Source organism: Myotis nattereri (genome assembly GCF_964212035.1).
Source record: "Myotis nattereri genome assembly, chromosome: X".
Classification (NCBI taxonomy): Eukaryota; Metazoa; Chordata; class Mammalia; order Chiroptera; family Vespertilionidae; genus Myotis; species Myotis nattereri.
The window spans coordinates 38,212,618-38,356,796 of NC_138078.1; the positions used below are offsets into that span (position 1 = coordinate 38,212,618).

At 39.4% G+C, this 144,179-nt stretch overlaps 1 protein-coding gene and 1 pseudogene across 2 annotated transcripts; both read left to right on the forward strand.

Moving 5' to 3' along the window:
• Positions 1–26,859: 26,859 nt before the first annotated feature.
• On the forward strand, positions 26,860–71,063 carry LOC308511659 (ADP-ribosylation factor-binding protein GGA3-like; annotated as a pseudogene). Its single transcript has 4 exons — positions 26,860–26,868; positions 68,751–68,884; positions 68,985–69,945; positions 70,233–71,063. The product of its transcript is annotated as an ADP-ribosylation factor-binding protein GGA3-like (transcript).
• Positions 71,064–83,675: 12,612 nt separating this feature from the next.
• On the forward strand, positions 83,676–85,136 carry RTL3 (retrotransposon Gag like 3; the record flags this gene model as incomplete). The annotated part of the gene is made up of 1 exon (XM_081081402.1): positions 83,676–85,136. The coding sequence occupies one exon, from the start codon at positions 83,676–83,678 to the stop codon at positions 85,134–85,136; it is 1,461 nt and encodes a 486-aa protein (XP_080937528.1).
• Positions 85,137–144,179: the final 59,043 nt, after the last annotated feature.

Below are 144,179 nucleotides of genomic sequence, written 5' to 3' on the forward strand. Positions count from 1 at the left end.
AAAGGCCAGCAGGGGAGGGCAGTTGGGGGTGATCAGGCCTGCAGGGGAGGGCAGTTGGGAGCAAACAAGCCAGCAGGGGAGGGCAGTTGGAAGCAAACAAGCGAGCAGGGGAGGGCAGTTGGGAGCAAACAAGCCAGCAGGGGAGGGCAGTTGTGGGGGACCAGGCCTGCAAGAGAGGGCAGTTAGGGATGACCAGAGCAGCAGGGGAGGGCATTGTGGGCGATCAGGCTAGCAGGAGAGGGCAGTTGGGGGCAAAAAGGCCAGCAGGGGAGGGCAGTTGGGGGTGATCAGGCTGGCAGGGGAGGGCAGTTGGGGGCAAACAGGCCAGCAGGGGAGGGCAGTTGGGGGCCATCAGGCTGGCAGAGGAGGGCAGTTGAGGGCAAGATAGGCCAGCAGGGGAGGGCAGTTGGGGGTGATTGGGCCAGCAGTGAGCAGTTAGGGGGTTGTTAGGAGCCAACAGTACCAGATTGTGAGAGGGATGTCCAACTGCCTAAACCGGCAGTCGGATATCCCCCAAGGTGTCCCAAATTTGAGAGGGTGCAGGCTGGGCTTAGGGACACCCTCTCCTGTGCACGAATTTCATGCACTAGGCATCTAGTTAAAAATAAAGACATTTTATGATGAAATGGTCAATCTATCAGGAAGACTGTTGTGATTATAATCATATATGCACTCATATACAGAGGCACAAAATACATGAAGCAACAACTTACACTGAAGGAATTAATATATGATGTAACAATAATTGTAGGAGACATCAGTTCCTCACTTTCAATAATGAATAAAATGACTAGACAGAAGATCAAGATCTCCTAACCACCCTCCTGCCTGCCTGCCTGATTGCCCCTAATTGCTTCTGCCTGTCAGCCTCATCACCCCCTAACCACTCCCCTGCCAGCCTGATTGACACCTAGTTGCACCCCTGCCAGCTCGATTGCCCCCAACTGCCCTCCCCTGCCATCCCGGTCACCCCTAACTGCCCTCCCCTGTCAGCCTGGTCACCCACAACTGCCCTCCCCTGCTGGCCATCTTGTGGCTGTTGGTGCTCCCATCTTTACTGCGTGGCAGTCAATTAGCATATTCCCTCCTTATTGGCTGTGAGCACCACCATATTTGAGGGTGGGGCAGTCAATTAGCATATTCCCTCTTATTGGCTGTGGGTGCCACCATCTTTGAGGGTGGGCAGTCAATTAGCATATTCCTCTTTATTAGATAGGATTGAAAAATACTGTACACCAACTAGACCTAATAGAATAATTCTATAAAACATTCTTCCAACAACAGCAGAATATATATTCTTCTCAGGTGCACGTGGAATATTCTGCAGTATAGACCATATACAGAGCATAAAACATATCTCAATAGATTTAACAAGATTAAAATCACACAAAATATGCTGATAGCCCACAGTGGAATTAAATTAGAAACCATCAACAGAAACAAATTGTGGCTTTTTATGTAGAATAATATATACTTCTGAATACCACTGGGTAAAAAATAAGAATCATGAGTGAAAGGAAAAAATCATTTAGGATGAATAACTATGAAAACACAGCATACTGCAATTTGCATGATGCAACAAAAGCAGTTCACATAGGGAAATTTAAAGTTGAAAATAACTATATTTTAAAAAGAATAAAAATCTCAAAACAATGTCTTACTTTTCACCTTAAGACAATAAAAAAGAAGAATATAAACCCAAAGCAAGTACAATAATAATTATTAGAGCAGGCATTAATAAAGTACAATGAAAACTAGAAATTGTTAAAAGAAATTTAAGAATACATAAATAATGGAATGACAGCCTACATTTATGGATTGGATGACATAATATTTTTAGGAGAGCAATACTCCTCAAATCTATCTATATATTCAAAGCATTACCATCAAAATCCAAACTGAGTTCTTTGCAGAAAATGACGAGCTACAATACATATGGCGGTGATGTGCATGGACAGGCTAAATAGCCATCACAGATGATGATTTAAGAAAAAATGAATTTATTTAAGGAAAGGGGATGGGATATCCAAAGGGGAAGAGCTGCACAACACTGAGCTAAGGGGTTAGTGGGTTGAGATGATGGCAACACCCAGCAGCTGGAGTTTCGTCCTTCTGTGCAGTCACTATTGGGAAACTCTTGTTGTCGGTGGGTCTGGGGCTGAGTTGGTGGGCTTGGAATGTGCATGGAATGCAAGTATGTGATCTGGTGCCTTCCGGAAAGTTTCAATTCCTTGTATGGTCTGACTCCTGGTGTTCAGCAAGTTTTTCCTGGTCTTTTGTTCTCCTGCAGCAGGAAGCTTACAAATAGCTGGTAAGGATTGCATTGCCCTGTAGTCCTAACATTCCCCTCCTCTTTCTATTTGTTAGTCATTATTCTTAATCAGGATGAAGGTCTCTCTCTCCTGTCAGTCATCCTAAGAAACAAGGCTCCCTGTACTGTTGACAGGGATGTAAGAATAAACAGTTACCCTACATATCAGAAATCAACAAGCTGGTAGCTTAGTATGCCTCTTACTGTAAGGGAGGTTGAAATAGTCAGAATAGTTTATTTTGTAGTTATTAGAAAATGAAAGACAATAACTAAAACATCTGGTAAAGTCAGACATTCACTACAGGGAGCTACTGAAGCAATCTTTAGAGAAAACATCCCTGTATCCTTTTTCCCGAAAGTAAGTCCCAATACATAAAGATCCCCGTATTTGACTTTCTTCCCAAAAATGAATAGAATTAATATGATTCTGTATATTAGCAATAGGTGTCCCAACTCCTACTAGGCAAGATGTAAAGGTCTGTTCTACATAGGTTCTTCCTTGAGGTGATCCATAAGTTCAGTCACACATTCTTCCCCTTCTGACACCCTTCACTCTGGTGTGATGGATCCAGGGCTTTACCCCTGCCAGCTTCAGAGCAGTTGGAGTGGTGAAAAACATGTCCCCGGGTCCCATCCATGTTTATTGTCTGGTGATCCAGTTTTCTAGGTTTTGAGTAGAATTTTGTTTCCTGATAAGAAGGGATGTAGAAAAAAAATTTCCAAATTCCAAAATCATTAATTACCCAAGGCTGAGGAAACCTGTTGAGTGATTTGGGAGGTGAAACCTGGTCCTGAGGCAGCGATGGCATCCCCTGTCTGGTTTTGCTGCTTTACTAGGCCTGGAGCTGAAATACAACTGAGGACTAGATGTTATCTTTAGGGAGTAAAGGGCAGGGGGTCTAAACCACCCAACCTGTGACCAGCGACCAGCAACCAGCAATATGAAAGATCCTGCGTCCAAACCACATGGCCAGTGATATGCTAGGGGAGGATAAGTTACCCTGGGAGGTGAGAGTCTTGTTTTCCCAACTTTGCCCCTTGCTACGGATCCCAGGCTTTCTGCCCTGGTTAGTTTCTGTACCTGGCCCATCATTCTTTCTCTGAGAATCTAACATTCCCCCCCACTCAAGGATTTTTGACACTGAATTCTTTCAGAGAAAAAGGGGCAAAGGGTTTCTTCTGTAACTGCTTCCTGCTGAAAGGTGGTGATGTTTTCCAGAGCAAAAAAATCCTTGCTTTCTGTCAGAGGGACAATGAGACCTGGACACCAAAGGAGGTTGTGATGGTGTTTAGGGTGGTACTTCCTGAGTACAAGTAGGGCTTGTAACTTGGTGGAAATAAACTCTGTTATACATTTTAGTATTATTAAGGCAAAAGTTATAATAAGAATATGACAAATGGTCTGGTGGAAGGAAAAGAAAACATTAGTTTGGAGGGTTGTAGCCAAATATTTAAGATAAATTGAGGATCCAGTTTAATTCGTAGGTGAAAAATAAAGCTTTGAGTCTAATATTCACAACTGTGTATTATAGAGTCTACTGAAACACAATTTTTCCCCTAAAATCACTCTCATTTTTATTAAAGAGCCAAATTATGATGAATTTATTTACTATATTAAGTTTAGTTTTAATTAAGCCTGGTTGTTTGCATAAACACAATAATGAAAGCAATTGATTAGATAGCCTTTTAAAAAACATGCTTTCTGGAATCTTTGAGCTTTAATTAGCCCCTGAGGACAAAGAAGCTGAGCCACCTAGCTTCCACCAGGTTTTCCTTCAATACCTATAGACATGGGTGAATACCTCACATTCTTGAAATCCCCAATGATGTCTTCAGGTTCCTTCCTTGCCATCTCTCAGGATATCAACCTTCATTCCTTACCTAGAAAGACTGCCATGAACCATGTGATCAAGCAAGATACTAGGCTTTCTCCAAGGGCTCCTATTGGCTTTTTAAGGCTTTCTGGTGACATCCAGAATCAGTGTTTCTCTTAGACATGACATAAGAGTTAAAATCTTTGTTAATAAAATCACAAACTGTTTTTATTGAATTCATGCAAAAAAAAATGTATTGCCATGGCTCACTTATTAAGAATTCTCAAATTCTGGAGGCATCAGGTGGGGAGAAAAACATAAAAGCTTCCATATTGCTTATGAAGATATAATTTACCACATTGTTCTAGGGAAATAAAAACAAGCTTTATTATATTTGGAAGACAGAAAGAATTTTTCAATATATTTTTATTGATTTCAGAGAGAATGGAAGAGGGAGAGAGATAGAAACATCAATGATGACAGAGAATCAATGATTGGCTCCCTCCTGCTTGCCCTCTACTGGGAATAGAGCCTGCAACCCGGGCATATGCCCCAACCGGGAATCAAACTGTGACCTTCTGGTTCATAAGTCAATGCTCAACCACTGAGCCATGCCAGCCAGGAAGAAAGATTTTTATATAAGTAATCTTTTGTTTATCCTGATTATTTGCTAGTATTTCATGTTTTTAGTCATTCTTTAGAGTTTTATAAATTTGTCCTTACTTTAAAGAGATGACCTGCTTAGAAATCTGTAATTTAGAGTAAGTCAGAGTCCTTGTTATAAATATTTTCAAAGACCTAAGTAACATATTAAAACAATGATGGTTTGCAAGTGACAAACTTAAGTGACATGGTTATAGACTTGACCATAAAACAATTGACAAAAAAAATTTGCTTTTCTGTAAAATATAACATTCTAAGATAATAATTTTTGTAATTATGAAATGAAACAATATAACATGACAAAAGAAACAATATAAAGTTCATATCCTTAGATTTAATCTAGAGTTTTAAAATATATACATATCAAGAACAAATAATATGCAAGATTTTAAAATACTGCACATGGCTCATTAGAAGTGACTATTGAGCACTGGAAACAATTCATAAATGCTCCAATGTGTAGATTACAAACATCTGTAGTACTATTTCCAGATGCCTTCAATAGGGAACTACTATTATAGGCTTGTCTGGTGTCACTGACAAGACACCTGTTAATCCTGAGAATTTCCTATTTGAATTTGGCTCTGCATCTTTGCAGGTTCTTTCCTAGAGCAGACTGAAAATTTTAGAATATTCATTTTATATATATATTTGTATATAAATAAAATATAATTTAGTTATTGTTATTATTAATTCTTATTTTGAAAAGCTTCCCATGTAAGTTTTCAAGCATATTAAATTGGCCTAACTAGTTTAAAAACTTAGAGAATGAATCCTTGAGGTATTTCAGGGTCTGTTAGAATAACTCAAAGTCATTTCTCTATTAAAAAAAAACAAAAACCTTTTGAAATTTAAACTTCAGGATGGTTGTTAAATATATTTAACTAAAAGATTATATTATAAATCTTTTATAAATCTAGGTAAAACAAATGAATATATTATGGTAATAACTTTAAAGGATATTAAACTTAAACAAGTTTTAATATTAAACATTTTGTCTAGACAATAGGATCCCATTTCATTTATATAAGTATTACATTGCTGTAGGCCAATAAAACATTATACACTAATGGTGCTACCTGGAGGCAGAACATACATCTACTAGTCTATATATACAAAGAGCCAGAGTCCATCATATCCAAAACGACCGGAGGGACCACCGAACACCAAGAGGGGGCAGGGAGGGGGGGGGCATGCGGCGAGGTCATTAGCCTCCAGCCTGGGCTGGGCGGAGGCCTAATGACCTCGCTGCTGCCTCTGTGGTTGACTCCAGCAGGACCTGAGCCCCTCCCCCGCGCCCCCCCTCCCCCCCCCCCCGTGTACCAGAGGCCCTTTTCCTGATACTATGTTCCCAGGATCTCTCAGACCCATTTGTAGAAGTCAGGAAACACTGCGTGTGGTCATCCCGCCCTGGGGACTCCCAGGGCTGAGAGCAAGGTGGGCTTCTGTGGGGTCCCCTCTGTTATGCGATCTAGGATCACTACATCCTAATGTTGACTCTGGCAGGACCTGGGACGGTCCTCTGCATATATGAGGTCCTGCTCCTTATACCAAAGCCCCCGAGTCTCTGAGACCCGGATGCAGAAATTTCCTGTCGTCATCCCACCCCAGGGACTCCCAGGGCTTACAGCAAGGGGAGGAGGGGGCCTTAGGTGGGGTCCCCTCTGTTGTGGTGTCCAGAGTCCCATTAGTGTTTCCTCAGGGCCCTCACCTTGACTCTGGCAGGACTTGGGCCGGTCCTCTGCATATCTGAGGTCCCGCTCCCTATACCAAAGCCCCCTGAGTCTCTGAGACCCAGATGAAGAAATCACCTGTTGTCGTCATCCCGCCCTGGGTGGGATGATTCTGTTCTAGGGTTCAGGGTCCCTCCCTCCTCCTGCATGTTCCTCACCTTGAGCCCTGGCAGGTCCCAGGATCCTCCCTCTGTTGACCCAAGGCCGGACTCCTCAGATCAAGGCCTCACTGCCCTGAGTCCTCTGCAGGAAGTCAGTGTACATCACATCTGGTACCAAGCCCAGCAATTCCAAAGCCTGATGGCAGGGGCTGAGATGGATTCCGTAGGGCCCTTTAGCCCTCCCTCTGATCCATACTTTGACAGGGCCTGGGCCTCCTGTTCTCTATGAACCTGAGTTTGCAATCCTCAGACCAAGGGTCTGACTACCTGAGTTCCCTGAGGAGGTGGGGCTGGGGGAGGTGCAGTTTTCAACATACAAACAGGAAGCCCAACTTCGGGAATTTAAATTCCTGCCTCATTCATCTTATACTGTTAAACCCCAAATATAGATACTGTGCCTACTATGATCACTCCCAAAATTTTAAACAAAGCTAAAATAACCAGTTGAGCAACTTTATTCATTAAAGACAGCCTAAAGTCAATGATTTCAACCTTGAAACAGAAAGCTGGGGAGAGCCACATGGACAGCAGAAAAGGGGGGGTGAGATGGTAAATTTATCTGGTAGTAGCCAAGAAGTGAATGGTTTTCAAGCTGCATAAGAGCAACCTGTACTAGGGAAGCAGGATGATTCACACCTCCACAGAGACAGTCACATTACCTTGAAAAGATTTTAGGTAAATCTTATGAAAACTAGCTAATGGTGAAGGATGAGAAAGAACAATGAACCACTGAAATGGGTGGCCTAGGGAAATGTTTGGAGGAAGCATCATCTCCCTACCATGTGACCCAGCAGAATTGAACATGGGTCAATAAGTTTGAGAAGGCTTAGGCGTGCTAAAGAAATGCCCCCTTTCTCTTACCAAAGTATCTTGGCCTCCTCACCCCTCCCTATGGAAGTGTCAGGATGGTGCTCTATGATGTCTAAGTTTCTCTCTCAGAGCTACCATTAGCTGGAGGAGAGGCTTCCTGATTAATTAAAGTCTAGGGGGTGTGGCCCCTCATTGTCCTAGAGAAAAGCATATGTTCAGGAGGCCTGGAATAGGGCCCTGGGAAATTTTGACATGGTGAAGATGGCCAGGAAACCACAAACTCCTAGCACAGTTATATAACAACCAACCCCATTCACCAAAAGAAGGTAAAACAGGAAGAAGCCCTGTTAACTCAGGTCCAGTGTCCAGGATGAAAGGACCACACCCAAACTTTTCCTCTTCTTTAGTGGCATATCCCCAAGACTCCCTGGTCTTGCCTAGAAGATTCCTTTTTCAACCCATACTTTTTCTCATGAAGACTTTTTTCCCTTTCTTCGCAGCCATTTCCCCACAAACCAATGTCTTCTTCACTCACTCTATTGTCCTTCCAGCTACTAAAGACATCCATGGGGGTGAAAAGATGTCTTTAAGAGAGTTCAAGGAAAGGAGCCTTTCCAAAAATTCCTACCCCTTCAAGAAAAACTACGAAAGCTATCAAGCCAACAATATGTGGCCATTATCACAGGCCAAATGAGGAACTGAATAGAAATGATCAGAAAAAGACCAAAATAATGTAGAAAAATTCACCACCTCAAGTGATAACTTGGACAGCCAGTAAATTCAGAGTAAGGCCAAAGGCCTCAGAACTATCTATAAAGTTTACTACCATAGAAATGATCTGGCCCCCAATAAATGCTGACAGTGTGAGAACCAAATTTTATACCTACAGGGTACACCAATAGTGATGATTAACATAAAATGGATAAGTGGTTCACTTCCAGTGTAAGCATAATTTGCAGACACTTTTTATTAAATTTATTGGGATAACATCTACATTATAAAAGACCAGGACCATCATGTCCTAAACAACCGGACGGATGACCAGTCACCAGGCAGAGGGGAGGGGGGTGGGGCAGCAGGGTGGGTGGCGGGGGGTGGCAAGGTGGGTGCAGCGAGGTTGTTAGCCTCTGGCCCGGGTCGGGCAGAGGCCTAACGACCTCGCCGCTGCCTCGGCGGCTGCGGATTAGGCCCAGAGAGAGGCCTGGAGTGAGAGGCAGGGCCTAATCTGCAGCCACCACATCTGCTGCTGAGGCTTGGAGAGAGTGAGAGAGGCAGGGCCTGATCAGCAACTGCCATGGCTGCTGGTGAGGCCTGGAGAGAGAGAGAGGCAAGGGCTGATCAGCAGCTGCCACGGAGGCTGCGGGTCAGGCCCAGAGAGAGGCCCGAAGGCAGAGGCAGGCAGAGGGGTTAGGGGCAATCAGGCAGGCAGGCAGAGGCAGTTAGGGGTGATCAGGCAGGCAGGCAGGTGAGTGGTTAGGAGCCAGTGGTCCCAGATTTCAAGAAGGATGTCCGACTGCTGGTTTAGACACCCATGGGGTCCCTGATTGGAGAGGGTGTAGGCTGGGCTGAGGGAAAGCCCCCCCCCATGCACGAATTTTGTGCATTAGGCCTCTAGTATATATATAAAAGCCTAAGGGGCCATTCCACTGGTAGCTATGATGTGCACTGACCACCAGGGGGTAGATGCTCAATGCACAGGCATGGAAACATGGAACAGACTGATGAATCTCAGAAGTAAGGGGGGAGAGGGAGGGTGGGAAGAGATTAACCAAAGATCTTATATGCATACTAGTAGCCTCATGCAGGGATTCATGCACCAGTGGGATCCCCCAACCTGGCCTGTGGGAATCGTGCCAAAACTGGCAGTTCTACATCCCCCAAGGGGTCCCAGATTGCGAAAGGGTGAAGTCCAGGCCGAGGGACCCCACCAGTGCACAAATCCATGCACCGGGCCTCTAGTTACATATAACATACAGACAAGTACATGAAGACCATTCAGACAATTTAAATTATAGATTTTTAGAGGGAAGACATAAGATTTGTTTTTTGTTTTTGATGACTTTTAAGAAGGCTAGAAAAATGGAGATAAGTTCCTAAATACCAATCAGGAAGACCAGTTGAGATTTTTCAATGATAGTGTCAAGGACTGTGAATGAGTGGTGGAAATAAAGAAAGTCCAGGCTCCAATCTAAGGAGTTAAGCAACACAAGATAGCCTGGGCGGAATTGGTTTGGGTCACTGAAAAGTCAGAAATTCTGGTGATGTATGATGTGACATGACAAGATGGGGTTGTTAGAAATACTAGGAGAGAAGATGTCCTTCAGATATCAGGCATGATTAGGTTCTGACTCACTTGACCCCATTGCCCAGATATCACCTTGGGATGGTCTTTTGGGTTGGTGATTTGTGTTCATGGGACAGGTTTACCTTTCATTTCTCCATTGAGATGCATCTCCACAGCTGGACAGGTAGGTTTCTCCTACCTGGACAAGTATAAGAGAAAGTGTAAGGAAAGCAATCTTAGGTCCGCCAGAGAGAAATTAGGTGGAGGAAGGGGACTGGAGCCTGACTGGGGCCTTATTTCAAACTTAAAATTTTCACAAAGTTTTACAATCTTCACAATAATTTTTACCCATTTAGAAATAACCATCATTAGAATAATTTAATTTCAATTCTTGTCCTGCAAAAATGTATCTTTATAGTTTATGCCTTCTATCATTAAATTTATATAATTTTGCAATTTGGTTTGAATTCTTAATTATTAGGAACCTTAATTTTCCAATGATAATCAAAAAGTAAACAACCAGCATTTCTTAGATTGACATTTATGTGCACACTTTAGAGACACTCTCACTTTCAAGAAACACACTTTTAACAAAGTACAAGATGTTACATCAACAGTTCTAAATTTACAGCGGGGCCTTGAATTACGAGTTTAATTCGTTCCAAGATCGAACCCTTAAGGAGCTCTTTAAGGAGCTCGTTAACTCAAATTACTCTGTCAACTCAATGCAAAAAATCGGCCGAGAGACAGCTGGTATCTCAAAAAACTCGTTAGTCGGGACACTTGTAAGTCAAGGCCCCACTGTACTTTATAGATTTTTTTGGTAACAAAAACTAAAATCAGGTGAACTTAAAAGTTGTCTAGCAATCAATGTTTTAGTATTTCTTATTATTTTAAAACTAGTGGCCCGGTGCATGAAATTCATGCAAGGGGCGTGGTGTCCCTCAGCCCAGCCAGCACCCTCTCCAATCTGGGACGCCTTGAAGGATGTCCTACTGCCGGTTTACAGGGATCGGGCCTAAACTGGCAGTTGGACATCCCTCTTACAATCCGGGACTGCTGACTCCTAACCACTCACCTGCCTGCCTGCCTGCCTGATTGCCCCTAACCACTCTGCCTGCTGGCCTGCTCACCTCCAATTGTCCCCCGCCGCCGGCCTGCTCACCCCCAAATGGACCCCCGCCAGCCTGATCACCCTAACTGCCCTCTGTGCCAGTGTGCTCACCCCCAACTGCCCCCCCTGCTGGCCTGCTTGCCCCCACCTTCCCTCCCCACTGGCCTGCTCGACCCCAACTACCCCCTTATTGGTCTACTCACTCCAAATTGCCCCCCCACTGTCCTGATCACCTCCAACTGACCCCCACTGATGGTCTGTTTACCCCTAACGGCCCCAACCCCCATCAGCCTGGTCACCCACAACTGCCCTCCCATCTTGGCCTCTAACTGCCTCTATCTTGGCCCCACCACTTGGCTTTGTTCAGAATAATGTCTGGAAGGTTTCCCAGTCTAATTAGCATATTACCTTTTTATTAGTATAGATAGAGGCCTGGTGCATGGGTAGGGGCCAGCTGGTTTGCCCTGAAGGGTGTCCCGGATCAGGGTGGGGGTCCTGCTGGGGTGCCTGGCCAGCTTGGGTGAGGGGCTGAGGGCGGTTTCAGGCTGGCCACATCCCCTTCAAGCTGGGGGTCTCCAATGGGGTACCTGGCCAGCCTGGGTGAGGAGCTGATGGCTGTTTGCAGGCTGGCCACACCCTCCAGCAACCCAAGCTCCCAGCCTCTCCTTTTTTTCTTTTTTTTTTTTCATCTCCTCCTTGAGCAGAGGCCAGGGCAGGCTGGAAGCAGGTATCTGGGATTTATTTATCTTCTATCATTGAAACATTGTAGCCTTGAGCAGAGCCCAGGGCCAGCCAGGACAGGTGGGAAGCTTGGCTTCCTCCAATGCTGGGGGCAACCCAAGCCTCCTGCTTGCTCCAGCTCCGTGGCCGCTGCCATCTTAGTTGGGTTAATTTGCATGCTTGCTCCTGATTGGCTGGTGGGTGTAGCAGAGTGGCAGAGTGATGGTTAATTTGCATGTTTCTTTTTTATTAGTGTAGATGTCTAGATGTTTATTGTCTAATCTAACAATGCTCCAAAGCTTTTAAGTTAACAAAGAATTTGGAAAATTATGTATAGGTATATGAGGCTGGAGAAATGGCTGGGAAAGGAGGGAGTAGGCCCCACTGCTTGTTCCCAGAACTGCACCTCCCAGGCCTCCAGCTGCTTGGATTAAAAACTGCCACGTATTTTCCTTTGAGATAATATGTTAAGGCTTTGATGATAATGAATTTAGCTTCTGATAGTAGCTGGACTGTTAAGTGTTTGCAGTTTTGTAATAAGGAAAGAGTTAAACAACAGCTGCTTTTTGGGAAAGGGTTTCTCCTGGTTCTATGGGCCTGGAACTGGCAGCACAAAGGATGCAGCAGGAATAGTACAGTGCTGGGTGGCAGTAGCGCTCAAATAAGGCCCAAACATAGGGAAGCTCGCATTTACCTAGGTGGCAGCAGTATAAATCCAATTGGAGAATGGTGTTATAATTAAGGGTGCCATTCTGGGGCCTAATTTATATTGTGTTTATGCTGTATTGCAATAGAAAATGAGCCATTTGTGTCTAATTTTGTCTCATAAATTGAGGGCCTTCATGCTCTTTAAAAGGCAGGCCAGAGGTGAGTCCTTGGGATGGGTTGAATTGCCTATGGTGTGACTAAGATAAGAGCATTTGCAGGAGGGAGAGTCATCTAGTGAGAGGGAGAAACCAATGGCTGGTGTCTCAGCCTGGTTGCTGCCCCCCTTCCTTGTGCTGAGGTTAATTCTATGGGGCATCCCCCAGTGTCTAGAAAAGGCTCAGTTCAGACCCAGAGTCCCCCAGTGACTAGTAAAGTGCTGGTTGGACCCAGTGCTGGTATTCCTAGTGCCCAATGTCACATGACCAGCCTGTGAATGAGCTATCTGCCCCCTGAAATGCTGTAATAGGCAATGCTGAGACTCACAGTTATAGTTCCCAAAGTAAAATCCTACAGGGTGCTTAGGGCTGGGGTTTGGGTTTGGGCTGGGGTTTGTGCGAGAGTGTGCTTTTTCAAAGTGTACCTCAGTTGCTTGGACATTTGCTTGTGACTGGCGGGCTGCCTAGTGCAATCTTGCCTGTTCCAAGCTTGGTTTATCCTATTATGCGAGTCTTCTAGTAGCAGGTTCCCTAGTAGCTTTTAAGTGGCTAACGCTTGCCCACAAGTGTTGGCCCCGTGGGAAAGTGAGAGTCTTGGTCCCCAGTACTCTTCCCCAAAATGAAGTGACTCACCCATTAGTAGTAATCAGGACGTCTGATGACCTGACACTCCTGCAGCCACTCAGGAGTCTGGAAGGCCTTGGTCAGCATTGGACACTGAGACTGAAAGTCTCTAGGGGTTGAGGGTAGAGAGAAAAGAAAGGAAGGGAGCTTCCCTTATGAATATCCCCATACAGGCCACCAAAATGAAACATTAACATGGTGGTGGTGCACATGGGCAGGCTAAATAGCCATCACAGATGGTGTTTAAGAAAAATTGAATTTATTTAAGGAAAGGGGATGTGGGATGGGATATCCAAAGGGAAGGGCTGCACAACACTGAGCTAAGGGTACAGTGAGTTGATGATGGCAGCACCCAGCAGCTGGAGTCTCATCCTTATGTGCAGTCACTAGTGCAGTGGCTCTCAACCTTGGTTGCACATTAGAATCACCTGGGGCCACAACATTAGTAACAAAGAAACAGAATTTCCGGAGGATGAGGCCCAGAAATCAGGATTTTAAAAAGATTCCCAGGTGATTCTAATGTGCAGCCAAGGTTGAGAACCACTGCACTAGTGGGAAACTCCTGTTGTCGGTAGGTCTGGGGCTGAGTAGGTGGGCTAGGAATGCAGATGGAATGCACGTGTGTGATCAGGTGTCTTTAGGGCAGTTTCAATTCATTATGTGGTCTGACTCCTGGTGTTCAGCAAGTTTTTCCTGGTCTTTTGTTCTCCTGTGGTGGGAAGTTAACAAATTGCCTTTAAGGATTGTATTGCCTTACAGTCCTAGAAATATGGAATGGAAAGAAACCCAGAATAATTAAAATAATCTTTTAAAAAAAGAAAAATTAGTAGACTAACTTTTAACCAATATCAAAACTTACTACAAAGCTACAGTAATTAATATTGTGTGTTACTGGCATAAGGATAGACAGATATACAGATGAATGGAATACAAGTGAGAGTTCACAAACAAACCCACACTTTTACATCAATTGATAATTGACAAGGACACCAAAACAATTAAATGGGGAACAATAGTCTTTTCACAAATCGTACTGGGCCAACTGGATATAAACAACCAAAAGAAATATTTTGAACCTTTATTTCACATCATACACAATACAAAATTAATTAAAAATAGACAGTCTACCTAAAATTAAGAGCTAAAATTATAAAACTCTTAGAAAAAAATAAGCATAGATCTGTAAGATTTGGGGTTAGGCAATGATTGTTTTTAAGAAAAAAAATAAAATCCACAAACTATAAAACATGATTGAAAAGTTACATGTGACCAAAATTAAAACTTCGTGGACTAAAAACACCATTAAGAAAGTGAAAAGACAATCTATAGAATGGCAGAAAATATTTGGCAATTATATATCTGGTATGAGACTAATATCCAGAATATATCATGAACTCTTACAACTCAATAGGGTAAAACAAATAGCTCAATTTAAATATGGGCAAAAAATTGGAATATACGTTCATCCAAAGAAGATAAATGGCCAATAATCTCAAGAAAAGGTGCTCAACATCACTAATTATCTGAGAAAATTAAAGTCAGCACAGTGAGATACCACCTCACACCTGTTAACATAGCAATTATTAACAAACAAAATATTGGCCGCCCTAGCCAGTTTGGCTCAGTGGATAGAGCATTGGCCTGCAGACTGAAAGGTCCCAGGTTTGATTCCAGTCAAGGGCACATCGCCGGATTGTGGGCTCAATCCCCAGTAGGGGGCATGCGGGAGGAAGCCAATCAATGATTCTCTCTCATCATTGATGTTTCGATCTCTCTCTCTCCCTCTCCCTTCATATCTGAAATCAATAAAAATATTAAAAATATATATTGAAGAGTATGTTGAAAAATTAGAATCATTGTACATTGTCCTTGGGAATATAAAGTGGTGCAACTACTATTAAGAAATGTATGGAGGTTCTTCAAAATAATGAAAATAAACTACTTATGGGTATATATCTAAATGAGTTGAAATCAGTATCTCAAATTGATATTTGCATTTCTGTGTTTATTTCATCATTATTTATAACTAGAGGCCTGGTGCATGAAAATTCATGCACTGGAGGGGGCATCCCTCAGCCTGGCCTGCCTCCTCTCACAGTCCAGGAGCCCTCAGGAGCAGAAGGCGACCCAGTGACCAGGGGAAGGTGAAGCCTCATCACACCTCTGTTGCTGCCACTGCTAGCAGCACAAGCCTCGGCTTGCCCTGGTTACCTGAGCCTCGGGTGGCCCTGTGTGGCTGGGCAGCTGCCATCCAAGGCTTGCCTGTGCCTCAGGCCGGGCCTGGGCAGCTGGGAGGGGTGAGGGGATTGGGGTACTCTGGAGGCATTTGCGCGGCAAGGCCGGGCCTGAGGGTGGGCACAGCCTTGCTGTGTGCCTGACACGTTGGTGGGGCCAAGGGGATCGGGTGCCACCATCTTGTGGCTGTGGACACCACCATCTTTGAGGGTGGGGCAGTCAATTAGCATATGCCCTCCTCATTGGCTGTAGGTGCCACCATCTTTGCGACAACATGAGGGTCATTTAACATACTCCCTCTTTATTAGATAGGACTAGAGGCCCAGTGCATGAAAATTCCTGCATTGGAGGGGGGATCCCTCAGCCCAGCCTGCCCCCTCTCACAGTCCAGGAACCTTCAGGTGCAGGAGGCAACCCGGTGATCAGGAGAAGGCAATGCCCCATCACACCTCTGCTGCTGCCACTGCCAGCAGCACAAGCCTCAGTTAGCCCTGGTTACCTGAGCCGTGGGCGGCCTGGGCGGCTAGGGGGCTGAGGGGACTGGGGGTCTCCACAGGCAGGCATATGGATCTGTTTTTGTTCATCAGTTTATGTTATTCATTATATTCCATAAATGAGTGAGATCATGTGATATTTATTTTTCTCTGACTGGCTTATTTCACTTAGCATAATGCTCACCAGATCCATTCATGCTGTCGCAAACGGTAAGAATTCCTTCTTTTTTACCACAGCATAGTATTTCGTTCTGTAGATGTACCACCGTTTTTAAATCTACTCATCTCCTGGTGGGCACTTAGGCTGTTTCCAAATCTTAGCTATGGTAAATTGTGCCGCTATGAACATAGGGGTGCATATATCCTATCTGATTGGTGGTTCTGGTTTCTATGAATATATATCTAGAAGTGGAAATACTGGGTCAAATAGGAGTTCCATTTTTAGTTTCTTATTGTTGTTGTTTTTTTATTTTTTTATTTACTTATTTTTTATTAAATCATTATTGTTCAGATTATTACATTTGTTCCTCTTTTTTCCCCCATAGCTACCCTCCACCCGTATCCGATTCCACCCTCTGCCTTTACCCCCCGAACTGTCCTCATCCATGGGTGTATGATTTTTGTCTAGTCTCTTCCTGCACCCCCTTTCCCCCCAAAAATTTTCAGTCCACTCCCTTTCTATGCCCCTGATTCTATTATATTCACCAGTTTATTCTGTTCATCAGATTATTTATTCACTTGATTTTTAGATTCACTTGTTGATAGATGTGTATTTGTTGATCATAATTTGTATCTTTACCTTTTTCTTCTTCTTCCTCTTCTTAAAGGATACCTTTCAGCATTTCATATAATACTGGTTTGGTGGTGATGAACTCCTTTAGCTTTTTCTTATTTGTGAAACTCTTTAGCTGACCTTCAATTCTGAATGATAGCTTTGCTGGATAAAGTAATCTTGGTTGTAGGTTCTTGGCATTCATCACTTTGAATATTTCTTGCCACTCCCTTCTGGCCTGCAAAGTTTCTGTTGAGAAATCAGCTGACAGTCGTATGGGTATTCCCTTGTAGGTAACTGACTGTCTTACTCTTGCTGCTTTTAAGATTCTCTCTTTGTCTTTTGCACTTGGCATTTTAATTATGATGTGTCTTGGTGTGGCTCTCTTTGGATTCCTTTTGTTTGGGGTTCTCTGCGCTTCCTGGACTTGTAAGTCTATTTCTTTCACCAGGTAGGGGAAGTTTTCTGTCATTATTTCTTCAAATAGGTTTTCAATATCTTGCTCTCTCTCTTCTTCTGGCACCCCCATAATTCAGATGTTGGTACACTTGAAGTTGTCCCAGAGGCTCCTTACACTATCTTCATATTTTTAGATTCTTTTTTATTTTTATTTTTTTTTTGCTTTTCTGGTTGGGTGTTTTTTGCTTCTTCATATTTCAAATCTTTGACTTGATTCTTGGGATCCTCTAGTCTGCTGTTGGAACTCTGTATAATATTCTTTATTTCAGTCAGTGTATGCTTAATTTCTAGTTGGTCCTTTTTCATATCCACAAGGGTCTCACTAGATTTATCGAGGGTCTCACTAAATTTATCTGAGGTTTCTAGAAAATTCTTGAAAAACCTTATAATTGTGGCTTTGAACTCTATATCCAGTAATTTGTTTCTTCCATTTTTGTCATTTGTGACCTGTTTCTTTGTCTCTGCATTTTGGCTGCTTCCCTGTGTTGATAGAGTGGCTTTCTGTGCTAGGTGTCCTATAGGGCCCAGTGGCTCAGCATCCCCAATTACCCGAGGTGGACACCCTTCAGTGGTTCTCAATATTCTGGCCCTTTAAATACAGTTCCTCATGTTGTGACCCAACCATAAAATTATTTTCATTGCTACTTAATACCTGTAATGTTGCTACTGTTATGAATCATAATCTAAATATCTGATATGCAGGATGGTCTTAGGTGACCCCTGTGAAAGGGTCATTCGACCACCAAAGGGGTCACGACCCACAGGTTGAGAACCAATGCTCTTGGTGCACCCCTTTGTGGGCTTTGTGTACAGTCTTGTTATAGTTAAGCCTTGATTGTTGTAGGTATCACTGGGAGGAATTGACCTCCAGGCCAATTGGCTGTGAGAATCAGTTGTGACTACAGTGGGAGAACTTCTGTGCTGGAGACACCTTTAGGGGCAAGACTTGCTTCAGTGGGGCTTTGGTGCTCACTGAGTCTGCCCCCTGAGTGTGTCCCTTATGATCTGAGGAGTTGTAATCTGGATGGTCCCACTCTGACCACTGGGTACACTGGCTCTTGTGTCTCTAAGGAGGTGCTAATTTAGCCTCTGCCTGAGGCTACCCAGCAGGAGCTATGGAGAAATCCCTCTTCTTTGTTTGGGGTTTGGAGGTGCCCAGATGAAGCCCAGCTGTGAAGCAATGCAAGCTGCTGTGGGGCCTTGGACCCTCCTTTGGAAGTTCTGGGTCTCTCTGATTCAGCTGCAGCTTGTTAGGTAATTTTAGATTGCAAAGGGCCAGGCCATTCATATGCAAAAGCCTCTGCACACAGCTTGGGTGGGGCGGGGTCTCGGGGAATCAATAGGGTGGAGCAAACAGCTGTGGCTGATCCTCAGCCCTGCCCTAAGAGGCCCCTGGTCTCACTGTCCCATGGTAATCACTGCAAGCACCTTTGAAAGAAAGCCACCCTCGATTTCCACCGGATGCCAGACAGTCCATTTTCTCCCCATATGAGTCTGGGTCCCCAGAGACTCATCCAGAACTTTAGTTCAGAACAGTCTGGAGCTTGTGTCACCCTCCCAATTGAAAAAGACAACTGTGTCCTCAGTTGCCAGCTCTTTCTGCATGCACCTCCATACCTCTACACTTTACTTCCGCACCTCCTCTGAGTCTCAGTGTGCTTTTCTCTTTCCTTCTAGTAGTAGAATGTCCACTCAGCCAGCCTTTCTGTGGTTCTGGATGATGTCCGTTTTGTCTTTTAGTTGTATTTTTGAAGTGGTTGTGCGAGGGAGCAATTTCAAGTGTTTACCTATGCCGCCATCTTGGTTTCTCCATTTTTAGTTTTTTGAGGAAACTTCATACTGTTCTCCACAGTGACTGCACCAGTCTGCATTCCCACCAGCAGTGCACGAGGGTTCCTTTTTCTCTACATCTTTACCAGAACTTGTTTGTTGATATGCTGATGATATCCATTCTGTCAGGTGTGAGTTGGTACCGCATTGTCATTTTGATTTGCATCTCTCAGATGATTAATGACTTTGAGCATGTTTTCATGTCTCTTGGCCTTCTTATGTCCTCTTTCAAAAAGTATCTATTTAGATACGTTTCCCATTTTATGATTGGGAAGTTTATCTTCCGTTTGTTAAGGTGTATGAGTTCCCTGTAAATGTTGGAGATTAAATCCTTATCGGTGATAACATTGGCAAATATGTTCTCCCATGTAGTGGGCTTTCTTGTTGTTTTGTTGATGGTTTCTGTTGTGCAAAAGCTTTTTATTTTGATGTAGTCCCATTTATTTTTTCTTTAGTTTCCATTGCCCTAGCAGTGGCATCAGTGAGGAAATTGCTGTGGCCTATGTCTGAGATTTTGCTGCCTTTGGATTCTTCTAGTATTTTTATGGTTTCCTGTCTTGTGCTTAAGTCATTGTAATTATGATGTTTCTCAGTGTGAGTCTTTTCAGTTTCATCTTGTTTGGGATTCTGCTTGTGTGACTTTTTTCTTCCCCACATCGGGGAAGTTTTCTGACATTATTTCTTCAAATAGGTTTTCTAACCCTTGCTCATGTTCCTGTTGTTCTGGCACCCCTATTATTCGTATGTTGCTTCATTTCATATTGTCACAAAGCTCCAGTAGGCTCTCTTCCTATCTTTTAATTTTTTCTCCAATTGCAGTTCAGTTTGGGTGTGTTTTGCTTCCCTGTCTTCTAATTCGCTAACTCGGTCCTCTGCTTCTCCTAGTCTACTGTTGAAACTTTCCATGATGTTTTTTATTTCAGCTATATCACTCTTCATTTCTTCTTTATTTTTACATAAGTCGATTTTTTCCTCCACCTGATTTATGAACTATATGACCCTTATTTTGAATTCTTTTCCTGACATATTGCATGCCTTTGTGTTGCTTAGACAGCTTTCTGGCTATTCATTTTCATTCCTTTGCAGGTTTCTTTGTCTACCCATGTTGTTCTCACCTATGGATCTAGATGTGGAGTCATGCAGGAGCTGCTCCTTGGGTGGCAGTGGCTCCTCGGGCTGCAATTGCTCCTCAGGCGGTCATGGCAGCAGCTGCTCCTTAGTTGGCAGGGCTCCTCTGGTGGGTGCTGTTTGTAGCAGTGCTGTCTCCTCTGGCTGGTGGGGAGAGACTCCTCACACAGCTGCTGCTCCTCAGACAGGAATGGGCTGATCACAAGTCTGCTGCTCCTTGGATGGGAGTGGGCTGTATGTGGATGCTGCTCCTCAAACGGGGGCAGTCTGCTCTCATGGCTGCTGCTCCTTGAATGGGTGATGACTGCTCATGTGCCTCCTGCTCCTTGGATCAAGGCTGGATGCATACAGCTGCTGCTCTTCGGATGGGGCAGAATGCTGATGAGGTTGCTGCTCCTTGAATGGGGCAGAATGCTCGTGAGACTGCTGTTCCTCAGACAGAGGAGCAGGCTGCTCACACAACTGCTGCTCCTTGGACAGGAGCAGGCTTCTAGAGGCTGCTGCTCTTCGGGCTGGTGCGGGCTGCTCACGATGCATCTGCTCCTTGGACAGGAGGGGGCTGTTCACGTGTCTGCTGCTCATGTGGTTGCCGTGTCCTGTGCTAAAGCATTGGTCCAGTCATAGGGGAGCTTGCTTTGGAACTCACAGAAGCCTGTGCCCGGGGTGGCTGGAGGCTCGGTGACCATTGGACAATAGTCAATGTAGCAGGTCCTTGGCAGGGGTGGCTGTAGAGTCCTAGGTGTTATCTGAGGGCACCCTGGGTGGAGGTGAGGCTGGGCTTCCACTTACAGCAGCTCTCCCCTTCAAAAAAGCGAGGACTCTGAAAAAGAGCCAGCCTCCTGGTACTGTTTGCAATGGTAGCAGAGGCTGCCTAGTTCGGCGAGCCTGGTTATCCTCCCCAGAAAGTCCTGTGGGATCTAACTGTGCCTCACTCACATACACACACACACACCCCACATGACCACACACTTGGCTTTTGCTCCCTCATTCACTCATGCTCTCTCCCTCACTGCCACCTTCTTCCTGCCTCTGTAGTTGGGTCTGGGGTCTTATTGACCCATTCATAGATGGAATTTCCTCTCCAGGTGTCTGGTTATGGGGCTCACTTTCTAGCACATTTCCTGGACAGGATAAAATTCACCTCGACAAGACTCAACACAAAGGGAACCAAACACGAATGTATTCACTACAGCAATAACCCCAATAAAAGTGGCCACCAGAAAAAAAGAGAATTAGGAGAGAGAAAAGAGAGCACAAATGTTATTGAAGATAGAAAAAAAGATGAGAAAAGAAAAAGGAATAAAAAGGAGAAAATTATATATATCCGATATAATAAAGAGGGAATATGCAAATTGACCATCACTCCTCCACAAAGACAGCGCCCACAGTGGAGGCCGAGTTCCCATAATGAGCCTTAATGGGAAATCAGGAGGGACCTGAGGCTACATTCCACCTCCTCCCCTGTGAGGCTTGACAGGGGACCTCAGTTCATGCCCCCGGCCCTGGCGCCAAGCTGGGGGACCTCAGGCTGTTCCCCCCCACCCAGCAGGGCTTGATGGGAGACCTCAGGCCATGCCCCTTGCCCCGGTGCCAGGGTGGGGGACCTCAGTCCACACCCCCTGCTCCATTGCCAGGCCTGGGGACCACAGGCCATGTCTACCACCCAGCAGGGCTTGACAGGGGACCTCAGACTATGCGCCCCACCCAGCAGGGCTTCACAGGGGACCTCAGGCCATGCTCCCTGCCCTGACACCAGTCCAGGGGGACCTCAGGCCATGCTCCCCACCCCAGTGCCAGGCCTGACACCTGGCTGGGACCTCTGGCCACGTCCCTGGCCCCAGCACCAGACCAGAGGACCTCAGCCTATGTCCCCTGCCCAGTGGAGCTTGACAGGGGACCTTAGGCCATGCCCACACCCAGGTGCCAGGCTGGGGGACCTGAGGTTTGACAGGGGACCTCAAGGTGCAAACCCACCCCAGTGTTGGACTGTGAGAATTCAGGATACTCCGCCCACCCCAGCGCCAGGCTGGGGGAACCTCAGGCCATACCCCACACATGGCAGGGCTTGATGGGGGACCTCAGGCCATCGCCCACACCCAGTGGGGCTTGACACAGGACCTCAAGGCACAACCCCACCCAGTGGGGCTTGATGGGTGAATCTCAGGTTGTGACCCCACATCCAGGAGTGCTTGACAGGGGATCTCAAGGCATGCCCCCCACCCCAGCCCAGGCTGGGGGACCTCAGACTTTGATTTCCACCCGGCCACTGAACCAGGGGCCCTGAGACTGCACCCCGACCCAGTGGGGTTTGACAAGGGTGAGACTGGCAGGGTCTGGATCTAGCCCAATGGGAGGTGCTGGCCAGGTCTGGGTCTCTTGCAATTTTGAGGCGCATGTGGGTGGGTGGGGATTTGACTCTGGGTTCCATGTTGCACCCCAGACTCTGACAGGAGGAAGATTTTAATATACATTTTACTAATTTTCTTTCATCTCTGACACTTCTATTATAGAGAAAAGGCAAGTAGCAATATTAAAATATTTCCTCTAATTAATTCCCTTTTAATGTGCATGAATTTGATGCACTGGGCCACTAGTATGTGTGTGTGTGTGTGTGTGTGTGTGTGTGTGTGTGTGTGTATGGAGAAAACACCACAGAACAAACAGATAAACCAAAAAAATGCAAATATCAAACACCCAGCAAAGAGGGTGGGGGCAGAATCTGTAGAGGCTGAGCTTATATACAGAAAATAAAGTTAAGAATTGGATGAATATGGGGAGGATCTCAGTTGAGTATGGAGGAAGTAGAAAGGGGATGTGTGAATAGGAAAAAAAAAGAACGAGAAGGCCCTAACCAGTTTGGCTCAGTGGATGGAGCGTTGGCCTGCGGACTGAGGGGTCCCAGGTTCAATTCAGGTCGAGAGCATGTACCTTGGTTGTGGGCACATCCCCAGTGGGAGATGTGCAGGAGGAAGCTGATCAATGTTTCTCTCTCATCGATATTTATAACTCTCTATCCCTCTTCCTTCCTCTCTGTGAAAAATCAATAAAATATATTTGGGGAAAAAAAGAATGAGAAGAAAATAATAATAATAATAAATTTACAAAAAAAATTGATTTTAAAATGGTATAAAAAGGAAAAAATAGCAAATAAAATGAAATAATGCAAAAAGAAATAGAAAATAAAGCAATAAACAAGAGGTAAATAAAGAAAAAAACAAAAGAAGAGATAACAAAATAATAATAAAATAAAAAATAAATAAAAATGAAAAAGTGAAGTGTCTTTCCTTTGCTGGCTTAAGATCCTAGTCTTCTGTACTGTCTGCAGTTTCTCATTTTCCTGTTGCTGGGACTGAAGGCCTCAATTTAAGCCAGTCCCTGTGGACTCTCAGAGACTATTCAGATTTTTTTTTAATCCTTTGTACCATTCAGGGAATATTCTGGGTGTGGCTGTATTGGTTGCCTGGAGACTGGAGGGAGGGGCTATATCTTCAGGAGAAAATGGCTGCCCAGGTCCCAGACTCAGGTATGATTCAGCACCAGACTCACTGCTACTTTTCCTGGACCCTCTCCTCTCCCCAGCCTCTCCCCAGACTTCACAAGTCCTCACCTTCTCCTGCAACTCAGCCACAGGTAAGTGTCTGTATCCAAAAGGTCCTATGTACTAGGTTCAGTGAAGAAAAGCACAGGCCAAAGACAGGGGAAAGACTGTGCCTCTGGAAGCTCCTCTCCTTCCAGTACTGTGCTGTCTGGTCAGCCCTTCAAGCTGCCCCCTCTGGTCTTAGTCTTTCATGACTGTGGACCCAGATCTAGAACCTGCTGCCACCAGCAGTCTTGTGGCCCTCCTTTCCACAGTCAGAAGCTGTGCCTGTCGCAAGGGTTGTGCTTTGGCGCTGTGCGGTTTCCCTCTAACCCGCTGGGCTCAGAGGTCTGGCAGATCTCTCCTGCCCAGATCCTTGATTTTACCTTTGTCCAGGGGTCTTCTGTCCTTCCCAGCTGAAAATTGTCTCACCAGCTGAGTCTCCTTTGCCAATTCGGGGTGGATGTTACTTTTTTCAGGTGCTCATTCTATCTGCTCTGGGACAAGGCTCGGGACACCACCATCTATTCCACCACCATTTTGTCCTCCTCTCCAGCTTTTTTTTTTCATTTCCATTTGCCTAAATGATATTTTTCTATCCCTTCACTTTCAGTCCATGGATGTCCCTTGTTCTGAGGTGGGTCTCATAAACAACATATATATGAGTCATGTTTTCTTATTCATTCAATCACTCAATGTTTTTTGATTGGAGTATTTAATCCATTTATGTTTAATGTTATTATTGACTAGAGGCCTGATGCACAAAATTCGTGCAAGAGTAGGCCTTCCTTCCCCTGGCTGCTGGCACTGGCTTTCTTCTGGCACCCGGGACCCAGGTTCCCTCTGGCCACTGGCAGGCACCCGGGACCTGGGCTTCTCTCCAACCTCTTCATCGTCCAGAAGGATGTCTGGAACCCCATCTGTAATCACGCCCTGTCTAATTAGCATATTACGCTTTTATTATTATAGATAGGTGGTTGTTTATAGCCATTTATATTTTTTATGCTTGTGTTCCTTCTTCTCTTTCTACTTGTTTTCACAACATTCCCCTTAGCATTTCTTGCATTGCTGGCTTGGTAATGATAAATGTCCTTAGCCTTTTTTGTATTTGAAGCTCCTGATTTTCCCTTCCATTTTGATTGCTAGCCTTGATGGCTAGAGTATTCTTGGATTCAGTCCTTTGCTTTCATCACTTTGTATACTTCATTCCATTCCCTTCTGGCCTGATGTGTTTCTGTTGAGAAATCATTTGATAATCTGATGAGGGAATCCTTTTTAGGTAACTCTCTGTCTCTCTCTTGCAGCCTTTAAGATTCACTCTGTCATTAACATTTGCCATTGTAATTATGAAGTGTCTTGGTGTGGGTCTTTTGGGGTTCATCTTGTTTGGGACTCTCTGTATTGGTGTGACGTTTTTCTTCCCCATATCAGGGAAGTTTCCTGTCATTATTTCTTCAAATAGGTTCTCTAATTCTTGCTGCTCTTCTTGTCCTTCTGGCACCCCTATTATATGTATGTTACTTCATTTCATGTTGTCCCAAGCTCCCTTAGGCTCTCTTCCTGGTTTTTAAATTATTTTTCTCCAGTTGCTATTCAATTGGGCTTTTTTCTCTACCTTATCTTCTAACTCACTAATTTGGTTCTTCACTTCGCCTAATCTACTGTTGAAACCTTCCATCACATTTTTTATTGTAGGTCTATCCTCTTGATTTCTTCCTTATTGTTGCATAGGTTCTTGATTTTCTCATCCATCAGGTTTATGAATTGTATGACCATTACTCTGAATTCTTTTTTGACATATTGCATGCTTCTGTTTCATTTAGTTCCTTTCTTGGTGATTTCTCTTTCTCTTCCTTGGCGGTTGTTTCGTTGTCTCCCCATTCTAACTATCACTAGAAGGTCCAAGTGCTGAGTTGCAGGGGCCTGAGCCATGTGTGGTGGGAGCATTGCGCCACCCAAGCATCACTGAAGAGCTCAGGCACCAAGATGTGTGGCTGCAGTGGGTCAGTGGGAGCTGTGCGTGTGCCGAGAATCAGAGTCTCTGCAGCCTGCACCAAGAATCAGAGTCACAGTTGCTCAGTGTGGCCTCACAGGCTCCCACTGAGAATCAGTGTTACTGGTGCTTGGTGAGGCCTTGTGCACATGCCTAGAATCAGGGTCCCCGTATGCACACCCAAGAATCAGAGTTGCTGGAGCTTGGTACAGCCACATGTACACCATGAATCAGAATCTCCATGCATGTGCATGATGAGAATCAGAGTCCCCGTGTATGCATGCTGAGAATCAAAGTCACTGGTGCTCACTGACTGTGGCTTTGCATGCACACTGAGACTCATTCCATGCACACGTGCACACTGAGAATCAAAGTCTTCAACCTGCTTGGGGGGCCTGGGTTGCATGGTTGCCCTGTGTCAGTGGGAGGCTCGCTAGCATGCCGCAGGTTGGTGGGCCCTATGCCACTGCGGTGAGCTGGTGGGGAGGGGGATGTGCTCTGTGATTCACAGGAATCTGTGGCTGGGATTTTTGGAGTCTTGGTGTCCATGGGACTGCAGCTGTGGTAGCAGGTCTTTGTCCAGAATGGCTGTAGGGTCCAGATTTGCATTTGAGGCCAGTCTGGGTGGTGGTGAGCCTCATTGTATTTTTTAAAAGTATGTTACTGAGAAGAAGGCTGTATATTTTTTCTTATCTGCCTCCATTGATTGAAAGCACTAGGCTTGGGTATCTTGCAGGTGCCAGCAACCTGGGAACATGTCCAGCCTTGGCAAAGGGCCATTACCAGACACAGGAGAGTGGATTAAATTGCCAACAAGTGAGCAAAGACTGATTTTTTACCTCTTATGACAAGCCTAGTAGAACCTTATGAGCCAATATCTGAATATATGTAGATTAAGTAGTAAATTGAAGGTGAAGAATTGGAGACAACAAATATTAACTATCTTCAAGAAGTGTAGTTACACATGTCTGTACTGAATGCTCAAAATGTTTACTGATGGCATGAGTTATTAAAACTCAATATGGAAGTTCCCAGAAAAATTAAAAATAGAACTACCATAAGATCCAGCAATCAAACTTCTGAATATATATATATATATATGTATATATATCCAAAATAGTTGAAATTAGAAACTCTAAGAGTTATCTGCAAGCCCATGTTCATTGTAGCATTATTCACAATAGCCAAGACAGGGAAGCAACCTAAATGTCCATTAATGGATGAACAGATTTTTAAAGTGTTGTATATAAATACAATGTAATAGATTCTCGAAAATGGCGGAGGTATAAACGGACGTGTCCTGTGCCTTGTCCTGGAGCAGATAAGGGTGAGCAGCTGAAACGGGTAACATACAGCCCGAATAGGCAGAAGATTTTCAGCTGAGAGACTGTCTGCAGCTAGGAAAGACTGAGAACGCCCAGGAAAAAAAAAAAAGGACGGTTGGAGACTGCGGCTGAAGCCTCTCTTGGTGCTCCAGCTAAGCAGCGGAGACTGCGCCATCTTGGGTGGTTGTTGCCGGCATCCAGAGACCAGCTACTAACCTGGAAACAAGGGATCTCAAGCAGCGTGACTGCCTGACCTCAGACGAGCACTGCTTCTTCTCACGGAAAGGTTGGATATCCCCTAAAGGTGCGGTTTGCAGTTCGGGTTGGAGGGAGGACCCAGCTCGCTCGCGCGGGGCGGAATCTGTGCCCCACAGAGTCTGCAGCTGTTGGGACCAGCGTGACCCGCGAGTGGGGAAGGGGCCCCACAGGGCTGCTGGCAGAAGGGAACGAGAAAAATGAGCCCATAGCTGGACTGGATGTAAGGGAGCAGCCTTGGACTTTGCCAATCTGCTGGCTGCTTGGTGCCAGGGGCGAGTGGGCACGCGGAGAATGCGCGCGGAGACTGTGCGCAGACCTGGAAGGTGTAGGCTTGCGAATTTGCACAACTATCAGGCTCTTGTTACAGTTCCCCTTAGATCCGTGCATTTGATTATTAAACCCAGTGCATGGGATTCCCCAGTTGGGGTCATTCACAGAGCCTGTAGGGGAAAGTTCTTTTTGGGGAGCCTGGGAAACAGCGGGCAGTGGCAAGGAACCAGCCATGGGCAGTGGTCTTTCCCAAATCAGTTCCAAATACCATAGAGGGGAAAAAAAAAAAAAAAAACCCTACTGATGGAGAGGACTTATAGCCTTGGAGGTCAATCCAGACACACTGCCACCCAGAGGCAGAGCCACAAACTGTCTCTTCTGTGATCACAAATAAAGGCAGTCTGGTAAACAAATACAACCTGCCTTAAAATCAGGTCTGTGGTTTACTGCACGAGGGACAGTGTATCGCAGGGAAGTTCAACACTCCCCTGAATGCCTGGCAGGACTGAGGCGTGCCAAAAAGAAGAGTGGAAGATCTGAAGCACCTTCACTTCCGAATATTTTTATATATTTTTTTTAATTCTTTTTTCACCATTTCATTAAGAACCTATTTTATTTTTTTTTATTTTTTCATCACTTGATTTTACCTTTTTAATTACTACATTTTTTAAACCAGTATTATTGCTATCCTTTTACCATTTTTTCAAGTGTCATTTTATTTTTTATTATTATTTTTTTAATTTTTCTTTATTTTATTTTGGGATTAGTGTTCTACACTCTATTTTCATCATTCCTTTAGCATCATTTCTCTCTATCTCACATTTACCCTTAAGCCAAAACTCTCTTCCTCACTTTTCCCCTTTTGTTGTCCTGTTTCTCCTACCCTATTCCTGCTTTGGATTTTACCTATTCCTTCTTTCTACCCACTGTCTAAATTTCACCCTACTTATATATCTAATTTCCAATCCCTCGCTCTCCCCATACAAATAGCCTCTTCCCCACCTCTATTTCATTCTCTTACTTTTTTTTTTGTTTGTTTGGGGTTTTTTTTTTTGTCTTTTTGTTTTTTTCTTCTCTCCCTTCTCCCAATCTCATTTCGGCACTCCTTTTTGTTTTTTATTTTTCTCTTTAATCTTTTTCTCTTTTTTCTTCTTTATCCCCTAATTCTCTTCGCTCGGGGGGTCACCTTTATTTGGGGTTATTAATATTGTGAATGCATTTAGTTCAGTGCCTTGTATGTTGTGCCTTGTTGTGTTGTATTTTGTGCCTTTGAATCAGCGCAGCAGAGAGAGAACTACATAACCAAACACCTTGAGAAGAGAAATCATGGTGAAACAAAGAACCAACCCAAATATGAAAGAAAAACAGGCATTATCAGAAAAGGAAGTAAACGAAATGGAGGAAATGGAGGCAAGCAACCTGTCAGAGAAAGAATTCAGAGTAATGGCCATAAGGTGGATGAAAAGAATGGAAGACCAATTCAACAATATGTGTAGGAACCAAGAGGAAATGAAGAAGAACCAAGAGGAAATGAAGAGAAACCAAGAAGAAATGAAAAACGACATCAGTGCCATAAAGAACTCAATAGAAAGCATCTACAGTAGACTAGAAGAAGCAGAGGACCGCATCAGTGAGCTAGAAGACAAGGTAGAAAAAAATACCCAAACAGAACAGCTTCTAGAAAAAAAAATTAAAAAGTAGGAGGACAGCCTAAGAGAACTCTGGGACAATGCTAAACGAAACAACATCCGAATAATAGGGGTGCCAGAAGGAGAAAAAACTGAGCAAGGAATAGAAAACCTGTTTGAAAAAATAGTAACAGAAAATTTCCCTGATATAGGGAGGAAAAAACTCACACAAATCCAAGAAGCTCACAGAGTCCCAAACAAAGTGAACCCGAAAAGACCGACACCAAGGCACATAATAATTAAATTGGCAAACACCAACGACAAAGCAAGAATCTTAAAAGCAGCCAGAGAGAGACAGAAAGTTACCTACAAAGGATCCCCCATCAGACTAGCGACCGATTTCTCAACAGAAACACATCAGGTAAGAGGGGAATGGAATGAAATATACAAAGTCATGCAAAGGAATGGTCTGAATCCAAGAATACTATACCCAGCGAGGCTATCAATCAAAATTGAGGATCAAATCACGAGCTTCACAGACAAAAACGGTCTACGGGAGTTTATTACAACCAAACCAGCAATGCAAGAAATGCTAAAGGGTCTGCTGTAAATAGAAAAAACAGGAAACAAAGAAGGATCACAGCGGTAAAGAACAAAAATGGCGACTAACAAGTTTCTATCAATAATAACTTTAAATGTAAATGGATTAAATTCCCCAGTCAAAAGGCCTAGGGTAAATGAGTAGATAAGAAAACATGACCCATATATCTGCTGTCTACAGGAAACCTACCTCAGAAAAAAAGACACACACAGATTGATGGTGAAGGGATGGAAAAAGGTTTTTCAGGCCAATAGAAGTGAAAAAAAAAGCCGGGGTAGCAATACTTATGTCTGACAAATTAGATCTCAAAGTGAAGGACATAAAAAGAGATCAAGAAGGCCACTTCATAATACTAAAGGGAACAGTCCAACAGGAAGAAATAACTCTGGTAAATATATATGCACCCAATATAGGAGCACCCAAATACATAAGAAATCTTCTGGAGGAAATCAAGGGAGAGATTGACAGCAATACAATCATAGTAGGGGACCTTAACACCCCATTATCTCCACTGGACAAATCCTCTAAACAGAAACTCAGCAAAGAAACATCAATCCTAAATGACTCACTAGATCAGATGGAATTAATTGACATCTTCAGAACATTTCACCCCAAAGCCACAGAATATACATTCTCCTCAGGTGTACATCTGTCATCTTCAAAGATAGACCATATATTGGGTCACAGACAAAGTCTCTTCAAATTCAAGAAATATTGAAATCATATCAAGTATCTTCTCAGACCACAAAGGCATAAAACTGGAAATCAACTACAACAAAAACAATCCAAAAAAATCAAACACATGGAGACTAAATAGCATGCTATTAAACAACGACTGGGTCACCAGTGAGATCAAAGAAGAAATAAAAAAACATCATGGCAACAAATGACAATGAAAACACAACAATCCAAAACCTATGGGACACAGCAAAAGCAGTCTTGAGAGGGAAGTTCATAGCTCTACAAGCCTACTGCAAGAAACAAGAAACAATGAGAATAAATGACCTAACTCTACAACTCAAAGAATTAGAAAGAGAGCAACAAAAAAAGCCCACTGTAAGCAGAAGGAAGGAAATAACAAAGATCAGAGCGGAGAAAAACGGCATAGAGACCAAAAAAAATACAAAAGATCAACAAAACCAAGAGCTGGTTCTTTGAAAGGATAAACAAGATTGATACACCTCTAGCCAGGCTCACCAAGAAACAAAGAGAGAGGACCCAAATAAACAAAATCAGAAATGAAAGAGGAGAAATAACAACAGACCCCATAGAAATACAAAGGATTGTTAGAAAATACTATGAACAACTCTACTCCAACACACTAGACAACCTGGAGGAAATGGACATATTCCTAGATAAATACAACCTTCCAAAACTTAACCAGGAAGAATCTAAAAATCTCAATAGGCCAATAACTATGGAGGAAATCGAAGCAGTAATCAAAAAGCTTCCAGCAAACAAAAGCCCGGGGCCAGATGGCTTCACAGGGGAGTTTTACCAAACATTCAAGGAAGACCTAAAACCTATCCTCCTCAGACTATGTCAGAAGATCCAAGAGGAAGGAACACTTCCCAGCTCATTCTATGAAGCCTACATCACCCTAATCCCAAAACCAGATAAAGACAATACAATGAAAGAGAATTATAGGCCAATATCCCTCATGAACATAGATGCCAAAATCCTCAACAAAATCCTAGCAAATCGGATCCAGCAGTACATCAAAAAGATCATACACCATGACCAAGTAGGATTTATCCCAGGGATGCAAGGATGGTACAATATCCGCAAATCAATAAACGTGATACATCACATAAACAAATTGAGAGAAAAAAAACCACATAGTCATATCAATTGATGCGGAAAAAGCATTTGACAAAATCCAACACCCTTTCTTGATAAAAACTCTCAGCAAGATAGGAATTTAGGGATCATACCTCAACATAATAAAAGCCATATATGACAAACCCACAGCCAACATCATAATCAATGGGCAAAAACTAAAACCATTCCCCTTAAAAACGGGAACAAGACAGGGATGCCACCTCTCACCACTCCTGTTCAACATAGTACTGGAAGTACTAGCCATTGCAATTAGACACGAAGAAGAAATAAAAGGCATCCAGATTGGAAAAGAAGAAGTAAAACTGTCCTTATTTGCAGATGACATGATACTGTACATACAGAACCCTAAAGACTCCGTCAAAAAATTATTAGACTTAATAAATGAATTCGGCAATGTAGCAGGATACAAAATTAATGCTAAGAAATCCATGGCATTTCTTTACACCAATAGTGAACTTACAGAAAGTGAAACTACAGAAGCAATCACATTTACCATTGCACCAAAAAAATTAAAATACCTAGGAATAAACTTAACTAAGGAGGTAAAAGACTTATATGCTGAAAACTACAGGACACTGAAAAAAGAGATAGAGGAAGACATAAACAGATGGAAGAATATACCATGTTCATGGATTGGTAGAATCAACATCATCAAAATGTCCATACTACCCAAAGCAATTTATAGATTCAATGCAATCCTCATTAAATTACCAACGGCATATTTCACAAATCTAGAACGAACGTTCCAAAAATTCATCTGGAATAAAAAAAGACCCCGAATAGCTGCAGCAATCCTGAGAAAGAACAAAGTAGGTGGGATCTCAATACCAGATATCAAACCGTATTACAAAGCCACTGTTCTTAAAACAGGTTGGTACTGGCACAAGAACAGACATATAGATCAATGGAATAGAATAGAGACCCCAGAAATTGACCCAAACCACTATGCCCAATTAATATTCGACAAAGGAGGCAAGAGCATACAATGGAGTCAAGACAGTCTTTTCAATAAATGGTGTTGGGAAAATTGGACAGATACATGCAAAAGGATGAAACTAGATCACCAACTCACACCATACACAAAAATAAACTCAAAATGGATAAAAGACTTAAACGTAAGACGGGAAACCATAAAAATATTAGAGGAATCCACAGGCAGCGAAATCGCAAACATATGCCGAAGAAATTTCTTCCCCGATAATGCTCCTAGGGCAATGGAAACTAAAGAGAAAATAAACAAATGGGACTACATCAAAATAAAAAGCTTTTGCACAGCAAAGGAAACCATCAACAAAACAACAAGAAGACCCACTACATGGGAGAACATATTTGCCAATGATACCACCGATAAGGGTTTAATTTCCAACATTTACAGGGATCTCATGAAACTTAACAAAAGGAAGATAAACAATCCAATAAAAAAATGGGCAATGGACCTAGATAGACACTTTTCGAAAGAGGACATACAGAAGGCCGAAAGACATATGAAAACCTGCTCAAAGTCACTAATTATACGAGAGATGCAAATCAAAACGACAATGCGTTATCATCTCACACCTGTCAGAATGGCTATCATCAACAAATCAACAAACAACAAGTGTTGGAGAGGATGTGGAGAAAAAGGAACTCTTCTGCACTGCTGGTGGGAATGCAGACTGGTGCAGCAACTGTGGAGAACAGTATGGAGCTACCTCAGAAGACTAAAAATGGAACTCCCATTTGACCCAGTGATCCCACTACTAGGAATATATCCCAAGAAACCAGAAACGCCAATCAGAAAGGATATATGCACCCCTATGTTCATAGCAGCACAATTCACCATAGCTAAGATTTGGAAACAGCCTAAGTGCCCATCAGCAGATGAGTGGATTAGAAAACTGTGGTACATATACACAATGGAATACTATGCTGCGGTAAAAAAAAAAAAGGAACTCTTGCCTTTTGCAACAGCATGGATGGAACTGGAGAGCATTATGCTAAGTGAAATAAGCCAGTCAGAGAAAGATAAATACCACATGATCTCACTCATTTGTGGATTATAGAGAACAACATAGACTGATGAAAAGGGACAGACCCAAAGACTGGGAAACAGCGATCAGGCTATCAATCCCCAGAAGAAAAGTAGGGGAGGGCGGGGGTAAGGGGAAGAGATCAACAGAAGGACTTGTATACATGTGTATAAGCCAAACCAATGGACATGGACAACACGGGGATGGGAGCATGAGTTTGTGTGTGTGTGTGGGGGGGAGGTTGGGGGTTAATGGGGGGGATGAGGACACATTTGTAATACCTTAACTAATAATAAAATTTAAAAATAAATAAATAAATAAATAAATAAATACAATGTAATATTATTCATCCCCCAATCATAAAATTATTTTCGTTGCTACTTCATAACTGTAATTTTGCTACTGTTATGAATCATAATGTAAATATCTGGTATGCTATATGTTTTCCAATGGTCGCAACCCACAGGTTGAGAACAGCTGCTTTAAAAGAAGGAAATTCTGCCACTTACAACAGTATGGATGAACCTAGAGGACATTATGTTAAGTGAAATAAGCCATTCACAGAAGGACAAATACTGCATAATTCTACTTATATGAAAAATAGAAAATAATGAACCTCAGAAACAGAGAGTGGATGATTATTGTCAGGGACTGGGAAGGAGGGAACAGAGAATATTAGTCAAAGGGTAGAAAGTTTTGGTTATACAAGATGAGTAAGTCCTAGAGATCTACTGTAGAGCATTTAGAGCTCTAGTTAACAATATTTTATTGTATATTTAAAAATTTTCTATTAAAGTAAATATTTTGTTAAATTTTCTTATACAAAATAATAATGATTATAATAAAAAGAGCAGGAGAAAACTTTTGGATGTAATGATATGTTTATGACAGATTATGGTGATCGTTTCACAAGTATATGCTTATCTCTAAACTCATCAACTTGTATACATTAAATATGTAAAACTTTATGTCAATAATACCTCAATAAAGTGGTTTTAAAACTCTAAAACCTAAAGAAAAGACCTGTGGTTATAAAATAATGAAGCAGATATAGCTTAAGGAGTAAAGAGGAAAAATACAAAGTTTGGTGTCTGTCAAACAGTCAGACTGGAAAACATTTGCAAACTGTAAGAAGAGATAAAATGGAGTTCAGTGATACAGGAGAGGAGAAGAAAAAGGATGAATGACCACAGAAACATTGGATGAGGAAAAAGGAGGGAATTGTTACCTGGTGGCATTTTTTAGTGAAATAGAAAAGTAGCTCATCTGCTCAAAGTTATTTGAGAAGAGACATTAAGTTTTGAAACAGCTGCAGTGGGAAATGAAAGTAGGAGCCAACTAAGATGAGAAAAAGATTAAGGATGAGAGTTGAGGGTCCAGCTGAAGTTGAAACGCACACATTTGCAATGGAGCCAATGTGCATGGATATACAATTTTCCCCAGATGGCTCTTCAACACCCTGGGAACTATAACAGGCAGAGGGGGCCACTGAACTGAGCCAGGACTGAGTAGGGATTGTCCAATTTATGAGATAGAAGGTGAAGGGGTCAAAGAATGGAAAATGTTTGTGCAAGTGTTCTTGAAATAGTATTCAGAATAAGAAGGAAGGAAGGGAGATGACAGGATGTGGTGGCTAGCCAAAAAGAATAAGAGAGAAGGGAATGGAAGTCACAATAAAGAACAATTTGATTTATCCAACAAGGCCATTCCTCAGTGTTTCACATACAAGTTTGGGTAACTACTGCCTCTGTGACCAAATCTTTGAACCCTTTTATTTGGATAGTTATTGATGTTCCAACAAGTATGGCATAAATGAAACTCAAATGACTGTTTTCACCATGAGTTACTTCACTATGGTGATCTTTATTTCAGTTTTCCCATTGTTTTTAAGGTTGTTGTTTTTTTTTTTTTCAACTAATCTTAATAAATTCAGGGTGGATGGGGAAGGAGCTCAGGCACAATGAGGCGAAGTATATCTTTAATAATGTTCTTTTGTGTGTAGATGTAGTTTTGGCTTTGCTTCAGAGACCGTTTATTGTAGGAAACACAAAGAACATTTGGAACCTATCAATTTTCTGAAGGTCCAAAAGTGTGGCCTGCAGTAAACAGAAATCCTGGCTAATCAGGTTTTCAGTCCTCCTCTAGAGGGCAGCTACTTCCCTTATCATTTTGAAAACACATCTCCTTGTTCATAAAGCTATTTACCATTTGCAGGTCCTAATTTTATAGCAGTAGGGAAGTGCAGTGTTGGGGGTGGTGTTTGTTCACCATAAAATGCAGAGAACATAAGACCTATCAATTCCCAACCCATAAAACCTCCTCCAGCCTTCTGGACTATGTTACCAGAAATTCCAAAACAAAAACAAAAAACCCTTTTATTTTTACCCACAAAGCTGTGGCAGATTCAGACATATTTGCATTATTAATAATTGCCCCTGGGCTAGTAAAAAGAGTAGGAGTGACTTGTTCAACCTTCCTCTAGTTATAAGAAAGCATCTCCTACACACACCCATGACTCTATTTCTTCATTATTAAATTGTTTACTTAAAATAAATATTTTTGGAGAAAAATCCTTTTATTTTAAGTTTGCAACAATTGTGGTGTACGGTGACACAACAACCTTTAATAAACGTGCTTTACATTTATTGAGACAAAAGTTTATGCTCACAAAATCTATAACATAATTACAGTCCACCATATTGTTCCCCTGCTCCTTATTGTTAGAAAACAGGAACTTACTGGGGTTACTCAAATAGCTACTAGATTACCTGTGCTACTGAACATCATTTATCAAATTAAATTCTCCACAGAAATTGATACTCTATCATTTTTCTCAGCACAGTCCTGCTCTTTTTTTATGCTCAAAGTCATAAAACTTTAAATGTCTGTCTAGCTATTCAATACCCATTGAAGACTTCTTATTAATTCTAAATATTGCAGTGTGACCATTATCAAATTATAAAATAAAATCCAATGAGAGAGACTTAAAAGGCCAATTTCAATTGTTCATAGAACAAATGTTCAAGAGCTGTATAAAAGTATTATTAAAGAAACAGGCAGGCTAACATAACATTGACTATAATTCTTCTCCATCTTTGGAATACAAAGAACCAATTTTGGTACCAGTACATCAGTTTTATTGGTGGAGAAAATTATCATGGAAAATTCTATAAGAGTAATGTAGCTGTCATACATAGATTGTCTAGGCATTTTTAAGAATCTGTAATTAAAGGAGCAGAAATATGACTTTAAATGTTATCAGAGAATTGCATGGGGGTTATTTCCTCTTATGCTAGTGATAATGAAGTTCTTATGCTATCTTGAAAAAAAATATTTTCTAAGACTCACATGGGAGAATGAGATGTGGTAAAAAGGTTTACTCATGTGAAATTAAATTCCTTAGTTTGTAAAATCCCATTTCCCTAAAATCAGTCCTGGAAAAGGTACAGCTGTGCGTTCAGCAAAGCTAAAAGAAAAGCCAGTGTCCAGAGTTACCATGTCATAGTGGAGCTGGGTCCAGCACAGCATCAGGCTAATTTTAGTCCATCAGTTCATTGTGTGTGTGGTCCACATGGTTGTGAGCCATGTGGTGAATGCAGGAGAGCATACTTCCTGCAATAAGAGACCCAGGAGTGCAAGAGAGCCAAAAGAAAGAACTCCCTTTGTTCAGGAGTTTATGTAGCTCAGATTTTGCCCCCTTGCAGTGGCCACCCCTATTTTAGACAATGCCCTGTTCCTAGGTATGACTAACAGTCAGGAACCCTCTTTACATCACCCAGACTTTACTGGGCATGCCTGTAATATTCGGCCTTTCCTTTGCACCTTTACAATTAATTAATAACTGGGTTAATTGCAACGATATCATAAATATGCATAAAAGTTATAATATTTGAAGTTTTATAAGTCCAAACAAAACCAAAATAATCTAGTTTTGTATAAAATGAAAAAGGTCTTTAGTTTACCTTGGAACTAAATTTTTCTTGCTGAAAAAGCCCTTCAAAGATCTAATTGAATATTCCCTCAGTAGAGAAATCAAGACTACATTTAACTTTTATTCAAAAATGTGTAAAGAACTCAGACAACTCAATAGCAAAAAAATCCCAATTTTTTAAATTTTAAAATTAGCATATCTGAAAAGACATTTTCAGATGCCCAACAGGCTCATGGAAAGATGCTCAACATTACTAATCATCAGATAAATGCAAATCAAAACCTCAATGAGATATCAACTCATAGCTGTTAGAAAGATTATTGTCATAAAGACAAAAAAAAAGTGTTGGCAAGGATATAAGAAAAAGGAAAACCTAGAACATTGATGGTGGGAATGTAAATTGATGTAGCCACTATGGAAAAACGGTTATAGAAGTTCTTCAACAAATTAAAAATAGAACTACCATGTAATCCAACTATTCCACTGCTGGGTATTTATTCCAAGAAACCGAGAACATTAATTCAAAAAGATATATGCACTCCATGTTCATTGCAGCATTATTTAAGGTAGCCAAGATATTTCAACATCTTAAGTGTCCAATAATGGATAAATGGATAAAGAAGCTGTAGTATATATACACAATAGAATACAATTTGGCTATAAAAGAGAATTAAATATTGTTATTTGCAACAACATTAATGGATCTCGAGGGCATTATGTTAAGTCATAATGTTAAGTCAGACAGAGAAAGATAAATACCAAATGTGGAATTAAAAAAAAAATCAAGCTCAGAGATACAAAGAACAAATTGGTGGTTGCCAGAGGAGTGGGGGTGGGGGATTGAAAGGTTGACAAAATGGGTGAAAGGGATCAAAATGGGTGATCATTTTTGCAATGTATGCAAATATTGAATCATGTATTACACCTGAAACTAATACAATGTTATATGTCAAATATATTTCAATTCAAATGCATTGTATATGCAAATGACTTAGCCTGCTAGCTATATATTTGCTAATTTTAAACTTGTATTCATTTTGTAACCTCACTCTCACTGTGTAAAAAAAAATGATTGCGCAAACTATGTTCGATTAAGCTGAACTGCATGTTATTTGTTTTTCTTTAGGTTTGAGATGGAAGAAAAACATGTGCTTTTGCAATCCCTCTGGAATATTCTGGCTCAGACTTTAAATGAACTCAGCCCACTAAAACTATTCACAGCAACTTTCATTTCACTTTTGACTCTTATATCCTGTTACTTCTTTCAGGTAAATGTTTGTGACCTTGGCATCTCTTTTCATACCAGAACCTTTGGTTTATTGACTTTTATTCTTCAAAGTACAGGACACCAAGAAGAAAAAGATCTTTCAAAATCTGATGTATACTGTTTGACCAGAGAGAGACACATTCTAGGACAGAGACATTTTTTTTAAAAAAATCTTCTCTTGCCATTAACCACAATATATTCTCAGTTGGGGATGGGTGGGAGAATCACCTCAGCTGCATTTTTTTAAGATTGAAGAAAAAGAAATAGCAGCCACTTTCAGACATATATGTGTATGTCACAGTTTTTGTCAGGCTGACTTGGCAGCTAAAAAGTTAAACAATTCTAATATGTTAGGTGGAAATTACAAGACTGCTATATTTTTAAATGTTTATAAGGTAGTTTTGAAGAAAGAAAGAACAGCTTCATATAATGGATCAAAGACATTTATTGCAAAGGAAGCCAAGAAATCTGCTTCTCAAAAATATTTGCCATAGGAAAAAGTACCCAAAAGACAGCCCTTTTGGTATAAAGGCTAGAAACCTTTTCTGGGTGATTTAAACAGCTCTCCAGTAAAACATGGCCAATTTATGATTAAAAGCAGAAATAAAAACTAAAATATAACTGCAAACTGTCCTTTGGGTAGGGTCCTCTTTTTCAGGAATCAATAATAGGTCTGATTAATGTCTTATCCATATCCAATATGCTAGTAAGTAACTAAAATTTTCTTTAAAGAGGCAAATTCTTGTTAAGGATTCAGGCCCTAACTATGAGACCACAGTAAACTTGAATACAAAATAACAGCCGGTACAGTTGATAGCAGGCCATTTTAATAACTTGAAATAAGAGAAAACAGTGTATCCTTATTTTCTTTTTAAATCTTTATTGTTGAAATTATTAGAGTTGTCCCATTTTTTCTCCCCACTGACCCCCTCCATACTGTTCCTGCCCCTTCCCCAGGCCTACTGCACACTATTGTTTGTCTAGGGGCTCTGCATATCTCTATCTATCTATCTATCTATCTATCTATCTATCTATCTATCTATGCCTAAGCGACCATTATGATCAAATGACCAGAATGACTGGAACAACAGGTCGACCAGTCACTATGATGAGCACTGACCACCAGGGGGCAGACGTTCAACACAAGAACTGCCCCCTGATGGTCAGTGCGCTCCCACAGGGGGAGTGTCACTAAGCCAGAAGCCAGGCTCATGGCTGGTGAGCACAGCTGCAGCATTAGGAGCCTCTCTCAACTCTGTGATAGTGCTACTGAGTGGCAGTGGCAGGCACAGTGGGCTGGGATGAGCATGAATGGCACAGTGCCTCTTCCCCGGCTTGGGCTTTTCCCTGGCTGCCTACAGTTTGGCGCACTGCTACATCCCTTGGGGGCTGTCCAACTGCCAGTTTAGGCCCAATAACCACCTGGCCTGTGGGAATCAGGCCTAAACTAGCAGTCGGACAGCCCCCGAGGGGTTCCAGATTGCAAGAAGGTACAGGCCAGGCTGAGGGACGCCCCCCCTGCATGAATCTATGCACTGGGCCTCTAGTTCTATATAATAAAGAGCTAATATGCAAATGGTCATCATGCTCTCATGCCCTCGCCCCAGGGCCAGGGGACTAGAGGATGCACCCTCCACCCCGGTGTTGGGGCCGGGGGACCTGAGGCCACACTCCCTGCCTGGCAGGGCTTGACAGGGGACGTAAGGCTGTGTCCCCATCTGGCAGGGCTTGATGGGAAACCTGAGGCTACGCCGCCTACCTGGTGGGGCTTGACAGGAACCTGAGGCTGTGCCCCTCACCCTGCGGGGATTGACAGGGATGGGCCTGTCCAGGTCTGGGTCTCAAGCGCAGGTCGGTGGGGACTTGACTCTGGGTCCCACGGTGCACTCCAGACTCTGACAGGAGGGAGATTTTCATATACATTTTACTAATTTTCTTTCATCTCTGACACTTCTTTATAGACAAAGAACAAATAGCAATATTAAAATATTTCCTCTAATTAATTCCCTTTTAATGTACACAAATTTTGTGCACTGGGTCACTAGCATGTAAATAAGTTCTTTTTTTAATTTCTTCCCGTTCTCCACAAGTATATCTTAACAAAGGGCAACTCATTACTTCAGGCAAGTAAGTACTCATATAGATGGTATGCTAGAGAAACCTAAAAAGGTCATGCTTATCTCAGAAGCCTGATTTGTTTATTGAAATTTCTACCATGACAGTTTCCTTTTATGTTACAGATGCTATTAAAGTAGGTCTACCCTTGAGAGGTAACATACAAATTACTATAAACAAATTAATGTGGTTTAATTATCTATTTCCTAGCATAGTCAAGAGCTCTGGAAATGATGGAGAAAGACTAAGGATGTGCATGTAAAATAAAAGAATGGATAAAAGAAAGGTCTGAGTTTGTTGTTGGATTTCACTTGGAAGGGAAGCCTGAGGATCAGAGAGACTCTAAAAGTAAATATGGAACACCATAAACACCATGATGTGGTGAAAATAAGCACTGGCCTATGAGTTGAAACATGCAGTTTTAGTGTATTTGCTAAAATATATATCCTATGACCTTGGATAAATCCTTTTCCTCCCTAGCTTCAAATTACTCCCTTCATCTAAAGGGTTTAGGGATTATGAATTAACTAAAGGTCTGGTGCATGAAAATTCATGCACTCGGGGAGTGTCCCTCAGCCCAGCCTGCACCCTCTCACAGTATGGGAGTCCTTGGAGAGCAGGCCTAAGCCACAGTCTGGCCTCCCTCTGTGGGAGGTGACCAAGTGGCCAATCAGAGGACAGCACCAGCGGGCACGGCTCCTTCCCCTTCCCTATTGTCCCTCCTCAGCCACTTGTTGCTGCCACCTCCCCCCCCCGCCCATCACCATCCCCTCCCTCTGCCCACTGGCATGTGCCTTGGTTGGCCTGGCACCACCTGCTCACTGGCCCCGCCCCCCACCAACTGGTCATTCCACAGTTTGGTGGATTTGCATATTATGCTTTTATTATATAGGATAATTTCTGAAGTCCTATTTAGCACTCTTTGAATGAGAAAAGGTGTGGACAGGGTGCTGCTGAAGACAAACTGGTTATTTAACTATTTTGCCTAACCCCACTCTTAACTTCTGGGATCCAAATATCCTTCTGTGGAGACACTTTAGAAACAGTAAGAACCAAAACAGATTACTCTTTATGGAACACATTCCAATGAGTAACAACAGTCCTATTAAATAAATAATTATTTTTTCTTTTCTTGAACATTCTATTCTGTCATTGTTTTAATTACAAAAACTAATTGGCTTTCTATTAACAAAGCTGATGCCAGTTTTCTCTATCTGACACAACAAATTAATGACACTTTTTTTTCTATCTTTATTTTACCACATTTCATTTACTGAAGACCCAAGGTTTACCAATCCAAAATCTCCTCTGTTTTCCTACCTGGCCTTTCAAATATGTGTTATAGAAAAACAACGTAAAAACAAGGAAGTGATCATAGAGTAAAACACCAAATGGAGATATATGAAACATTTAGAGCTTCTTGCCAGTATGAGATTGCTTTGTATAATTAGCCTTCAAAAGTATTGCACAATACATGTTGAAATGCCCTAAGTGAGGCTGTCACAACTCCCTGGGTACTATGCCTTAGTCTAAAAAGATTTTACAGACAATAAAATTTTAGCTGGTACTAAGCCCAAACCCTCTAACTTTTTCTCCTGTTCTTTCTCATTAAACTTCAGGCAAAAGGTAAAAGGAAGTCCCCCCACCACTACCACCTTATATTCAACTATCTCCACAGTTCTCAATCAAAACATCATAATTAAACCCACTTTATTTAGCCTATATTCTTTCAGTTCTTAAAGTAATTTTATTTGGGCCAACTTGTTCTTCTTAAATTTACTTGGGCCTCTTCTCACAAGGATAATAAATAAGGGGTTTCTGGGTTCATCCACAGTCATTACTAGTTCCTTTTGCCAATAGAAACTGTAGCTTGGTTTCAGCAAAGGCTTTCCTAAGGTCAAACTGCTAACTACTGCATTTTAATTGACCAAATTACATAGGAAATACACCTATAATGCTCCTTTTATCAGAATAGAGACTTAATGTTTAGGGAAAGACACATCTTTTAAAAATTGTTCCACCCTTGAAATCTTACTGTCCATTTAATACAGTGGTACTTTTAGCTTATTTGAAATATTGATTAATTACTTGATGTGGTCTAGTTACATCTGCTCAACAAACTAGAAATTTGTATTGAAAGTGTTATTTGTATGAAGTGCAAAACACAAAATGTTCATTTTACTAAATGTGGAGTCATAAGAAAAGTATTCACTAAAGATTCTGGTTGTGTTTGATACAGTGACTCTCTTGGTATATTCTGAAAATAATAAATTTGGGACAAGGAAAATTTGGAAGCTCTGGAGTTTCTCAAGGGTAACAGGGAACATCTAAATTTATGTGCCAAGAAAAATAACAAAAAAATGGCTGCCACATAAGCAGACGTGTCCTGCTCCTTGTTAGGGAGCAGAGAGAAGGAACAACTAAATTGAATAATATCCACCTGGAATTCACGAATTAGACACAGCTGGTGAGACAATCTGCACCCAGAAAAGGCAGAGGCCATCTGGAGAATTAGTTATATTTTGTGCTTTTTGGTCAACGTGGTAGAGAGCAAGCCACGTAACCATACACCCTGAGAAGAGACTCCATCCACAAACAGGACAATAACACTCAAGACCCAACCTCACCAAGAGAACTCAAATATCCCAAGCAGGGGGCATTACTAGAATACCCAGCCCAGAAGATCTGAGAGATGGCACCACTGGGTTCTACAAAACATCTGATATATCAAACAAATTTTAAAAAATCTGGGTGACATAGAAGTTTGATCAAATACATAGAAACAGTCACAAAGAAACAGTAAAAACCGGGAGGCAAAGAAACAACTCCCATATGAAAGAAAAGGAAGAATTGCCAAAAAAGGAAATAAACAAAATGGAGGCAAGCAATTTTTCAGAGAAAGACTTCACAGCAATGGTTATAAAGATGCTGAAAAGGATGGAAGACAAATTCAATATGTGTAAAAATCAAGAAGAAATGAAGAAGATTCAAGAGGAAATGAAGAATGACATAGGTGTAATAAAGAACACAATGGAAAGATACAAGAGTAGACTAGAAAAAGCTGAGGACCACATCAGTGAGTTAGAAGAAAAGGTAAAACAAACAAAAAAAAAAAAGAAATAGACACAAGCGGGGCAGAAACTGGGACAAAACTAACTTAAAAAGGAGAAAGAGAGCCTAAGGGAGCTTTGGGACAACACAAAACAAAAGAATATCCACATAATAGAGATGCCAGAAGAAGAGGAAGCTGAGCAAGGAATAGAAAATTTGTTTGAAGAAATAATGAAAAAAAAACTTCCCTGATATTGGGAGAAAAAACTCTCACAAGGCCAAGAAGCACACAGAGTCCCAAACAAAAGGAACCAAAAAAAGAATGACACTAGAGCACATCACAATTAAATGGGCAAACATCAAGGACAAAGTAAGAATCTTAAAGGCTCCCAGAGAGAGACAGAAAGTTACCTACAAGGGATCTCCCATTAGACTATCAACTGATTAGACTATCAAATAACACTTTCAATACAAATTTCTAGTTTGTTGAGGAAGGAACACTTCCAAGCTCATTCCATTAAGCCAACATTACCCCAATCCCAAAACCAGATAAAGACAATATAAAGCAACCAATGCAATAAATGCTAAATGGAATATTGGGGGAAAAAGAAATAGAAAGAAAATAAGGAACAGAGGCATAAAGAATAAAAATGGCAACAAACAAGTACCTATCGATAATAACCTTAAATATAAATGGATTAAATGCTACAATCAAAAGACAGGGTAACTGAATGGATAACAAAACATGACCCATATATTTGCTGTCTAAAAGAGACCCATATCAGATAAACACATCAGGTCAGAAGGGAATGGAATGAAATACAGAAAGTGATGCAAAGCAAGGGACTGAATCCAAGAATACTATACCCATCCAGGCTATCATTCAAAATTGAAGGTTAAATGAGGAGCTCACAGACATAAAAAAGACTAAGGGAATTTATTACTACCAAGCCACCAATGCAATAAATGCTAAAGGGAATATTGGGGGAAAAAGAAATAGAAAGAGAATAAGGAACAGAGGCATAAAGAATAAAATGGCAACAAACAAATACCTATCAATAATAACCTTAAACATGATTAGATTACGTGCTACAATCAAAAGACAGGGTAGCTGAATGGATAACAAAACATGACCCATATATTTGCTGTCTAAAAGAGACCCATATCAAAACAAAGGACTCACACAGACTGAAAGTGAAGGGTTGGAAAAAATACCTTTCAAGAAAATAGAAATGAAAAAAAGGCTGAGACAGCAATACTTGTAGCTGACAAAATAGACCTCAAAGTGAAGGCTGTAAGAAGAGATAAAGAGGGCCACCTCATAATACTAAAGGGATTGATAAAACAAGAGGATATAACACTGGTAAACATATGCACTCAATAGAGGAGCACCCAAATGAGAAAAACTTCTGGGAAATAACAAGGTAGAGATAGAAAGTAATACAATCATGGTAGGGGACTATAATACCCCGTTGACACCACTAGAGAAGCCCTTTAAACAAAGAAACAGCAATCCTAAATAACTCACTAGATCAGATGGAATTAATTGACATCTTCAGAACATCCCACCCCAAAGTCACAGAATATGCATTTTTCTGAAGTGCACACGGGTCATTTTCAAAGATAGACCACATATTGGGACACAGGCAAAGTCTCTTCAAATTCAAGAAGATAGAAATCATATCAAGCATCTTCTCAGATCACAATGGCATAAAATTAGAAATCAACTACAATAAAAATAATGAAAAAATCAAGCACTTGGAGGCTAAGTAGCATGTTACTAAACAATGATTGGGTTACCAAAGAGATAAAAGAAGACAAAAAAAGCATCCTCAAAATAAATGACAATGAAAACACAACAGCCCAAAATCTATGGGCCACAGTGAAAGCAGTCCTGAGAGGAAAGTAAGTAGCGCTACAGGCCTACCTCAAAAAAACAAACAAACAAACAAAAACCCAAGAAAACATGATAATAAATTATCTAACACTACAACTTAAAGAATTAGAGAGAAAAAGAAAATCCCAGAGTAAAGAGAAGGGAAGAAATAGTAAAGATCAGAGAGGAAATAAATGACATAAAGACCAAAAACAAACAAACAAACAACAACAAAAACAAAAAAACCCAAACAAAACAAAAACAATACAAAAGATCAATAAAACCAGGAGCTGGTTCTTTGAAAGAATAAACAAGATTGATAAACCTCTAGCCAGGCTCCCCAAGAAACAAAAAAAGAGTACCCAAATAAACAAAATCAGAAATGAAATGAGAAATGAAAGAGGTGATCTAGACTTACGAAGGATTGTAAAAAAAAAAAAAAAAAAAAAAATACCAAGAACAACTCTACTCCAACAAACTAGACAAGTTAGATGAAATGGACAATACTTAGAAAAATACAAGCTTCCAAAACTCAATCATGAAGAGTCAAAATACCTGAATAGTCCAATAACTACAAATTAAAATGAACCAGTAATCAAAAAATTTCCAGAAACAAAAGCCCTGGACTGATGGCTTCACAGGGGAGATTTATCAAACATTCAAAGAACTAAAACCTATCTCCCTCACACTATTCTAAAAAATTCAAGAGGAAGGAACACTTCCAAGCTCATTCCATTAAGCCAACATTATCCCAATCACAAAACCAGATAAAGACAATATAAAGAAAGAGAATTACAGGCCAATATCCCTTATGATCTTAGATGCCAAAATCCTCAACAAAATTCTAGCATATTGGATCCAGCATTACATTAGAAAGATCATATAACATGACCAAGGGGGATTTATTCTGGGATTCAAGGCTGGTACAATATCCACAAATCAATAAATCTTATACATCACACAAACAAATTGAGAGACAAAAATCACATAATCATCTCAATCAATGCAGAAAAAGCATTTGAAAAAAACCAACACCCATTTCTCAGCAAAGTGGGAATAAAGGGATCACACCTCACAATAATAAAAGCCTTATATAACAAACATGAAGAGGTCAATGGGGGGAAAAGGGAGACATATGTAATACTTTAAACAATAAAGAAATAAAATAAATAAAGAATAGGTGCCAAATATATTCAGTTCATTATGAAGTATCTATGCTAATAAAAGCCTAGGTGGTCCTTGCACATGATGTCGTGACAAGATGGCCACGTGCACAGTGGAGGCAGGGTGCAGCGGAGGAGCGGGTTGTGGCAGGGGAGGGCAGTTGGGGGCAATTGAGCCAGAAGGGGAGAGCAGTTGGGGGCGATTGGGCTGGCAGGGGAGGACAGTTGGGGGGATCAGGCCAACAAGGGAGGGCATTTGGGGGCAATCAGGCTGGCAGGGAAGCGGTTAGGGGGGCAGTCAGGCTGGCAGGCAGAAGTGGTTAGGGGAAATCAGGCAGGCAGGCAGTTAGGAGCCAACGATCCCGGATTGTGAGAGGGATGTCCGACTGCCTTTAGGGATCGGGCCTAAACCAACAGTCAGACAACCCCCTAGGGGTCCCAGATTGGAGAGGGTGCAGGCCAATCTGAGGGACACTCCCCATGCATGAATTTCGTGCACTGGGCCACTAGTATAAAGATAAGTAAGCATGGTTTCTGCCTTCACTGTCTTTAAGAAAAATAACTTATTTGTCATAAAAATCATAGTCCAAATATGCTAAATGCCATAAATGGGGTATAAACAAATTGCTAAAATGATTTAGAGTTCTAGATTGCTGTCAGCTGTTTAAATTTATAATAGATAATTCAATAACAAAAATTAAATCTTTGTTGACTGAATGAGTAGGTGAATGCATGGTTTCATGTGGAGGATATGGCAGGTACTTGAGCTGAACCTTGATCAATATATAGTATTCAGATGGAAAGATATTGTGTAGTACTTTCCAAAGAAAGGGATAATTTGCATATTTACCTTTTGTTATATAGGATTACAAGGACAATATGAAAATGGCTAGTCCCTGCTATGGCAGGCTTGACTCCCATAATATCCCTAAAATTGGCCACTCCAGCATGCCTTTTTTTTCCACACATGATATCTTTCTCCATTCTCTTCTTCATGCAAAGTCAAATAATAAGTTTCCATCTTCATACACAGTTAAATATAGTCTGGGCTTAACATCCTATGAAGTTAGATGTGCCACATAAAATCACCATTGGACTCATTGGGTGGCAGCAAGAGAGTGTTGATATTATGACGAGTGATGGGATTTTGGTGCCAACATTCAAAACATACAAGGCAATGAGTCTTGTAAATCATGTCTTTACTCAAGATAATTTAAAAGAAATCATATAGTTCAAATATTGAAATTGGACATGTATAATACACTTCTATAGGAAACTGAAATGGAGAATTATCAAACACTTCATAGGAACATAGTTGTGGCATATCTGGTGATTGGTACATGTTTACACAATAAGAAAAAAAAATTGTATCATGGTATTGATCCTGTTTACCCAGCTACTGGTATATACATACACCTCCTCAAGAATGAGGTAAAAGCACAGAATGAGTGACAAGGACTAAAACCTTAGTGCAGAGATCATCCATGGTATAGTCCCTATTTATCAATCACAAAGATGCTAATTGTATATTAATTATTTTCTTCTTGTAACTAACATAAGTGCAAAAGGAAAATTAAAAATGTACAAAAACAGAACTTACAAAAAGAAAAGGGTGGATAATGATTTCAGAATCTTGTAGCTTTTTATCTATTGGCAAAATGTGTTGTCATAAAGTCTAGCCTACAGAAATTATGAAAATACTCAGACGTTATATCTAAACTCTTGATATTGATTAAAGGCTCAAGGAAACCCATTGGTTCTTTTTATCTTTGAAAGTGATTATTTTACAAAATCAAATGAGAACCAAATAGTAAGATATCATTGCTGTCAGCACCTGGCAATTTAAGCACCTGTAAACAGCATTTGTTGAGCACTGTTCCTGAATTTGCTATGCCTCCTGCTCCTGGTTAATCAGGCAAATGTGGACTTATACATGTGAAGGTACTGTGTAAAAGCTGGTATCTCAGAAGAGCTTTCATCTAGCCAATATGAAATAAAGCAAATTTGGTGTTCAGAAATAAAATTGTATAGTTTTGTCAGACAACTTTAAAGGTGAAATAATTGTTCCTATAGAGATGATTCACTTGTAAGAGACAATACCATTCCATCCACAATCAAATTTTTCAAAGATCACATTTGAGTAGCTTTATCACCACTAATATTTCCATTCTTCATGAGAATAAACATTCCCACAGAACAAGAGCTTATTGCTAATAAATTTGATCATCTTGCAGAATATCTAGGATCAAACAGCGCCATATATCTGTCAGTAGAAGTACTGATTTCATCTGTATGATATGGAACACATTTAAAAATCATAAAATGAAAAAGCAAAAGATCATGATTCAAGAAAATGAAAATAGTCTGAAATGTTTTGAAAATAATGGTAGTTGTATAGCTTGCCTCACTGGAGAATACCCTGTAGAGTTGGAATAGTAGCCTTATGATTTTTTATTAAATACATACAGTTGGTTAAAAAGTAACAGCCTTATTAAAGTGTGACTGTTAATTCAGATGGTACAATGTAAAAATCAGCCCATATGCATGTATTTTACTTTTGTATAGAATCTGGAAAGATACAATTGATGCAATCATCCTTAATATGCCCAAGCAACTACGGCAACTTTTTGCATATATATTCATGTTTGGATGTCTTTCTGATGCAGACAAATTATCGATGAGAATAAATCTCATTTTATTAAAGACTTTTGTTGGAAATTACACCGAAGAGAAGGTGCCTGTGTGAACTGTGAAATGCATGCCCTTAACGAAATTCAAGAAGTATTCACATTGCATGGAATGAAATGTTCACATTTCAAACTTCCGGACTATCCTTTATTAATGAATACAAATACATGTGATGAATCATATGAGCGACAACAGGCAGAGGTTTTGATAAATTCTCTGAATGATGAACAGTTGGCAATCTTTCAGTCTATAGCTTCAGCCATCGAAGATCAAACTGTACACCCCAAATGCTTTTTCTTGGATGGTCCAGGTAGTAGTGGAAAAACATATCTTTATAAAGTTTTAATACATTATATTAGAGGTCATGGTGGTACTTTTTACCCACAGCATCACAGGAATTGCTGCAAATTTACTTCTCAGTGGAAGAACCTTTCATTCCCAATATAAATTACCACTTCCATTAAAAGAAGCTTCAATTTCTAGACTCAATATAAAGAGTGAAGTTGCTAAAACCATTAAAAAGGACCAACTTCTTATTATTGATGAATGCACCATAGTATCCAGTCGTGTTATAAATGCCATAGATAGAGTACTAACAGGAATTATGAATTTGAATGTTGCATTTGGTGGGAAAGTTCTCCTTCTCAGAGGGGATTTTTGACAATGTCTCAGTATTGTGCCGCATGCTATGCGATCGGCCATAGTACAAATGAATTTAAAGTACTGTGATGTTTGGGGATGTTTCAGAAACTTGTCTCTTAAAACAAATATGAGATCAGAGGATTCTGCTTATAGCGAATGGTTAGTAAAACTTGGAGATGGCAAACTTGATAGCAGTTTGCATTTAGGAATGAATATTATTAAAATCCCACGTGAAATGTTTTGTAACAAATCTATTATTGAAGCTACCTTTGGAAATAGTATATCTACAGATAATATTAAAAAATATATCTAAACGTGCGATTCTTTGTCCAAAAAATGAGCATGTTCATAAATTAAATGAAGAAATTTTGGGTATACTTGATGGAGATTTTCACATATATTTGAGTGATGATTCCATCAATTCAATGGATGATGCCAAAAAGGAAAATTTTCCCATCAAATTTCTTAATAGTATGACTCCTTCGGGAATGCCATGTCATAAATTAAAATTGAAAGTGGGTGCAATCATCATGCTACTGGGAAATCTTAATAGTAAAGGGAGTTTTGTAATGGTATTAGATTTATTATCAAAACATTGCGACCTAACATAATTGAAGATGAAGTATTAACAGGATCTGCGAAAGGAGAGGTTGTTCTGATTCCAAGAATTGATTTGTCCGCTTCTGACACTGGTCTCCTATTTAAATTAATTCGAAGACTGTTTCCTGTGATGCCAGCATTTGTGATGACTATTAATAAACTACAAGGACAAACTCTAGACAGAGTAGGAATATTCCTATCTGAACCCATTTTCGGACATGGTCAGTTAAATGCTGCTTTCTCTTAAATTCAAAGAGCGTGTGACGTTAAAGTTGTAAATACTTTATCACAAAGGAAATTAGTCAAGCACTCTGAAAGTGTTTTTACTCTTAATGTGGTATACAGGGAGATATTAGAATAAGTTGAATCAATTTATCAGTCATTGTTTGTATTAATGTTGTTTTTATATCATGTCTTTGTTGTTATTATTTATTAATAAATTTATATATTATTTTCATGCACATTTTACTAATTTTCTTTCATCACTGACACTTCTATTATAGAGAAAGGGCAAATAGCAATATTAAAATATTTCTTCTAATTAATTCCCTTTCAATGTGCACAAATTCGTGTACTGGGCCACTAGTAGTTAATAATACTGTATTGGAATGCAATATGGAGGCCAACAGGACAGCAGTGAGGGAGAGAGTGTGAGTGAGTGAGGGATGTGAAGGGGGAGTGAACACAAAGACCCCAACATCCCCGGCTGTGGACTCCTAAAAAGTTTGTCTAGGGGGAGACAAAATGGCAGCCAAATAAGCAGACATGTCCTGTGCCTTCTCATGGAGCAGATAGAAGAAACAACTAAATCGAATAACATCCACCCAGAATTGGTGAATTAAACACAGCTGGTGAGACAATCTGTTGCCAGAAAGGACAGAAGACACCTGGAGAATGGTAGGATCTGGAATTCGGGCTGGAGAGGGAGAGATGTGTGACTACTGGGACTAGAGTGTCAGAAGGAAACTGTGCTGCACCAAGTCCATGTCTGTGGGGACACGTGTAACACTTGACTGTGGAACGGGGTACATAGGGCTGCCTGTAGCAGGGGACTCTAGATCTAAGACCACAGTCGTGGGAGGCTGCACCCAGAAAGGCAGCCTGAAGCTCAGCACTGGCCATGAAGTGCTGGGGGGAGAGAATCGTGCAGTGGCGCGGTTGCTCTGTCTTTATATTTTCCTTGTTTTTGCTCGCTATACCCAATACATAGGATACTTCAATTACAAACACTTAACAAGGCTGCGGTGCAGGTTCATGTGGTTTGGTGGAGGCTGGGGAACAAAGCAGGGAGAGGCGACCAGGAATACAGCTCTGGGACAGCCCAGTCCCTCCAACCTTAAAGAGCCATTTTTCTCCAGAAGACCTAGCCCCTCCTAGCAGCCCCAGAAACTAATACAGCAACACTGCCACCTAGAGCCCACATCAGAAATAGACACTTGTGTAAATATGACTGAAAGCAGGCAGACAAAGCTGGCAGATTGGTCCCGCATGCCTAAACCCAAGCCTGTGGAGACAGACACAGAGGAGGGTTAGATTGCTGGGCACTTCAACGTGGTCCCGACTACCTAAAAGGAAACTAAGAAGTGCCTGACAGAACAGGATAGAGGGGTCTTAATCCAACCCCCATGGGACATTAAAACTCAGCTGAAGTAAACGACACTTCATTACTATACTTTTTTAGTTGTTATCTTTTACTTAAGAAAGGGAAATTTTTTGTGTGTTTTCTTTTATTTTTCTTTATTATTATTATAATTAACCTTTTATATTTTTGATTATTGTTCTACATTCTATTTTTATTTTTTATCATCATTTTACTTTATCTCACTTTTTCCTTTTTACCAACCTTTTCTTCCACATTTCTCCCTTTTTCATCCCTTTTCTCTTCTGTTCATGCTTTAGTTTTTCTCTCTCCTTTCTTTTTACTCCTTGTTAAAAATTGATCATTTTTATCTGCTTTATTGATGCATTACTATTATAGTAGTCTGTGTTAGCTTACTCATATATCTAATTTCCACTCCCCTGCTCCAAGTCCATGTACCCTTCTCTCTTCTCTTTCTTCACAATCCAATTTATTTTATTTTATGCTTTTGTTTTTCATCTCCTCAATTTCTCTTTTCATCTCCTAATTGCTTAATTAGTTTCACTCAACAAACTCAAGCCTATTTGCTCTCTACCTTATTCTCCTTTTCCAAAAATAGATGAATATATAGATAGATAGAGGAAAGAAAGGAAATTTATTTTATTTTTTATTTATTGACTATTTTGTGCTTTCCTTTTCTTCTTATCCACTCATTCTCCTTCTATCTCCTCTATACTTAACTGTAGCATTCCTCCATTCATTCAATTCCTTTAACTTACTTCATGGAAATAAGCTCCGCCTCTTCAGATTCAGTTCCCCCTTTTTCTCTGGGTGTTTATTGTTTGCATTTTTTTGTTTATTTGGTTGTTTTGTGGAGTTTTCTCCCCATGTACATATATTTTTTGGGTCTTTTCTCTCTTTTTTCTTTTCTCTCTTACCTTTTTTCCTTTTCTCAATATCATTTTTGTGCTCTGTTCTCTCCACTCATTCTCTTTTCTCTTGTGGTCACCTTTATTGGGGTTATCAGTGTCATGAATACATTCATTCTTTGTTTCGCCTATGTTGCATCTTGTTGAGTTGTAGTTTGTGCCTTTCAGTCAGTGTGGTAGAGAGTGAACCACATAACAGACACTCTAAGAGGAACAAAAATGGGAAGGTAAAGAAACAGCCCCCATACAAAAGAAAAGAAGGAATCGCCAGAAAAGGAAGTAAACGAAATGGAGGCAAGCAATTTGTCAGAGGAAGAATTCAGAGCAATGGACATAAGGATGCTGAAAAGGATGGAAGACAAATGCAACAAAATGTGTAAGAATTAAGAGGAAATGAAGAAGAACAGAAAAGAAATGAAGAATGACATAACTGCAATAAAGAACACAATAGAAAGCATCAAAAGTAGACTAGAACAAGCTGAGGACTGCATCAGTGAGGCAGAAGACAAGGTAAGAAAAATCAACCAAGCAGAGCAGCAACTGGAAAAAATAATTAAAAAGCAGGAGAGCCTAAGGGAGCTCTGGGAAAACACAAACCGAAACAATATCCACATAATAGAGGTGTCAGAAGGAGAAGAAGCTGAGCAAGGAATAGAAAACCAATTTGAAGAAATAACAGAAAATTTCCCTGATATTGAAAAGAAAAAAACCACAAGTTCAAGAAGCACACAGAGTCCCAAACAATATGAACCCAAAAAGATAGCCATGAAGACACATCATAATTAAATTGGCAAACACCAATGACAAAATAAGAATCTTAAAGGCTTCCAGAGAGAGACAAAAAGTTACCTATAAAAGATTTCCCATTAGAATATCAACAAATTTCTCAATAGAAACACATAAGGCCTGAAGGGAATGGAATGAAATAAACAAAGTGATGCAAAGCAAGGGACTAAATCCAAGAATCCCAGCAGTGTTATCATTCAAAATTGATGGTGAAATAAGGACCTTCATAGACATAAAAAGGCTAAGGGAGTTCATTACCACCAAGCCACCAATGCAAGAAATGCTAAATGGACTGCTGTAAAAAGAATACAAAGGGAAGAAAGAACACAGGCATAAAAAATAAAAATGGCAACAAACAAGTACTGATCAATAATATCCTTAAATGTAAATGGATTAAATGCTCCAATCAAAAGACAGGGTAGCTGCCGAAACCGGTTTGGCTCAGTGGATAGTGCGTCGGCCTGTGGACTGAAGGGTCCCAGGTTCGATTCCGGTCAAGGGCATGTACCTGGGTTGCGGGCACATCCCCAGTAGGAGATGTGCAGGAGGCGGCTGATCGATGTTTCTCTCTCATCGATGTTTCTAACTCTCTATCTTTCTCCCTTCCTCTCTGTAAAAAATCAATAAAATATATTTAAAAAAAAGACAGAGTAGCTAATGGATTAGAAAACAAGACCCATATATCTGCTGTCTACAGGAGACCCAACTCAGGACAAAGGATTCACACAGAGTGAGACTGAAGGGATGGAAAAAAAATTTTCAGGCAAATGGAAATGAGAAGAAAGCTGGGATAGCAATGCTTGTATCTGACAAAATAGAGTTAAAAGTAAAAGCTATAACAAGAGATAAGGGAGGCCACTTCATAATACTAAAGGAGCAATTCAACAAGAGGATATAACTCTGGTAAATATATATGCACCCAATACACGAGCACCCAAATACATTAAAAAAAACTTCTGGAAGATATCAAAGGAGAGATCGACAGCAATACAGTCATAGTAAGGGACTTTAATGCCCCATTGACACCACTGGATAAATCCTCTAAACAAAAAATCATCAAAGAAACAGCAATCTTAAATGACTCACTAGATCAGATGGAATTAATTGACATCTTCAGAACATTCCAACCCAAAGGCACAGAATATACATTTTTCTGAAGTGCACACGGGTCATTTTCAAAGATAGACCACATATTGGGACACAGGCAAAGTCTCTTCAAATTCAATATGATAGAAATCATATCAAGCATCTTCTCAGATCACAATAGGATAAAAATATAAATTAACTACAATGAAAAGATCAAACACTTGGAGGTGAAATATCATACTATTAAACAATGATTGGGTTACCAAAGAAATCAAAGAAGAAATAAAAAAACAGCATGGCAACAAACGAAAATGAACACACAACAATCCAAAATCTATGGCACACAGTGAAAGCAGGCCTGAGAGAGAAGTTCATAACCTTATATGCTTACCACACACAAAAGGGAAAAACGGGTAATTAATTTTTTTTTACTCTACAACCTAAAGAATTAGAAAGAGAGCAATGGGAAAGCCTAGAGTGAGCAGAAGGAAGGAAATAATCTAGATCAGAGAGGAAATAAATGACATAGAGACCAAAGAAAATTATAAAAAAAGATCAATAAAACCAAGATCTGGTTCCTTGAAAGGATTTAAAAAAATTGATGAGCCTCTAGCCAGGCTCACCAAGAAACAAAGGGAGAGGACTCAAATATACAAAATCAGAAATGAAAGAGGTGAAGCAAGAACAGACTCCACAGAAATACAAAGGATTGTAAAAAAATACTATGAACAACTCTACTCCAACAAACTGGACAACCTAGATGAAATGGACATATTCTTAGAAAAATACAAGCTTCCAAAACTCAATTAGGAAGAATAAAAAATAACTAGAAATGAAAATGAAGCAGTAATCAAATATCTTCCAGCAAACAAAAGCCCTGGTCCAGATGGCTTTACAGGCAAGTTTTACCACACATTCAAAGAAGAACTAAAACCTATTCTCCATAGACTATTCCAAAAAATTCAAGAGGAAGGTTCACTTCCAAGCACATTCTATGAAGCCAGCATTCCTAATTCCAAAACCAGATAAAGACACCACAAAGAAAGAGAATTACAGGCCAATATCCCTCATGAGCACATAGATACTAAAATCCTCAACAAAATTCTAGCAAATCAGATCCAGCATTTTATTAGAAAGATCATACACCATGACCAAGTGAGATTTATTCAAGGGATGCAAGAAAATAATCAAGATCAGAGCAGAAATAATATCTGAAAATCCATAAATGTGATACATCACATAACAAATTGAGAGACAGAAATTACATAATCATATCAATCGATGCAGAAAAAGCAGTTGAAATCCAACACTGTTTCTTGATAAAATTCTCAGCAAAGTGGGCGTAGAGGGATCATACCTCAACATAATAAAAGCCTTATATGAAAAACCTACAGCCAACATCCTAATCAATGGGAAAAAAAACTAAAACCATTTCTCCTAAGAACAGGAAAAAGACAGGGATACCCACTTTCACCACTCCTGGTCAACATAGTACTGGAAGTGCTAGCCATAGTGATCAGATAAGAAGAAGAAATAAAAGGCATCCAAATTGAAAAAGAAGAAATAAAGCTGTCATTATTCACAGATGACATGATACTGTACATAGAAAACCCTAAAGACTCCATCAAAAAACTATTAGACATAATAAATAAATTTGGTAATGTAGCAGGATACAAAATTAACACCCAGAAATCTAAGGCCTTTTTATACACCAATAATGAACTCACAGAAAGAGAAACTAAAAATCAATCCTATTTACCATTGCACCAAAAAAGTTAAGTTACTTAAGAATAAACTTAACTAAGGAAATAAAAGGTTTGTGCTTGGGAAACTACAGGACATTGAAAAAGGAGAAGAGGAAGACATAAACAAATGGAGGAACATACCATGTTCATGGATTGGTAGAATCAACATTATTAAAATGGCCATACTACCAAAAGCAATTTGTAGATTCAATGCAATCCCCATTAAAATACCAACTGCATATTTCACAGACCTAGAACAAACTCTCCAAAAATTCATCTGGAATAAAATAAGACCCCGAATAACCACAGTAATCCTGGGAGAGAAGAACAAAGTTGGAGGGATCACAATTCCAGATATCAAGCTATATTATAAAGCCACTATTCTAAAAACTGCTTGGTACTGGCACAAGAACAGACACATAGACCAATGGAACAGAAGAGAGAACCCAGAAATTGACCCTAGCCATTATGCTCAATTAATATTTGACAAAGGAGGCAAAAGCATATAATAGAGTCAAACTGTCTTTTCAATAAATGGTGCTGGAAAATTGGTCAGATACATGCAAAAAAAAATGAAACTAGATCACCAACTTACACCATACACAAAAATAAACTCAAAATGTTTAAAGGACTTAAATGTAAGACAGAAACCATAAAAATCTTAGAAAACTCCTTAGGCAGCAAAATATCAGAAATATGTCATAGCAATAGCTTTACTGATACCGCTCCTAGGGCAATGGAAACAAAGAAGAAAATAAACAAATGGGACTACATCAAAATAAAAAGCTTCTGCACAGCAAAAGAAACCATCAACAAAATAACAAGAAAGCCCACTGCATGGGAGAACATGTTTGCCAATGATATTTCTGATAAGGCTTTAATCTCCAAAATTTACAGAGAACTCATACAACTTAAAAAAAGGAAGATAAACAATCCAATAAAAAAAAAAATGGGCAAAGGACCTAAATAGACACTTTTCAAAAGAGGACATACAGAAGGCTGAGAGACATATGAAAATATGCTGAAAGTCTCTAGTCATCTGTTATATGCAAATCAAAACCTCAATGAGGTACCATCTCACACCTGTCAGAATGCCTATCATCAACAAATCTACAAGTGACAAGTGCTGGAGAGGATGTGGAGAAAAAAGAGCCCTCGTGCACTGCTGGTGGGAATGCAGACTGGTGAAACCATTGTGAAAAACAGTATGCATATTCCTCAAAAAATTAAAAATGGAACTCCCATTCGACCCAGTTATCCCACTTCTAGGAATATATCCCAAGAAACCAGAAACACCAATCAGAAAGGACATATGCATCCCTAAGTTCATAGCAGCATAATTTACCATAGCTAAGATTTGGAAACAGCCTAAGTGTCCATCAGCGGATGAGTGGATGAAAAAAACTGTCCTACATCTACATAATGGAACACTATGCTGATATAAAAAGAAGGAACTTTTACCATTTGCAACAGTATGGATGGACCTGGAGAGCATTATGCTAAGCGGAATAAGCCAGTCAGAGAAAGATAAATATCACATGATCTCACTCATGTGTGGGATATAATGAACAACATAAACTGATGAACAAAAATAGATCCAGAGACTAAGGAACACTGAACAAACAGTCCAGCCTCAGAGAGAAAGCAGGGGAGGAGGGTAAGAGATCAACCAAAGTACTTTTATGTTTACATATAAGCATAACCAAGGTACATAGACACTGGGGCGTTGGGGGCTTTTCCTGGTGGGTGGGAGTGGCAGGAGGGTCAATCAGGGAAAAAGGAGACATATGTAATACTTTAAACAATAAAAAATAATAATAATAATACTCTATTTCATATTTGAAAGTTTCCAAGGGAGTAGATCATAAATCTCTATCACAAGAAAAAAACTTGTAATTATGTAACATGACATTGTTATCTAGATTAATTGCAAGTAATAACTGGCAGTATAAACAAATATCAAATAATTATGTTGTACACCTGAAACTGATTTAATGTTATATGTGAATTATATATAAATAAAATAAATAAATAAATAACAATTTTGTCCAATTTTATTTCAAATCTTTAATTGCTTTAAATGATGCTCAATATCACTCTACTGAGTAACATATTCCACTGGTCATGTAGAGTATTATAAACTGCAGAGTATATAAAATGTGCTTTCACAGGACATACTTTGTAGAGAGCTAAACTAAGCCTAATTTTTCATGACCTCTTTTTGAAGCCTTGATGATGAATGTATGTGATAAGTATGTTTAAAATGAAAGTGGTCTGAGTTTCTTTACTTTTCTCCATTAATATTTTCTATATATGTCATGTACCTTTTCACTTAACTGTTGCTTGTATTCCAGAAACATTTGATGTCAATTTTTTAATTATAAGCAAGGGTCCCAAACAGTCATTTTTCCACATATAGATTTTCCAGTTGCTGTTTTGCATCTTCAACTCTTAGTGATTATCCCATTTTTGCCAACATAGAAATTATTATTTATTTAAGTAGACAATTTATGTCCATTGACCCAGAAATAGCATGAGAAGTTAACTGTCAGCTCATAGATAAAATAGTCCATCACAGTTCAGGAGTTTGTCTAGCATTTCTCAAAACCTGTGTTACAAATGACATCCTAGCACTCCTGGGAGCATGAATCCCTAACCCCTAGATGTACAACTAAAACTATAGTTGGTTAATTAAGCCATGTAACCCTTTTGGATGTTTGTTTGGAATCCCAATGTGTAAAAAAGTACATACACAATTACTGTTCTAGAGAGATTTATGGTTAGCAGTACCCCAGTTTCTATTTGAGTCTCTAAACCCCCTACCCCAATAAAGTCATATCTTCAATTAAATGAAAAGTAATTGTTCCTCATGAAAACATCAAGGACATCAGAACACGATGAAATTCATATAAGATTCATTAAAACCTCTCACAAGAAAAGGAGCTCTAATAGAGTAGTTACTCTTATAGTCAGCCTCAAGATCACTCTACTAGGTAAAATATTCCACTGATCATATACACAACTGCCTTTCTAAAAAAAAATCCCTCCCAAGAATTCATTAGAAAGCTGTTACGGTTTCTGATAAAACAGTAACAAAATACATACATCTAATTCAATTGTCTCAGACAATTAATAATCCATGACAAAAATAGGAGACCTATTCTTGAGTTTTAAGCACAAATACTATGAAAGATTGACCCAAGAACTCGACTGGGAAATAACTGATTAGGCAGACGGGTCCCAATAGTGTCCTTTTATCCTATAGATTAGTAAATTATAACAATGCTTGCTAAATCAAGTGACCAGAGGCTCAAAAAGAAGGGAAATTTTAGTCACTAAAGTTGTTGGAATTCAGGACAAATAAAGGCATGAAATTAGGTGATAGGCTTGAAATTTTTTAAGAGAAAAAAGATAGAAGAAATAGAAAAGTGACTGGTGTTGAGTAGTGGGAGAAGAAAGAAAGACATGGGAATATTTACAGTTTCTTCTAGGAGACTTCTGACCTACAATCTTGCTTTCCTTCATTGTTTACTTTTCTTTAGTTACAACATAAACAAATGAAAATAGAAGGTTGGAACATAGTAAAAATAATTGCTATCACTATCATAATGCATACTATTTGCCAAACACTGATCTAAACATCTTTATATATTTTCTCACTTAATTCTCAGAACAACCCTATAGCAGTAAACATTTTTATTATCTCTATTTTACAGATGGGCAAACTCAGATATAAAGAAGCTAAGTAATTTGTTCAGTCACACAGCAAGTTAATGATGAAAAAAAGATTCCAATCCAAGTATTCTTCCTGCAGAGTTTCTCCTCCATGCTCATCTCTCCTACACTTTCTGAAAGGGACACATTGAGAAAAGCCAAACAAAGCCTAACAAATTGGGAAAGAGTAGATAACGCACCCTTTAGAAAGAGTCTTTTGTGTACACAGATTAAGCAAACTGCCAATGTCCACAAGGGGAGGGGGAAACTTCTCAAATAGAAATTGCACTGTTAACATGTCATTTGGATTAAAGCTTGACCCATTGAGAAAATGTAAATCCATCCTAGAAGACATAACCTAGCAATATTTTCCCCATAGTTACATCTCAATGCATGCCTGCTTATTAGGTACTTTACAAAAAGTCCACCTTGATAGAGGAACAAGAGAATGTGCAGAGTATGAGATCACTGTGGACCTGAAAGTGAAGACTGAACTGACCTCCAACTGTGCTGCTTTTACAATTTGGCTAGGGGCCCACCTTAGAAAAAGTGAATAAATAGAATCTGGTGTGTTACAGTTCAGCCATGAACATCAATCTTTGTTAAACAGAAAGCTTTGGCAAAAAACAAAATAGTATAAAGCTAATGAGGAATGTTGACAGAGATTCAAACATATGCTATGTCAATTGTCTTTATAACAGGAGATACAAAGTCTCACCTACAGCTGCCCCAAAACCCAAGAGGAAGGGAAATAAATCCATAACTATAAAAAGTGTGGAATATGATGGTAAGATCTGTAACCACATTGTAAGTGTTGTAGGGGAATGTTTTTTGCATTATTATAGCTTTACATTATTATAACTTTTTCCCAGCAAACAAAAATATAAATCTACATGTGGAAAAATCCAGGTTAACTACCCAGTCATTTTTTAACTACCCAAATCCAGGCATGTTATTTTCTAGGAAGGATACTTTAGCCTCATGTGTATTAACATTCTTAGATTAGCACAGGAATAGTTACTACAGCTGGAAGACATTAGTGTTGTCCAAGTCAACAATTTTCCATAAGCCAGAGATAAAAGAATTTTCAGTGTTTGTTGTGACACATGAAAATTGGAGACTTAAATCCTCCTTAGAATTAAACTTTTAAGATGAGAAGAAATTATAATAAAAATATGTTGAAGTGTTATAACAAGGGCAATCACTTCTGTACCATACTGGAAACAGAACCAAGCAAAAAACCCACTTCAGATTTATAGGTAACTTGTGCTAAAGGGACTTTGGGAAGACTAATGGGCTTTAAATGAGACTTAAAAGTTTGATTTGTTTTAAGAGTATATATGTCATTAAATCCTTCACTTCATTGCTGCCTGTTCTGTTCAGATACTCAGATGCATCACCAGTGCAATTAGTCTATCCAGGAAAAGCCCTATGCTAGATTGTGGAAGTCAGCCAAGTTTTATATCAGCACTCTCAAATTTTCCTTTTTTCATTCCTTTTCACAGTCCCAATTTTTGTTTCCTTCAATCCTACACCAACCAGTACTGAGACTTGTTCCTCTGAAGCACCACATGTTAAATGAGTTTTTTCTTTCTTTCAAGGGTTAGTTATCAATGCCTTCAAGAAGAAAGAGCTAGTGCAAGGTGCTGGGAAGGGTGAAATAATCTAGACCTGAATTCTACCCTTAAGGGGATTATAGTCAATGATAATTGTATTTCCTTACATCTGTCTGTCTCTAAAATCTAGTATGACTTCAATGTTTCATTTGAATCACTGTAGAAAAGAGAAACCTAACAAGTCAAATTTAAATGTTCTGTTCTTTGCTCATCACATTACAGATGCAAAGGCAGAAAGGTAAAATTAAACATTTTCATGTTATACCTCTTCAGGCTTTGTTCAAATGTTTCTGAAGTTCTGATTAATGAAAGAATGTGAATAATGATTAATTCTATCCTACAGACTAGAAGAATCACTTCAGAGAAGCACAATTCTGATCAGAGAAAGTTGAGGCATTTTAAAGACCACCCCTTCAATAAGAAAAAAATAAAATAAAACTCAAATTTTATTTGTTCATAAAATCATTCAGCAAGAGCTTATTGAGTACATACTGTGTTCCAGGTATGGAGTTAACAAGTTTCAAACAAGGACACAAGGCAAGCTCCACATACTGGTTTTCTGCCAATGCCTCACTAGATGTTTATTGAGATAACAGCAAAGCACTTCTTTCTCAGCACTCATCTTTGTACCCCTCTTGTTACATTTTTTCCTATTATTCCTTAAAGCATAATGATTATAGAATATTTCACTTACAGTGGGTTGAAAGATTAAACATCAGTTGTATCAGTATCAAAAACCTAGTAATAATAACAAATAGCCTACATTTATTGGACATTTGATATGTGCCAGGCACTGTAATAAGTGCTTTATGTACATTTATTTCACTTAATCTTACAAAAACCCAATGAGGATGGCTCTGTTGTTCTTACATTTGTCATATGACAACATCAAGTCACAGGACAGAGAAGTAGATTGTTGAACCAGGATTTGAACCTTGACTATCTGGCTCAAGAGCCTGCAGTAGTTATTATTACACTATACTATGCTTCAAAATAGAAGAACAAATTATACTGGGTTAAAAAGAATAGGGTAAAAACCATTCACTCCCTTCTCTATCTTATCTACAAATTGAGAGGATTCAACTGAAATGCTACCTCCTACACCCAGTCCCAGCAAGAAGCCATCATTTTATTTTATTTTATTTTATTTTATTTTATTTTATTTTATTTTATTTTATTTTATTTTATTTTATTTTATTTTATATTGCTCCATGTATTGACCTTTCTGAAGGCACTTTTAACTTTCAACCTAGAATGTAGGGTTCCATGTAAACAGGGACTAAGATCTCATATCTATGATTTATTTCTTTTCTACCTTAGCCATAGCCTGCATTAACAAAGAGCGTTGAATACTATAGTTGTTCATTAAGTGTCTGTTGAGTAAATTTGAAGAATAAAATGGGATCATATATAAATTGTTCAATGACTGTTATGTCTCCCCTAGATCATATGTCTCTTTCTATTATGCACAATGCCATAAACATAGCAGGAACTTAATATTTCTTTAAAATGTTGAAAAAGTCCCTAAATTCCTGTACCCAAATGAACACTTGCTTAGAGCAGTAAGGTGTATTAGATATTCTGTAACACTCCTATGAAGGTCACCTCCACACAGAGTCAATATTACATTAAGTTAAGAAACCCAAAACAATGACATCTAAAAATAGGCTCCTTAATCTAATATTCTATCTCTCAATCTGATATAGCTTTAATAATAACAACAATGATATCAATAAATATAATTCCTGCAATTACCACAAGTTTAGGATATTCTATTTTCCAAGCACTTAACAGCCATCATCTTATTTAATACTTATTACAACCCTATGGGGTAAATATTTTTATTTCCAATTTATAGGTAAGGTAAAGCAGTCTTAGAGAGGTGAAATTACTTAAGATCACACAGCTAGTAACTGGCAGAGCTGGGATTCAAAGTGGGGCCTCTTGGATTCTAAAAGACTATGACTTTTCTTCTACATCTACTATGTCTCTCAAAGGACTCATGAGACTCTTATATATGTAGTTCAACCCACTACTCAAATGCAGTTTATGTAGACAGAACACCAAATTTCTTATCAATTTTCCCAATTTGAAAATAGCATTATTGTACTTAAGAGCTCAAATGCTGGAATCAGACAAACCTGGGTTTGAATACCAGCTCCACCACTAACATGCTATATATTCTTGGATAAGTTACTTATCTTCTCTAAGCCTCAATTTATTCACCTATTAAAAGAAAGAAAAAAATAGTTCTTCATAAAGTTGTTGTGAGGAAAAATGAGACAATGTACATAAAGGGCTTCAGACATAATAAATACTGAGCAAAGAGTACTTATCTTCGCTACTCAAAAAATAGTCCTGCCTATTTGTAATTATCACACCAAATATCAATAACCTGTCAATATTTTTGTGATAGGAATGAGATGAAAAAGTTCTGGTAACTATTAATTTTTACAATCCAGTGACAAAGGCAAATATAATAAAGTCTGCTGAATGGAAAAGTGGAGACACTGTTGAGGTAAGGCTCCACCAGAAGGCAGGGAGAACAAAGGCCACTATTAAATCAGCCCCCATGCTATGATTCATAAAACAGGTCTTAAGTTTTGAGATTGCCAGTCCTTAAGACTAGACTCCAGACTATGCCCAGATACAGTACAAAAATAGAGGGTTTGCTTGGAGAGTACCTGAGAACTTCTTGAGCCCAAATTAAATTTGAATTGAGACATGGTTGCTGACTTCAACAAATTCAGTTTTATTTCCAATAAAGAGAAAAGTATATATATTTCCTAGATATAAGAGGCCTATTTTCTTGTAATTCAGTAATGTATGGTGAATTTTCAGTTGGTTTACAAAACCAAAGTAGATGGGGAAAGTACAAATTGTAGAATGGTGCCGAAAGAGTATCTGTTTACTGATCTTAACCTGTCTGTGGTAAAGGTGCACACAAAGAAATTTTGGATCATTCTGTACACTCACACCCTGCTAACTCCATTCCCAAGTCAAGAGATATTTTTGATACTGACTTTCTTTTTTTGATACTGACACTCTTCAATACAAGATTGCCTAATCAGAGTCATTTCTATGCATGAATTATAAAATCAATGTATACGATCTAAATCTAAAACTTACCAAACGGGACAACTTTGGGTTCAGATAACTGTTTGACCTGTCTGAGAAACTGCAAATTCAACAGAGTTATTTTCCAATTTGGGGCATTGGACTGTATTCTAAACATTAAGAGATTAGATTAGATATTCTCCAGATCCTTTGAACTCCAAGTTTCCATTGTAAGGTAATGGAGAGTTATATTCTGTGAAGTGTCTGCACACGCTGTGAAGCATGTGATGGAATTTAAGAGAGTAACAACTGACCTCCATTCTTTACTTTCTCCCTTCCTGTTTTGTGCTGGTAAAATATGTTTTCATGGTTAACTCTATTGACATGCAGAAAGGCCACAAGACTCCAAGATTCAGCAAGTCCATAACACACCTTAATTTTGCCTATATAGTCACTTAATTAAACTCATGGGTGCATGAAAAGAATACAAACAACCAATTGTTTATGGTTTGTATTTTGTCAAAAACACTAATTAAAAGTGAAGCAAGTGAGCCAAAACCGGTTTAGCTCAGTGGATAGAGCATCGGCCTGCGGACTGAAGGGTCCCAGGTTCGATTCCGGTCAAGGGCATGTACCTTGGTTGCGGGCACATCCCCAGTAGGAGGTGTGCAGGAGGCAGCTGGTCGATGTTTCTCTCTCATCGATGTTTCTAACTCTCTATCCCTCTCCCTTCCTCTCTGTAAAAAATCAATAAAATATATTTAAAAAAAAAGTGAAGCAAGTGAAATCCAAGATGGGGATTGAGTAGGTGGATGTTACACTCATCTCCTCCCAGGGGGGGAAAAACTGGAATTACAGTTAAAATATAGAGCAAACAACTTGAATAACCAACTGAAGACTAGCTGAAGAGAAGTAAGGATTTAACAAGAATAACCAAGGATTTAGAGAAGAATCCACAGCAAAACTGGTAAGAAGGATGGAGAAGCAAAAAGAGCTGGCTCTGCTTCCACAGTCAGAAGCTAAGATTCTGGAGGGAGATCTCAGCTGCAAATATCCCACCCTGGGATGCATTGGGTCTCAACCCTAAGCTGGGATCCTCAGCCCAGAGCACCAGATCTGTTTGAGAAACCCACATAACATCTGTGAAAATCAGGAGGGATTCTGTGTTCTAGGGAGAGACAGGAGTCTGCAAGAGACACAGGTGCCATTTTAAAGGGCCAATACACAAAATCTCATTTGCATCCACTCACCCAGGACTTCTGTAGAGGGAGGGTGTAGTGAACTAGAGATTTGCAAAGAGAGACTGGGGTTTGAGGCTCTGGGGAGAGGGATATGGGGACAGCCTCCTGGACCCTGTACTGAGTCACTCTCCTGCATAGGAAACCAACTTACTTGGGTGGAGCATGCCTCTACATATGGCATCAACCTGGAGTGAAATAGAGTCACCATCTTGACTCCTTATTTCGCCGCCTTACAGAGCTTGTGCCCTGATAAGGAGTCAGCTGCCTGGACCAGGGTGTAAAGGTTTGGGAAGACTAAAGGAGGAGGTTCAGTAAAAAAGTGTGAGACTGTGGGGCAAGAGCCATTGCCCCCCCTTTTTAGTGAACCTGATAGACACTACCCCCTCATAGGAGATCCCCAAGCCCAACTCTCTGGCCTCTTGGCATCCCCACCCTCCTGACGGCTGGTGGTTCCACTCTGCTGACATCTGGGCAGTATCTGGGATAGACTAAGTTGTGTGGCTCTGGGGTGAGATCCACTCCTCCCACCTTTCCTGAAGCCTGACCAGCATCACCTCCTCACAGAAAATCCAATTGCCCTATTCTTCTAACTCCCAGCAGCACTCCCCTGCTGAGATCAGGCTCCTGGCAAAATGAAATCTGTATTATTTTGTATAATCTCCTCATTTTTAATCAACTTTAAAATAAGTACTGACCAATCAAAACATAACTGCTGGCCACCTCTAACACAGAGATGGCTAGTTTATAATCTCAGACTAGTTTTGCCTCCCTATTTTCAGTTAGAGAAATAAGGCTCAGAAATGAGGGGACTTGTCCATGGACACATACAAAATTGGAGCTGAACCAGCCTAGTTTAATAGTTTAGAACAGTGGTTCTCAACCTTCCTAATGCTGCGACCCTTTAATACAGTTCCTCATGTTGTGGTGACCCCCAATGTCATTGCTACAAATTGAACATAATTAAAGCATAGTGATTAATCACAAAACATTATGTAATTATATATGTGTTTTCTGATGGTCTTAGGCGACCCCTGTGAAAGGGTTGTTTGACCTCCAAAGGGGTCGCGACCCACAGGTTGAGAACCACTTGTTTAGAACATAGAATATGAAGACAGACTGCTTAAGATGAAGTAGCATCTCTTTCATTTACCAGCTTGGTGGCCCCTTGGCACATTTTTCAGCTTTTTTGAGCCTCAATTTTCAAATCTGTGAAATGGAGGGGAAATGCCTTTCATACTAGTGATGGCGAACCTATGACACGCGTGTCAGAGATGACACGTGAACTCATTGTTTTGGTTGATTTTTCTTTGTTAAATGGCATTTAAATATATAAAATAAATATCAAAAATATAAGTCTTTGTTTTACTATGGTTGCAAATATCAAAAAATTTATATATGTGACACGGCACCAGAGTTAAGTTAGGGTTTTTCAAAATGCTGACACGCCGCGCTCAAAAGATTCGCCATCACTGTACTAGGTTGTTGTAGAAATGATGAATTCATATAAATTTAATATAAGTAAAGAGCTATTATTGTGCCTAGTGAATAGTAAGAGCTATAGAACTGTTAGGTTGTTGCTGTTGTTGTTGGCAGCGGTGGTGGTGGTAGTGGTGCTGGTAGAGTTATTCAGAAAAATAATAATGAGTGGTAAAACTAATATAATGTCATTTCTGAGAAGTTAGTTTCTCCAGGACAAATTATTCAGGACATTCATAAGTTGTTAAACTTGATGAAACAAAGCATTTAAATTGATTATTAATGTCTAATCCACATTTAATGATAATATGTTCAAGTTACTTTTAGCTCAAAAACAGAAGGTGCCCAGGAGGCTGCAATATGGCAGCGGAAGGAGAGGGCCTGGCGTCTGGCTGAGTAAAACCACCAATTCTTTTTTTTTTAATTTCTTTATTGACTAAGGTATTACATATGTGTACTCATCCCCCCATTATCTCCCAAACCCCCCACTCATGCCCTCACCCCCCTGTTGTCTGTGTCCATTAGCTAGGCTTATATGCATGCATACAAGTCCTTTGGTTAATCTCTCCCCCTTACCCCCACCTTCCCCTACCTTCCTTCTGAGGTTTAACAATCTGATTGATGCTTCTCTATCTCTGGATCTAAAACCACCAATTCTTGCAACCATCAGGAGGACTGGGAAAACATAATTGGCCTCTGTGATCAGACCAACAAAAGGATTTGAAGAGCCACTGATAGCTGTCCTACTGCTAGCCCACAAAATTCCAGTCTCTGCAGGAATGCGAGGCAGTTCAGGCACCAATGGTTCTGGAGTCATGTATGAAGAACTGTGGGAAGAGATTTCATAATGAAAGGGGAAAGTTCCACGTTTTTTAATGTGTTTATCAAAGTTGTCTCTTCAAAGTACCTGAGGGACAGGGTGTCTGAGAAAGTGAATACCAAGGTTACCGAGCTACTTTATAGCTGGACATTGGCCCTGCCAGAAGAAATGAAGATCAAGGATGCCTACCACATGTTTCAGATACAGGGCATAGTGCAGTCTGATTCACTGATCCCCTCTCCACCATCATTTCCACCCCCCCCCCCGCCACCTTTTTGATGATAAGGATAAATCCAAGCTTTTAGCCAAGTTTTTGAAAAACAAAAACCCAGCTGACCTGCAAGAGGCTAATAAGCTCATCAAGTCCATGGTGAAGAAAGATGAGGTGCACATCCAGAAGATTAACAAGCATTTGCAAACTATATAGGAGGTTAATAACAATGTGAGGCTGCTCAGTGAAATACTACTTCATTACAGCAAAGAGGATTCATCAGAGGCAGATAAAAAGCACATGAAGGAGCTATTTGATCAGTGTGAGAATAAAAGGCGGATGTACTCAAACTAGCCAGGGAGATAGAGAACAATAGTTTGGGGGACATCCTGAGAGTCAGTGACAAGCAGGTCACAAACTCAGATAAAACAATCATTGAAGGGCAGGTCATCAGTGGTGAGGTGGCCACCTCAAAATGCCTGACTGTGAAGGAAACTACCACTCCAGTAACCAAGGTACACTCATTGATCTTGTGGAGTTAGCTACAGCACACAGCTCATCTCCAGTATGGTCCCAGCCCCCAGCCCGGCTTCCTCGGGCATTCCTTTCTCCCTCCACTTCCCTAGACCTCAGGACCTGGGTACAGCCACTAGTCTAGCCAGGCCAAGCCCCCTCCCCTCAGGGCCTAACAACACAAGCAAACCCTGTTTGCTGGATGAGGAGCTGCTCTGCTTGAGCCTCACTGACCCAGCCCCTAGGGCTCCTCCCAAAGAGTCAGCTGGAAACAGCCAGTGGCCCCTATTCCAGAATGAAGAGTCAAACCTGCCAAAACCGGTTTGGCTCAGTGGATAGAGTGTCGGCTTGCAGACTGAAAGGTCCCAGGTTCGATTCCGGTCAAGGGCATGTACCTGGGTTGCGGGCACATCCCCAGTAGGAGATGTGCAGGAGGCAGCTGGTCGATGTTTCTCTCTCATCAACGTTTCTAACTCTCTATCTCTCTCCCTTCCTCTCTGTAAAAAATCAATAAAATATATTTTAAAAAAAAAAAGTCAAACCTGGTCTTCTTCAGCTCTAAACCTGGGACTGCTGTCTGTAGCCCCTTAGACAGGCCTATCCTCCAGCCCTTAGCAACCCCTACAGGCAATTCCCAAGCTTTACTTCCACCCACCTTCCCAGTTCCTGTGGTCTCAGCCAGCATTTCTCCTCCAAAAGCAGGCTTTTTGTTCCCCACTGGACTGACCTCAGCTTTGGCCCCAAAGACTGAACCCACAGCCCCTGGATACCATGGCTCATCTTTGGGTGACAGCACCCTACACCAGCTGGATGCCCTTGATTAACTTCTAGAAGAAGTCAAAGCAACCTCAGGCCTGGTGAAACCCACGTCCTCCAGCTTCTTACCCAGGGCCACCACCTCTCATCTGATCCCCACCAGCATCTCAGCTAGGCTTTTCCTGCCAATCTCATGGGTCCTCACAGTCCTCTCTTCCAACTACCTGTCTTCCTGTCCCAAGGGAGCCCCATGAAGGGCCCTGAGCTTTCTTTGGGCAGTGTCCATGTCTCCCTGGAATCTGTCAAGCCTAGCAATGCCCTTTCTGTTACAGCCTATCATAAAAACAGCTTCCACATCCTCTTTCACTTTGCCAAGGGGTGTCAGTCAGGAAAGGCTGTTGTGCTGGTGGTGGTTGTGTCCATGCTGAATATGGATCCCATGCCTATCAACAGCATTGTGCTGCAGGTCACACATCAATGACAGTGAAGTTGCTGCCACCCTATGGGACAAAACTCCCTCCATTTAGCCCCTTCCAGTACCTACAGCCATCACCCAGGTCATGCTGCTGGCTAATCTACTGAAGGTAAAGGCAAAGTTTCAGTATAGGCTGACCTTCACCATGGGGGAGCAGCTGAGCATGGAGGTGGGTGAGGTACACCAGTTTGGTTCTGTGGAGCAGTAGGGGAACCAATGAGCCTGGAGGATGCTGTCATCTCCACTTTGAAACCCAAGGAGGTTGTCCTGAGACAAGTGGGCTCTCCAGGTCCAGTCATTCTCCATATCCTGACCACAGTGCTTAGAGCTTTGGTATTGAGCAGGGGCCCTGGGCATTGCTGCCAGGAGTTGAGTTGCTGCTGTGATGGGCTCTCCTCCTTTGGTCCCTTAAAATGACCTGTTTTTATGTACCTGTGTGACTTGAAATGTACTATTGGGTGGGATGTGGCCACAAACTCTGCACTATTCCCTTGGGTACACAGACCCAAGGCTTTGCAGGGGTCCTCTAACTACGGCCTGCGGGCCACATGCGGCCTGCCGAAAACATTTATCCGGGCCGCTGGGTGTTTTTTGCCGCCGCTGTGTGCATAGGAATTTGTTCATAGTTGTTTTTTTTTTTAACTATAGTCCGGCCCTCCAACGGTCTGAGGGACAGTGAACTGGCCCCCTGTTTAAAAAGTTTGAGGACCCCTGTTTCCCCCCTCATGCTGGTATCCCCTGATGCCACAAGGGAGGAGGTCTCTAAAGAGACTTGGGGTCTCTCCTCAAGGACCAGGTCCTCACCACCCCTAGAGGCCTCAGCTCCCCCACCCCCACACCTGCCATGCTGCTTTGTGCTCCCCCTTCTGTCAGGATCCTATTCTTACCTCCAGGGAGGTGGGCAAAATCCAGTGATCCCAAATGGGCCTGGGCACAGAGAATGGAGTTGGTGTGCTGCCTTCCATGGCAGCATCAGCATGGAATGGCCACTAGATGATAAGTATATGCTTGTCCTTGGTGGTAGCAGGCTGTGTCCTATGGACATTTCAGCAGGGCATTAGAAATCGAACTTACCCTCAAAGCAGCCCAAACTAAAGATAGAAAAGAAAATGGAAGAGAACCAATGTTTCCCCTTCTCCAGAAGCAGGTATTTGGAGCTTTTGGGGAAAAGTGTGCCTCCCACATGGGAACAGGCCAGCCTGCTCATTACCTCTTGCTTGGCATGAAATAGATTGCTTTCTTGCCCTTTGAGTCTCTGAATAGAGGACAGCTGCCCTCCTCTGCATCCTTCTGCCTTGACTTCCAGATGGCCTGTGGTATGGCATACAGTCAGGAACAAAAGGCCTCAGGGTCAGATACATTGCACTAGGCTTACCTGCTGCCCAGAAACTCTGACTTCCTTCATAGTATCCCTCTGAGGGATACTATGAGCAAGATGTTGGGTCTGGAAGTGGTGAGATTGGGGGCCATGCTTGAATTGAGTCGCCAGATCCTATTGCTTCAACAATGCTCAGCCCCAGCTAGCTTGTGCCAGACTCTATGTAGAGACTCACACAGCTAGTAGGACATAGGTAAAAGAAAAGGAAAGTACTGCTGGAGAAGTAGCATAGAATGACATCCTAGAGGGTTTTAAATGTCAAACTGAGAAACTTGGACATTAGGCTTGGCCAGGCGACAAAACTCTTTTATTTAATAAAAGAAATGTCTGCTCTCATGTTAAGTGTTCTCAACACACACACACACACACACAAACACAACACAAGGAAACTCTGGGAGGTGTTGGATATATCTATTACCTTGATTGTAATAAAGGTATTACAGGTATTTGCATATTTCTAAATTCATCAAATCTTATACAAAAAAAACCCAAGTGTAGTTTTAGTGTATAAATTATAACTCAGTAAAGCTGTTTTTAAAAAGAAATGTAGGCTTATATTTTTAAAAATAATGCAAATGCTACAGAAAAGTATAAAATGAAAACTAAAATTATCCTCCATCTACACTATCCAGAGTCACTTATAATTAAACAGTTCTTGTGCAACTTGCAAGAAATGTCTCCCATGGAATTTTTTTTAAGTCTTTATTTGCTATATACTGTATGTACTACAGTCACCCTGATGTAACACAGCGACTGTATTGCACCATGTCTGGGTTACACAAGTGCTGAAAGCAAAAAGTGCCCCACAAGTACCACCTGACCTGCTTGAAAGGCAACTGAAAAAGAAATCACCAAGCTCTATTTAAAAACGAAGAAAACCGAAATTCCCTTTCTGCCCTTGACAAATATTCATCAGTGTAATATTTCTCATTTGCACATGCTGGTGGACCCTGCTCCACTGGCATGGACAAAAAAAAGCAAATGTCTTACAAAGCTGAAGCAACTCCTCACTAACTATATTATCTGCTTTAGCCTTTCAGCCAAGAAATAATCAGTGAATAAGAGGGGGGCCTTTTTTGTCAGGGATATTCACAAATTACTAAATTTCAGATAATACAGCTGTACTAAAAAAATTGTAATAGTGACAAGAAAAAATCATGGCATAAATGTAATAGAAGGAAATGAGAAAATGGAATTTGGTCATGTAAATATGCTCCAAGTGGAAATAACTGAGATGAAATAGCTAAACCAAGAGGTCCACGCTGGGATAACATGAGACAGTCCAGCTTGTTTAATACTTGGCTTGGAGGAGGGGGAGTATTTAACCGTTCTGAACATGGAATAAATCACAGGCAGCATTACAGAGTGTTAAGAAAACACACATAAGAAAGTTCTTGAAAATGTTTAGAGATAAAATCAGCTGATAGAGCATATTTAAGGCCTATCAAGCATTCTTGGGAGGGGAGCCTAATAGATGCCAGTAATTTGGTAAATTAACAAAATATATAGGGCAGGTAGAAATTGCCAGGATCACATATTTCTTGTCTATATATCTAGATATATAGAGATAGATAGATTTATTGATATACAAACATTTGCTTTTTCTTTTATCTCCCTGCTAAATTTCAACTTTCTCTTTGAGTAGCTATATATAATATTATATGTGTGTGAACTTAAACATTTCTTTCACATACGCTAAGCTTCATCAAAACTGAATTGCTGCTTGTCCATTAATAGTCTGCAGTACCTAAGGTCTGTGCCTTTATTTTTGCTGTTTCCTTCATTATGAATGTCCTTTTCTTTAATCCATTCCAATTGCACCCCCCTAGTGGGATAACTAAATATTACTCTCCTATCAAAGCCAACCCCAAAGCTAGCTTAAAAGTCACCTCTTTTACCTGAATCTTCCCAATTTCCACTCTCACTCCTTTCCACCCACCCCAACTCCTCTCCACCCACCCCATCACATTCACAAGCTCTCTCTCTTCTAACACCATCATAGGACTTAATCTGTATCTCTTTTTTAACTTTATTGCTGAAAGTATGCCAGATGTACCCTTTTTTCCCCATTCACCCTCTCCATCCCACACCCACCCCTCCCAGGCCTTCACCACACTATTGTCTGTGTCCATGAGATATGCATATATGCATATAAGTTCCCCAATAATCTCTCCTTACCCCCACCCCCACCCCCACCTTCCCTCTGAGATTCCTCAGTCTGTTCCACACATCTATGTCTCTGGATTGTTTTGTTCATCAGTTTATTTTGTTTATTACATTCCACATATGAATGAGATCACGTGACGCTTACCTTTCTCTGACTGGCTTATTTTACTTAACATAATACTCTCCAGGTCCCTCCATACTGTCTCAAAGGGTAAGAGATCCTTCTTTGTTACAGCTGCATAGTATTCCATGGTATAAATGTACCACAGCATTTTATCCTCTCATCTATTGATGGGCACTTGGGTTGTTTCCAGATCTTAGCTATTGTAAATTGTGCTGCTATGAACACAGGGGTGCATATATTCTTTCTGATTGGTGTTTCAGGATTCTTAAGATAAATTCCTAGAAGTGGGATCACTGGGTCAAATGGGAGTTCCATTTTTAAGTTTTTGAAGGCACTCAATACTGTTTTCATAGTGGTTACCAGGGCTGCATTCCCACCAGTGTACTAGGATTCCCTTTTCTGCATATCCTTTCCAGCCCTTGTCATTGGTTGATTTGTTGATGGTAGCCATTCTGACAGGTGTGAGGTGATACCTCATTGTTGTTTTAATTTGCATCTCTGATGATTAGTGACTGAGTGTTTTTTCATATGTCTCTTGGCCTTCTGTATATCCACTTTGGAGAAGTGTCTATTTAGGTCCTTTGCCCATGTTTTAATTGGATTGTTTGACTTCCTTTTGTTAAGTTGTATAAGTTCCTTATATATTTTGGAAATTAACCCCTTATTAGATGTATCATTGGCAAATACATTCTCCCATGTGGTGAGCTCCTTTTTCAAATTGTTAATGTTTTCTTTTGCTGTGCAGAAGATTCTTATTTTGATGTAATCCCATTTGTTTATTTTCTTCTTAGTTTCCCTTGCCCTAGGAAAGGTATTGGCAAACATATTTGCCATGAGAGATGTCTGAGATTTTGCTGCCTTTGATTTCTTATATGACATTTGCTACTAGGAGGTTTCTGCATGATGAAAAAAGTACATGTTTTGCCTGCACTATGGGCCAGTAAACTCTTTGATAAAAAGCTCATAATAGTCCTAGCCAGTTTTGCTCAGTGGATAGAGTGTCGGCCTACAGACTCAAGGGTCCCGGGTTCGATTTCAGCCAAGGACACATGCCTGGGTTGCGGGCTCAATCCCCAGTAGGGGGCATGCAGGAGGCAGCCGATCAATGATTCTCTCTCATCATTGACATTTCTATCTCTCTCTTCCTCTTCCTTCCTCTCTGAAATCAATAAAGAAATATATATATTTAAAAAATTCTTTTAAAAGGAAAGCTCAGAGTAGATTCATCTTTGTATTCCTCATCTAGCAAACATATCCCAAACACACACACACACACACACACACCACCACCACCACCACCACCACCACCACCATCACCACCACCACCACCAACAACAACAACAACAGAAACCTTAGTTAGCACAGTGCCTTTAACTGCTTCAATGCTCATATTTATAGAGCAGTTGTATTGTTTATGGTGGATTTATATACAAAAAGTTGAAGTAAATTTTGTTTGGATGCAATAGATAAGTTAACATATGAAAATCAGTAGCAATAATTTTTACCATCATGATTTTTATCATCAGCTACAACTTAGCAAATGCCTATTGTTAGGTATTAACTATTTCTAATATGCACAGCATTTGAGCAATGACCTATTATTATCCTCTATACTCTATTTCCTATATGAGGGAAAGTGAGTCTCAGAGAATTGAAGTAACTTGGCTAAGATCACACAACTAAAGTTGTATGAGTTCTTTATATATTTTGAAAATTGACCCCTTATCAGTTGTGTCATTGGCAAATATGTTCTTCCATGTAGTGAGCTCCATTTTCATTTTGTTGATGTTTTCTTTTGATGTGCAAAAGACTTTTATTTTGATGTAGTCCCATTTGTTTACTATGGGGTTAGAAATTAAAAAGAGCAGAGCTAGGAATAGAAACTAGGCCTTCCTTACCTCAAAGTCCGTGCTCTTTTCATTAGCACATTTTTCCCGAAGCACTTTCACAACTATTACCTTATTTGAACCACCCAGCAATAATGTGAAGTTGGCAGGGCTGGGTATGCTCTCTCATCAACACCCCATTTGTTGTTGCATCTCCCATTGGTATACTCCAACCTTCCTCTCCAGTCCCACTGAGGGTCTACCACAACCCCCTTTAGCAATCTACAATCCTATAAAGACAATACCACCCCAATGCCTGATTAAGACCTTTAGAGGTGAGCTTAAGCATTAAAAGATAGTCTCCTATTCTGTCATTTTAAAAATGCTAACCCATAAATTTAAATTGTATCTTTCACTGACCAAAATGTACATATGCTGAGTTTTTAAAGCTTCTTTCTAAATTTTCTAATGCCATCTTTCCTTCTCCCCCTTCTTCCCTTCCCTCCCTACAATCTACTTTCACCCTCTTTCTTCCTGTTCTTCTCCCTTTCCCTTTCCCCCTCTCTCTTCTACCATGCTGATGCCATCAGCTTGGACTTAGTCTGCTTTCTGGGTGAACCAACATGGGAAAATCCCAGGAAGTAGGGGTCCACGAAGTAGAGGAGAAGCCCAGATCCCTATAAAACAGTGGTTATCAACCTTGGCTGCATATTAGAATCACCTGGGAATCTTTTTAAAATCCTGATCTGGGCCTCATCCTCCAGAAATTCTGTTTCTTTGTTACTAATGTTGTGGGCTCACCCCAGAGTTTAGGACTCTGTGAGGTAGTATTTCAATAGGAATGAATTTTCCCAAAGTGACAGCTAATCAAGGGGAAAGGTCACCTTAGTATGCGTATGCCAAGAAATAAAATAAGATGTTTTGTTGAATTGTACAGTTGAAAACTGTATGGTTTTGTTAACTAGTATCACTAAGTAAATTCAATAAAATAAAACAAAATAAGAAGATGGTAAATGTTGTAAAGGGGGATAAAAGGGTGACAAATTTCGACTCCTTCACAGTTGTACTGGTATAGATACTGTTTCTATTCCGTTACCTGGTGCTCTGGATCTGTCATATGAGTAAGGGAAACTCTTGGAAAGTTTTTCAACTTCTAAAGTAATTTGAATCATGCTGTCCCATTACTATATGGTGTTGATGACAATGAAAAGTTTCGATCTGTGCTAAGCACATTATGGGTTAAACTTAAGAAAGGGCTGCAACACAACCATCCGAATTATCCTTAAAATTTTTCAAAAAGGCCCTGGCCCATAGCTCAGTTGGTCAGAGCATCATCCTCATATGCCAAGGTTTGGGGTTTGATCTCCAGTCAGGGTACAGGCAATTACACCTCATTTCTTGAGTTCAATAAAAAAAATATTTCAGAGCCAGGAACTCAAATTATAAGAGAAAATTTACTTAGAAAGTTATAGAGGTAGTAGAAGTGAGCCAGTTGGGCTGCATAGGTTCAGGAAACAAGTTACAGAAGCAAAATAAGGGCCCTTTAGCAATCCTGAGAAAAAAAAGAACAAAGTAGGAGGGATCTCAATACCAGATATCAAGCTATATTACAAAGCCACTGTTCTCAAAACTGCCTGGTACTGGCACAAGAACGGGCTTATAGACAAATGGAATAGGATAGAGAACCGAAAAGTTGACCCAAATCACTATGCTCAATTAATATATGACAAAGGAGGCAAGAGCATACAATGGAGTCAATACAGTCTCTTCAATAAATGGTGTTGGGAAAATTGGACAGATACATGCAAAAAAAAAATGAAACTAGACCACCAACTTAGACCATAAACAAAAATAAACTCAAAATGGATAAAGGATTTAAAAACAAGAAGGAAAACCATAAAAATATTGGAGGAATCCATAGGCAGCAAAATGTCAGACATATGCTGAAGCAATATCTTCACCAATACAGCTCCTAGGGCAATGGAAACTAAAGAGAAAATAAACAAATGGGACTATATCAAAATAAAAAGCTTCTGCACAACGAAAGAAACCATCAAAAACAACAAGAAAGCCCACTGCATGGGAGAACATATTTGACAATGCTATTTCAGATAAGGGTTTAATCTCCAACATTTACAGGGAACTCATACAACTTATCAAAAGGAAGAGCAATAATCCAATTTTTAAAAATGGGCTAGGGACCTAAATAGATACCTTTGTAAAGAGGACATACAGAAGGCCAAAAGACATATGAAAATATGCTCAAAGTCACTAATCATCTGAGAGATTCAAATCAAAACAACAATGAGGTACATCTCACACCTGTCAGAATGGCTATCATCAACAAATGAACAAAGGACAAGTGCTGGTGAGGATGTGGAGAAAAAGGAACCCTCATACACTGCTGGTGGGAATGCAGACTGGTGCAGCCACTATGGAAGACAGTATGGAGTTTCCTCAAAAAAACTAAAAATGGAACTCCCGTTTGACCCAGTGATCCTACTTCTAGGGATATACCCCAAGAAAACAGAAACACCAATCAGAAAGGACATATGCATCCCTATGTTCATAGCAGCACAATTTACAATAGCTGAGATTTGGAAACAGCCTAAGTGCCCATCAGCAGATGAATGGATTAGAAAACTGTGGTACATCTACATGATGGAATACTATGCTGCTGTAAAAAAGAAGGAATTCCTACCATTTGCAACAGCATGGATGGAACTGGAGAGCATTATGCTAAGTGAAATAAGCCAGTCAATAAAAGAAAAATACCACATGATCTCACTCATTTATGGATAATTAAGACCATTATAAACTAATGAACAAAAATAGATACAGAGGCAGAGCAACATCGAACAGACTGTCAAACTACAGCCGGAAGGCTGGGCAGGGTTGAGGTGGGGGTAAGAGATCAACCGAAGGACTTGTATGCATGCATCTAAGCATAACCAATGGACACAAGACACTGGGGGGTGTGGGAGGCCAGGGGAAGGTCAAGGGGAGAAGAAAAAGGAGACATATGTAATACTCTTTGTAATACTTTAAGCAATAAAACAAAATTTAAAAAAAAAGAAAAAACAATAAAAAGGTGGTGCATCTACACAGTGGAATACTACACTGCTGTAAAGAGGAAGGAACAGCATGGATAGACCTGGAGAGCATTATGCTAAGTGAAATAAGTCAGTCAGAGAAAGATAAATATCACATGGTCTCACTCATTTGTGGAATATAATGAACAACATAAACTGATGAACAAAAACAGATCCAGGGACAGAGAAGCATCGACCAGACCACAAACCTGAGATAGAAGGCAGGGGTGGGTTGGGGGAAGGGGGAGAGATCAACCACAGGACTTGGATGAATGCATATAAGCATAACCAATGGACACAGACAACAGGGGGGCGAGGGCAGTAGAGGGAGGGCTGGGGGCAATGGGGGATAAGGACATGTATGTAATACCTTAATCAATAAAGAAAAAAAAAAATAAGGGCCCTTGGAGCTTAGGAGAGAGAAGGGCAAAGTTAATGCCCCTGGGGCGGGGGGGTGGGGAGATGGAAGGGCAAGGTTGTGCTCCTAAGAGAGAGTCCCAGCACCATTGTTTCTACTTAACATATTGCTCCTTTAAAAAAATAAAGAATTTCAAATCTTAAAAAAAGAAAGTGCTGCAAGTCTAACATAATCATAAGAATAACATGTTGAGCAAAATACACGCTAGGATGGGACTAACCCTAAGGGTAGTTGGGCATTGTGCCAGGGACCTGTGAGACTAACTTGTACTGTTGGCTTTTTTCCTGGTTGGGAAGAGGGAAGAGCAGGAGCTTGAAGATGCAGCCCAGCCAGCTCTGGGGAGGAAGACCCAGGCAGAGAACAAAATGTTTCACATTGTACATTTGCTGAAAAAAAATAAAATTATTATTCTTTCTGGAGTGTACAATGTAGAATTTAATCTTATTTAACCTTTAATTTCCCTTTCCCACAAGCTAACAATCAACATGTGTAACTTATTAACACAACTGAGCATAATTGTTCAGTCTTTTTATATCTGTTAATTGAAGATATTTGTCTTCTCTTTTCCCCTAAAAATGTATTAGCCCAGTTAACAAAACGTCATTTACTTGAATGTTTTTTTTTATATCCATTCTAAAGGATCCATAAATTTCATTATGTTATGAGTGTAAGAAGGATTAAAGTATAGGGGAAACATGATGACAAATTGGATGTGATTACTGTCCTATTCTTACTTGACTAATTCAGGATATCAAAACAACATTAGGCATTTTGACAAAAAGTCAGTGTAGCTCTTTATTTCCACTCAGAAGAGACTAATCCTCTATGTTTGGGCATTTTTTTTAACTTGTACTTATAAACATTGAATTTGATCTTTGCTCTTTGGAGGGGGTTTGCCCATCTGATAAATATATCTGTGGGTGAGGCACTGTTCAGTGCTTTAGTCCTGGACTTTTTAAAGATCTACCTTCGCTGCTCCACAATCCCTTTGTTAATTATTCTATCTTCCTGCTTAAGTGCCTCCCGTTCTGATTCTAGAGTATTATTTGGTAAATTAAATCATCCATAACACAGAGAGGAAGGGGGGAGGGGGGCGGGAGGCGGCGGGAAGTCCTGAGTGGTGAAAAGTCAATGCGGTAAAATCTATGCCTTGTAGATTTCTTAATATGAAAGCCTCTGCTCAGCCCCTACACAATTCTAGCAAGTTCACCTATCCAGTTTCCCAATTCACAGGTAAATGAAAAATAACTTAAAGTTAAGTTACTATGGCGACAGCTTATTATTATTATTAACATTTACTCAGTACTATTAGCTGCTAGAAACTGTACTAAATCTTTTCCATGCATTATTTCACTAAATCTGCAACAACTCTGTAAAGTACAATTAGTAGCTCCATTTTACAATTTCATAAAATGATTTTTAGACTTAAGTTTTAGGACTAAGAAATTTGCCAAATTTGTCTATACTTACTACAGACAGGCATAAGTAACAGTGAGATAACCTGATAACAAAAGAATAAATAAAATACAAAAGAAAAATAAAATGCAAGAAGTTGGAAAGCATAGTAATTTGGAGGTATTGAATTTGGAGACAGGCCCACTTGATACCTCTCAGTAGCTTTCAGAAGGCAACCCAGTATTACAACACAGTAAAGGAACTGGTGTGTATAAGTATAACCCCAAACCATTAAATTATGTTCAAAATCTCCTAGTTAAGAATGGAGAAAGAAATGTAATACTCACTATAAATATTTCTCTTATTTTTTAAAAAATTGGTAAGGTAAATATCAACCTGTGTTCTGGATTCTTAAACGGAAGGCTTTAATTATCTGAAGAATTCACATAAACAGAACACATTATTTTCTGATGATGCATTTTTATTTGTGGTATTTTTCTAAAGAATAAAACATTAAAAGGGAAGAAGGGGATATAACTTGATTTGCAAAATATTTTCATTTCTTTTTCAAAGCCTCTTCATTCAGCTTCAGCTAGTCCATTTGTCAATTTGCTGTGGTTTGGGCATATTCCATCACCAGGGTTTATCCTACTATATTGACTAATGTGGACTTGACCACTTTAAAAGGAGACCTGGGAGCATGACTGAATTGATCTGTGGTTTAAAGTGGCCAAAGAAAATCCTCAATCCCACTCCTTACTAGAATTATAATAGTTGCCCCAGAGCCTTACCCAAAATGGGTACATGTCCATACCTAGGGTTTAACTGTGATTTGTCATGAGAAGGTGAGATCTTGAACAAGGTCATTTCTCAAGTGACCTGTCCTTAGTGGGTACCTGAATATGGCCTAGAGCACCTGAGAGGCTATAGGAAAGATGAGAACCCTGGGCCAAGACAATTTAAAAGGAGCCAGGGATCCAGCAATCAACTACAAGTATCCTTCAACAAAGTTGGCCTTGTCCACAATCTTACCCTATTATATTTTGCCTAGATCTGTCCACAGCAAAGTTTCCAAGAAAAAATTGCAAGGAGGGACCCTAGGGACTAAATAGGTGGCAGGGAAAGAGGCTGAGGGGCTTCAGGCTTCTCTCTGAGTAAGAATTAAACAAACAGCCCAGTGTGGATAGAGTGAGGGGAGGTTATATGAGACAGACATAAAAAATTAAAGTCCCAAACCACAGTGGTCATTCAGAAATGTTTGCAACTTTTCATAAGGCAGCGGTATTACTCCAAATTTCCTAGCCAAATATTTATTAATGCAGCTGAGGATTGAGTACATGAGGTTGTCTCACATCGACCCAGCATCCTACTTTCCTTGCAGCTCTAAACTGTGAGGTACTGTCAAAAAAAACTCTTCCACACTCAAAATAGCTACGTTACAGAGGAGAGTTGGAACGTGTTCTGGGAGTGGGTGTGTTTGTTTGAGTTCAGTGTGTGCAGAAAAGGCAAGCCTCCAAAGCAATTCACACACTTCCCTCCTCAGCGATGGGTACACAGACAGCAGAGCTCCTGGACTGTCTCTGAACGGTAACGTACATTTATAAAGATTATTTTCTTAACTATTTTGAGCCATTTTATAAATAATATGCATGTGTCTACTAACGCGCATATATATATATATATATATATATATATATATATATATATATATAGTCAACTATTACTTGTTTTCTCCTTTGGCTGATCTTGTGGGGTTGCTTATGAGGTTTGATTTCTGAGTGTCAGAAAGGGATCCCCCATACCTCCTACACCAGACACCCCAAAATATCTCTTGGGTTGGCCCACCACAGATGAGTTCAAATCCCCACATTGCTCAAATGAGTTAGTCATTGAAAGTAGCTGTTAAAATTCATGTGTCACATTGGGATATTAAGTAGACATTATAAATTAAAGACTATGTAAAACAGAAAATATGGAGAAATTGATTCTAATATAATGTTAAGTTTCAAAGGAAGAATGCAAAATGACATACACAGTCTGGTTTAGATGCTGTTTATAAAATATCTTGGGGTCAGAGCCAGCATATATAAACCTAGTTCATGAATATGAGCCTGTAGTAAAAGAAACCCAGCACTGTTAGGCAAGTTTTGTTCTGATTTATTTTAATAAGTGCTTTCCACAGTTTCTGATCCTCAGATCCTACTTTCTTTACAGTGTATCATCAGATACCTCTCTTTGCTGATCCCTGGAGGCTCCCAGTGACCTCCTGTTAATCGATCTTGGTGGGGCCCAAAACCCTACCTCCTGGAAAACTTAAGGAGGCTGACATCCGCCTGCGGGGAGCTTTTAGAAAAACCTCACAAAAGCCCACCCAATCTCTCTTGGCAGCAAACTGCAAAACCAAGTCCATTTCCTCAAAAGATGGTGGAGGACTTAGCAGCCTCCTATATTGCTCTGAAATTGGAGAATGAAATTCTCCAGGCCCAAGTGCAGAGGCTGATGGAAGAAAATGCTGCCCTGCAGGCCCAGATCCCAGGGCTCCACAAGCCCCAAGCAGCCAAGGAGGATGAATCAGTCCAGAAGCCCACAGAGGCCCAGGAGCCCCCAAAACCCTCAGAGCCCCTGGAAACCCCAGCAGCCTGGGATCATACAAATCCCCCAGAGTTTGAAGAGCCCCAGAAGCCCAGAGAGCCCCAGTCACTTCCAATTGTCCATGGACTCTCAGCAGCCTGTGTGTCCCAACAGCCTCCAGAGGCTAAGGAGCTGGAGAAGTTCCCAATGGCCCTGGAGGTCCACAAGCCCTTTGAAGTCAAGGAGGCCCAAGAGCCCCCTCATACCAAGGATGCCCTAAAAGCCCAGGAGGCCCAGAATTTAGAGCTCCAGGATCTTCCAAATGCCCAAGATCCCCAGGAAACACCAGAATGCCAGGAGACCTCAACACTCCTGGAGCCCCTGGAGCTTCAGGCTCCCAAGGAACCTCTTCAGTCTTGCATGTCTCAGGCCTCCCTGGATCTTTCAGATGCCCAGGAGTTCCTTGAGCTCTCAGCACCTCAGGAGTCCCTGGAGGGCCTAATAGCTGCAGAGACATCAGCCACTTCAGAGTTTCCACAGTCCCCTAGTGGGTTGGAGGCTGAAGCTTTCCCCTTAGAATACCCTTTAGCCTTCAATGGGAATTCCCAGAAGTTTCCTGAATTCCTGGTTCAATTGAATAGTTACATGAGAGTCAGAGGGCACCTGTATCCCACTGAAGCAGCCTTAGTGAGCTTTGTTGGTAACTGCTTCTCAAGTGAGGCTGGAAAGTGGTTCCAGCCCTTAGTATATATCCAAAGACCCCTGCTGGAGCAATTTGAAAGTTTCATACAAGTGCTCCAGGATACTCTTAACAATCCAGAAAACATGGAAGATGCCAACCACCGCATCCGTCGGCTTTGCCAAGGGGAGGACCCTGTCCACCAGTATGTGACCCACTTCCAACTCATTGCTCAAAAGCTAAACTGGGGTGAAAGTACTCTCTGCATCCAATTTCAAGAAAGCCTTGCTAGTTCTATTCGAGAGGAACTGTCTTCCGCAAGCTCAGCCACTAACCTATCTGATCTGATCACCCAGTGCATCAGCCTTGAAGAGAAGCTAAATGTTAAGCCTGATCCAAATCCACAAGGTACAATTCCCTCTGAGGAAAGAGCTGGGCCTGAGAATCAACCAGGTGAAAACCGGCCTGTGCAGGCTGTCAGCAATCGCCCACGCCTCTGTGAAGCTGAACGGGCTCGACGCCGTGAAGGTCACTTGTGCCTCTACTGTGCTCATCCTGGTCATTTTGCCAGAGATTGTCCTGTCAAGCCTCATCGTGCCCAGCAGGCGGGAAACATCCAGGCCCGGCGGTAAGGGGGAACCCGGGCGGGCCAATCTACAAATATGCATCCCCCTCACTTCCAATATCCATGTCCCGAACCCTATGGCTTACTGTTGAAATTCGACTTGGAAGACGACAGTTCTTTGAGCAAGCAATGGTGGACTCAGGCTCCTACAGAAACAGCATTGACCATTCCGTGGTTCTTCGAGAGAAGCTGCCCATCCGCAATAACATCTTCCCTCTGATGCTTGAAACAGTAGATGGCCGTCCACTGATTAATGGACCCATAACTAAGGAAACACCACCTGTCGAAGTTAAAATTGGAAACCATGTTGAAGAGCTACAGTTTGATATTATTCATGCACCACGATACCCTCTGATTCTTGGAATCCACTGGCTTGAAACACATGACCCAAACATAGAGTGGAGTACCCGCACTGTGTCCTTTCCTTCTCGTTATTGTCACTACAATTGCTTCAGGCGCAGATGGAATAGAAGACATTGTGATGAAATCATTGCTGGGTAGATTCTGTGTCCTAGTAACTGCTCCTGGCAACCTGTCTTCTATTACTTCAGTTGTCATCAGAATCTCTAAAAAAAAAATAAAAGCTACCTGGACAACAACACTGCCTCTGGGATCATGGACTGAACCTGACAATTCTGAGCTGCTTTTTTTTCACCAACCCTGCATGCCCATTTCTTTGAACCCTGCATTACTGTGAGGCAGTTTTTTTTTAATTTCTCTATTGATTAAGGTATTACATATGTGTCTTTATCCCCCCATTGCCTCCCACCCCCCGACTCATGCCCTTACCCCCCTGTTGTCTGTGTCCATTGGTTAGGCTTATATGCATGGATACAAGTCCTTTGGTTGATCTCTCCCCCTTACCCCCACCCTCCCCTACTTTCCCTCTGAGGTTTGAGCAGTTTTAATTACAATTTATACTAACAATATGCATGAAAATAGATATTAGAAACTAACTTTGAAAAGTGTAGCTGTTAGACTGACTTGATTTTTTTCTTATCAACATTTTTCTCTATCACAACAATTGCAGTATCTTTTCAATAAAAAATAATTTGCAAGTGATATTTTAAAAAAATCAATAAACATTGGCAATTTCTACCGGTATTTGAATTATTTCTTGGCTTAACTGAGGGAAGAGGAGAAGGGATAAATAAGTTGGGAGGAAGAGAGGGGATTGGAATAGGCTAAAAGTTTTGGTGATGTCCTAAATATTCCAGGGGTAGTTACAGGTCAGTGGGTGATGGGGTGGGGTGATGGAGAAAGTAGGGGAAGAGTTGGGGCAGAGAGAGATTGGGTGATGTATGGAGGGGTTACAGAAGGGTAGAGGGAAGGTTGAGAAGAGGTATTGGGGAAAATTAGCAGGAAGTTGGGAGGGGTTCAGTGGAGGGCTGGGATATCTGAGGGCAAGGGTGAAGGGAGAGGGAAATTCCTACAAATATAAAGGGACCACTAACAGAGACACTGAGCAGCTTTGGAAGCAAATTTCTTGGACTTTATAAATTAACCAAAGAAAGACACTGGAGAGGTTAATGAGATGGCTCATTGACCCAACTTTCCTGTAAAGTAAACAATGTTATTCCTCGCACCTGGGAAATTTGCCCTAGAGTTCATGCCTGTTAATCGGCTCTTGCCAGTGCACAAGAATCGGAGAGCAGGAATCAACTTTCAAAACATGCAGATCATTAATAGCCAATTATACCTCTCCTACATATCCAGGTTGCCATACTGCTTGCATGACACACCATAAAGGCCAAGGAAAGGAATTCGTGTTCTTATGGACTTGAGAGGGGCTAGTGTAGTGTCCTGACTTAAGTCTCTCTCTCTCTCTCTCTCTCTCTCTCTCTCTCTCTCTCTCTCTCTCTCTCTCTCTCTCTTTCTCTCCAGGGTGGGGGGAATGAAGAAGAGGATGAAATCTCCAGGTGAGATATGAGCAGTGATCAAAGCAGGTGCTAGTGATTTCTTCTGTGTTTCCAACTCTCCTTTAGGATTCTTTTTCTGAGACCACTTGAAGGAGATTAGACAAATAATCAAATACATGGTCATTACCCTAGAAGGAGATATGTGAGGAACTTATATTTTATATCACTGAGCTACTAATATTTTCCAGCACAATGTCAGGCATGTTATACACATTAATTATCTCATTATTCCTCAGAAAAACCCAGTGAAGTAGGTATGTTTGCTCCTATTTTAGCAATGAGCAAACAGAATCCCAACAAGGTTAGTGCACTTGCCCAAAGTCACAAAGCAAGTGAGTGGTGGAGACATATTTGGCCTCCAAAACCTGTGCCCTTTCCTCCACATCATGCCAATGTCTCTAATGCAGTGGTGAGGGTCAAATAATATTGTGGTAGCAGAGAGCTAACCCTAAAAAGGAGAGAAAACTCAAAAGACAAATTGTAGGAAACATTTGTATTGTAATTCTGTTTCCCCAGTTCCCTTCATCTCAACCCCGTCCCCTTCACCGACTCATTCACCCCTAAACTTACCTTTTATTTCTTGGAATATTTCCTTTTGTTTAATCAATGGCATTCATGGTTTAGGTCCATGGTATTTTCTTCATGAGAGTTGGAGGTATATTAATAATGAGTTACCTGTAGGACCTATGCATTATTATCTAGCAGTATGTATATCACCCCTGGGACTATCTGCCTATCCACTTCTATAACCAACACACTATGATGTACACCTGAAACAAATATAAAATAATATTGAATATAATCTGTAATTGAAAAAATATAAAAATTAAAAATAAACAGACAGAAATAAAAAATAATCCATCTAAGTCCTATAGAGCCTTAAATTCTACGTCTTCTAGTGCTCATTGGTCTTCTATTTCTTCCCTAAACAATCTAAGATATTTTGCCATTATACACCACCTTGTGGTATGTAAGTACATTTCCCTAGGTAGATAGCCTACACCCCCCCACACACACACACAAATATTTAGCCTAGGTTAAGAGATAGAACCTTCTACATCCCTAACCTTGACAACATAGCCTAACATAGTGTCTGTTACAGAAAAGTTCTCTACAGTGACTGATTCAATGATAGAGAATTATCATTACCCAGAGAAGGGTGCTTATTTGTATATTAAGGACTCTTCTTATTTTTCTCTCGTTTTATTGCTCATCTCTACCCTTAAGACCAAGCACTATTTGTCAATGTGGAATTCAAGACAACAAAAGATTTCAGCAGCTACAGAGAAAAAATATCATTTTATTTGTCAAAATACTTGGAGCTAGGAAGACCAACTGTGTTGATTTCTCCTAGACTGAAAAGATTCATGTGTTATCTTCCTGTGTTAACACTGGGATGGTTAGTCAACATACCTGGTACCTACATTTTTCTAGCTGGCTATAGAAACTTATTTAACTATAGTAAAAGTCCTTATTGCATAAAAAGAATCAATTATTTCATCACAGAGTAACAGAATTTGTGAGTTTTAAATGACTCAAAAATCTATTTCTTTATTTCACAAATGAAGGAGCTGAGGAGGCCCAGGAAAAGGAAAGCAACTTAATGTAGGGTTATGCTGATCTCCTGACTCCAGATCTAGTGTTTTTTTTTTCAACATAAGCTATATTTCTAATTCAGTAGTTAAAAAATCAAGTATGTGGCCAGCACTGAGCTAGGTAATATGGACAGTGTCTAAAATATAATGAGACATTTACAATGTGCTCCAAGCGAAAAATTAGCAGGAATTAGACAGCTAGCATATATAATCAAATATGTGACAGTAACAAATATACCAAACTGAAACATTGTACAAGATAGGAAAACTAATGGTAGTAACTACCATTTAATGAGCACCTAGGTTTTGCCAGATACTGGGCTATGTGATTCAGGTCTTTTCAACTGACTGCAAAGTAGATATTATTAGCCCTATTATATAAATCAAAGAAGTGAAGCCCGCTGAGGTGAGGTCACTTGCCAAAGGCCACACTGCTAGGAATTGGTGAATGCTAAAAATATGATCGATCTCATTTAAAAGCTGGAATTCAATCCACTGGTTCTCAGGCAGAATTTCCTTTACTCTTTATTAACTATTCAAACAATATTTATTCACTGGGCATGAGTTCTCTTACCTTAGAAAAAGATATTGATTTGTTAATGCGTTTATTTATTCATTCTACAGACATTTATTGAATGCCTTCTATGTGACAGACGCAGGCATAGAGAAAAGAGGAAGAAAAAGGGAGAGAAAGAGAGGTACAAAGATATCTGAAGTATGATTCATGCATAGTTCTTGCTCTGACCACAATGTAATGGAAGAAGTTGTTGTATAACATAGTGCTGTGGTATACAGAGGAGAGAGCACTAATTCTGCTATGTACCAAAAAAGCGTGTTTTGAGTTGGATCATGAAGGAATTTCATTGGAAACAACAGGCAGGGCAGGGCTTTACAAATTGAGTAAAGTGTACACAAAAAAAAAGAAGTTAGAGAGGGAAATTGTGGTGTCTTTAGAAAAGATAGTTCTATTCCACTGGAGAATAGGAGTGTATGTGCATGTGTGTGGAGGGTAGAAGGTTGTTAGTGAAAGATGAAGCTTAAGAAGGAAGTTGGAGCACTGACCAGTTTGGCTCGGTGGATAGAATGTCGACCTGTGGACTGAGGAGTCCCAGGTTCAAATCCAGTCAAGGGCATGTGCCTTGGTTGGGGGGCACATCCCCAGTGGGGGGTGTGCAGGAGGCAGCTGATTGATGTTTCTAACTCTCTAACCCTTTCCCTTCCTCTCTGTAAAATATCAATAATATATATATTTTTTTAAAAAAGAAAGAAGTTGGAAATCGCAGATTTAAAACCCTATCTATCAGGCTGGTGTTCAAACTTTATCCTGTGGGCAATTTAGACTGGAATCTTTGACTTTCCTTCCCCCCCCCCCCCCGTTTTTGATATTTGGGTGTATATTTTCTCTCTTGCTACAAGGTAATGCACACTCATTGCAACAAATTCATATATATATTAGAAGGTTATAACATAAAAATGAAAGGTTTCCTTAGCTCTCTGTCCCTTATTTCATAAATTAGGAGGTTTTTAAGTAGGGAAGAAATGTGATTAGCTTATATTTTAGAAACTTTTTTTCAGAACACGGTGAAGTTTTACTTTTTAGTAAAATAAGATTGAGTTGCACTTTCTTCCCAAAGGAAATAAACATTCTACAAGTAAGACTTTATTAAAAATTATTTGATACACCCCAACCACACATGGCACTGCATTAACTAGTATCAATATAGCAGCCAAAATGGATGTATTATTATGTTTTTAATTCTTTATTGTTTAAAGTATTACATTATGTCTCCTTTTTTCCCCATTGACCTCTCCCCAGCCCACCTCTCAGCCCTCACCCCTCTAGTGTCTGTGTCCATTGGTTATGCTTATATGCATGCATACAAGTCCTTTGGTTGATTTCTTATCCACCACACACACCCTCTCCTGTCTTCCACTCTAAAGTTTTATGGTCTGTTCAATGCTTCTATGTCTCTCGCTCTATTTTTGTTCATCAGCTTATGTTCTTCATTATATTCCACAAATGAGTGAGATCATGTGAAATTTGTCTTTTTCTGACTGGCTTATTTCACTTAGCATAATGCTCTCCAGGTCCATCCATGCTGTTGCAAATGGTAAGAGTTCTTTTCTTTTTTACAGCAGTGTAGTATTCCATTGTTAGATATGCCACAGTTTTTTAATACACTCATCTGCTAATGGACACTTAGGCTGTTTCCAAATCTTAGCTATGGTGAATTGTGCTGCTATGAACATAGGGGTGCATATATCCTTTCTGATTGGTGTTTCTGGTTTCGTTGGGTATATTCATAGAAGTGGGATTACTGGGTCAAATGGGAGTTCCATTTTTAGTTTTTTGAGGAAACTCCATACTGTTTTCCACAGTGGCTGCACCAGCCTGCATTCCCACCAGCAGTGCATGAGGGCTCCTTTTTCTCCACATCCTCATCAGCACTTGTCATTTGTTCATTTGTTGATGATAGCCATTCTGACAGGTGTGAGATGGTGCCTCATTGTTGTTTTGATTCGCACCTCTCAGATGATTAGTGACTTTGAGCATGTTTTCATGTCTCTTGGCCTTCTGTATGTCCTCTTTCAAAAAGTGTCTATGTAAGTCCTTTGTGCATTTTTTTTTATTGGATTGTTTATCTTCCTTTTGTTAAGATGTATGAGTTCCCTATAAATGTTGGAGATTAAACCCTTATCGGATATAACATTAACAAATATGCTCTCCCATGTAGTGGGCTTTCTTGTTATTTTGTTGATGGTTTCTTTTGCTGTGCAGAAACTTTTTATTTTGATGTAGTCCCATTTGTTTATTTTCTCCTTGGTTTCCATTGCCCTAGGAGCTGTATCTGTAAAGAGATTGCTATGACAAATGTCTGCTATTTTGCTGCCTATGGATGCTTCTAAGATTTTTATATTTTCCCATCTTATATTTAAGTCCTTTATCCAGTTTGAGTTTATTTTTGTGAATGGTGTAAGTTGGTGGTCCCATTTAATTTTTTTTTGCATGTATCTGTTCAATTTTCTCAACACCATTTATTGAAGAGACTATATTGACTCCATTGAATGCTCTTGTCTCCTCTGTCAAATATCAATTGAGCAAAATGGCTGGGTCAATTTCTGGGTTCTCTATTCTGTTCCATTGGTCTATATGTCTATTCTTGTGCCAGTACCAGGCAGTTTTGAGAACAGTGGCCTTGTAATATAGTTTGATATCTGGTATTGTGATCCCTTCAGTTTTGTTCTTCTTTCTCAAGATTACTGCGGCTATCTGGGGTCTTTTTTTATTCCTTATGAATTTTTGGAGAGTTTGTTCTAGATCTGTGAAATATGCCGTTGGTATTTTAATGGGTATTTTAGAAATTTTTATAGTGATGTGGAAATTCATGAGAGAAAGCCACAAAAGTACCCTCATAATTTTTATCTTTTTAGGTTTTATGAAGATGAGTTCAAACCATCAAAAATAAAGAATTAAAAAATAAATTAAGCCTGACTTTGCTCCAATGTCTGAGTACTTACTATGAACAGGAAGTATACACAAATATATACAGGATAATGTCCCTACCATCAAAAATTTTACTATCTGATAATGGATAAAGGCTCATGTATTATAAGAAATGACCTTTCCATTTAGGCCTCTTCAGTTTCAAATTTTAAAGACTAAACAAAAAGATTTTCTTAAAATACATATTCTGTAATATTTGGCACAATTAAAAGGAAAACAGTTCCCTCTTTAAGTTTTTCTAAGTTTAGATTTAACAGAAAAAAATGATCTCTATATATTTTGATAGTCTCCCTTTCTGGTTTATTTTCTTAACAAATATTTCATATTTCATCTTATTAAAGTATGCTTGGAGTAGTCATGATCATCTCATTGAAGGATTTATATATGCTCCAGTTCTTAAAGTACCTGTGTATTTCTAAAAGTATGTTTTGTAAAGGTTTTGTAGGAATCAATGATTATAAAAATTCAAAGGCACTGAACTTTAATATCTAGCATACTGCTAAATATCAAATATTCAATGACAAGAGCAATATAGGCATCAGAGCACTAGGGTCAGGAGATTAGGACTAAAATCTTGAGTTTGTCACTTACTAGCTGTACAGCCTATTTCATTTATGAAATTAGGATAATCATACTTGCTTTACCTACCCAACAAAGTGAGAGGAATCATAAAAAAAACCCTCATGTTAAAAAATACTGTCAACAATAAATATATATAAATATATTAAAAATCATTATGAAATTTGAAAAAGTTGTATAAATAAAAGGTATTATAATAACTTATGTTTGCAATAATAACCTCAAGGATCTTCATGATACTAAAATGCCCATTTACATTAATTTTAATTTCACAGAGTTCTAGTATTTAATATGTGTCAGCTATTCTGTATTGTTAATCAAAATTCAATTAGATTGATATCATTATTATATTAAATAGTTTTTGGTAATATTATAATCAAATCATTTGATAATAAGAATAGCATTTTTGGCATATATAACAGCATTCTATTTACCAAAATATTATATTATTTAAATTGCCAGTTCCATTCCAGAGGCATGTCAACTAAATGATCACTTACTATAATTGGTCTGAGCTTATTTCTTCATCTATTTAGCCTAACTTAGAGAAAAAAAGTCAGAAGAGACTAATCTTTATGTCCCCAACAAAAGAAAATTAAAACATATAAGACTATTATGTTTTCCATTTCTAATTTATATGATTTCCAGGTAAACACAATTGAAAGTTAAAATGACAAACTGTGCTGACCTCTAAGTAAGTCATAAGTCTGTAGGAAACAGCTGCCAGCATCATTTAATATGACTAACAAAGTTCTCACCTCATTTATTATTCTGCCTCACAGTGATTCAAATATGTGAGAAAGCTTTGTGAAGGGTTTTAGTTTGGAGAATGTGAGACATATTTCTACCAGGTTGATGGGAGTGAGAGGAAGGAACAAATGCCAACAGTAGTCAATTAACTGTGTCTGACTTGGTTCAAATGGGAGAATCATTATGTATTCTGATACAGATGAAAATGGGATATGGCACAGAAGCACAGAACAGTCATATGACACAGGATATCTGGCAGCCTAAAATTCACATGAGAAAAAGAAAGCATGAAATTTTACAACCATACAGAAAAAAAGGTCTGAAATTCTATAGCTGAGTTCACTGTTTTTCTTAGCTATTCTCATTGGTTTTTTTTTTTTCCCTGTCAGTTATACCATAGATAACCACATACTATGCAACAAGTGAACCAGCTGCATTGGCAGTGAAGCTCTTATGAAGCTTAAAAGAAAAGGCAGCTGAACACCAATATTATTAAAAGCATTCCCAAAAAGATGAAAACCACAGGGAATTTCTATATTTCTTTTTTTAAACTTATCTTTATCATTGAAAGAATTACAGATGTGTCCTTTTTTTGCCCATTGACCCCTTCTCTCATGCACCCGTCTCTCCCAGGCCTTCACCAAACTATAGTTTGTGACCATGGGTTATTCATATATGCATACAAGTTCTTTGGTTAATTTCTTTTCCTTCGTTCCCTCTGAAATTAATCAGTCTGTTCATGCTTCTATGTATCTGAATCTATTTTGTTCATGAGTTTATTTTGTTCATTAGATTACACATATGAGTGAGATCATGTGATTCTTATCTTTCTCTGACTGGCTTATTTCACTTAGCATAATACTCTCCAGGCCCCTCAATGTTATCTCAAAGGGTAAGAGATCCTTCCTTTTTACAGCTGCATAGTATGCCGTGGTGTACATATACCACAGCTTTTTGTACACTCATCTACTGATGGGAACTTGGGGTGATTCCAGAACTTAGCTATTGTAAATTGCTCTGCTATGAACATAGGGGTACATATGTTCTTTGTGATCAGTATTGCGTGTTTCTTAGGATATATTCCGAGAAGTAGGATCACTGAGTCAAATGGCAGTTCCATTTTTAATTTTTTGAGGAAACTCCACAAAGTTTTTCACAGTGGCTGCACAATCTGCATTCTCACTAGCAGTGTATTAGTTTCCTTTTTCTCCACAACCTTGTCAGCACTTCTCATTTGTTGATTTGCTCATGGTAGTCATTCTGACAGGTGTGAGGTGATACTTCATTGTTGTTTTAATTTCCATCTCTCAGATGATTAGTGGCTTTGAGCATTTTTTCATATGTCTCTTGGCCAACTCTATGTCCACTTTGGAGAAGTGTTTATTTAGGTCCTTTGCCCATTTTAACTAGATTGTTTGTTTTCCATTTGTTAAGTTGTATGAGTTCCTTATATATTTTAGAAATTAATCCCTTATCTGATGTATGATTGGCAAATATGTCCCTTATCATTTTGTTGATGGTTTCTTTGCTGTGCAGAAGCATTTTATTTTGACGTAGTTCCATTTGTTTATTTTTCCCTTTGTTTCCCTTGCCCTAGGACAGTGATGGCGAACCTATGACATGCGTGTCAGAGGTGACACGCAAACTCATTTTTTTGGTTGATTTTTCTTTATTAAGTTGGTGTTTTAATAGGCATTGCATTGAATATATAGATTGCTTTGGGCAGTGTAGACATTTTGATGATGTTGATTTTACTAATCCACGAACACAGTATATTCTTCCACGTGTTTTTATCTTCCTCTATCTTTTTTCAACACCCCAAAGTTTTCCAAGTACAATTACTTTACCTCCTTGGTTATATTTATTCCTAATTATCTTAATTTTTCTGTTGCAATGGTAACTGGGATTGTTGTTTTTTTAGTCCTCCTTCTAAGAGTTCATTATTGGTGTATAAAAAATGCGATCAATTTCTGTGATCTTATGTAAGTCAATTGACCTTTCTTCTGAGGCTGTTTTTACATCAGGAAAATATGATGATGATGATGTTTATGCTGCTTACCATTGTAAAATATTACAAAGAGTAATTCATTTATTTAAAGAAGCATTTTTAAAATATATATCATGTGTCAAGCACTGAGTTAGGATCAAATGAGATACATCAAAACAGTAAGCTCAGATATAACTGAAAGTGTTATTGTTAGATTAAAAAGATTAAAGATTAAAGGGGATAATTTGACTCTTTCTTTTGTATTTTATACTCCATGAAATGTCCATTATTTCCTCATAGCTGTCTAGCCTGTAAAAATTAGCAGAATTACACAAGAATTTATGCTTTCCCTTCCTACTAGATGTGAAAGTTTGTATGCTAGTTATCAATGAAAAGAATGTTGATGTGGATGCTGCATAGCATCTGTCATTATTCCTAATACTTCTAATAAGTCTCTTAATTTATTACTCATAAAAAGTAGAATATAGAACTAACACTTAATGAGCACTTATTGTTGGCCATACTCTGTGCTAGCTACTTTACCTATGAAATCTCATTTAATCCTAATAAATGTTTGACAAGATATGTATTATTCTACCCATTTCATAGTTTCAGTAATGAAGCCTAAGTAAGATGAAGGCCACTTAAGAGAAACTGGGGAAGTTCCAAGATGATCTCAAGTCTCTCTAAAATCCCATGTTTTTTCCTGACCTATAGAAAGAATACTGTAGCTATAATAGTTTGTATTTATACATAAAGACACTGAAGCCCAAAGAAGTCGGATTCGTCATGGAGGCCATCCAGCAAGTTAGTGACAGTGTCCGTATAGAATGCATGTCTTACAGCTTAATATATTTTTCCTTTAATTTTCACTAAATTTATATAATTCCAATTTAACTATGTTCACCAAATGTGGTTACATAATTAACTAAAAAGTTAAGCAGTATTAGTCTTAAAATTTATAACGTATTAAAATTATTTTCTACAAAAACTAAATTTAAAAGGAAAATCACTTTGATATATGAACACAAGTTGGAAATATTTATTCATTGGTTTGGCTAGAAGTTTCCTGCATTTTTAAAAGTTTTATCAACTTGTTTCTTTGTTGATTAGTTTCTCATGTAAAATAGAAAGCACAATTTAAAATAGCAATTAAAAACATACTAAACAACATTATAAAACAACTAGACATAACAGATATCTAGAACAATGCATCCAACAACAGCAGAGTACCTATTCTTCAAGTGACCATGGAACATTCTTCATAAACCATATACAAGGCCATGAAATAACCATCAGTAAACATAAAAGGATTGAAATCCAAAAAAGAATATTCTCAAACTATAATAGAATGACATTAATAAGCAAAAACAGAAGGAGATTAGGAAAAGTCACAAATATATGGAAATCAAACCACATGCTCCTAAGTGACCAAGCTTCCCACCTGCACTGGCCGAGCCTGGGCTCCTCTCAAGGCTACAAAGTTTCAATTATAGAAGATAAATAAATCCGAGATACCTGCTTCCAGCCGGACCTGGCCTCCGCTCAAGGCTACGAAGTTTCAATTATAGAAGATAAATAAATCCCAGATACCTGCTGGAAAAAAAAAAAAGGAGAGGCTGGGAGCTTGGGTTGCCAGGGGGGTATGGTCAGCCTGAAAATGGCCTTCAGCCCCTCACCCAGGCTGTCCAGGAACCCCAGCAGGACCCCTCCACCCTGAAGGGACTGTGGGCAGCCTGAAAATGGCCCTCAGCCCCTCACCCAGGCTGGCCAGGCACCCTAGCAGGATCCACACCCTGATCTGGGACACCCTTCAGGGCAAACCAGCCGAACCCCACCCGTGCACCAGGCCTCTATCCTATATAATAAAAGGATAATATGCAAATTGACCCTAACAGCAGAACGACTGGGAATGACTGGCTACTATGACACACACTGACCACCAGGGGGCAGATGCTCAATGCAGGAGATGGCCCCTGGTGGTCAGTGTGCTCCCACAGGGGGAGCTCTGCTCAGCCACAAGCCAGGCTGACGGCTGCCAGCTCAGCGGTGGTGGCGGGATCCTCTTCCACCTCCTCAGCAGCACTAAGGATGTCCGACTGCAGCTTAGGCCCGCTCCCCTGGGGAGTGTGCCTAAGCCAGCAGGTGGTCATCCCCCAAGGGGTCCCAGACTGCGAGAGGGCACAGGCTGGGCTGAGGGACCCCTGTGCACTGGGTCTCTAGTATTAAATAAAAACACCAATCTTTCACAAAATCTTCCAAAAATATAGAGAGCATTTTTCAACTGATTTTATGAGACCAGTATTATACTTATACCCAAACTGCATAAAGACATCACAAGAAAAGAAAGCTACAGACCAATATCCCTTATCAATATACATGCAAAAATCCTCAACAATATACTAACCAACTTAATCCAGCAACATATAAAAATTATTACATATCATAACCAATTAGGATTTATCATAAGAAGGCAGGAATGTTTCAGCTTTCCTGAATGTTTAATCAGGCAGGCATTGATCAACATAATACACCACATTGGTAAAGGACAAAAACTATATAATTATCTCAATAAATAAAAAAACTCATTTGACAAAATCCAACATCATCACATTATAAAACTCTCGACAAGCTTAAAAATACAAGAGAAACTTTTCAACTTGATAAAAAGCATCTATGAAAAATCCACAACTAACATCATATTTAATGAAGGAAGACTAAATATTTTCTCTAAGATTAAGTATAAGACATGGATGTTTACTCTCATTACTGGATCAGAACCTCTCCGCTCCAATACCACTCCAAAATGATTAAAAGCATAGAATTACAATAAGTCTGAAACAATTTAGTTGAATTAGAGAACTGACATGAACTTCTGGTTTCTTTTCACATCATCTAAAACAATATTTATAAAATGAAGAGCAGTGGAGTCCCTGACTTAAGAATCTTACACTTCCTTATATGTGGTACAGAAATAGTCGCTCCTTATCACATTTAATCTTCAAGGCAATATGTATTAAAGTTATAAAGATGTAATATTATAACAGTGGAAACTTGTTGAATGTCTCTTCTTAACCTTCATTCCCTTGGGAATTTGATAGATATCTTCAAGATAGATGAATTTTACTGTCCCGACATTTGCACAGAGACTTTCCTTTCATGCCTCACTTTGGAAATTTGTGTGTATGTGAAAATTATTACATCAATTATATTCTCAGGTATGTTAAACTTTACACTCAACTTGAGGGACTTTCCAGATTAATTTTTACTACATACTACTGTCGGAGATGCTACCTCCTCATACACCAACTTGCTTCTAACCAAAATTAATTATTTATTTAGGTCAGTGGTTGGCAAACTCATTAGTCAACAGAGCCAAATATCAACACTACAATGATTGAAATTTCTTTTGAGAGCCAAATTTTTTAAAATTAAACTATATAGCTAGGTACATTGTTATTAACTTAATTAGGGCACTTCTAAGGCTTAGGAAGAGCCACCCTCAAGGGGCCAAAGAGCCGCATGTGGCTCGTGAGCCGCAGTTTGCCGACCACTGATTTAGGTGAACAACTATTCAAAATAAAGCCATTGCCTTTCTTTCATATACTTACTTTCCTAATATATATACCAGTTTATTTTAAAGCTGTATAAATCACTATTAATTTTATATTTTCATTAACAGACATCTTTAGCAAGTATGTACTACATATGGGGTAATATCCTGAATACAGAGGCTGCAAGAACATGATGCATGGTCTCTGTTCTCAAATGATTTTATATTTTAAATTTATTTTTGACACTATTACAGATGTCCCCCAATTTCCCTCCTTGACCCACCTCCATCCAGCCCCCACCCCCTCCCTCTGGCCATCACCACACAGTTGTCTATAGTTTGGGAAGACAGGCAATATATGTTAAATGTACTTTGTATAATAAAAGAATTTATTTTTGTTAAAATAAAATCATGCTATATACAGATTTTGTAACTTAGAAATCCACACACACACATTAAACTTATATGTTCATGTTGACCAATGTCACTCCAATAAAATTTAATAAAATAATAAAATAAATCTATATATAAAAAGCCCTAATATGCAAATAGACTGAACATGGAACAAACGAACAACCAGTCGCTGTGACATGCACTGACCACAAGGGGGCCTGCGCGGAACATGGTGGGCGTCGGCCGTGGCAAGATGATGCAGCAGGTAAGCAGGGGCACCAGACCAAGGCAGAGGGCTGGTTGCTGTTATAGGCGAGCCTCTGGTGGTTACTGAAAATTCTTTGCCCCCATGTGGTGCAGTCCCCGCCCAACGCTCACACTTGCTGCAGGCGTCCGGTGCTGGCCCTGATTGCTCAGCACCATCAGCGGGTGCGAGCAGCAGCTGCTGGCCCCAGTTGCCCCTCAGGGTTTCTCCACCTCCCCTTGCTCCTGAGGGGCGATTGGGGCTGGCAGCTGCCTCTCGCACCCACTGCCAGTGTTGGCCCTACTCACATCTGCAGCCAGCGCCGGAGCTGCCACTCACACCCGCTGCCAGTGCCCGGCACTGGTGCCGATCGCTCAGCACCATCAGCAGGTGCGAGCAGCGGCTGCCAGCCCTGATCACCCCTGAGGGCTTCTCCACCTCCTCCTGCTCCTGAGGGGTGATCAAGGCAGCAGCTTCCGCTCGCACCCACTGCTTTTGCCAGCCCCAATCACTCCTTGCCATCAACAGGTGCAAGTGAGGCTGGCGCCTTCAGCATGTGGGAGCAGTTGCAGTAGGAGCGGGGCTGCCGGCAGACAGGGGACCGGGGGCATGGAGGATGTGCCCACTGCAGCCTCATGGCCCAGAGTTCCTTTCAAGGTGCACAAATTTGTGCACTGGGCCCCTAGTAAAAAAATAAAATTGCTTAAACTTTGCTTAGTAAAATTCTTCAAACTGATTGAAAATGTAAAATTTATTTTCTCTTTATTGCCACTGATACTTATTCTTGCTGTACTCTTGCCACTGAAAATTCATGCTGAATAATTTTATAAATATTCCACCATAAATAAAATACAGATAAGAAAGAAATTGCTGCCGTAACCAGTTTGGCTCAGTGGACAGAGGCAGCTGATTGATGTTTCTCTCTCATCGATGTTTCTAACTCTCTATCCCTCTCCCTTCCTCTCTGTAAAAAATCAATAAAATATATTAAAAAAGAAAGAAAGAAATTGCTATAAAACTACAGTAACAAAGACATAAGGATAAATGTTTACAGATCCATGGAATTTAACTGAGACTCCAGAAAGAAAACCTCATAACCACAGTCAATTTATTTTCAACAAGGGCACCAAGACAATTAAATGGGGAATAGACTGGTCTTTTTAACAAATGGTACTTGGAAAACCGGCTATGCACATGCAAAGGAACTGCACAGTAACCTCAAGAAAACAACTTATTGGTTGTTCTCTGATCCTAGCCCAATGTTGGTTGCTATATAGGCAGATGAATAGATAGTCCAGCCATTTTGTTAGTCCATTTGCTGACCTGCTTGCCTACCTGCTTTTTGGGTGATGTGAGTGAGAGTTTACATATTGAAGAAAAGGTTTGCAAAGATAAATAAACAACAGGATACCACATCTTTAGATTTTATGGGTATCCATTTATCTACCCATTCATTTAGCAAGAATTTATTAAGTGTCTGCTATGTGCCAAGTTGTTTGAGGCTCTTTCAAGTAAGAGAGATAAACACAAAATATCAAGAAAATTAAGAAAATAATTACAAATGATACTAAGAGGAAAAAAAGGTAAAAAGAGAGGAGTTCATAGGCAGAGAGGTTGGGAGCACCTAATTAGATTTGATGATCACAGAAGGCTTCTGAGAAGACGTGACAGATAAGCTGGGACCCAAGGATGATAAGTGTCCATGGAAATATTCGGCCCATTTGAGATTTTAGCTAGAATTGCCTTGGATAGTTTGGTGAGATCAGACTCATCTCATGCATAAAGTGTCCCAACTCCAATACACAGGATGTCTTCTCATGTTTGATTTCAGGGATTTTACTAAAACCTCAGAACCCACTAAGCCAGTGCTCAAAAAGTTTAAGGGAGTTAATACCACTGGGGGCAATCATCAACTAATGGGAGAGATAGTGGATGGTATAATCCTACCCAGTATTTGCATATTGTCAATGCTCTATTTTCAGAATTAGAAAAACAACCTAATAGATTTCTTTGCTTTTTCAGGTCCCTAAATGTGTTGAATTTACTGGAATTTTAAAGTTTGAAGGAATTATGAAGGTTATCAAATGCAACTCACTTATTGGAATTTTAATCTTCCTCTATTTCTCTAATCCACCTATTCTAACTTCAGACCCTTTTAACTATTAGAAATTCCTTTTTAATATTTAGATAGTCTTTCTTTCTGTCTTTCTCTTTGGGACCACATAGAGCACAACTTGTCATTGCCCTTTTACAACCTTTTAGCTATCTGTATAATTTTACCTTATCCCCCATACAATTGAAACTCCAAACCTTCTCTAGATTAAACAAATCCAGGCCCTTTAACAGTTATGTTATATGTCAGATTTTCAAAGCCCCACAACAGAGAGTCTTATTGTTTTCCTCAGAATAACTTTATTATGATAATTAACATTATATAGTTTCTGTCCACATAGATAGAAGTCCTGTTTCTTGGAATATCATGTTTACCTTATGAGAATTTAGACTATAATTATTAAATATGCTTCAGTTTATGCTGACATTTTAGATTTTAGCATAAGTATGTTTAACAATAAAACAGAAAGCTAATGACTGGAAAGCTTTGCTTAAATATTAGGGAATCTATTTCTGATCTCCACCTCCTGCCAAGTATGTTAGATAACCTTGAACTTTCCTCTACAGCACTTTTATCACTGCAGCTTATTGTTTAAATTATTTGCTTAATTCTATATTACTCAACAGAGGATAAACTTTAATAGAGTAAAGAATAAAGGATAAAGTTTGTCTATATGCAGGTGCTAACACAGTGTCTGGCACACAATAAAGCCCTCACATGTATCTATTTATGGAATGTATAAATCAAGGAGCTTTAATAGTCCTGAAATGGTAAGGTACCTAAAAGCCCTTATTTTTTAGACGGATGAACTTAGAGCTGTGGATGTAAAAAGATTTATACAAGATTACACAGCTTTTTGGTAAGAGGTCTGCAACTTTATATTTTGACATTCTTCCCACTCCTATGATTTTAGGTCCTGGTTATATAGTTAACCCAGGGGCTCTCGCTATACTATACTAGTGGTTAAGTTGAATAAAAGATAGCCACCAAGAATAATTCCTCTATCCATTGATTTACTGAATATCAAATTAAAATAATCTACATTTGAAACTACATTTTTTAAGAGCATGAAATTTTACACTGTACTGCTAGATTGAATTGTGAATTCACAAAGTTCAGGTGCTATCTTGTTCACCAGAGAAACTCCACAAATATTTCAGAGAGAAAAACAAAATGCTTCAAGTTTCTTGGTTAAAAAGATGCTCAACTGCTTCCTCCTTGATATTTTATCACTTTATACCTACACTGTCCAATATATAGCTACTAGTCACATGTGGTTAGTCAGAATTCAGATGTGCTGTGTTAAATTGATACCTGTTTTCTAAGATTTAGTATAAAAAATATATAATATCTCATTAATAATTTTATATGAATCACAATGAAATAGTAATATTTTGGTTATACTGGGTCAAATAAAGTATATTAAAATAAATATTACATTTTTAAAACTTTTATAGAGCTTTAAGAAAATTTAAGCCCTAACCGGTTTGGCTCAGTGGACAGAGCGTTGACCTGCGGACTGAAGGGCCCCAGATTCAATTCTGGTCAAGGGCATGAATCTTGGTTGTGGGCACATCTCCAGTAGGGGGTGTGCAGAAGGCAGCTGATTGATGTTTCTCTCTTATCGATGTTTCTAACTCTCTATCCCTCTTCCTTCTTCTCTGTAAAAAATCAATAAAATATATACTTTTTTTAAAAAAAGAAAATTTAAAATTACATATATGATATTCATTCATGACAAAAGCTGTCAGAAATTTAAGAATAGAAGGGGAATACTTCAATTTTATTTTTTTAAAAAAAGTCACATGTTTATCCCAACTACCCTACAAAAAGTCTACAGGTAACATTATCCTTAATGATGAAAGACCGAATGCTTTTCCCCTAATACCAGGAAGAAAGCAATGATATCCACTCTTATTACTCTTATTTGACATAATATTGAAAGTTCTAGCCACATCTATAAGCAAAATAAATTTTAAAAGGCACACATATTGGAAGAAAAGAAATACAATTGTCACTATTTGCAGACTTGATAATCTACATAGAAAATCCCAAGGTTAGAGGACATATGGTTAACACACAAAATCAATCACATGATTATATATTAGCAATGAACATATAAAAACTGAAATTAGACCTCCCTAGAGATCCAGGAGACAGGAAGCCCAGAGGTCAGAGTGGGACCATGCAGTTTGAAGCTCCGTGGAACCATAAAAGACACACTCAGGGGGCAGACTCAGTGAGCACCAAAGCCCCATCGAAGCAAGTCTAGCCCAAGAGGGGTGTCTCCAGCACAGAAGTTCTCCCACTGAAGACACAGCTGATTCTCACAGCCAATTGGCTTGGAGGTCAATTCCTCCAAGTGATAACTACAACAATCAAGGCTTAACTACAACAAGACTGTGTACAAAGCCCACAAGGGGGTGCACCAAGGGTGTCTACCTCAGGTAATTGGGACACTTAGCACAGAAAAGCACTCTATCGACACAGCAAAGCATAAAAAATGCCGAGACAAAGAAACAGGACACAACAGAATTGGAGGAAAGCAAACTGTTGGATATAGAGTTCAAAACCACACTTTTAAGGTCTTTAAAGAACTGTCTAGAAGCCGCTGATAAATTTAATAAGGCCCTCAAAAAGACTGGTGAGACCGCCGATAAATGTAGTGAAATCTTCAAGAAGACTGGTGAGACCCTCGATGTTGTGATAAAGAACCAACTAGAAATTAAGCATACATTGACTGAAATAAAGAATATTATACAGACTCCCAACAGCAGACCAGAGGAGCGCAAGAATCAAGTCAAAGATTTGAAATATGAAGAAGCAAAAAACACCCAACCAGAAAAGCAAAATGAAAAAAGAATCCAAAAATATGAAGATAGTGTAAAGAGCCTCTGGGACAGCTTCAAGCGTACCAACATCAGAATTATAGGGGTGCCAGAAGATGAGAGAGAGCAAGATATTGAAAACCTATTTGAAGAAATAATGACAGAAAACTTCCCCTACTTGGTGAAAGAAATAGACTTACAAGTCCAGGAAGCGCAGAGAACCCCAAACAAAAGGAATCCAAAGAGGACCACACCAAGACACATCATAATTAAAATGCCAAGAGCAAAAGACAAAGAGAGAATCCTAAAAGCAGCAAGAGAAAGAAAATCAGTTACCTACAAGGGAGTACCCATACAACTGTCAGCTGATTTCTCAACAGAAACTTTGCAGGCCAGCAGGGAGTGGCAAGAAATATTCAAAGTGATGAATACCAAGAACCTACAACCAAGACTGCTTTATCCAGCAAAGCTATCATTCAGAAGTGAACGCCAGATAAAGAGCTTCACAGATAAGAAAAAGCTAAAGGAGTTAATTACTACCAAACCAGTATTATATGAAATGCTCAAAGGTATCCTTTAAGAAGAGGAAGAAGAAGAAAAAGGTAAAGATACAAATTATGAACAACAAATACACATCTATCAACAAGTGAATCTAAAAATCAATTAAATAAATAATCTGATGAACAGTATAAACTGGTGATTGTAATAGAATCAGGTACATAGAAAGGGAATGTACTGACTATTCTTGGGGGGGCGGGAAAGGGTGTGGTGGTGAGGGAAGAGATTGGACAATAATTGTGCACCTATGGATGATGACAGTGGGTGGGGAGTGAGGGCAGAGGGTAGGGTGGGACCTGGGTGGAGGGGAGTTATGGTGGGAAAAAGGAGTAACTAATGTAATAATCTGAACAATAAAGATTTCATTAAAAGAAGCTGAAATTAAAAACACAGTAACATGTATAATGACTGCAAAACTAAAAAATGTAATAATTAGGTATACCTTTAACAAAACAATTATGAGAATCTGTATGCCAAAAATTACAAAATGCTTGTGAAACAAATCAAAGATATAAAAAAAAGATATATATCATGAACACGGATTGGAAAACTCAACATAGTAAAGACATCAATTCTCTCCAAATTAATATGAAGGTTTAATGTAATTCCTATAAAAATCACAGCAAGGATTTTTGGAGATATTGGCAAGTTTAGTCTAAAATTTAGAGGCATACCTTGTTTTATTGTGCTTCATTTTATTTCATTTTACAGACATTAATTTTCTCATAATTTTTAATTAAAGTTTACAGTCAACATTACTTTGTATTAGAAACAACGATATATATAAAAGGGTAATATTCTAATTAGACCAGATGTCTTCCAAACATCCATCTGGATGCCCTTCCAGACAAAGCCATGGTGGCGAGGGCTGAGGCAGAGGCAGTTAGGGGCGATCAGGCTGGCAGGAGATTGCAGTTAGGGGTGATCAGGCAGGCAAGGGAGGGCAGTTAGGGGCATCAGGCAGGCAGGCAGTTGAGTGGTTAGGAGCCAGGGGTCTCAGATTACAAGAGGGATGTCCGACTGCCAGTTTAGGCCCAATCCCTAATATATATATATATATATATATATATATATATATATATATATATATATCTTTTTTTTAATATAAATCTAACTAGAGGCCCAATGCACAAAATTTCTGCATGGGGGTGGGAGGTCCCTCAGCCTGGCCTGTATCCTCTCACAATCTGGGACCCGTTGGGGGATGTCGGACATCCCTCTCACAATCTGGGATCCCTTGCTCCTAACTGCCCACCTGCTTGCTCCTAATCACCCGCCGTTTGCTCCTTACCACCTGCCTGCTCTCTCCTTACTGTTTGCCCTGCCGCTCCTTAATGCTGCCACAGAGGCAGAAGAGGCTCCCGCCACTGCCACTGCACTCGCCAGCCATGAGCCCAGCTTCTGGCTGAGTGGTGCCCCCGCTGTGGAAGTGCACTAACCACCAGGTTGAGCTTCTGCCCCCTGGTAGTCAGTGTGCATCATAGCAACTGGTCATTCTGCCATAATGGTCACTGGGCTTTTATATATAGAGATGGTAACCACACATAAAAATCCCCAAACCAGGACACATAGCTTTAAGAAAGAGAAGACAGAGGAAAGTAGTATGGAATACCACCAAACAAAAACAACAGATAGAAACAAAAAGGAAAAGACCACAGAACTGAAAACAAAACATAAAATGGGTGTAGGAAATTCTCAGACATCAATAATTACTCTAAATGTAAATGGTATGAATTCACCAATAAAGAGGCACAGAGGAGCAAGTGGATCAAAAAACAAAACCTAACCATATGCTGCCTACAAAAGACACATCTAAGCTGCAAAGACAAAATTAGATTCAAAGAAAAAGGATGAAAAATTATTCTCCAAGAAAATAACATCCACAGAGAAGCAGGTATATCCATACTTATATCTGACAAAATATATTTAAAGATAACATGAGACAAATATGGATACTTTATAATGATAAAGGGGACACTACATCAAGTAAACATAACATTTCTTAATATATATGCAACCAACCAGGGAGCACCAAAATATATAATACAGCTACTCACAGAACTAAAGAGAGAAACAAATCAAAACACAATCATAGTTGGGGACCTTAATACTCCATTGACAGCTCTAGACAGATCAAACCATCAGAAAATCAATAAAGAAATATTGGTCTTAAGTGAAACACTAGACCAAATGGACATAATTAACATTTACAGAACTTTCACCCCAGAACATCAGATTTTGCATTCTTCTCCAGTGCATACAGAACATTCTCAAGGATAGACCATATGTTGGGTCACAAAACTAGCATCAACAAATTCAAGAAGATTGAAATTATAAGAAGCACATTTTGTGACCACAATGCCTTGAAATTAGAAATCAAATGCAAAAAGGAAGTAAAGAAACCCAAACGTATGTGGAGATTAAATAACATACTACTAAAAATGACTGGGTAAAAGATAAAATAAAAGATGAGATCAAAAGATATGCAGAGAAAAATGAGAATGACAATACAGCTTGTCAAAGCTTCTGGGATGCAGCAAAAGCAGTAATAAGGAAACTCATATCATTACAGGCCTATCTAAAAAAAAAAAAAAAAAAAAAAAAAAAGCAAAATCCCCAGTAAACTAACTTCACATCTTAAAGAACTAGAAAAAGAAAAAAAGCAACCCAAAGTCAACAGAAGAAAGGAAATAATAAAAATTAGAGCAGAATTAAATGAAATAGAGACAAAAAGACTATACTAAATAAAAAACCAACAGCTGATTCTTTGTAAAGATTAATAAAAGTGACAAACCCCTGGCTAGACTCACTAATGAAAAAAGGAAAAGACCCATATAAACAAAATCAGAAATGAGAGAGGAGAAGTCACCACAGACCTCACAGATATACAAAGAATCATGCTAGGCCGTAGCTGGTTTGACTCAATGAATAGAGTCTTAACCTGTAGACTGCAGGGTCCCAGGTTAAATTCCAGTCAAGGACACATGCCCAGGTTGTGGGCTCGGTCCCCAGTAGGGGACATGCAGGGGGCAGCCTATTCTCTCTCATCATTGATGTTTCTATCTCTCTCTACTTCTCCCTTCCTCTTTGAAATAAATAAAACTATATTTTAAAAATAACAAATAAAAGAAAAATGCCAGTTGACTATTTAAGAATCATGCTAAGATATAATGGAAGACTATATGCCACCAAATTCAATAACCTAGAGAAAATGGATAAGTTCCTAGAAATATATAACCTTCCCAGACTAAATCATGAAGAATTAGAAAATCAAAATACACAAATCAGCAGAGAGAAAATTGAAACAACCATCAAAAACTTCCCCTAAAATAATATCCAGGATCAGATGGCTTCACCACTGAATTCTACCAAATGTTCAAAGAAGATTTCAAATCTATCCTTCTCAAACTCTTCCAAAAATTTTAAAAAGAGGAAGTTCTTCCTAACACATTCCACGAGGCCAATATAACCCTGAAACCAAAACCTGGCAAAATTAACACACAAAAAGAAAAATACAGACCAGTATCTCTGATGAATACAGATGCAAAATTCCTAAACAAAATACCAGCAAATCAAATAAAATATTACATAAAAAATTCATCACGATGAAGTGGGGTTCATTCCAGGGACACAAGTATGGTCCCACATATGCAAATCAATCAATGTAATACAGCACATTAATACAAGAAAGGATAAAAATCATATGATCTTATCAATAGAAGCACAAAAATCATTTGATAAGATACAACATTCATTTATGATTAAAACACTCAATAAAATAGGAATAGGAAGGAAGTACCTCAACATAAAGGCCATTTGTGATAAACCCTCAGCTATTATATTCAATGGAAAAAAACTGAAAGTTTTTCCTCTAAAATCAGGAACAAGACAAGGATGTCCACTCTCACCATTCTTATTTGACATAGTGCTGGAAGTCCTAGTCAGAGCAATCAGGCAAGAGAAAGAAATAAAAGCATCCAAATAGGGAAGGAAGAAGTAAAACTGTCACTTTTTGTGAATGTCATGATTCTGTATATAGAAAACCTTAAAGACTCCATCAAAAAATGATTAGAAACAATAAAAATAATATAGTCAAGTTGCAGGATACACAATCAATATGCAAAAACCCATTGCCTTCCTATATACTAACAAAAAATACTTCAGAAAGAGAAATGAAAAAGAAAACAATTTATTTTGCTATTTAAACCAAAATAATAAAATATCTAGGAATAAATTTTACAAGGAACATGAAGGACCTATATACTGAAAATTACAAAACATTGTTAAAAGAGATGGGAAAAGACACAACAAAATGGAAAAATATCCCATGTTCATGGATTGGAAGACTCAACATAGTTAAAATGGTCATATTACCCAAAGCAATATACATATTTAATGCAATCCCCATCAAAATCTCAATGTCATTTTTTAAAGAAACAGAATCAGAAATCATAAGATTTGTATAGAACCAAAAAAGACCCCAAATGCCCAAAGCAATCCTGACAGAAAAGAACTAAACTGGAGTTATCATGCTACCCAACTTCAAATTATACTACGGAGCTACAATAAGAAAAACAGCATGGTATTGGCAGAGAAACAGATACACCGATCAATGGAACAAAATAGAGAGCCCAGCTATAAAACCACATGTATATGGACAGATAATTTTTTGACAAAGGAGCCAGAAACACACAATGGAGTAAAGATAGTCTCTTCAATAAATGGTGCTGGGAAAACTGGAAAGCCATATGCAAAAGAATTAAACTGGATTATAATTGGTCCTATTTACAAAAATCAATTCAAAATGTATCAGAAACCTAAATATAAGACCTGAAACAATAAGTTACATAGAAGAAAATATAGGTATCAAACTTATGGACTTTGGTCATAGAGAATATTTTATAAACTTGACCCAAAGGCAAGGGAAGTAAAGGCAAAAATAAATGAATGGGACTATATCAAACTAAAAAGCTTCTGCACATCAAAAGAAACTTACAACAAAGCAAAGAGGCAGCCAACCATATGGGAGATGATACTTGCAAACAGTAGCTCCAACAAATGTTTAATTTCCAAAATAAATAAAAATCTCACAAATCAACACCAAACAAATACACAAACCAATCAAAAACTGGGCAGAGGGCCTGAACAGACACCTCTCCCAAGACTTATGAACAGCCAATAGATATATGAGAAGATGTTCAATCTCACTAACAATTAGGGAAATGCAAATCAAAACTACAATGAGATACTACCTCCCACCAGTTAGAGTGGCTATTATCAATAAAACAAGCAATAATAAGTGTTGTAGACATTGTGGAAAAAAGGGAACCCCTATTCACTGCTGGTGGGAATGTAGACTGGTACAACCACTATGGAAAGCAGTCTGGTGATTCCTCAAAAAATTAAGACTAGAACTACCATACAACCCAGCAATTTCTCTCCTGGATATATAACCCCAAGACTTAAAATCATGTATTTGCAAAGATAAATGTACCCCTATATTCATTGCAGCATGATACACAGAGATAAAGACATGGAAACAGCTAATGTGTCCTGCGATAGAGGACTGAATAAAGATGTGGTACATATGCACAATGGAATACTCCTCAGCCATAAGAAAGGATGACATAGCGCCATTTGCAACAACATAGAATATTATACTAAGTGAAATAACTCATTCAGAAAAAGATAAGAACCATATGATTTCACTCATATGTGGGATATAAAACTGATGCTTATGAACACAAACAGCAGTGTGGTCGTTGCCAGAGGGAAGGGGGTCGGGGGAGAAGAGTGACAAAAGAAGATTTGACTTTGGGTGGTGGGCACACAGTGCAGTATACAGATCATGTAACATAGAAACCCATACCTGAAACCTATATGTCCATGTTGACCAATGTCACCCCAATAAACTTGGAAAGGAAAGGAAAGGAAAGGAAAGGAAAGGAAAGGAAAGGAAAGGAAAGGAAAGGAAAGGAAAGGAAAGGAAAGGAAAGAAAAGGAAAGGAAAGGAAAGGAAAGGAAAAAGGAAAGGAAAGGAAGGAAGAATTTTTACAATCAACATTGCTTTGTATTAGTTTCAGGTGTACAGCATAGCAATTAGAAAATTCTATTCTTTTTTTCATATTTAGAGGTTATTTATTTATTTATTTTTAGATTTTTAGATTTTTTCTCCTTTATTGATTAAGGTATTACAAATGTCTCCTTATCTCCCAATTGTCCCCCAATTCCCCCACTCATGCCCTCACCCCCTGGTGTCTGTACCCATTGGTTATGCTTATATGCATACGTACAAGTCCTTTGGTTGATCTCTCCCCCTTAGGCCCACCCTCTCCTGCCTTCCCTCTGAGGTTTGAGCATCTGATCGATGCTTCTCTGTCTCTAGATCTATTTCTGTTCATCAGTTTGTGTTGTTCATTATAATCTACAAATGAGTGAGATCATGTAATATTTATCTTTCTCTGACTGACTTATTTCGCTTAGCATAATGCTCTCCAGCTCCATCCATGATATTGCAAATGGTAGGAGTTCCTTTCTTTTTACAGCAGCATAGTATTCCATTGCGTAGATGTGCCAAAGTTTTTTAATCCACTCATCTGCTGATGGGCACTTAGGCTGATTCCAAATCTTAGGTATTATAAATTGTGCTGCTATGAACATAGGGGTGTATTTATCTTTTCTGATTGGTGTTTCTGGATTCTTGGGATACATTCCTAGAAGTGGGATCACTGAGTCAAATGGAAGTTCTATTTTTAGTTGAGGAAACTCCATACTGTTCTCCACAGTGGCTGCACGAGTCTGCATTCCCACCAGCAATGCATGAGTGTTCCTTTTTCTCCACGTCCTCGCAAGCACTTGTCATTTGTTGATTTGTTGATGATAGCCATTCTGACAGGAGTGAGATGGCACCTCATTGTAGTTTTGATTTGCATCTCTCAGATGATTACTTACTTTGAGCACGTTTTCATATGTCTCTTTGCCTTCCATATGTATTCTTTCAAAAAGTATCTATTGAGGTCCTTTGCCCATTTTTTTATTGGGTTGTTTGTCTTCCTTTTGTTAAGTTGTATGAGTTCCCTGTAAATGTTGGAGATTAAGCCCTTATCTGAAATAGCATTGGCAAATATGTTCTTCCATGCAGTGGGCTTTCTTTTGGTTTTGTTGATCGTTTCTTTTGCTCTACAGAAGCTTTTTATTTTGATGTAGTCTCATTTGTTTATTTTCCCTTTAGTTTCCATTGCCCTAGGAGCTGTATGGGTGAAGATACTGCTTCGGCATATGTCTGAGATTTTGCTGCCTTTGGATTCCTCTAATATTTTTATGGTTTTCCGTCTTATGTTTAAGTCCTTTATTCATTTTGAGCTTATTTTTGTGTATGGTGTAAGTTGGTGGTCTTCTTTCTTTCTTTCTTTCTTTCTTTTTTTTTTTTTTTTGCATGTGTCTGACCAAATTTCCCAGCATCATTTATTGAAGAGACTATCTTGAATCCATTGTATGTTCTTGCCTTCTTTGTCAAATATTAATTGAGCATAGTGGTTTGGGTCGATTTCTGGGTTCTCTATTCTATTCCATTGATCTATATGTCTGTTCTTGTGCCAGTACCAGGCAGTTTTGAGAAGAGTGACTTTGTAATACATCTTGGTATCTGGTATGGAGATTCCTCCTACTTTGTTCTTCTTTCTCAGGATCGCTGCAGCTATTTGGGGTTGTTGTTTTTGTTTTGTTTTTTATTCCAGATGAATTTTTGAAGAGTCCTTTCTAGATCTGTGAAATATACTGTTGGTATTTTAATGAGGAATGCATTGAATCTATAGATTGCTTTGGTTGATCTCTTTGGTTTTATGATTCTACCAATCCATAAACACGGTCTATTCTTCCATTGTTTATGTCTTCCTCTATCTCTTTTTTCAACATCCTGTAGTTTTCTGAGTAGCGGTCTTTTACCTCTTTAGTTAAGTTTATTCATAGGTATCTTGAGTTTTTTGGTGCGATGGTAGATGGGATTTTTTTTTTAGTCTCTCTTTCTGTAAGTTCACTATTGGTGTATAGAAATGCCATAGATTTCTTGGCATCAATTTTGTATCCTGCTACATTGCTGAATTCATTTATTAAGTCTAATAGTTTTTTGATGGAATCTTTAGGGTTTTTTATGTGTAATATCATGTCATCTGCAAATAAGGAGAGTTTTACTTCTTCTTTTCCAATTTGGATGCCTTTTATTTCTTCTTCTTGTCTAATTGCAATGGCTGATATTTCCAGTACTATGTCAAACAGGAATGGTGAGAGTGTCCATCCCTGTCTTGTTCCTGTTCTTAGAAGAAATGGTGTTAGTTTTTGTCCATTAAGTATGATGTTGGCTGTGGGTTTGTCATATATGGCTTTTATTATGATCCTTCTATTCCCACCTTGCTGAGAGTTTTTATCAAGAAAGGGTGCTGTATTTTGTCAAATGCTTATTCTGCATCAATTGATATGACTATGTGATTTTTATCTCTCAGTTTGTTTATGTGATGTATCATGTTTATTGATTTGCAGATATTGTACCATCCTTGCATCCTGGGATAAATCCTACTTGGTCATGGTGTATGATCTTTCTGATGTACTGCTGAATCCGATTTGCTAGAATTTTGTTCAGGATTTTGGCATCTATGTTCATGAGAGATACTGGCCTGTAATTCTCTTTCATTGTGTTGTCTTTATCTGGTTTTGGTATTACGGTGATGCTGGCTTTATACAATGAGCTTGGAAGTGTTCCTTCCTCTTGAATTTTTTGGAATAGTCTGAGGAGGATAGGTTTTAGTTCTTCCTTGAATGTTTGGTAAAACTCCCCTGTAAAGCCATCGGGCTCCGGGCTTTTGTTTGATGGAAGCTTTTTGATGACTGCTTCAATTTCTTCTATAGTTATCAGCATATTCAGATTTTTAGATTCTTCCTGATTGAGTTTTGGAATGTATTATTTTAGGAATATGTCCATTTCCTCCATGTTGTCTAGTTTGTTGGAATAGAGTTGTTCATAGTATTTTTTAACAATCCTATGTATTTCTGTGGGGTCTGTTGTTATTTCACCTCTTTCATTTCTGATTTTGTTTATTTGGGTCCTCTCTCTTCGTTTCTCGGTAAGCCTTCCTAGAGGTTCATCAATCTTGTTTATCCTTTGAAAGAACCAACTCTTGGTTTCATTGACCTTTTGTATTGTCTTTTTGGTCACTATATCATTTATTTCTGCCTTGATCTTTATTACTTCCTTCCTTCTGGATACTGTGGGCTTTTCTTGTTGCTCTCTTTCTAATTCTTTAAGTTGCAAGGTTAGATAATTTCTTACCAGTTTTCTTGTTTCTTGAGGTAGGCCTGTAGAACTATGAACTTCCCTCTCAGTACTGTTTTCATTTTGTCCCATTGATTTTGGATTGTTGTGTTTTCATTGTCATTTGTTTCCAGGATGCTTTTTACTTCTTCTTTGATTTCTTGGTAACCCATTCATTGTCTAATAGCATGCTATTTAGCCTCCAAGTGTTTGATTTTTTTCATTGTTTTTATGGTAGTTGATTTCTAGTTTTATGCCATTGTGATCTGAGAAGATGCTTGTTATGATCTCTATCCTGTTGAATTTGAAGAGACTTTGCCTGTGTCCTAATATGTGGTCTATCTTTGAAAATGTCCCATGTGCACTGGAGAAGAATGTATATTCTGAAGCTTTGGGGTGAAATATTCTGAAGATGTCAATTAATTCCATCTGATCTAGTGAGTCATTTAGGATTGCTGCTTCTTTGCTGATTTTTTGTTTAGAGGATTTATCCAGTGGTATTAGTGGAGTATTAAAGTCCCCTACTATAACTGTATTGCTATTGATCTCTCCCTTGATATCTTCCAGAAGTTGTTTTATGTATTTGGGTGCTCCTGTATTGGGTGAATATATGTTTACCGAAGTTATGTCTTCTTGTTGAATTGCTCCCTTGAGTATTATGTAGTGGCCTTCCTTATCTCTTGTTATGGCCTTTACTTTGAGGTCTATTTTGTCAGATATAAGTATTGCAACCCCGGCTTTTTTCTCATTTCCATTTGCCTGAAAAAAATTTTTTCCATCCCTTTACTCATTCTGTGTGAATTCTTTATTCTGAAGTGGGTCTCTTGCAGACAGCAAATATATGGTTCACGTTTTCTTATCCATTCAGCTACCCCATGACTTTTGATTGGAGCATTTAATCCATTTACGGTTAATGTTATTATTGATAAGTACTTGTTTATCGTAATTTTTATTCTTATGTTTGTGATTCCTCTTGCCTTTCTGTTTCTTCTTTTTATAGCAGTCCCTTTAGCATTTCTTGCATTGCTAAATTGGTGGTAATAAACTCTCTTAGCCCTTTTTTGTCTGTGAAACTCCTGATTCCACCTTCAATTTTGAATGATAGCCTTGCTAAGTATAGTATTCTTGGGTTCACTCCCTTGCTTTGCATCAATTTGTACATTTCATTCCATTCCCTTCTGGCCTGGTGTGTTTCTGTTGAGAAATCAGTTGATATTCTAATAGGAGATCCCTTGTAGGTAACTTTCTGTCGCTCTCTGGCAGCCTTTAAGATTCTTACTTGGTCATTGGTGTTTGCCAATTTAATTATGATGTGTCTTGGTGTCAGTCTTTTGGGGTTCATCTTGTTTGGGACTCTATGTGCTTCTTGGACTTGCATAGTTTTTTTCTTGCCAATATCAGAGAAGTTTTCTGTCATTGTTTCTTCAAACAGGTTTTCTATTCCTTGCTTCTCTTCCTCTCCTTCTGGTACGCCTCTTATGCAAAAGTGGTTTTCTTTTGTGTTGTCCCAAAGCCCCCTTAGGCTCTCCTCTTGCTCTTTAAATTTTCTTTCCAGTTGCTGCTGTGTTTGTGTGTTTTTTCCTACCTTGTCTTCTAATTCGCTGATGCGGTCCTCAGCCTCTTCTAGTCTGCTGTTTAAGCCTTCCATTGTGTTCTTTATTGCAGTTATGTTGTTCTTCATTTCCTCTTGGTTCCTTTTCATGTTGTTGACATTCTAATTCAGCTCCTTATAATTCTCACTGAGTTGTGTATATTTGTCATCCAGTCATTTGAGCATCCTTATAACCATTACTCTGGATTCTTTCTCTGATATGTTACTAGCCTCAATTTTATTTAACTTTCTTTCTGGTGATTCCTCTTTTTCTTTCCTTTGAGGCTTGCTTTTTTGTCTTCCCATGTTTTGCTGTAACGTTTTAATTGTAGATCCATTTGCTTTGCTACCCAGGTTCTTTTGGGGATGTTTCTACTGATGTGATCTATCAAGTCTCTTGGGCTTGGTAATCTAGCATAGCTTCCTACTTGGGCTATTTGGGTTCTCTTGATATAGGCTTGCGAGCTGGAAAGGCATAACTGTGGTGTCTAGAAGTCAGCAGCCATGGAGGGGAGTGTCCCAATTTTTGCTGTCTTGAACCCTTGGTTGAAATTGTGCGTGCCCAGCAGGGATTCACAGTGGCACCCAGGAACCATCTGTTGGGGTGGTGGGGCTCAGGAGGCTTTCACTCTGGAAAGGCATGACTGTGGTGTCCAGAGTTCTGTAGTTTTAGGGTGGGCAGACTCAGCTTTTGCTGCTACTACTGTGGTTGGATACACGCGCCCCCAGTGGTGGCTTACAGGGGCACCCACAGTGCATTTGCCAGCAGTGTGTACTGACCCACTCTGAAGGGACCTGGCTCTGAAGCCATGAGATTGTGGTGTCTGTGGGCAGGTATCCCAGAAGAGGGAATTCAGTGTTTCTACAGCCCAGCAGTGCGTCCCTGTTTGTATAAGTGCATGCTAAGCAGGAGCTCACCACAGCGCCCAAGGGCTGCCTGTGGAGGAGTGGGCTTGGGAGGCCTGCATGCTGGAAAAGCATGTGTCTATAGTGTCCAGAGTTCTGCAGCTGTGGGGTGGGGAGATTCAGTTTTTGCTGCTGCACCTGTGGTGGATAGGTGCACACTCCCAGTGGCAGTTCACAGGGGCACCAGTGGTGCCTTTGCCAGTGTGGTGCACTGAAGCACTCTGAAGGGCCCTGGCTCTGAAGCCTTGTAATCGAGGTGTCTGTGGGCAGGTGACCAGGATGAGTGAATTCAGAATTTCTATTGCTGGGAGAGTGCGTCCATGTTTGTCCAAGATCACACCCAGCTGGGACTCACAGCACCTCACCAGAGAGCCCTGTGGATAAATGGGCTCAGGGGGCCTGCTCATTGGAAATGTGTGACTATGGCAGTGCCTTTGTGGCACAGAGCTCTGATGCACTCTGAGGAGCCCTGGTGCTGAAATTGCGCAGCTGGGTTGTCTGTAGGCAGTTATTCAGGAAGAGGGAATTTAGAATTTCTACTGTGGAGCAGCACGCTCATGTCTGTACAAAATCACACGCAGCGGGGGCTCACAGTAGCTCCCAAAAGCTGCCTATGGAGTGGTGTGCCCTGGAAGTCTGCACAATGGAATCGCATGATTGGTGGAAACACACAGGAATGTGGAGTCTGGAGGTCTGCTGCTGGGGAGGGGGAAAATTGCACTTACTGCTGTGGGAGTGGTGCACCTTTGGAGGTGGAAGTCCCAGGTCCATGGGTCTGCAGGTGGGGCAGCAGGATTTTAGCTGGAGTGGCTTCTGGGTCACAGGCAGTGTCCAAGGCCTGTCTGGGTGGTGGTGCTGATGAGTTCCTAGAAGAGGCCACTCTACACTTCAAGATGGCATGGGTTCTGTGCCCAAGTCCCGCAGTCTGGTGAGTGCCTGCAGAAGTGGTAGTCTCTCCCTGTCCAAGAGAGTCTGGTCTGCCAGCCCTTGCTGCTCCTGCCAGACTTAACTGTCCCTCACTCACTCACACATACACCACACACATGTATACACTCCTTTCATCCCCTCACTCACTCACATCCTCTCCCTCACCTCTGTCCTGCCAGCCACCATCTTTTCAAAAATTACATTCTTTATAAAATTTTCCCCCTGATATTTCAAGTGCCCACCTGGAACAATTCATGGTTATTACAATATTATTAATTTTATTCTATATACTTTCTTTTAGATCCCCATGAATATTTTGTAACCACTATTAGTACTTCTTAATACCTTCACCTTTTTCACCCAGTCCCCAACCCCCTTCCACATCATCCTGTCAATTTGTTCTCTTTATGTATAAATCTATTTTGTTTGTTCTTTAGATTCCACATATAAGTGAAATCAAATGGTATATGTCTTTCTCTGTCTGATTTATTGCACTTATCATAATACCCTTTAGGTTCATCATTGCTACAACAACTGGTATGATTTTATTGTTTATGGACAAGTAATATTCCATTGTATGTATGTGCATTGCTTTTGTATCCACCCATCTATTGATGGGCACCTGGGTTGTTTTCATATCTTAGATATTGTAAATAATGTTGCAATGAACATATGGGGTGCATATATTCTTTCAAATTAGTGCTTTAGGTATCTTTGAATATATACACAGAAGTGGAGCCACTGAGTCATATAGAAGTTCTATTTTTAATTTTTTGAGGAACAACCACATTATTTTCTAGAGTGGGTGCACCAATCTACATTCCCAACAGCAGTGCACTAGGGTTTCCTTTTCTCCACATCCTCGCCAGCACTTGTTTGTTGATTTATTGATGATAGCCATTCTGATATGTGTGAAATGACAACTCTTTGTGGTTTTAATATGGATTTCTCTATTGATCAGTAATGTTGAGCATCTTTTTCTATGTCCATTGGACATCTGTATGTCCTGTTTGAAGAAGTGTTAATTTGGTTCTCTGTCCACTTTTTAATTGGGTTGTATTTATTTTTGGTGTTGAGTTGTATTAGTTCTTTATAAATTATGGACACTAACCCCTTATAGATTATTGATGAATATGTTCTTCCATTCATTAAGTTGTCTTTTATTTTGTTGGTGGTTTCCTTTGTTCTGCAAAAACTTGTTAGTTTGATGTAGTTCCATTGGATTATTTTTTTTTATTTTGTTCCCCTTGCCCAGTTAGATATATCAAAAAAATAAGAGAAATACCCAACATTTTACTGCCTATGTTTTCTTCTAAGGGTTTTGAGTCTTACATTTAAGTCTTTAATCTATTTTGATTTTATTTCTTTGTATGTATGAGAAAGTGATCTAGCTTCATTTTTTGCATGTATCTATCCAATTTACCCAATAACATATATTGAATAAACTGTCTTTAGCCCATTGTATGTTATTGCCTACCTTGTCATAGATGAATTGATCATATGGGTGTGGGTTTGTTTCTTTGATTGATGTATTTGTTTTTATGCCAGTACAATGCTTTTTTTATTGCTATAGCCTTGTAGTATTGTATGATATCAGGTAGCATTATACCTCCAACTTTGATCTTTTTCAAGATTGCTATGGCTATCTGGGGTCTTTCAAAGTTCCATACAATTTTTTCAATTATTTGTTCTAATTCTGTGAGAAATTTCACAGGTATCTTGATGGAAATCACCTTAAATTTATAGATTGCTTTGGGCAGTATGGACATTTTTATGGTGTTAATGCTTCTTGTCCATGAACACAGTATATGCTTCCATTTATTTGTACTTTCTTTAATTGATTTCTTCAATATCTTATAATTTTCTGAGTATAGATCTCTTCCCTGCATTATGAGATATATTCCTTGATTTTTTGTGTGCAATGTGTATTGCTCTCTTAGACTCTATTTCTGATAATTTATAATTGATGTGTAAAAATGCATTGATTTTATGAATATTTATTTTGTATCTTGCTACTTTGCTGAATGTATTTATCAGTTCTAATCGTTTTTCATGTAATCTTTAGGGTTCTCTATATATAGTATCATGTCATCTGCAAATAATGACAGTTTTACTTCTTGATTTTTAATTTGATACTGTTCATTCTTCTTCTTGTATTCTATGGCTAGGACTTCCAATTCTATGTTGAACAACAGTGGTAAAATTGGACATCTCTGTCTTATTACTGATCTTAAGGGAAATGCTTTTAGTTTTTCCCTGTTTAGTGTGATGTTAGCTGTAGCTTTGTCACATATGATCTGTATTATGTTGAGGTATGTTACTTTCATTCCCACTTTACTGAGAATTTTTATCATAAATGGAGGCTGGGTTTTGTCAAATGCTTATTCTGCATCTTAGATATGGTTGGGTGATTTTTATCATTCATTTTGTTTGTGTGGTGTTTCACATTAATTGACTTAAGAATATTGAATCATCATTGTACCCCAGGAATAAGTCTCACTTGACAATGGTGTATGATCTTTATAATATACTAGAGGCCCAGTGCACAGATTCATGCACTGGTGGGGTCCCTTCGTATGGCCTGCGGGAATCGGGCTGAAACCAGCAGTCCAACGCCACTTGCTGTTCCTGCCTGCTGCTCCTGCTCATCCTGGCCTGGCTGTGCCTGCCACTGCCTCTGCTCAGTAGGCTCGCTGATGCTCTGCTGCAGTCTCTGGGCTGCGGCAGCCAGCTGTGAGCCCTGCATCTGGCGCCTGTCAGTCAGCTGAGCAGCACTCTCGTTGTGGGAGCACACTGACCACCAAGGGGCAGCTACTGCATTGAATGTCAGCCCCCTGGTGGTCAGTGCGCATCATAGCAACCAGTGAACCAGTCAACTGGTTGACTGGTTGCTTAGGCTTTTATATATATATATATTGATAAGTTCGGTTTGCTAATATTTTGTTGAGTATATTGGCCTATAATGTTATTTCTTTGTATTGTGTTTTTGTGGGTTTGGAATCAGAATAATTCTGGCCTCATAAAATGAGTGATGTTGTCCTTCTCCTGTTGAAATTTTTGGATGAATTTGAGGACAATAGATGTTAATTCTTCTTGAAATGTTTGCTAAAATTCACCTATGAAACCATTCAGTTCATGACTTTTGTTTGTAATTAACACCTTTAGTTTTTTACTGTCTGTGAAGCTATTTATTTCTCCTTCAATTTTAAATGATAGCCTTGCTAGGTAGAGTAGTCTTGGTTGTAGGTCCTTGCTTTTCATCATTTGAGTATTTCGTTACAATCTGTTCTGGCCTGAAAAGTTTCTGTTGGAAAATCAGTTGGCATTCTATGGGCACTCCCTTGTAGACAACTTTCTTGCTGCTTTTAAGATTCATCTTCATTTTTAACCTTTGTCATTTTAATTGTGACATGTGTTGGTGTGGTCCTCTTTGGGTTCATCTTGTTTGGGACTCTCTACACATCCTAGAGTTGTATATATTTTTCCTTCACCATATTAGGAAAGTTTTCAATCACTATTTTTTCAATTATGTTCTTATTGTCTTTCTCGCTCTTTTCTCTTTCTGGTACCCTTATGATGTGGATGTTGTTATGCTTCATGTTGTACCAAAGGTACTTTAAACTAGCCTCCTTTTTTAAAATTCTTTTTTGTTTTTGCTGCTCTGATTAGGTATTTTCTGCTACCTTGTCTTCCAAATTGTCGATTCATCTAATCTAATATTGATTCCTTGTAATGCAGTCTTCATTCAGATACTGTATTTTTCTTTTCTGCTGGTTCTTTATTATGGTTCCCATGTCCTTTTTTATGCTTACTATCTGTATGTTGAAGGTCTCACTGAGTTAATGCATTTTATCCCTAATTTCCTTGAGCATCCTTATAACCATTGTTTTTAACTTTGTATCTACTAGATTGCTTATCTGCATTTCATTAATTTTTTTATCTGGAGATTTCTTCTATTCCTTTATAACATGTTTCTTTGTCTCCTTATTTTGGCTGCTTCTCAGAGTTTATTTCTATGTAGTCAGTGGATTTTCTGTAGCTCTCAGTCTGGGTAGGTGATCTTATGTATTAGGGGTTGAGTACCTGAGCTGGGTGCTTGAGGAATGTCCCTTGTGTAGCTTATGTGAGCCCTCCTGTTACAATAGCCAAGATATGGAAGCAACCCAAGTGCCCATCAATAGATGAATGGATAAAAAACTGTGATACATATATACAATGGAATATTACTCAGCCTGAAAAAGGAGTGAAACTTAACATTTGTTACAGCATAGATGGACCTAAAGTGCATTATGTTTAGTAATCAAGTCTTAATTGCTGTTGATCAACCCAAACTGATTTTTGACAAATATGGAAAACCAATAGAGTTTGTGGCACAGCAATTAGAGAAAAATGGAGGGGAAACCATACCTTATGGAAAAAAAATAATTCAAAATTGACCCCTAGGCTGCCTGCCTGTTAGTATTGACCCAATATACAGTGTATGAGCTGCTTTAGTGGGTTGATCTCCCAAGGAGGAATTCACCCTAGCAGGTCATGGTGCCTGCCAAGACCTCCATTGGTGTGTCATCTCTGGAGCTAATTTTGTCATGTTCTAATATGGTCTGAAGCCAGCCAAAAGCTTTGTTGGTTCTGGGGCCTCTTTAGAGGGACTCCAGTGCATGTCAATGTCAGGTACTTCCTGTTTTGGGCCCCAGGCTTGGCTGATATTATATGTTTCACAAATTGATGGTAAGACTCTCCATTATGAGTTTCTGAAGGCTCAGATAATTGTTAACAATTTCTAGCAATAACGCATTTTGTATTTAAGGCATGTGCATTGTTTTTTAGACATAATGTTTTTGCACAATTAATAGACTACATTTAAGTATTGACATAATTGTTATATTCACTTGGAAATTAAAAAAAAGGTATAATTAGTTTTATTGAGTTATTCATTTCATTTTGATGGTCTGGAACCAAAACCTGCAATATCACTGAGATATGCCTGCATGTGAAAAGTCATAAGACCTAAGTAGCTAAAATAAAATTGACAAAAAAAAACAATGTAGAATAAACCACACTCTGATATTATTTTACTATATAGCTACATTAATCAAGATAGTGTTTATTTGTGGATAGATACAAAGACCAATGCAGCAGAACAGAGGTTCTAAAAAGAAACCCATACAAATATTCCCAACTGATTTTTGACAAATATGGAAAACCAATTGAGTTTGTGGTACAGTAATTGGACATAAATGAAGGGAAACCATACCTTAAAGAAGAAAAATTTCAAAATTGATCATAGATTTAAATGTAACACATAAAACTATAAAACTTTTAGAAAAAATTATAAAAGAAATTCTCTAGTCTCTGGGACCAGGAAAATAATTATGAGAGCTGACAACAAAGGACCAATATATAAATGGGAAAAAATGATAAATTGGATCTCATCAAAATTAAATGCTTTAATTCTGTGAAAGCTCATGGGAAAAGGATAGAAAAACAAATTATGTCTTGGAGAAAATATTTACAAAAGACATATCTGATAAGAATTAGTATCCAGAATATATAAAAAACTTGCAAAACTCAACAGTAAAATAAACAAGCAATGCAACTAGAAAATAAGCAAAACCCACAAACACATTTCACTAAAGAGGATATACAGATAACAGGTAAACACATGAAAATGTGTTCAATATAATTATTCATGAGAGAAATGAAATTAAAACTACACCTATCAGAATGGCTAAAATAATGAATAGTGACAATATGAAATGCTGACAAGGATACAAATAATCTGAATCATTCACACATTGATGGTGGAAATATAAACTGATACAGCCATCCTGTAAAACAGTTTGCTAGTTAATTGGAAAACTAAACAAGCCCTTTATACAACTCATCGATTACATTCTTGGGCATTTATTCTAGAGAAATAAAATTTTGTCTTCATAAAAGCTTTATTTATAAGAGCAAAAAGAAAGAAACAGACCACATATCATTCAATGGGTGTACACTCACCAATAAAAAGGAGTGAACCAACTTAGAAGAATCTATAGGGAATTATGGTAAGTAAAAAACTGTCTATGCCAAAGTTCACTAATTTTATGACTCCATCCATATAATATTTTTGAAATAAATTATAGAGATGGATAAATGACTAGTAGTTGCCAAGAAGTGGGGTGGGTGGGTAGGAGTTAAGTGTCTATAAAAAGGAAGGACAAGTAATCCTTGCAATGTGGAACTGTTCACTGTCTTGACTATTATGATGGATGCACAAATCCACACAAGCAATAAAATTGTACAAAACTAAATACACTCACACAACTATAAGTAAAACCATATATATCTTTAAAAGATTGGTGAATTGGATCTATGAAAGTATGCTGACTGGTAATTTGGTAAAGCGTACATAGCATCTCTCTACACTTATTCTTTCAACTGAATATATATATATATATATATATATATATATATATATTCATCTGACCAGTAGCTATGATGCACACTGACCACCAGGGGGAAGATGCTCAACACAGGAGCTGCCATGACACGCACTGACCATTTAAAAATAAAAGACAGCTTGGACCTTGCGCCAACAAACCAACACTCAACTTCCCCCAAGTGGGACACTGGCCCCACCACCATCCTGGAGCTACACCCCACCAAATCTCAGCCAATGGTGCCAAGACCCCATGGCACAAAATGCGGCCCACAGCCCAGTGCAGCCTGGAAATGGTGGCTGTGGGTGCTGGGTAATGATGTCACATAACAATGTCTATCTTCCTCTCCCTAGCAACTAGCATCCTTGGAGTTTTTTCAGCCCAGGAACTTGACTTGCTTTATAGTCAGGTGCAAGCATTTTACAGCTTAACAAAATCTTTGTGAAGCATTATCCTATGCTTCATCTCAGTTGATCCTCACAGAAGTCCTGGAGTAGGTAGATAGGAGACTTGGTAGAATCCTATTTTCTTTTCATTAGCAAGACACAAATAGCAATATTAAAACATTTCTTCTAATTAATTTTCTTTCAATGTGCACAAATCTGTGCACTGGGACACTAGTAAATCTATAATTATCCCAATAAAATGTTTTTCCATTTTTAATTTCATTACATTAAATTTACTCATAAAAATGTACAATTTTTCTTTTTTAACAAAGTACAATAAAACATTAAAAAACAAAAACAGAATAGTTGGCATTTACTATTCAAAATAAAATTAGCAGAATATTAATTATTTATGAAATTATATCTTTTAAAAATTTATAAAGCTTCATGCAATTTTGTAGAATTGATATAAAAGAACAGCTTAATAAAAAGTATAATTAAAAATGGCTTACATGTTCACTTTACATTTCTTATTTGATAGCACTGCTCTAGGACATTCTCTTTCAATTTTCTAAATAGTCGGTAGATGTTGAAATGGGAATAAATTTAAATATTAAAACCTGGACATTAACTAAAATTCACTGTGATCATATTGTAATTAAAGGTTATTTGCTTTGAGTTCCAAAATGATGGCAGATTAAGTGGAAGCTATAGTGACACTTTCCCAGGACCAAACTGGACTTACCACTAAAATATAGGGAAAAAAACCATCTTGAATAATCAACTGAAGACTAACTGGAGAGAACCCTGATAACCAAGGACTGAAAGTGGAGACCACATAGAAACTTGTAGGAAGTGTGGAGGAGTGACAGGGCTGTCTGGGTTCCCACAGGCAGCAGCTAAAATTCCAGAGGGATATCTCAGGTTCCCGTTGAAAACTCTGGGGGCTATAAACCAAACTCAGCTCCAAAGTCCAGAGCACCAGAATTGAGAAAGATGCCCACATAACATCTGGTTGTAAAAAAAACAGCAGGGTTGCTGAATGCCAGTGAAAGAAGGCTGAAAATGCAGAAACATTCTTAAAGGGCTAATGCACAAGATTTTGTGTGTGGCCATTCACCTTGGGCTCCAGCAGAGGAAGGGCAGAGTGGAAGAAAGCTGTGTGAGGATAATCCAGGGGTGAGAACTCTGGGGTTATAGCTCAGAAGGCAGCAAACCCAGTTTCCTATGCTGAGTCCTTCCCTCATACTGCAGAGGACATATTTATTAGCAGACCTTAACTTTGCCTGGAAGAGAAGCAATTGCACCACCCTGTTGAAAAACCTCTCACCCCACCCTGTGGAGTCTACCACTTGCTGTGGTCTGTAGCCTAAGGAAAATTTATACTCAGAGTAACAACCAAACAACAGGCCAAGGCAGATCTCGAGATGCTTTGAGACTTTTCCTGATCCAACTCTGGACCCAGAGATAGGAAAAGCAGACCTTGGTACATATCTTGGTCCTTTCCAAAAGCACACAGCTCCAACAGTAGGAACCACAAGCTTTGGACTGCTGATAGCTCTCAACAGGGTGTTCAGGGGTAGTCACAAATAGCATATGAAATTGTCCTGCACCAGACACTGGGAGTCATAGCAGATCTACCTAATACAAAGGCACAATCCCAAACAGGCATCCAAAATGGGAGACAAAATAAAAACAAGCCACAAATCAAAGAACAAGAGAATTCTTCAGAAGAGCTAAATGAATTTGAGATAAGAAATTTGCCAGCTATAGAGTTCAGAATAATGACAACAAGGATGCTCAACAGCATGAGAAAAGAGATGGAAACTAAGAAAAATGACCAATCAGAAATGAAGAATGACATAGCACTAATAAAGAACACATTGGAGCCCTAACTGGTTTGGCTCAGTGGCTAGAGCGTCGGTCTGAAGACTGTAGGGTCCCAGGTTCAATTCCAGTCAAGGGCATGTACCTTGGTTGTGGGCATATCCCCAGTAGGGAGTGTGCAGGAAGCAGCTGAATCAATATTTCTCTCTCATCGATTTTTCTAACTCTGTATCCCTCTCCATCTCCCTTCCTCTCTGTAAAAAATCAATAAAATATATTTAATTAAAAAAAGAACACATTGGAAGGAATACACAGCAGATTAGGAGAAGCCAAAGATTGGATCATTGAATTAGAAGACAGGGTAGAAAACATGCAATTAGAGAATCAAAAAAAAAATTAAAAATCAGGACAGCTTAAGGGAGCTGTGGAACAACATAAAACATAACAATATCCACATAATAGGAGTATCCAAAGGAGAAGAAAGTGAGCAAGGGATAGAGAACCTGTTTGAAGAAATAATGGCAGAAAATGTCCCTAACCTGGTGAAGGAATAAGTCACAGAAATTCAGGAGGCACACAGAATCCCAAGCAAGAAGAACCCAAACAGGCTCACACCCAGACACATCATAATTAAAATGCCAAAAATTAAAGACAAAGAGAGAATCCAAAAGGTAGCAAGAGAAAAGCAATTTGTTATCTACAAAAAAAACAACTCCCATAAGGACACTATAATCAAAATAGCCTCATACTGGCACAAGAGCAGGCATATAGATCAATGGAAGAGAACAGAGACCCCAGAAATCAACCCACACCATTACACTCAATTAATATTTGACAAAGGAGGCAGGAGCATGCAATGGGGTCAAGACAGTCTCTTCAATAAAAGGTGCTGGGAAAATTGGACAGATACATACAAAAAAAATGAAACTAGACCAACAACTTACATTAAAAACAAGAATAAATGCAAGATGGATAAAAGATTTAAATGTAAGTTGTGAAACCATAAAAATCCTAGAAGAAATAATAGGCAGCAAAATCTCAGAACCTCTCATAGCAATATGCTTGGGAATACACCTTCTATGGTGAGGAAAACAAAAAATAAAATAAACAAATGGAACTACCTCAAAATAAAAAGTTTATGCACAGCAAAAGAAACCATCAACAAAATGAAAAAGGAGCCCACATTATGGGAGAACATATTTGGCAATGATACATCCAATAAAGGGTTAATATCCAAAATATATAAGGAACTTATACAACTTAACAAAAGGTAGACAAACAATCCAATTTGAAAATGAGCAAAGGACCTAAATAGACACTTCTCCAAAGTGGGCATACAGATGGTCAAGAGACATATAAAAAAATGCTTAGTCACTAATCATCAGAGTGATGGAAATTACAATGACAATGAAGTATTGTCATTGATGACGCCTGTCATATGGCTACCATCAACAAATCAACAAATAACAAGTGCTTATGAGGATGTGGAGAAAAGAGACTCCTGGTATACTGCTAGTGGAAATGCAGACTGGTGCAGCCATTATGGAAAACAGTATGGAGAGAATTATGCTAAGTGAAATAAGCCATCAGGAAAGACAAGTACCACATGATCTCACTCATATGTGAAATCTAATGAACAAAATAAACTGATAAACAAAATAGATCCAGAAACGTAGAAACATGGAATAGACTATCAAATCTCAGAGGCAACACTGGTGTGGGTGGGTGAGTAGGAAGATATCAACCAAAGAACTTATATGCAAATATATATATAACCCATGGACACAGGCAATTGGGTGGTGAAGGTCAGCATGGGGGATGAGGATGGGCTAGACAGGGACAATGGGGGAAAAAACAGGAACATATGTAATACTTTCAGCAGTAAAGAATTTTTTAAAAATATATTTTATTGATTTTTTTACAGAGAAGAAGGGAGAGGGATAGAGAGTTAGAAACATTGATGAGAGAGAAACATCGATCAGCTGCCTCCTGCACACCCCCTACTGGGGATGTGTCCGCAACCAAGGTACATGCCCTTGACCGGAATCGAACCTGGGGCCTTTCAGTCCACAGACCGACGCTCTATCCACTGAGCCAAACCAGTTAGGGCAAGAATTTTTTATAATTAAAAATACTTATGGAGTCTCCTCTTAAAATTAAATATGGAACTGCCATTTGACCCAGTGATCCCACTTCTAAGAATATATCCTAAGAAACCTGAAACACCAATCAAAATGAATGTATGCAACCTTATGTTCATAGCGGCGCAATTTACAGTAGCTAAATTCTAGAAACAGCCCAAGTTCCCATCTGTAGATGAATGGATAAAACGCTGTGGTACAATTACACCATGGAATAATATTCAGCAGTAAAAATTAAAAATAAATTTTGAGACAGCATGGAGGAACATAGAGAGTATTATACTAAGGTAAATAAGCTAGTCAAAGACAAGTATCACATGATATCACTCATATGTGGAATTTAATGAACAAAAAAACTGTTGAACAAAATCAATCCAGAGACATAGAAGCAGGGAACAGACTGTTGAACCTCAGAGGGAAGGCGGGAGTAGATTGGTGGGAGGAAAGCGATCAACCAAAGAACTAGTATGCATATATGCATAACCCATGGACACAGACAATAGGGTGGTGTAGGCCTTGGGGGGGCTGAAGGGGTCAATGGGGAAATAACGGGGACATATGTAACATTTTCAATAATAAAGATTTTTAAAATAAACCTGAAATACCAATCAGAAAGAATATATGCACACCTATGTTCATAGCAGTGTAATTTACAATAGCTAAGATCTGGAAACAGCCCAAGTGCCCATCAGTAGATGAGTGAATAAAAAAAAAAATGCTGTGGTACATTTACACCACGGAATCCTATGCAACTGTAAAATAGAAGGACCTCTTACCCTTTGAGACAGCATGGTCGGACCTAGCAAGTATTATGCTAAGTGAAACAAGTCAGCCAGAGAAAGGCAAGTATCACATCATCTCACTTATATGTGGAATTTAATGAACAAAATAAACTGACAAAATAGCTCGAGTTATGGAAGCATGCAAGACGAAGAATCCTCTGAAGGAAGGAGGGGATAGAACAGATCAACCAAAGAACTTACATGCATATATGCGTAACCCATGGGCACAGACTATAGTGGGGTGAAGGCCTAGGGAGGGGATTAGAATGGGGAGAATGAGTCATCAATGGGAAAAAAAGGAGGACATTTTTAATACTTTAAACAATAAAATAAATTTTTAAAAAATAAAGTTTGCCAACCTGCTACCTCATCACGATAAAAAAAAAAAAAGTTATTCTCCTTAATGCCTTTCAATTTGAAAATATTCACATGACCCACCTCTCTCATTTACATTTTCTGCTTAAGAGCTGTAGCCAGGATTGACATTCAAAAATTTTTCACTATCAATATGTCATAGACATTTAACAATGAGAATGGACTTCTGCTTAATATAACTAGTACAACCATATTGATGTAATCAGCTGAACATCAGACTTACTTATAGACATGCATGCTTTTAACTCTTGCTTAGTACAAGCATACCTCTTTTGTGTTTCACAGACACTATGTTTTTTTATAAATTGTAGGTAAGACCCACAAGCAGCAAAATAATTCTGACTTGCTAAAGGCTCAGATGATTGCTAGCATTTTTAATAGTAAAGTATTACTTGAGTAAAGTATATACATTGTTTTTTTGGTTTTTTAATTATTATTTTTTTTAATTTTTTGGGGGGAGGGGAGATTTACTAGATAGTTCCAAATTTCTGTTTAACCATCTTAGTTTCCCTATTCTACTTATCCTGGCTTACTGGCATGTGTAATTTATATAACTTCCTTTCAATATTTCTTTTTACAAGCATTATTCTTCCTCACAAACCTTACAACTTTCAGAACCCACTCTTTTCCTTCAAAATGACACCAAAACTATAATTTCTTTCCAATTAGAATTCTTAACCCTTAGAAACCTTAATCTTTAGGTGACATGTAAGTAATTAACATTCCTCAGATTAGCAATATATTCACATTTTAAGAGATATTTCAAATAAAATACAAGACTTATTCATTAACAGATTCAAATCCATCCTCTAGGTTCTCCATATAAGACACACTCAGATTAATATTTCAGTACCTGTTATTTCAAAATACCCTGGTATTTAATAATTTTTACCATTTAACTCAGCAAACTCCAAATTTTTAAGTTACCAAAAACTTTGGAAAACTATGTTTAGGCATATATATCTATCACTGAAAAGTTTTATCATAAACCCTTTGTTTTAGTTATATCTATTTAGTATGTCTTAACAACTCTGAGATTTTAAAATCAATTATTATTACCCAAGGAATTTTCTTGACAAATTTTGTAACAGAGATTACTCACAGCTTTATTCTTCTTTACAAAATGGGAGTGGGCCCCAACTGCATTTTACAGCCTGTTGGAGGGTACTTCTGAAAATCAGCTCCTCCAAATGTTAGGAACAAAAATCTGGGAATTGTATGCCCCTGGGACCTGGGAGTCAACCTTGGATTCTCATTCAAGAACTGTCAACCATAATGAAAACATTAGCCTTGTCCAAACAATAATGTCCCACTCTAGCCCACATTATTTACTTCCCCATGCCTATAATCCCTACTTCCCCATGTAATCTTTGTCCCTATAATCATAAACAAGTGAAGAGCAAAACCTATGTCCCCAAAAGATAACCAAAATTACATTACAGACACACAGAGAAGAAATATCACTAGCTAAGAGTTTCTGGCGGCTGACATCCTAAGAGGGAAAGCAAGAAGAGTTCCCAAGATTAAGAATTCTCAGCAGCTGCTGAGACATTCCTGCCATTTCTGCCATGTGTTCAGCCTCGCCATAATAGCTGGGCTCCCCAAAAGTGGGATGTGCCCCATCTTTAAAGAAATTAAAGCAACAACAAAGACACACACAAAAAAACACACAAGAGAAACACTCTTATACAGGCATGCATAACCCACAGACACCACAGAATGCCCTGCATAAAAAATCACCAAAGCAGCCCAATGTCTCCTGTCCCTGGCTCAGGGTCTGCCCTTCTCCAGAATCTTAGCATTCTCTCAATGGGCTATTTGTATTCCCTAAGCCTAGAATTCTTGTTTCCCATCCTCAGAAAGTACCTTGTGACTGACTATGTGTTCACCTCCCATAATGGAGATTTTTCACACTGTGCTTTATCCCCCATATTGGAGATTTCTTGCACTCCCTGAGAGTCCCTTGTGACTATGTGCTCAACCTCCCATATTGGAGATTTCTTTCACCCAAGATCCACTTTGTCCCTCCCTGGCCACTTCCCTCATGGGAGCACAGAACTGCAGGTAAGAACTCCACACCCACTTTATGTCCAAAACACATCCCAGTCTCATATACCTAACCTCTAGGGATACCCAATTACCAAAGTAGTTCTCAGTCCAATTCCCACCTTGGCTCATGCATGAGGTTACCTGATTGCTGCTGTTCTTGCTTGTTTGGGCCCTTCCCACGTTGATGGCTAACTCTCGATCCTGAGCTCTTAGTAGTCCTGGGCTGTAATGGCTGTCCCTCCTCACTGAAGCCACTGCAACATGGCAGCGGGGTGCACCTCCTAAGAAGAGAGGTCCAATGGCCCCCCATAGCAACAAACAGAATCCCAGACAAGCCCCCAAATTGTTAGAAATAAGGGAAACCCCCCAAATCAGGGGTCCTGGTAGAACACAAAGCATACTCTGGAGCCAGGCAGCAAGGCAAGTATCTTTACTTCTGTAGAAGAGTACATATCAACAAAGAGTCTGGCAGCACGTAACTACATTTTTTTTTAGATGTAATGCTATTGTATACTCAATAGACGACACTGTAATGTAAATATAGCTCTAATATGCACTGCAAAACCAAAATATTTGTGAGATTAGCTTTATTGCAATATTCATTTCATTGCAGTGGTCTGAAACCAAACCTGCAATATATTTGAGGCATACCTATACTATACTATTTCCTACATAATATTCTTTGGGTTACTACAAAGACCTACCTTCCTCATGACTGCCAATCAATTATGAAATAATCAGTAAATGCACATTGAGAACTGTTTTAACAGTAGAAATCCCACTGGGTTGAAAATTGGGCGGGGGGGGGGGGGAGGGTGTTGTTATTCAGTGTTTGATCTTGGGCAATTCCTACCTTCCTCCTTGTTTTCCTGTCATCAGCAAAAAGAGATTACATGACATTATGTGTAAAATTGTTACCATCTAAAATATGGTGTGAATACATTTAGTCAATAATTTGTCTATTTTTTTCAGATTGTGAACAGATATCTATACCAAATGAAACCCCCCAAAATATAAAAACACACCTATGACTAAACTTGCATGGACAAAGCTCAGAGTTGTACTCGTGCACTGCTGGTGGGAATGCAGACTGGTGCAGCCACTATGGAAGACAGTATGGAGTTTCCTCAAAAAACTAAAAATGGAACTCCCATTTGACCCTGTGATCCCACTTCTAGGAATATATCCCAAGAAACCAGAAACACCAATCAGAAAGGATATATGCACCCATATGTTCATAGCAGCACAATTCACCATAGCTAAGATCTGGAAACAGCCTAAGTGCCCATCAGTAGATGAATGGATTAGAAAACTGGTACACCTACACGATGGAATACTATGCTGCTGTAAAAAAGAAGGAACTCTTACCATTTGCAATGGCATGGATGGAACTGGAGAGCATTATGCTAAGTGAAATAAGCCAGTCAATGAAGGAAAAATACCACATGATCTCACTCATTCATGGATTATAGAGACCATTATAAACTTTTGAACAATAATAGATACAGAGGCAGAGCTGCCTCAAACAGATTGTCAAACTGCAGCGGGAAGGCCAGGGAGGGTTGGGGGGCAGAAGGGAGGGGGGTAAGAGATCAACCAAAGGACTTGTATGCATGCATATAAGCATAACCAATGGACATAAGACACTGGGGGTAGGGGAGGCCAGGGGATTGTCAAGGGTGGGGAAAAAAAAAAAGGACACATATGTAATACCCTTTGTAATACTTTAAGCAATAAAAAATAAATAAATAAATAAATAAATAAATAAATAAACAAACAAACAAACAAACAAAGCTCAGAGTTGTAATCAAAGAATACAGAGTAGAAATTCAATCTAATGAATGGTTAATAGTTTGCACAACATTATTTTTCTGTAAGGTGGTTAGATATTAACAGCAAAGAAATTAGGAAGATCAAAAGACAACCTTTACATTTATCCCAAGGCTGCCCTGTTGAGCTATACTACTTTGGTCACTTATATGGGACTAAAAAAGAAGCAGCTTTTTTGGGTTCCAATCTTTCTGTATAATTATCTGGGAAGCAGAGAACTGAGGACCATACCCATCTCAATGAGTCACAGCACAAATCACAAGAGAATAAAAGTATAGGGAGACACTGGGGGTGGGAGTGTCTGGGAAAAGGTCAATAGGGGGAAAGTAGACATATGTAATACTTTAAACAATAAAGAATTTTTTTAAAAAAATATGTAGTGAGACAGCAGAGAGGCAGAAAACATGAACCTGGGGGAAAATCACTTTAAAAAAAGGAAAAGCCATTCTTAGGCTGCCTATATTTTTAACCCAAGGGATTTACAAGTGGCCAAAATAGGAAGATGGTGTCTGACAAACTCAGATTCCAATCTAGTGACACTACTTATTAGCTGGGTGTCCTTAGTAAAGGCATTTTATTTCGACATAAAAAAGGAATAATAATGCCGTATTGCACTGTGAGTACTAAATGAGATAATATGTATTGAAGTAACTAGCATAGAGTTTGGCTCATAGAATATGACTGAAGTTAGGGTTTTCTTGAAACCCCAGTCTCCACTAACCCACAGGCCAGCTCCAAGGCATTGGGACCTGGGACAGGGTGAACAATTGAATTTAGAGAGGCATTTGGTTAGAAGGAATGCTGATTTCACCTTTTGCTTATGGAAGTTGATACCTGAAGATGAGCCAGAGAAACCAATACAGGTTAGTCTTCTGGCTTTATTTAGGAAAGACAATGCAAAAGAAAAGCAAATCAGTGCTCTGTTTCTACTTTCTCCCGCAGCCTCCAAAAGCCAGCCTACCAAAAGCAGTCTAAGGACTGAGCATTCAAGTGAGAAACCAGTTTGAGAAAAAAGAGGGCAAAATGTATCCAGAAGGCTATTAATCAAACAAATATTGGTGTAGTCTAAAGTGGCTTTTCTAACACAAAACCCAGCAATATTCTGGAATTTAGAATAAAGAGAGGACAAGAGACCTTAAGCAGTAGAAAAGTGAAGCCTACATGAATGCTTTAATTTTACTTATATTAGGGCAATTCAAACAGCATTTCTGGACTCCTCTGTTGATACCATTAGTAATGTTTATCTTTGTACTGAATCTTAACCCTTACTTATCTTTAAACTGAAGGGACTAAAACAAAGCTTTATTCTAGACCAGTGGTTCTCAACCTTCTGGCCCTTTAAAACAGTTCCTCATGTTGTGACCCCCAACCATAAAATTATTTTCGTTGCTACTTCATAACTGTAATTTTGCTACTGTTATGAATCGTAATGTAAATATCTGATATGCAGAATGGTCTTAGGTGACCCCTGTGAAAGGGTCGTTTGACCGTCAAAGGGGTCGCTACCCACAGGTTGAGAACCGCTGTTCTAGACTATCACTATGACCAAAGGAAACAATGGTTATATTGAACTACCCCAACTTTCCTATCTATACCTTTTTTAAATATATATTTTATTGATTTTTTACAGAGAGGAAGGGAGAGGTACAGAGAGCTAGAAACATCGATGAGAGAGAAACATCAACCAGCTGCCTCCTGCACCCCACCCCCCGACTGGGGATGTGCCTGCAACCAAGGTACACGCCGTTGATCGGAATTGAACCTGGGACCCCCCAGTCCACAGGCCGACGCTGTACCACTGAGCCAACCCAGTCAGGGCTCTATGCCTTTTTAATCAGGCAGCTTTCTTATGTCTCATCCCCAGAAAGTGTTCTCTGGTGTACTGTATTCAAACCTCCTCTCCCAGGTTTTGCTTGTTGAGAGTTTCAAGTAATTCCTCTTTCAGAGATAAAGAAAATATGCCAGGGAATTCTGGGAGATCCAAAAAATTAACCCTAGGATAGGATAGGAAGCTTCCGGCTCTTTCTCCCATGTGCTGCTTCTAACACTAAAATCAATAGTTCACTTGAGTAACTGCTGGTCTAATTCCAAGTGGACTTCAAAAACAAATATTTATTGAGCCCCTATCATGTTCCAGACATTGTTTCATGTCTTTTCTCGAAAATAGCCAAAGCATGTATTATTACTCTATTTTACATTTGAGGACACTGAGACACAGAGAGGTTAAGTGTCATTCTCAGGAGCAGAAAACTAGCAAATGACAGAGGTGAGAATTTAAATCAAGACCACTTCAAGACCAATATAGTTTCTTCTAAATATAATATAAATAATACATGGTCTTTATGATATCACAATGATTTAAAAATTGCATTCAAAAGAGAAGGAACTCTACCCTTTGAGACAGCATGGATGGACCTGGAGATTATTATGTTAAGTGAAATAAGCCAGTCAGAAAAAAGACAACGGCCGTATGATCTCATTTATATGTGGAATCTAATGAACAAAATAAATTGATGAACAAAATAGAACCAGAGGCATGGATACATGGAACAGACTGACAGAGGTCATAGGGGAGAGGGTGGGAGAGGATGTATAAAAGAAGGTGAGGATATTAGCCAACGAGCATATATACATAGCCCATGGACACAGACAACAGAGTGGTGAAGGCCAGGGGAAGGGGGTTGGGGGCTGGGTGGAGGTGGGCAAAGGCAGGGGTATGGGGGAAATCTGTAGTAGTGTCAACAATTTAAAAATAGGAACATAAAGTAAAAGATTATTCAGTGTGTTGGTTTGTTTTTTTTTAATTGCATTCACGTCTCAATTCATTGGCCCCAATATAAACTACAGATTCTGTTCTTCACAGAACACCTGACATACTGATGGTTGGGTAGAAAATAAAAGGATGATTTAATGTTCCAGCTCCTTTCCTCTTGCCACTGAAAATCTGACCAATAAGTCAACCTGCTTAGGAGTCACATTATGTTTTTTGTCATCTTATCCTCATGCTTTCTACCATTGTCTGAAGTGGGATCTAGGGTACCATGATAGGCCTTTACTCATAAAAATACCTTTCCTAGCTGCAGGTGAAAACCTTCAATGACTTTTCCAGCCATCATAGTCTTTAATCACACATGGGATAGCAAGCTTAGAACACAGATGCTCTAGGCAAGGAGGAGGGTTACTTCAATTTAATGGAAAATGAAATAGGGCCTTTCTAAGTATAGATGTGGAGATCTGCTAATGGAGGTGTCAAACATGAGTCCAATTCTTTCATTTTATATATAAGGAACTTGAAATCCAGAGAGGGGAAGGGAATTACCCAAAGTTACACAGTGAAAGATGAGACAAGAGCCCAAGTATTTGACTCTCAGTCATATGCAAATATTAGGAACCTAGAAGTAGTGTTAGGGTAACAATGGCAGAGAGTGGATGGGTCAGGTAGAAGAAGATTTCAGAAAATAATTGTGGGTAACTTACTTCATAGTTTAGAGAGCAGCTTTTTGACCTTAAGTGCCAAACCTAAGTGGAATAATACAGGCATATCTTGTTTTACTACACTTCACTTTACTGTGCTTCACAGATGCTTCATCTTTTTATAAATTTAAGGCAAGACCCCTCAACTAGTAAAAAGATGATGACTCTTTTATTGTGATACTTTATTGCAGTGGTATAACTAAACCCCCAATATGTCCATGATATGCTTATATTATTAACACACAGTACTGAAAGGATTAAATGAGATGATACACATTGAAGTACCTAGAAGAGAATTTGGCCCACAGCAGATTTATAATAAATTATAAATAATGAAAATTTAAAAATTGGAGAATGTATCAGAATCACCTAAAAGGCTTGTTAAATGCTTATTTCTGGGCCCCAACCCTAGCACTTCTGATTCAGAATTTGTATTTCTAATAAGCTCTCAGGTGATGCTGAAACTGATGGCCATGAACCACACTTTGAGATCTTTTGAGTAAATGAGTCAATGAAAACTCATGTGAGCCTCCTTTTTAGTTGCTAATCAAATCTGTGAAATATAATACATGGTGGGCAAAAGTAGGTTTACAGTTGTTTGTATGGAAAATAATATAATAATCTATAATAATAAAAGCATAATATCCAAATTGACCAAATGGCCAAACAGCAGAATGACCATCTGGAAGACCACACTATGATACCCACTGGCGCCAGACCAGCCAAGGCAGGTGCGATGCAATTGGTCAGGGGCCTCGCCGTCAACCCATGATCACTCCACAGAGGGAGGCCCAAGCCACTGGCCAGCAGAGTGATCAATCGGGGGGCTCCACGATCACCCCACAGAGGGAGGCCAAGGCCATCGACCAGTGGGCTGCAGCCGGTGGGCAGGGTCTCCCTCTGTGGGGCACAATTGATCACTCCAAAGAGGGAGGCCCAGGCTACTCCACAGCAATGCTGCTGAGGGTGGGCAAGGCCTCCTTCCTTGGGGGTGATCCATTGCAGAGCCCTGGCCGGTTGGGCAGGGCCTACCTCTTTGGGGCGATCCATCATGGAGCCCTGGCCAGATGAGCGGAGCCTACCTCTTCCGGGTGATTGATCGTGGGGTTCTCAGGCTGTGAGAGGGAGCAGGCTGGGCTGAAGGAATCCCCCCTCCTCCAAGTGCACAAATTCCATGCACCGGACCTCTAGTTAATAAATAACAATACAAGAATAAACACTGCATTTTGCATACTCACAACTGTAAACCTACTTTTGCCCCACCCTGTAAATACCCTTTAAAATATGAAAAATACAAAAACAACTAAACCTATGGCTTTGGAAAATGTTTTCACTTTTTGGACCACAGTTTCCCTGTATACAAAATAAGGTGTTTAAATTAGGCAACCCTAATGTTTCATATGATTCTAAAATGTTAAGTTCCTATGGAAAAAACCATTGGTAGCATAGGTATTGAACAGTTTCACAACACAAATCCCAAGTAGCTAGCCCATTCAGTTACTAGCTCTGTAGGCTATTGTTGCATCCCTCTTACTCCCCTACTGCTACTCTATATCACAGAATTCCTTACAATATGACACTAGTCAAAGTCCCTACTGACCCAATGGGAGTTGGAATCTCAGGATTAAGCTGGAATCTCAGCCATTGCTCTTCTGAAAGCTGAAAAGATTGCATAGTTAAACTATGTGTAGGGAAGAAAAAAGAAACTATTCATGGTCTCTGGACACATGCTTATGTTTCAGTTCCAACTGCTTATACATTTGCATCTGTTTTCATTCTTGGAAATGTGATTACCTTTTTTTAGGATTATGGCAACAGACAAATATTGTACTGTGAGAATCTTTCCATTTCTGTTTTGAATCATGCACTCTGGAAATACCCCTGGAACATTAGGAATGATTGATGATTTTGTGATTATATTTCATAGAAATGGGCAATGTAACTGAACAGGTGCAGAGGACTGGAAAAAGTACTGTATGGATCTAAAAGATTTATTCCAAAAACTGCTTCTGCTACAGCCTGTACATGAATTAGTTATTTCATTTTCCTGACTCATTTCCTAATCTGCAGAATAAAGGAATTACACAAATCCAGAATGGTTGACCTTGCCCTAAAAATCAAAGTGAGTTGTATGGCACCCTCAAAAGTGAGAAAAAAATAAAATAAATAATTCTGATGACAACAGAAAGAAAAACAACACAGAGGAATGTAAAATAAAAAATCCCTCTCTCTAACTCCCCAGAATTAATTAATGCTAACAGTTCCTGGTATTTATTTTTTGGACATTTTTCATGCATATATAAACATACATGTAATTGTATTTTAAAAGTATAAATATATAAATGTATATATAAAAACAGATTTTAAAATTAATAGTCATATTTTTGTACAGTATTATATCTTTTTATACTTGTTAATTATTTAAAAGATAAATCCCTAGGAGTGGAATTAAATTTAACATATGATATTTTTTATTATGCCTCTATAAGTATTTCTTTGTGTCTTTTCCAATCTCTTTTAATAATGTTCTGTAGTTTTCACTGTATAGAGCCATCACACCCCTTGATAAGTTTATTCCTAGGTATTTTTATGCTATGTACTCCATTATATGGATAGAACATGTTTTGTTTAGCTATGCATCAGTTAGTGAACATTAAGGTTGTATCTGCTATGGTTATTAAGAATAATGTTGCGCCAAAACCGGTTTGGCTCAGTGGATAGAGCGTCGGCCTGCGGACTGAAGGGTCCCAGGTTTGATTCCGGTCAAGGGCATGTACCTTGGTTGCGGGCACATCCTCAGTGGGGAGGTGTGCAGGAGGCAGCTGATCGATGTTTCTCTCTCATCGATGTTTCTGGCTCTCTATCTCTCTCCCTTCCTGTCTGTAAAAAATCAATAAAATATATTTTTTTAAAAAAAGAATAATGTTGCTTCCCTAGTTGGTGTGTCTCATTTGGTTAGAGCATCATCCTGTATTCCCAAAAGGTTCTGGGTTTTCTCCCTGGTCACCGGACATGGGGGAGGCAACTGATCGATGTTTCTCTCTCACATAGATATTTCTCTATCTATCTCACCCTTCCTCTCTCTCTAAAAACAGTCAATAAACAACCATGATACCTGAGGACCAAAAATGGAGACCCCACAGAGACTGGTAAGAGGGGCAGAGGCACGAAAGGGCTAGCCAAGTGCCCACAGAGAGCAACTGAAGTTCTTGAGAGATATCTCAGCTGTGGGGGGCTGCCACTGAGAAATCTTGGATCTAATATCCAAGCTGGGCCCCTCAGCAGAAAGCACCACAACTGAAAAGGGTACCCACAAAACATCTGGCTGTGAAAAGCAGCAAGGTTGCTGTCAGCCAGGGAGTGAAGGCTGAAAATTCAGGCACCCTCTTAAATGCACAAAATTCCCTGTGGAGACACCCACCTTGTGCTCTGGCAGAGGGAGGACAGAGTGGACTGGAGCTGTGTGAGCAGAAGCCATGATTGGGGACTCAGGGGTTAGAGCTCAGAGGGAAGACAACTCCAGTTTCCTATGCTGAGTCATTCCCTCACCCAACTGAGGACATTTTCCCCATACAGACATTTGCCTTACCTAGGGGGAAGAATATTGGAAAATACCTTGCCCTGTGTCCACTTAAGAGACTAAAAATAATAATTAGCCTCCAGGCAGAAGCAACAGCCCCACCCTGTTGAAAAATATCTCACCACACTTGAGGACGATTGCCTGGGGACAATTCAAGTCAGAATCCTATCAGTCTGTTGGCAGAGGCTGTCTCTGGAGGCTTTGAGTCTTTGCCTGATGTACTTAGTCAGAAACAGCATTTGACACCATCCTGCACTAGAGATTAAGAGGCATAGAGGATCTACATAATATATTGTCATAAACCCAAACAGACAGCCAAAATGAGGAGACAAAGAAACAACCCCCAAATGAAAGAACAAGAGAATTCTCCAGCAAAAGAGATAAATGAAGCAGAGATAAGACATTTATCTGAAACAGAGTTAAGAGTAATGATGGTAAAGATGCTCAACAACATGAAAAAAGATATAGTAACTATGAAAAAAGAACAGTCAGAAATAATGACATAACACAAATAAAGAATACATTGGCAGGAATACACAGCAGATTAGGGGAAGCTGAAGATAGAATCAGTAAATTAGAAGACAGGGTTGAAAAAAATCACTAAATCAGACAACCAAAAAGAAAAAAAAAAAGATTAAAAAACAGGAATAGAGAGAGAGAAACCAAGATGGCAGCATAGGTAAACACCGGAAATTGCTGCCTCACACAACCACTTCAAAAATACAACTAAAAGACAAAACAGACATCATCCAGAACCACAGGAAGGCTGGCTGAGTGGAAATTCTGCAACTAGAAGGAAAGAGAAAAGCACACTGAGACTCAGAGGAGGTGCAGAAGTAAAGTGCAGAGGTACGGAGGCGTACGCAGAAAGGGCTGGCAACTGAGGACGCGGCACATGTGGAAAGGGCTGGCAACTGAGGACATGGCCCACGTGGAGAGGGCTGGAGACTGAGGATGCAGTTGTCTTTTTCAATCGGGAGGGTAACACAAACTCCCAACTGCTCTGAACTCCAGTACCAGGTGAGTCTCTGGAGACCCAGACTCATACGGGGAGAAACTGAACTGTGTGGCATTGGGCTAAACTCGAGGGCAGCTTTCTTTTAGAGGTGCTTGCAGTGATCACCAGGACACTGAGACGTGGGGCCTCTTAGGGGTAGGACAGGGGAGCAGCCATAGCTGCTTGCTCTGCCCTGCTGATCCCCTGAGACCCCACCAAACCCAAGCTGTGTGCAGAGGCTTTTGCATATGAAAGACCTGGCCCTTTGCAACCTGAAAATTACCTAACAAACTGCAGCTGAATCAGAGAAACCCAGAACTTCCAAAAGAAGGACCAAGGCCCCACAGCAGCTTGCATTGCTTCACACCTGGGCTTCATCTGGGCACCTCCAAACCCCAAACAAAGAAGAGGAATCTCTCCATGGCTCCTGCTGGGTAGCCTCAGGCAGAGGCTAAATTAGCACCTCCTTAGAGATCCAAGAGCCAGTGCACCCAGTGGTCAGAGTGGGACCATTCAGATTACAACTCCTCAGATCCATAAGGGATACACTCAGGGGGCAGACTCAGTGAGCACCAAAGCCCCACTGAAGCAAGTCTTGCCCCAGAAGGGTGTCTCCAGCTCAGACGTTCTCCCACTGCAGACACAGCTGATTCTCACTGCCAATTGGCCTGGAGGTCAATTCCTCCCAGTGATACCTACAACAATCAAGGCATAACTACAACAAGACTGTTCACACAGCCCACAAAGGGATGCACCAAGAGTGTCCACCTCAGGTAATTGGGGAGGCTGAGCCACTGGGCCATATAGAACACCTAATACAGAAAGCTACTCTATCAACACAGGGTAGCATAAAAAATGCGGAGACAAAGAAACAGGTCACAAATGACAGAAATGGAGGAAAGCAAGCTACTGGATATAGAGTTCAAAACCACAGTTATAAGGTTTTTCAAGAATTTTTTAGAAACCGCCGATAAATGTAGTGAGATCCTCAAAATATCTAGTGAGACCACTGATAAATTTAGTGAGACCCTCAAGAAATCTAGTGAGACCCTCGAGGTTATAAAAAAGGACCAACTAGAAATTAAGCATGCACTAACTGAAATAAAGGATATTATGCAGAGATCCAACAGCAGACTAGAGGATCACAAGAATCAAGTCAAAGATTTGAAATACGAAGATGTAAAAATCACCCAACCGGAAAAACAAAAAGAAAAAAGAATCCAAAAAATGAAGATAGTGTAAGGAGCCTCTGGGAGAACTTCAAGCGTACCAACACTCGAATTATGGAGGTGCCAGAAGAAGAGAGAGAGCAAGATATTGAAAACCTATTTGAAGAAATAATGACAGAAAACTTCCCCTACCTGGTGAAAGAAATAGACTTACAAGTCCAGGAAGCACAGAGAACCCCAAACAAAAGGAATCCAAAGAGGACCACATCAAGACACATCATAATTAGAATGCCAAGAGCAAAAGACAAAGAGAGAATCTTAAAAGCAGCAAGAGAAAGAAAGTTAGTTACCTACAAGGGAGTACCCATACGACTGTCAGCTGATTCCTCAACAGAAACTAGGCAGGCCAGAAGGGGTGGCAAGAAATATTCAACGTGATGAATAGCAAGAACCTACAACCTAGATTACTTTACCCAGCAAAGCTATCATTCAGAATTGAAGGGCAGATAAAGAGCTTCACAGATAAGAAAAAACTAAAGGAGTTCATCACCACCTAACCAGTATTATATGAAATGCTGAAAGGTATCCTTTAAGAAGAGGAAGAAGAAGAAGAAACAGATAAAGATAAAAAATTATGAACAACAAATACACATCTATCAACAAGTGAATCTAAAAATCAAGTGAATAAATAATATGATGAACAGAATAAACCGGTGAATATAATAGAATCAGGGGCATAGAAAGGGACTGGACTGACTATTCTCAGGGGGGAAAGGGGTTTGGGGGGTGTGGGAACAGATTGTACAAAAATTGTACACCTATGGATGAGAACAGTGGGTGGCAGGGGTAAGGGCAGAGGGTGGGGTGGGAACCGGGTAGAGGGGAGCTATGGAGGTAAAAAAGAGGGACAACTGTAATAATCTGAACAATAAAGATTTAATTTAAAAAAACAGGAATATAACTTAAGGGATCTGTGAAACATCGTGAAACATAGCAATATTAGAATAACAGGTATATCAGAGGAGGCAGAAAGGGGGGAAGGGGTAGAGAAAGTGTCTTGAAAATAATGGCAGAAAACTTCCCTAATCTGATAAAGGAAAAAATCACACAAGTTCAGGAGGCACAGAGAACCCCAAGCAAGAACCCAAACAGGACCACGCCCAGACACATCATAATTAAAATTCCAAAAATTAAAGAGAGGATCTTAAAGGCAGCAAGAGAAAAGAAAACTTATTTACAAAGGAGCTCCCATAAGGCTGACAA